The sequence below is a fragment of the Macaca thibetana genome, chromosome 5 (assembly GCF_024542745.1).
Source record: "Macaca thibetana thibetana isolate TM-01 chromosome 5, ASM2454274v1, whole genome shotgun sequence".
NCBI lineage: Eukaryota > Metazoa > Chordata > Mammalia > Primates > Cercopithecidae > Macaca > Macaca thibetana.
The window spans coordinates 42,184,150-42,328,328 of record NC_065582.1 but is presented as its reverse complement, the minus strand read 5'-3'; the positions used below and the strand labels follow the sequence as shown (position 1 = coordinate 42,328,328).

At 39.7% G+C, this 144,179-nt stretch overlaps 2 protein-coding genes, 1 long non-coding RNA gene and 1 pseudogene across 5 annotated transcripts in view; 3 read left to right on the top strand and 1 right to left on the bottom strand.

Moving 5' to 3' along the window:
- EDNRA (endothelin receptor type A) overlaps positions 1 to 45,831 on the top strand; it is a 63,895-nt gene extending 18,064 nt beyond the window's left edge. Inside the window, exons 3-8 of the mRNA XM_050791863.1 lie at positions 21,118 to 21,245; positions 33,427 to 33,625; positions 36,850 to 37,002; positions 40,742 to 40,875; positions 41,259 to 41,367; positions 43,358 to 45,831. Of these exons, the coding sequence (XP_050647820.1) occupies positions 21,118 to 21,245; positions 33,427 to 33,625; positions 36,850 to 37,002; positions 40,742 to 40,875; positions 41,259 to 41,367; positions 43,358 to 43,498 (864 nt within the window). The 3' untranslated portion in view covers positions 43,499 to 45,831. The remainder of the gene's footprint in view (positions 1 to 21,117; positions 21,246 to 33,426; positions 33,626 to 36,849; positions 37,003 to 40,741; positions 40,876 to 41,258; positions 41,368 to 43,357) is intronic.
- Positions 2,567 to 10,092, top strand: LOC126955000 (general transcription factor IIF subunit 2-like; annotated as a pseudogene).
- Positions 45,832 to 66,904: 21,073 nt separating the features above from the next.
- LOC126955380 (uncharacterized) lies at positions 66,905 to 118,205 on the bottom strand. 2 transcript variants are annotated; one of them, XR_007725916.1, is made up of 6 exons: positions 118,048 to 118,205; positions 102,180 to 102,328; positions 91,185 to 91,466; positions 74,080 to 74,351; positions 69,017 to 69,168; positions 66,905 to 67,419 (listed from the first exon to the last, which is right to left on the bottom strand). It is a non-coding gene; the product is annotated as an uncharacterized LOC126955380 (long non-coding RNA). The 2 variants fall into 2 exon arrangements; XR_007725917.1 differs by lacking the exon at positions 102,180 to 102,328 and having other exon boundaries at positions 66,906 to 67,419.
- Positions 118,206 to 121,964: 3,759 nt separating this feature from the next.
- On the top strand, positions 121,965 to 141,693 carry TMEM184C (transmembrane protein 184C). 2 transcript variants are annotated; one of them, XM_050791862.1, is made up of 11 exons: positions 121,965 to 122,093; positions 122,363 to 122,664; positions 129,046 to 129,176; positions 129,275 to 129,311; positions 130,031 to 130,236; positions 134,825 to 134,899; positions 136,082 to 136,175; positions 137,837 to 137,949; positions 139,372 to 139,471; positions 140,232 to 140,403; positions 140,636 to 141,693. In XM_050791862.1, exons 2-11 carry the CDS (start codon positions 122,542 to 122,544, stop codon positions 140,899 to 140,901), a joined length of 1,317 nt encoding a protein of 438 aa, XP_050647819.1. In that variant the 5' UTR covers positions 121,965 to 122,093; positions 122,363 to 122,541; the 3' UTR covers positions 140,902 to 141,693. The 2 variants fall into 2 exon arrangements, with proteins under 2 accessions (XP_050647819.1, XP_050647818.1); XM_050791861.1 differs by having other exon boundaries at positions 121,965 to 122,242.
- Positions 141,694 to 144,179: the final 2,486 nt, after the last annotated feature.

Here is a 144,179-nt window from a genome sequence, read left to right as displayed (position 1 = left end):
CACCGCGCCCGGCCTGCTTATGTATTTTCTATGGCAGCTTTTGAGAGTAGTTTCAACAGACATAATATGGCCCAGAAAGCCTAAAATATTTACTATCTGGCCATTTATGGAAAAAGTTTGTCAACCCTGGTGGCATCTCACCAACTGCCCTGCCCCTGCCTTTCATCCCTGCCTCTTATCTGCCTCCACTTGGACCCACAGGCAGTCAAAGCTCAAGATCTGAACTTCAGAAATGTGAATAAGGCTTCATAACCTTTTTCTCTTTTCAATAGAGACAGGATTTCACTATGTTTCCCAGGCTGATCTTGAACTCCTAAACTCAAGGAATTCTCTTACCTCAACTTCCCAAAACACTGGGATTGCAGGCATGAGCCACTGCACCCAAACACTTCATAACCTTTCATATTTTTAAGTGCCTCATGCCTTAACCCCAAGAAGTAAATGGGCATAATCTCAAGAAATCAAAATATGTTTTATTTTTTAAAATGGTTTGTCACTGATCTTGAATAAATCACTTGACCTCTCACATCATTCTTATTCTTTTTCTTTTTCTTCTTTTTTTGAGAAAGGGCCTCACTCTACCACCCAGGCTGGAGTTCAGCGGCATAACCACAGCTCCCTGCTGCCTCAAGCTCCTGAGCCCAAGCAATCCTCCCACCTAAGCCTCCCAAGTGGCTGGGACTACAGGCACGTGCCACCATGCCCAACTGATTTTTTGAATTTTTTGTAAAGATGGGGTCTCACTGTGTTGTCCAGGCTGATCTCAAATTTTTGGATTCAAGTGATCCTCCCACCTCAGCCTCACAAAGTGCTGACATTATAGGCGTGAGCCACCACGCCCGGCCTCAAGTCATTATTTTTATTTGAAAAAAATAAATAATGAAGGGACTATTTCATGGCATCCCACTAGGCATAATGACACAAAGTAGGCTTATTCCTAAGCTGACAGCCAACACCAGTTACAATAACCAAGGCCTATTGTCTCTTCGTTGTCTCAATTTATGTTAGTAAACATCAGAACTTTGGTCTCATGAGAGGTCTTGGCAACCACAATTCACGTGTTTTCTAATCAAAATTAAACACTTTCTAAACTCTTTGTCACACACTTAGAAATATTCAATACATTGTCCTTTGGGTAGTTAAAAGCAGCACTAAGCCAGATGGCTAGATTTTTGGGTAGCCATTTATGTTTCAGTTAAGTAAAAGAAAAAGGAAAAGGAGATGATGAAGATTTTTCATTTATTTTAGAGAAATTTCATATGAAAATAGAGTTACTCTCTAAAAGTCTTTTTTTTTTTTTTTGAGATGGACTCTGTCACCCAGGCTGGAGTGCGGTGATGCAATCTCGGCTCACTGCAACCTCTGCCTCCCGGGTTCAAGTGATTCTCCTGCCTCAGCCTCCGGAGTAGGCGGGATTACAGGTGCCCATCACCATGCCCAGCTAATTTTTGTATTTTTAGTAGAGACGGGGTTTCACCATGTTAGTCAGACTGGTCTCAAACTCCTGATCTCAGGTGGTCTGCCCACCTCAGCCTCCCAAAGTGCTGGGATTACAAGTGTGAGCCACCACGCCCAGCCTCTAAAAGTCTTAAAGATAAAGCTTTACATACTTGAAGTTACTTAGTCAGAAAATCACAACACTTTATACTTCTTTGGGTGGACCAATTGAATTACATGATCATAACTAAAAACATGAATTTTCTTACCTCTATGCTGTGAAAATCAGGGACTATTTCTTTAATAATGGACAGAAAGACCATGTCTTAGACAAAGGGGAAAGTAGGGGATAAGAAAAGAAATATCTCATGTTCCATTTTTTTATCACTAGGCGTATGTATGTATGCATACATGTTATTTTTGGTGACACAGATATTCTCTGTTTACATTAGATTTTTCCAAACTGTTGGCGGTCAGGCGTAATCCCAGCACATTGGGAGGCCAAGGCCAGAGGCTCATTTGAGCCCAGAAGTTCGAGACTAGCCAGAGTAACATGATGAAACCCCATTGCTACAAAAAAAAATTAAAAAATTGGCTGAGTATAGTGGCATGTGCCTGCAGTCCCAGCTACTGGGAGGCTGAGGTGGGGGAATCACTTGAACCCAGGTCGAGGCTTCTGAACCATGATTGGTCCCACTGCGCTCCAGCTTGGAAGGAAAAAAAAAATGTTGGGAGGAAAGGACACGGGAGCTACAGGGGCTGGAGGAAAAAAAGCAGAGTTGGGTAGTGGAGACCCATCCTTAGGACTCAACCACGTCATTCTGCCAGCACCCAGGTGACATTTCATATATTTGAGGAAGAAAGGGAGGAAGCATGTACTCTCAAAATGTGAGGAGTCAACATCCGTAATTCCAACTATGTGAAAGCAGCTTGAAGAACCAGAGCATTGACCTATTCATGATTTTTGCAGAGGCACTCATTCGGATTGGCCCTCCAAGCAGGCTGGTGTAAGAGCCTCTCAGTATCTACACCAAAGCCCATCTGTCTTGTGGTTTTGAAATTCTTTACTTGTTTGCAGTAGCTCCAATGAACCCTCATGAAGTGATAAACATTTAGTTTATTTGTGGAAATGGCCCAGAAGAAAAAAGCTGGTATTAGAACTGAAGATGTCTAATGAAGTATATTTTTCTTAGCCAGAAATTTTGGATAAATGAATGAGTGGAGAAAAGTAAGTGCCTTAGGTAGGGCTCAATATTTGTCCTTCAATTACTTTTTAGGTTATGATCCTTCGTACACACCATATTCTGTTCAGACTACCTCTTCTCTGCTAAAAATATGCCTGTGCAGGGGCAGTTCCCACACTAGTAGCAGGTACGCTCTCACACATTTATGCCTTTGTATAAATTAGAGAAAATCCTAATTTTTCATGTTTTAAATAGGGAATATATTCGAATAGATCAAAAATCAAGAAAATAGAAAAAGGTACACATTGAGAAGTCTTCCTCTTAGACCAGTCCTGATCACCAAATTTTCCCACTCCCACCCTCTATAGCGAATCACCTTTAAAAGATTCTTCTGTATCTTTCTAGTGTTTCTTCATGCAGATATAAGAAAACCCAAATATATATTTCTATTCTTTCCCCTGTTTATTATACAATGTTCTGTACATTGCTTTTTTCAATTGACAGTATATCCTGGAGATCTCTGAATATCAATATATGAAAAGCTGCCTCATTTTTTAAATAGTTTCATAGTATCCCATTGTGGGAGAGTGCCATAGGTTATATAATCAATTGTTCCAATCTTTTAGTCTACAATTGCAGACTATGGTACAATTGTAACCATGTGCATGTCATGTTTATATCTGTGGGTACAGCTATATGACAAATTCCCACACATAGGATTCCTGTGCCATAGGTCAAGTATCTGTATTACTTTGATATAAATTGCCAAATTATGCCCCATAATAATTGTGCTGTCTTGCACTCCCATTAGCAATGTAGGAGTCCCTATTTCCCCATTGCCTAACCATATTCTTAGTTTATTTATCTTTCCTTTGGATTATCTTAAATAGAAAATGTCAGCGAGGAAGTCTTTTTTTGCTCCTATACACTAAGATTGCTTATAAAAAATGGTGAAAAAATAGGAAACTAATTTTGGAAAATGTATTGGGTCACTGAATCAAATGCCCAATGATAATTTTATGTGTCATTTACTTTTGCAAAAGTATACATTTTTACCCATAATGAAGAGGATACTAATTCAAGAAAGTATCATAGAAAATTAGATATTTTTTCTACTCTGAAGCAGTCACTGATTGTCAGTGGATTCTATACACTAAATTATTTCAGAATTCATATACTTGAAAATTGTCAAATATATAAACTCTAATTATTAGAGTATTGATATTTAGAAAAAGGATCTGTAAAGTGTTTGTGTCCATTTTTCCCAGTCATTTACATATCAAAAAAGTACTCATCATGGAACCAAATTATTTTCATCTCCAACTTGAACGGCTTTTTGATATTTCAGGTTGAAACCAAGATAAGCCTGTGCATTGAGTCTGAAGAATTGTACTTTTTCCAAATATAACAGTTTTGAAAACTAATTTATGAATTGTAGTAACTAAGTTCCATCCAGTTTCGACTCCCATTTTTTGACACAGATCAGAATGAAAATCCAAGCCAATATCCAAGCTTTACCGCAGAAGTTTCCACTGTTCAGGCAGTAGTTGAGGACTGAGACAGACATTCTGAATGACAACTTTACCATGACAGCTGAGCGTTAATGTCATCTGATAACATGTCGGTAGCTTTTTTGGAAATAATCTAGGATGATAGAATGCGAGGTATCTCTTCAAAAATAAGTATTTAGCCTAATTGCTGAAATACTTTATATTTTAAGGACTGGTATGACTGCTTTTTTTCATTTATCTAGTTTATAACTTCATGTAGTGTGAATTCAGCCTGAAACTGACATTTAAATTTTGTACCTAAATTCATAGGTTTAGTGTTTTGAAGAAAACAATGACTTTCCAGTAAATAAAATAATCTTTTTACATTTTCTTTTGTTCAGCCTTGAGTTTGTTTTGAGAGCTTTAGTTTTCATAACAAAGAGAAATGTAATTTTAAAATTTGGGAGAATTGTAAAACACCATTATATTTTTTCAGATGTGTTTTAAAATTTATTTTGTACAATATGTTTATAGATATGAGGCTTCATTTTGTTGAATTCATCCTACACACACACTTCTTTTTAGCTGAAATTAATAGAAAGCCAATTCTAAATTAATGTAGGTAATACATAATTTAATCAACTGGATGAATACCTTGGTTGCAAGTCTTGTTCTGACCGAGCTAAGTGACAAGAATCTCAATCTACTGACCTTCCAGCATCTAGGTGGAGCTCCCAGGACAAGCAGGCAACAGGAAGCAGGAAATAGCAGGAAAAGGTCCTTTAGTTCCCATGTGTAGAACGTCTCTGCATTCATGGAAGCAAATGCTCAGCTGCCTCTGTATTGAACCATACTGATGCCTGCCACCATACTGTTCATTGTAGATACAAATCATTATGTTAAAAGTTACAGTAGGTTAGAAATTGCAACCACCTCTTTCAAAAGAGTGATTACCACAATTTTGAAAGGAAGAGAAATACAGATTGTAACTTTTTGCTATACCAGCAAAGAAAATTAAATATTTAAAATATTATGAAGATGCTTTTGACTAGCTATGTGTGACCTTCAGAGTTTCATTTTCAAAACAAAGTATTAATCTATATCAGTGTTTCTCTAAATTTTTGTTCTCAACACCCTTTTATACTCTTAAAAATCATTGAGGACACCAAATTTTTCTTCATGTATGTTATATTGATTGATATTTATGATGTTACAAGTTAAAACTAGTCATTTTATAAAAAATATTTATTAATTTTCATGAACCCCATTAAATGTTAACATAAATGATATATTTTTGTGAAAAAAGTTATATTTTCCAAAACAAAAAAATTATTTAGTGAGAAAAATGGCATTGTTTTACATTTTTACAAATCTCTTTATTTAATGTCTGGTTTAATAGAAGACAGCTAAAACTCATATCAGCTTCTGCATTCAATCTGTTGTACTATGTTGTTTTGGTTGAAGCATATTTAAAAACTCTAGCCTCACAAAAAAATGTAGTTTAAAAAAGGATGAGAATGTTAATCGTCTTTTCAGATAATTGCAAATATTCTTTGATACTACATCAAAACTCTCCCATTGGCAGTTTTGTAAAGATTAGTTACAATGTGGAATCTGAAACCATGTTAATGAACTTTTCAGACATCTTACATTAAAATATGTTGTCTCTCTTGTACTTTGCATAGATGTTTTACATATGCACGGTTTTGTAACATCAGACATTGGCCATTAGGAATTACTAGTTTACCAATTACAAGAATCTTCTCAATGTTACCTTATTTAATTATATAATATCAAAAAACTACATTCATTAATATCACCACCAGTCCTTTGTCACATGGAATATTAAAAAGACATGTACCTAAGCTCAAGATATATTCAAAATTTATCATTTCTCTGCTGCTTCAACAGGGATATCTTAAGGGAAACTCATGAAGCATGATCCATAAAAGAAAAAAAAAATGTTGGGCCTTATTAAAATTAAAAACTTTTACTCTGCAAAGGACCCTGTTAAAAGGATGAAAAGACAACAGCCGGGTGCAGTGGTTCACGCCTGTAATCCCAGCACTTTGGGAGTCCAAGGCAGGCAGATCACTTTCAGCTCAGGAGTTAAGGACCAGCCTGGGCAAGATGGCAAAACTCCATCTCTACAAAAAAATATATATATACACAAAAATTAGCCAGTCATGGTGACATGCACCTGTGGTCCCAGCTACTCTGCAGGCTGAGGCTGTAGAATCACTTAAACCTGGGAGGCAGAGGTTGCAGTGAGCCAAGATTGCACCACTGCATACCAGCCTGGGCAACAAAGTGAGACCCTATCTCAAAAAAAAAAAAAAAAAAAAAAAAAGGATTCGTATCTAGAATATATAGAGAATTCTCAAAACTCAATGGTAAAAAAAAATCAATAATCCAAATAGAAAATGGACAAAAGACAGAGACAGAAATTTTACTGAAGGGTATATGCAGATGACAGATAGGCACATGGAAAGGTGTTCAATATCATTAGCCACTAGGGAAATGCAAGTCAAACCACAGTGAGATGTCACTAAACCCTATCTGAATGGCTAAAATGTTTAAACAAAAAAAAAGAGAGAGACAACACCTAATTCTGTCAAGGATGAAGAGAAACTGCTGGTAGAAACGGAATGTAGAACCACTCTAAAAGAGAGTTTGGCTGTTTCTTTTTTCTTTCTTTTTTCTTTTGAGACTGAGTTTCACTCTTGTTGCCCAGGCTGGAGTGCAATGGCACGATCTAAGCTACTGCGACCTCCGCCTCCCAGGTTCAAGCGAGTCTCTCCTGCCTCAGCCTCCTGAGTAACTAGGATTGCAGGTGTGCACCACCAGACGGGGTTTCACCATGTTGGTTAGGCTGGTCTCGAACCCCTGACCTCAGGCGATCCACCCACCTCGGCCTCCGATAGTGCTGTGATTACAGGCGTGAGCCACCCTGCCTGGCCAACAGTTTCTTATAAAACTAAATATGCAATTTCCGTAAGGCCTAGCAGTTGCACTCTTGAGCATGTATCCCAGAGAAGTGAAAATTATGTTCATGCAAAAACCTGTACATTGCTCTTTCCCGGGGTCCCAGTATCCTGGCAGCTTCCTGAATATTTGGCACAGCAATGAGCTAAAGCCCCTGAAAGAGGTGAACTTGGGAAACTGTGGATTGCCAAGACTCAAGGAAGGACTGAGGTGTCATTTACTTTGAATGAAGATCTTGCAAATATTCATGACATTGGCGGAAAAACAGCTTCAGTCAGTGCTCATAAAGAACATCCATTTGTCTTGCAAAGTGTTGGAGGACATATATGAACAATATTTACTGAGAGCTCATCAGATAAGCTGTCTTTGGAAGGAATAGTGGTGAAAAGAGCTGAATGCCAACAGACTGCCAGTGAAAAGTACATGATTAAAAAGATTGCAAATAGAAGAATCTTCCAAATCTGTAAGGCTATCACAACAACTGGACAAAGTTGTAACAGCCAGTTTCGAACCTGTTGCTAATCATCAGTACGATACTGAATATGAAAGGAAAGAGAAAGCAGATGGAAAACAAGCTCCAGCTAATAAACAACATGTTTCAGATATACTATTTTCAGCCTTTAGAAACAACAATATTATCATCTTAAGGACTTGGTGGATGTCACAAAACAACCTGTGGTATACCTGAGGGAACTCTTAAAAGAAATTGGTGTTCAGGATGTAAAAGAGATCCACAAAAACACGTGGGAGCTGAAGCCAGAGTACAGACATCATCAAGGAGAAGAAATGAGTGATTAAGACGGCTCCTGGCCAGCATGTTGGTGAAACAACAGCGATGCTAAGCAAAACGCGTTGATACTGGAAGGCTTGAACACTGTACGTTAATAGGGGCTAAGTGGCAATACTTTCCTTTCTCTTGGTAAATTTTCTAAACCTGTAACTATTGTAAAGTGTCTTCAGTGTTTTTTGAGGAGAAAGAACAAATTTATTTATAGACTTAACTTGTATTAAACCAGGTTATTCACAATGGGAATAAGGGTTGGAGGATGAAGAGGATTTCTCTTAAATATTAGCTTTCAGCATGTAAAATTAGGAAACGGTTTTTAAATGAGGACTCTCTGCCCTTGCTGTATCTCTGAGGGGCTGAGGTAGTACAGAATCAGAGAGAATAGTATAGCAAGAAAAAAACAGTCAACTACAGAAACTCTTAAAAGGAATAAAAAGCCAAAGTTCCTTATTTTGAGGAAAAAAATTCTAAAAACTCTGTACATTAACACTCACAGTAGTTTCACCTGTAATAGCCAAACCCCGGAGACCACTCAGATGTTCTTCAATATGAGTGGTCAAACCAACCATGGTACATCCATACCAGAGACTACTACTCAGCAATGAAAGGAAAGAAGTCATTGATACACACAACCATCTGGGTGAATCTCCAGAGAACCGTGCTGAGTGAAAAAAACCAATCTCAAAAGATTGCATACTATTATTACTCCATTTATGTAACATTCTTGAAATGATAGAGTTGTAGAGATGGATAACAGATTAATGGTTGCTAGGGGTTAGGAATGGGAAGGGGAGAGAAGGGAAATATGGGTAGAAGAGGACATCAAAAGGGATCCTTGTGGTGATAAACCTGTTCTGTATCTTGACTGGTGATAAATACACAAACCTACACACGTTACTCAATTGCACAGAGCTAAACGCACACAAATTAGTATATGTGAAACTGGGGAAATAAAATAATATTGGTAGATTATATCAACATCAAAAAAATTGTGCCATTTCATATTCCCACCAGCTTTATATGAGGATTTTAATTTCTTCACATCCTCACCCCAACACTTATTATTGTCAGTCTTTTTCATTACGGTCATTTTAATAGTGTATAGTGGTATGCCATGGTGGTTTTAACTAGCATTTCCCTAGTGGCTAAGGATGTTGAGCATTTTCTATGTCTTTACCTACTTATATATCTACTTTGGCAAAATGTTTATTTAAATCCTTTGCACATTTTTAATTAAGTTATTTGTATTTATTTTATTTTAGTTGTAGTTCTTTATAGATTCTAGACAGAAGTCCTTCATCAGATGTATGATTTGCAAATATGTTTCCCATTTAGTGGATTTGTTTTTGTTTTCTTCATGTCTTTGGAAGAGCAAAAATTATTTTATTTATTTATTTATTTATTTATTTATTTGAGACGGAGTCTCACTCTGTCACCCAGGCTGAAGTGCAGTGGGGCGATCTCCACTCACTGCAACCTCTGCCTCCTGGGTTCAAGCGATTCTTGTGCCTCATCCTCCAGAGTAGCTGGGATTACAGGCATGCACCACCATGCCCGGCTAATTTTTGTATTTTTAGTAGAGACAGGGTTTCACCATGTTGGCCAGGCTGGTCTCGAACTCCTGACCTCAGGCAATCCACCCACCTCGGCCTCCCAAAGCACTGGGATTACAGGCGTGAGCCACCACACCCAGCCTGAAGAGCAAAAATTCTTATTTTGATCAAATCTGGTTTATCAAATTTTTCATCTATGGATCATGCCCTAGTGTCCTATCTGTGAAATCTTTGCCTAACCCAAGATCACAGAGAATTTCTCCTCTGTTTTCTTCTAACAGTTTTAGAGGCTTAGCTCTTACATTCACGTCTGCAATCTTTTCTGGTTAAATTTTTGTGTATGATATGAGGCAGGCATCTAAGTTGATTTTTTTTGCATATGGATACTCAGTTTTTCAACACTATTTTTTGAAGACTATTCTCATTGAATTACCTTGGACCTTTATTAAAACTCAATTGGCAATAAATATAAGGGCTTGTATCTGGATTTTCTTTCTGCTCCAGGACCTGTGTTCTATTGTTTTGCCAATACCATCCTGTCTTAATTACTGGAGCTTTATATTAAGTTTTTTTTTTTAATTTAAAGAACTGTTTTTTATACTTTATAAAGGATTATAAATAGTAAGTTTTTAAATAAGTACTGTAAGTTATCCTACTCTGCTAGATCCCTTATATTTTTATGTAAATTTCTAGATCCCTTATATTTTTATGTAAATTTTAAGATGAATTTTTTAGTTTCCTTGGATTTAGATAGGAATTCCATTGACCCTTTAGGTGAATGTGGGGAGAATTGGCATCTTAATAATCTTAATTCTTCTTTTGTTAAATATATTCTCAACTATTTTATTCTTTTTTGGTACAGTTTTGAATGCAATTGTTTTTTTAATTTTTTTAGATTTTTCATGGCTAGTATGCAGAAATGCAGTTGTTTTCTGCATATTGATCTTGTATCCTATGACTTTGTTCAAGTTCTCTTTATTTTGCACCATCAGCTTTCTTCCTGCGAATGTGTGATGGTGAAGAGTACAACGACCTTTAGGTAGTTTAGTACCACTGTCATGATTCATGTGAAGGCACCAGCAGTTTACCCACCATTGCTTTTGCACTAACAGTGCAAATGTCAACCAGTGAAAAAAGGCAATAATCTCTGAGTGTTATCTTGATTTTGCAGACCTCACGGAAGGTTCCCAGGGTTCCCCAGTGGTCTGCAGACAACACTGAGAGAACCAGGGATCTAGATCAGAGGTCCCCAACCCCCAAGGCTACGGACTAGTACCAGTTCATGGCCTGTTAGGAACCAGCCACACAGCAGGAGGTGAGTGGCAGGCAAGCAAGTGAAGCTTCTTCTGTATTTACAGCTGCTCCCCATTACTCGCATTACCTCCTGAGCTTTGCCTCCTGTCAGATCAGCAGCAGCATCAGATTCTCATAGAAGTACGAACCCTATTGTGCACTGCACACCCAAGGGATCTAGATTGTGCATTCCTTATGAGAATCTAATGCCTAATGATCTGTCACTGTCTCCCATTAACCCTAGATGGGACCATCTAGTTGCAGGAAAACAAGCTGAGGGCTCCCACTGATTTTACATTATGGTGAGGTGTATAATTATTTTATTATATATTCCAATGTAATCATAATAGAAATAAAGTGCACAATAAATGTAATATGCTTGAATCATCCCAAAACCATCCTGCCCCCTCACCCCCCGCGAGGTCCGTGTAAAAATTGTCTTTCACAAAACGGGTCCCTGGCACCAAAAAGGTTGGGGACTGCTGATCTAGATGGTCTCTAAGCTCCCATCCAAGTGTAAAATGCTATAATTTTTAAAACCTAAGATGAACAGTGTTGACCAGATTTGTCTTTACAAAATTTACTTAAATGGCTGCTTTTCTTGGCAGTCAATATTTCTTAGGCAATTGCTGCATGTGGAACAATGTATCTAGTCCTTTGAGAGAGATGGAAAGGAAATAGAACACTGGTCCTAGTCTCAAGAAAATGGCAAAAGAAGGCTCTCTAGGTGTGCAGGTGTCTAGGAAAGGAACCCAGGGTCACTGTAGGCTGATTGTATTAGACCTCAAATTTGTGTATTTTTTGTTCTACTAAAACAAAATGCTTATAGTGGAGATACAATATATATCAAAGCTCAAGGCTAGAAGTAAAACTAGGTAAAAATCTATCATTCTAGACTAGTACAACCTAATGTTAACTCATTTCCAAAGGTAAAAATCTATCATTCTAGACTAGTACAACCTAATGTTAACTCATTTCCAAATGACCATAAGATGTAAAGTAACATCAAACTAATTTTTACAACTTTTTCAAAAAGCTTTACATTATTGTTTATAACAGACCCCTGGTTGGAAGTTTAAAATCACCACTTAACTGATATTTTTTCTACATTTTATATGTAATTCAAATTGTGTATACAATATGATGCTTACAGCTCACTAGGCAAATTTACTATAGATTTTGACTTTTCATTTGAGAGTAATGAAATATTGTTCATATATTCAAGGTAAATAGTCTCAAGGCTTCAATCTGGGATTCCCCAAGTTCTGAAATCCTTAATCTTTTTAGTTAGAAAAAAAAAGGGACTAAAACACTCTTTCATGGGAAGAATGAAAAGAAATTGAGAAAGTAAAATTAATCATATACAGTACATGGAAGGGTACAGATTAATTTAGGGATAAATGGAGTTAATAACAGTTTCAGATAAACTAGTTACAGACTAGAGTTCTGACATGAAAATAATCATACAATTTCAGAGCTGGCAGAGAATTCAGAGTATCTAGTTCTAGCCTAACATTTCTTCTTTGGCAGAGGAGGGAGCTAAATCTTCAAGATTTTTGACAGAGCTAGACTAGAAACCAGCATTTCTAACTTCTCCTTCAGTATGTTCCATCCTTCCATCTCTGCATTCAATAGAACTTTTGTGGTTTTAATACTCTCGACACCACAAATTGCATTTCCCTAGAAGACAGCCTGGCTTCTAAAACTTCAGTGAGTGAATTATTAAAATGTATGCCATTCTTATCTGGGGTTTCATAATATGATTAGTAACCCAGCCATCCTGACTTTGCCTTTCTATTTTGCTTTATGCCTCAACTATGAGTAATTGTGAAGTTTTATTTTCTAATGAATTTCTGTTATTAAATATTAAAATCACCTCAACTATATTTACTAATAAGTCAGTGAGAGCATCAACTTTATTCTACTTTATTCTTTTTTTCCCAAAACACACATATGGTATTACTTTGCTCATGCTGCATACCATATCTTTGTTGGCTCATTGTTTCCATCTACACTCGGTATAATTGTGACCACATGACAAACTTTACAATAAAGAACTCAAGTTTCTTTAGAACTTATAGATTAGATCATTAGATCAGCTGCATGCTTTCAAATATGCCATTTGTTTTTTCCTTTTTCCTATTCATCATCACCTACATCACTGATAGGATTTTGAGATCACTACCTAAATCTATATGTGGGGATCTCTCCTATTCCATTTTATCTTGTGTTGTTCTGCTTTGGTTTTGCCTGCCTGTTTATTTTAAATAGGCACTAGCATGTCTGACCATAGAGACTGATGATTAAAATCAACTATAAAATGTTTCCATTCGGTTTTGGGACTTATTGTCTGTCCAGGTCCGAGCACCCCATTTCTATGGTGGGAGCTCTGACCCAGACACAAATAAGGCCCAAAACTGTGCTTGTACGTTGTTATGACAAAACGTAGGGCTCCACTCACAACACATGGGAAATCTTTTCTCCATTCCAGGAAAGCCAGGGTTCTTTCTTTCTAGCATGAGTCTTCTCTGCATTATGAATTAAACCTTAAAGTATTGACACATACAATCAGCACAAACCTTGCAGTTTCAATATTGAGGCTATCTAATTTTTCTTCCTTAAAGTCCTATTTTTCTCTATGCAATGATCCTTTGGTTGTATGCTTACAAAATAAGTAGAAGCTTCAAGTCCCTCACATTTGAATTGGTGCTCTTACAGCAAAGAGAGTTGTTAAAAAGAGATGTTCCTCTTGACTCCCAGCCTTCAGGTGACTGAGACTCTCAGGGGTGATAAGCCTATATCTTGGGTGAACAATCTGTCCTCAAAGGAAAAAATCTTCATGGCTCTGGAACTCTGGCTTTAAAAAATTCTTTTTTCTCCTTGTTTCCTCTCATCTACCTTGTTGTTATTAACATCTATGTATTTCAGATTCTAAAAAGTGAAGACCTCAGCAGAGACTGAAACACTGAATATTCAATAGTGAAAGATGTGGTTAGCCAGTATCAACAATTCCATCTCTTTCCATCTAAATGCGGTTTAGCAAGAAGCAGTTCCTCAGAATCCATCTCCTACAGAAACTAATGTTTATGATTTGCTCTAGATCAGGCCCTGCTCTAGGTGCTTTTCATGTATGAACCCATTTAATACATCAGCCATATGCATGGGCACTCTCTTTATCTGCAGTTTTCTGTGAGGAACAGTTAACATGTCTAAGTCACGCCAGGGGACAAAGCCGCCGAGCCTGTTCTCTTTACTGTTAAGTCATACCATCCTCTTCTGTGGAGTGCCCAGGGAAGATTGCTTAGAGCTTCTTGAGAAGTCATTATTTCTGCTTATCTTCTAGGAATGAGTTCCTAGAGAGTGGGGTCTTTTGTTCTTGTGTGGCCTGCCACCACCCTGCACCTGCTGACCTGGACCATGGGTGACCATAACCATGAACCATCAATAGTTTTTGCTCACCCTTCCATATTCTGACTTCTGCTAAGCCCTTCCTCTGGACTCTCTCTTCTCTGGCCCACAGTAATCCTCTGCAGTAGCTACCAGAATGATCTTCATTTTATAGAAGATAAAACTAACAGGCACAGAGGTTAACAAACACGTCAATGTCACAAGATCAAGAAGACAGCAGAGCTTGGGGTCAGTCTGCCCCAAGGAGTCCAGCTTCAGGGCCCATGCTCTGAGCTACTATGCCAAGCCAGCTGTCTTGATTAAAAGGAGGGCTTTTCCATCCCCCCAGCTCATGGAGGGCTCCCAAGGCCAGAGTCAAAACCATTTATGGAATTTCTGTTCTACTCTGCATTTGTCATACATCCTGAATTCTTGGACTGGTCAGGAGGCAAGAAGAGCCTGTTCAAAGAAAAAGTGTATGGATAGGGGATAGGGAGACGCCATAGCTTTTATGACATTTGTATGAACGTTCTTTCTCAATCCTGAAGCAATTAATGCATAACAGAAGAACAAAATCTATTCTTGGTCACACGCAGTGACTTATTTTGTAGTATCTGATTTGAGATCTGCAGTGGTCAGAGAGCATGTTCTTATAAATGGCCTGTCCTGGGCATCACAAGCTTTATAATCATCTCAGTCTGTGCTGTTGGAAGATGTTTTTATTTGCTACTGAGTCAACTATGTACCAACTTTTACATCCCAGTCCCTCCCCAAGGAAGAAAGAAAAATCTCAGAACCTCAGTTTTTAAAGCCTGATAACTGGTCAGTCACGTCCAATTCTAAGTGACCCTATAATAATTCATATTGAAGGGGAAAGATTTTCTTTGCTTTGAGGTTTGCAGCTATTACAGACCATACTTGTAAATCCCTCATTTCTGTCTAGGACGGGCAGGAGATGAAGGAGAGGAAAAAAATCCCTTGGCCTCACAGGATGGGATGAGAGGAAAATTAGCACAAAGTTTTTCTTTGTACCATTTGTACCATTTTAAGATGCCATGACAATAACAAAAATAACATACAAGTAATAGGATTAAGTAGCAGGAGATATTAACATCTGGAATGGATAAAGAAGCGTAAGTTCATTATATTTTCATGGTTGTGTATAACTGGTCCGTTTCAGTGTGTGATTACAAATTGTAGCAATTCAAAATAACATTTGTGTGGTGTATGTTCAGTTTGCAGGATTCTTTTATATACATTACCCCATTTGAGCCCCCCAAATGAGCATCATAGCCTTGTAACAGGTATGAGGTTTGTAAATTTAACAAATACACAAACACAGACTTAAAACAGGGAACTGGCTTACCCAAGATCACAGTTAGCAACAGGTCAATCTTGTACTTGAACCTATGTCTTATAGGTTCACAACCCATCTTGAATATAGGGGAGAACGGCCTTATTTTGTAGTGCTAAGCTGGTGAGGCCTGGGGCAGTAGAACATCTGTTATTGTACTGTGACTTTATGTGCTGATGTCTTTAGGGACTGATGTCTTTGGGTGAGAGTGTAAGGGGATGCAGGCTACATGGCCCCAAACATTACGGATTTTTATTTTTTTATTTTTTTATATATTTTTTTTTTTGAGATGGAATTTCACTCTTGTTGCCCAGGCTGGAGTACAATGGCATGATCTCGGCTCACTGCAACTTTTGCCTCCCAGGTTCAAGTGATTCTCCTGCCTCAGCCTCCTGAGTAGCTGGGATTACAGGTGCATGCCACCACACCTGGCTAATTTTTGTATTTTTAGTAGAGACAGGGTTTCACCACGTTGGCCAGGCTGGTCTCGAACTCCTGGCCTCAAGTGATTGATCTACCTCGGCCTCCCAAGGTGCTGGGATTACAGGTGTGAGCCCCCACACCTAGTCCAAGATTTTTTATTTCTTATGACTATATTTTATACCTTTTTCTGCTCCTCCTGTTCCATCTGACTGTCAGCTGTCATTTTTGCTGACCATGGTGCCGCTAGAGCAGTGATCCTCAAAGTATGGTTGGTGAAGCAGCAGCATCAGCATCACCTGAGAACTTGCTAGAAATGCAAATTCTCAGGCCCTGCCCCAGACCTACTGAATCAGAAACTCTGGGGATGAGGCCCAGCCATCTGTGTTTCAATCAGCCCTCCAGGTGATTCTGCAGCTGCTAAGTCTTGGGAGCTGCTGCTGCACAGCAACGATTCCCAACCTTGGCTGTCCTTGGGAATCCCCCGAGGAGCCTCAAAGACTACTAATGCTTATGTCCCAACTCCAAAGATTCTAATTTCATTGGTCTAGGACACAGTTTTTTAACCTCAGCACCAGTGGTATTTTGGGCGGGGTGATTATTTGTTGGGGAGGGCGGGTCTGTCCTGTACATTGCAAAATGTTTAGCAGCATCCCAAGCCTCTACCCCTAGATGCCAGTAGCACACCCACCCCCAGCTGTAATAACTAAAAATATCTAAGACATTGCCAAGTGTCCCCTGTGGTGGTGGGGGGAAGGAGGATGGCAAAATTGCCCCCTGGTTGATAAGCACTGGCCTAGGGTGATGGCCAAGGCACTGGGATATGTAAGAGCTCCCAAAATCATTCTAATATACAGGCAACACTGAGAACTATGCCTCTGGAGAGTCTCTATTAATGAACAGCTCTGGATGTACAATGGGCTAGAGCACAATAAGAGCTAAACTTCACACCACTGGTGTAAAGTGAGAATCAATCCCCCTGTGGTGAAGACTCAGGCAATTTGCTGAGGACTAAAGCACATGAGCTTTAGGGCATAAATTTCACAACTATTTGGCTCCTTACTTTCTGGTTGTCAGGTATGTTCCAGAAAACTAATGTAAACAAGTATGTTCCCCATACTTAAGAGGTCCCAGCCAAGTGAGATCTTGCATTGCACTAAATATAGTGGTGAATGTACATCCTGCATTTGGCTCTATCCATTCTACAAACAGGGTGCATCTCAGTGTATCATACGGTACAAGTTCTTACCTAAACCTGTTTTTGACAGGTTAAAAAGTGCAGCCTGTCAATTTTATGATGTTGATTTTGATACGGTCCAAATCAACCACACAAATGCAAAATTTCTATATTAATCTATGCCGTTTAGAAGCGCTTTCATTTTCAGGTGGGGATCAGGGGCTTTAACTATATTTCAACTACAGAAAACTCCCCTGAGTTAGAACAAAGGCATGCAAAATCCTGGCTCAGCAGATTGCCTTCTGTGTCTCCATGATTCTTTCTGTGTCTCCATGATTCTTTCTGTGATATGCTTGAGAAGAGGAGAACATGATGTACATTTAGACCACAGGATGTGCCTCACCTCCAACGGCCTGCCCTGCAGCTCTTAGGAAGGTGGGCAGACTCATCACAGCCCAGAGTGAGATGTCTCCAAGCAGAGTGAATGGCAGCCTCTCTTCAGCCTAGACTCTTAAATAGCACAGCATTCTCCCACTTCCTCAAACAACTCCATGGCAGGTTTCTTTAAACATAAAGAGTGTTTATGTTTAAACTACTCACTACTTTGAGACACTGATAAACAACTTTCAAATAGAAAATAAATTTCAAGGTGAATGTGTTTTCAGGTTAAAATTAGTACTGTCTCATTTCAAACTATGAAAATACGATCTGATTTAAAGAGTTGGAGTCGTCGATTCATCCAACACCTACTTGTGCTAGGTACTGTGTAATGTCCTTGGAAATTATAAATATGAAGGTGGCAAATAATAAATATTAGGGTACATAGACTCTTTTGTAGCAAAAATAAGCTATGACTGATCTGAGGTGCCTGATTAACCCTTTGAACCAATACTACTCGTTAGGTTGTCAGACTCTTTTGCTTTTTTTTTTTTAATTGAATTGACAGTAGCTTAACATTAATGAAATCAGTGAGTTCTTTACCATGGTCTAGGATGTATTTTCTTAAACAGTTACGTATTTATTCCTCTCCTAGTCTATTTCATTAGCATGCTTTTAAAAATCAAAACTTTTTGATTAAGCAATAGAATTGCTCTCCAGAAAATTACTCCAGGAAAAAAAGATCATAATACATTACTAAAACATATTATTTCCATATGTTCCCACTTGTTTTCTTTTTGTAAAAAAAAAGAAAAAGAAAAAAAAAAAAGCATATGTTTCTATGTACGTAGGATGTTTTCTCAAAGAAAACACACTTAGCAATTAACAGTGGTTGCCTTTGGGCAGGGAGTTTGGGGGCCTTGATTGGAAGGGAGACTTAACTTTTCATTATATAAGCTTTTATACAGCTTAATTTTTGCCATCTTATGTATTATATTTTTAAGTGCTAGTAAATAACAGGATGCATTCCCAGTAGTCCTTCAGAAGCTCCAAGTGTTTCTGCTAAATATGAGAAAATCAGTGAGCCCCACTGTTTGCCTCCATGAGGACTCCTGATTCTGCTCCAGCAAAGCAAGCTGGAAGGAGACTTTGAATGTAGGACTGCTCCAACAATGGTTCCGTGGAAGAGATTAACAAGCAGGTTATACTTGAGGTTAGATAGTTAATGAGGGCCTCTTTGAGGAAGCCACATGGAACCAGAGAGGAAAAGGAAAAGAGGGGGACGTTGCCTATAGGCAGGGACCTAATTTCCTCCTAGCAGCATTGGACACTTACTACCCATACATCCTTTCAAAATGAAGGAGATACAAGTTAGGGAAGTCTACACAGTGATTTCACCTAATAATTTTCTCCAAGGATTTCTTTCCTTCCCGTTTATCTATAATTCCCAGGAAGAATCAGTGCTCACTCCTAGGAAAAGGAAAAAGAACACCACCACCACCAACACCCGTTTGTCTCAAAGAAAGACAATTCCATGACCTTCTTGCTTCCCACCGATTCCATGATGTCCTTCCTCTCTGTCCTTCTTTATGCCTAACCCTAACCTAATCCTAGTTAAAAGTTTAAGGAAGCATGTAAAAGGAAAAGATATCATTGAGATTGGAAGAATCTGAGAGAATCCATGTTCAGTTGTGGTTTTTCTGGATCATTTTCTTAGCACTTGCCACTGAGACCTTCACAGGATTTCAAAGTCTCCCTTATTAAGCAAGAACATCTTTTTCTTTTCTCTCATTGTTAGATGTGTGAATTGGGAAATCCATACATGTGGATTATCAGGGTCCTCTTAATCTCCGGAAATGAACAAACAGTTCAACTGTTCCAGAGCATATCCCATCACCGTGCCTACACTGTTTTAATTACATAGCTGTGGTCTTTGAAGAATTATAATTCTAGGCCAGAATTCTAAATTCTTACTCTATAAAAAGTAGTTTTCAGGTTTTCTTGTTTTTATAGGGTGATTCATCCCAGAAATAGTGTTTTACGTCTTTACTTGCACCAAGCATTAATAACCAGCAGTCAGCAATGGCATAATTATTTGTCAGCTTCATGAAAACCATAAGAAATGAAGGCAGTGTTTGTGCAAAGAGTTTTGTGGTTGTCCTTGGACAAAAGTTTATGAGGAAATTTTGAGAAGACACCAATCGAGACTGTTTATAGTGAGATGAAGAAGAAACCAGAAGCACAATTGGATTGAAGAAAAAGGTTCTTTTCAAAAACTATTTAGAAGAAAGGGAAGTAAGCTTGAAAACTAAAGAGAGAAAACTTCTGTAATGAAGTTGTATAGGGTCTTAGCCAAAAATCACAGAATGAGAGACTTCCCTGTGTAACCAAGTTCTCATTCTTTATCTACGGGGTACTGGTTTCCTAATCTCTTTCAATAGACTGGTGTTGTGGATCACACTGACCATGAAATTAAACCTCACATCATCTTTTGGAAATAGAAGAAAAGAAATTCAAAGCCTAGCTTAGAGTTACTATGGCAAAAAGAACTTTTCAAAAAAAGAGAAAAGGGAGTGTTTGTCAGGTTAGTAGAATACTGTTTCCTAGTGAGTTAAGTTTAAATTGAGTCACTAAGCAAAAAATTAGAAAGGAAATCAATACCATTTTCACACTTGAAAAGGCATCATATATTCAGCAGGAACTTCCTTCCCCCTTTTAGGTAGCTGAGCTATTATTTAAGCCCATGCTCTTAGTACAATACCTAATTAGACAAATACAGAGTACTGGTAGCTATTGTTATGTGTCTGCTACCCAGCACAGCCACCAGAGGGTGTCCACTCTTGCCTTGCAAACAAGATTGGAAATTGTCAACATGAAAGAACAGATTTTTCTGCAAATGATACCAACAGAGCAAGGTAATCACATTTTTCTGTATAGTATGGGGAAGTTTGAGCCTGAATAGAGAAAAACCACTTACATCAAATCTACTGAAGCAGTCAGCCCCTTAAGCACAGAGGAAAAGGTAAGTGGCTTTAGGTGTTAGCTACCTGCCAAAATTAGTAGCTTCTACACCACTTTGTTTTTTTCCAGTATTCTCCCTAACCTTTCATAGTTTTGGCTGCTTGTCAGGAGATAATATAATCTGCCAATTTCAGTAGCTGAAATTATTTGCTTTACCCATGGTTTAGTAAGCACAGATAAAAAACCACTGTCTGCTTCTCAGCTGAGCTGTCTCCCAAAATCCCAAACTTTTGCTACTGTTTGAAAAGTAGGCAGCATGACTAGTTGATGTAAGATCAAAGGCACATCTCTTGTGTTATTAAATTGTGTTATATAACTGTAATATATTTAATAAATAAGTATGTATTATAGTATTAATACACTATATTAAGTATGTATTATATATTAAATATATATCACAATAGATTCGTATGTTACTATATATTAATAATTATAATATATTATATTCTCTATATCTTTCCAGACTAAAAATTGCTGAGGCTTTAAAATATGAAAGAAAAAAATAACAATAGTAATACTCTTTTGCTACAGTGCTAACTGAAAAGCACTGTGAATAAAATTTAGAAGCTGGGACGCATAACTAGAAATGTAAGTGCCCACATGCTCCGTGCCAGCTCTACCACTTCTTACCACTGTGTCTCCTTCTTTCAGCTGCTGGCTGGGCGCTGGCCTTTTGATCACAATGACTTTGGCGTATTTCTTTGCAAGCTGTTCCCCTTTTTGCAGAAGTCCTCAGTGGGGATCACCGTCCTCAACCTCTGCGCTCTTAGTGTTGACAGGTAACGTGGTTCTTTCCCTTTGCTCTTTTGCTGGGCTTAGAAAAGCATTTTTCTCAAAAAGAAGAGAAGTCAAGAGAATTGGTGCCCAGGACAGTTGTTGATATAGCTTCAAGTGAATTAAAGCATTAACCACCTTGCCTTTGCTGTTTAGAATTACCTTCCACATTTGCTGATTATTAGCCATCTTTGGCTCAGACAATTATGTACATAGAGCATTTTATCAATAATACCCATTTGACACCCTTTTGACAACAAAGGGAAAATTAACATATTAGATGGAATAAACTTTGTGAAAAGGAGATTCCGGGATATGCAAATCCTATATTTGACTTGGTAAATTTATCATTAAAAAATGATGATACTGTTCAATTATATCCGTAATGTTTAATTAATTGAGAGGTAAGTGCGCCATATTGCTATGTTCTTCTCCCTGCCTTTTTGAAAGGCTGAAATGTTTCATAAGTTTTAAAAAGAAGGCAACATCAGAAGCATCCCTTTTTCCAATTCTGAAAACTCCATCAAATGTCCCTTAGTCTTTCCAGAATCCGCACACGATTGTTAAGAGTTCTCTAAAGAAGCCCTTCTGAATTCTGTGAACTTCTAGATGGTATTTTCTTTACCTTCTGGTTTTCATAGCAGCAATGATAAAGAATGAAATTAGGAACTTTATAACACATTCTGTGGTACTCTTTTATATTTACTATAATCTCACACAAGTGGTGTATAATGGCCTATTTAATTAGCCTACATACAATTTAAAAGAGGTTTTCATTCTAACTTATTCCCTGACACTTTATGAGGGAACCTGAGTCTCATCATTATAGAAATAAAAAGCCCACTCCCCTAAAGAACATTAAAGTGTTTACAGATAGGCCGGGCGCGGTGGCTCACGCCTGTAATCCCAGCACTTTGGGAGGCCGAGATGGGCAGATCACGAGGTCAGGAGATCGAGACCATCCTGACTAACACGGTGAAACCCCGTCTCTACTAAAAATACAAAAAACTTAGCTGGGCGCGGTGGCGGGCGCCTGTAGTCCCAGCTACACAGGAGGCTGAGGCAGGAGAACGGCGTGAACCCGGGAGGCGGAGCTTGCAGTGAGCTGAGATCCGGCCACTGCACCCCAGACTGGGCGACTGAGCAAGACTCCGTATAAAAAAAAAAAAAAAAAAGTGTTTACAGATATTCTGTTATTTTACATTTATAATTATTGTTAGGACAAAAATTGTTACTGTTAAAACATAAAAATGTGCATTCAGTCAGTAATTAGAAAATTAGAATGGTATCCTTGTTATAAATTTATGTCAGCTGGGCACGGTGGCTCACACCTGTAATCCTAGCACTTTAGGAGGCCAAGGTGGGCTGACTGCTTGAGCCCAAGAGTTTGAAACTAGCCTGGGTAATATAGTAAAACCCTATCTCTACCAAAAATACAAAAAATTAGCTGGGCATGGTGGTGCATGCCTGTAGTCCCAGCTATTCAGGAGGCTAAGGTGGGAGAATCACCTGAGTCCAGGAATGAATAAATAAATAAATGACTTTAACTGTGAAACATAAAATAAAAATCATTAGTATTATTAAAAATAAAACACAAAAAATTTAATTTCATTAGTAATTTAAAATGCAATCATACCATTGACAAAAATGTTCCCATTGCAATGATAAACCCAAAGATTAGAAATAATTTTATCATCTATTAATAAGACCCTTCACTGATTTGCAGGAAAGCCTAGGGTCTCTTTGGGTTACATCTACATTATATTAGATGTTAAAGGCTGCTGCATAAAAACACTTGCATACCATAAGTGGCAACTGTATAAACTCTACTTGACTAAATAGATCCTGGTACCTCAGACCATAAAAAGCTGAATAAACACTTACGATGTGGATTTGATTCACTAATAAATTCTCACTCTGATGTTCCCACTCCCAGCATCCCAACATCATTTCTTCTTTCATTCAACGTGTTCTATTATCTAAAAATTAAAGGCATTAAATCGCCTCTTTTACATTGCTAATACAAGTAAAATTTTTCCTGTATTCATCAAGCTGCATATCATCAAGTTACATTTCTTTCAGAGATGTAACTGTGTATTTTCATTATAATATCTAATTAAATTTTTTAGTTGTAACTCTAAAATTCATGTAGAGAAAAGAAATGGGAAAATAATCATGACATTTTGAAAAAAGATCAATATGTCCCACACACATGTTCTTCCTATATGATTTTTCTTTTTATTAAAATACAGGGTCTTGCTCTGTCACCCAGACTAGAATGCAGTGGCCTATGTGGTCATTTTAAGTGCTATAAAGCTACAGTGTTTTAAACAATATAATGCAAACCCATGAGCACACTGACAAATCAATGGGAAAACTCGACTCGGGCTGGAATACACAAGAATGTATTAATAATACAGGCTGAAATCACTTTGAATATAATCAGGGAAGGAAAGTTTTATCAACAAATAATGCTATTTAGCCATCTGAGGGAAAAAGCATGTTAAAGTCTTCTGCTACATATCAATAATAATATTTATAATTATTACCATTTATTGAGTATTACTAAGTGTTAGGCCCTGTTGAAAATACTTTACAAAAATTAGTTTAGGGCTGGGTGAGGTGGCTCATGCCTGTAATCCCAGCACTTTGTGAGGCCAACGTGGGCGGATCGCTTGAAGCCAGGAGTTCAAGACCAGGCTGCCCAACAGGTTAAACCCCATCTCTACAAACAATACAAAAATTAGCTGGGCATGGTGGCAGGCACCTGTAGTCCCAGCTACTTGGGAGGCTAAGGCACAAGAATCGCTTGAACCCAGGAGGCGGAAGTTGCAGTGAGCCGAGATTAGACAACTGCACTCCAGGCTGGGTGATGGAGTGAGACTCTGTCTCAAAAAAAAAAAAAAAAAAAAAAAAAAAAAATTAGTTTATGTAACTGTGATAGTTGGTGTGTTATCTCCACTTTACAGATAGGGAAGCTGAGGTTGAAAGAGATTAACCAAGTCAGCATGGCTACTAAGTGCTGGAGCCAGTAATCAAATGTTGGTAGTCTGCATTCTTAACCACTATACTCAAGCACGTAAAAACTCAAACCATTGTTGACGAAGAAAGTCAAACTCTGAAAAACAGTTGAAGAGATGTATTCTGAACCAAATGTGAAGATCATGACCTGTGACACAGCCTCAGGACGTCCCAAGAACCTGTGCCCAAGGTTGTTGAGTTACAGTTTAATTTTATACATTTGCGGGAGACAGAAGTTATGGGCAAAAACATAAATCCATACATGTAAGGTTTACAGTGGTTTGGCCTGGAAATGTGGGACATCTTGAAGTGGAGGGTGGGCGAGGAGGGCAGGGCGGTACCTCCAGGTCATAGGTGGATTAAAATATTTCCTGACTGGCATTTAGTTGAAAGAGTTAAGTTTTGCCTAAAGATTTGAAGTCAGCAAATGCTGACAAGAAGTGCTTGGGATTAGGATAAGGAGATTGTGGAAGCCAAGGTTCTATGTAGATGAAACCTCCAGGTAGTATGAGAATAGATGGTTAACGCCTCTTATCAGATCTTAAAAGGTGCCAGACTCTTAGTTAAATCTCTCCTGGATCAGGAAAAGACCTGGAAATGGAAGGGAATTATCTACAGAACATAAATTTTCCCCACAAGAGATGGCTATACAGGGTCATTTCAAAATAGGTCAAATAAATATATTTCGGAGTGAAATACTTCTATTTCTTTCAGGGCCTTCTCTCTGTCATGTGATGCTATACTAGAGTATGGTTGGGATTTGGTATCTAACTGCTACAGAGAGTCTGTTTTGTTGTCTTAAGATCTATTTTAATGTTAATGCTGGCCTGTTGTGCCTGAATTCCAAAGAGAGGAAAGTATGAAGAGGCAGGTCTGACATCCCCTTCCCCTCATGGCCTGAACTCGTTTTTTAGGTTTCTTTGAAATCCCCTTGGCCAAGAGAAGGGGTCCATTCAGTTATTTGAGGGGCTTAGAATTTTATTTTTTGTTTATACCATAAAGCAGTAGAAGAAAATAGACTATCTTTTTGATCTCTGGAAAGGGAAGGAAGACCCTTCTGAACTTAAAAAGAATGGTAGAAATTCTGGATAAAATTATAAATATATTTTATGATATAGTACTTTAAAACCTTCAGATTAAACATTCATAAAACTTAAAAAACAAAAAAAAAACAAGTAATAAGCTGGGGAAAATATTTGTCACTCCTCTCACAGGCCCAGGGGGCAGAGCTGGTTCCTCCTCACGTTTTTGTTCTGCCTCCTCTTTCTTCTTTGAGGGGATCTCGGAGCATCATACCCAGCTTCAATCATGCCGTGTTGAGTCGGGGAGATGGGGGAAGGTTAGGTCATAGATTCCTATGTCTAGTGTTGGGTCACCTCACCCATACCACCTCCTTTCTTCATCTCATGCATGAAGAACAAGAAATAAGATGTTCCATCACGATAAATAGTTGTGTATCAAATGAAATGTGAGTCATTCTTAGTTAAAAAGAAAGGATGGACTGAAGGAGGAAAGCGAAGGAAAAGAAAGATAAGAAACAAGGAGAAAAGAAAGAAAGAAAACATAATGCCAAGAATCTATCTCATTAAGATTTGATCTGAGTTGTAGATCAAGGAGATGAACTATTTTAAAATTCCACTCTCACAAAAAAATCAGCCTTAATCCAAAAGGTTTTTCCTTGAAAATAAACTAATCATTCTTTGTTCCCTAGACACACACTTTACTATTTTACATTTCATTTGGTATTGACTATAAGCTCCAGGACTTGTATGTAGGGAATCTATTTGACATTTCTATTTCAAAAGCTTTCACACGAGAGAATGAATCATTCACACTTAATTCCTGAAGATAAGATTCCATTTGCTTTAACTCTTCATTTGGTTGCATTATATTCTACTATAAAAAAAAATTAAAAAAAAACTTTTTCAAATAAAACAGGGAATAAAAAGAGAGTTTGGAACCTGTTGCAGTTTGTGAATCCCTGCTTTCATTTTATGAGCTGAATAAATTATGGCCCAGGACAAACAGTTCCCATGAAGTTTTTACGCAGTATTTTTAAAATATAATTATTATCTCACATTTCAGAGTTGTTTGAAAGAAAATGAGAGAACCCGTACATCCAAGTTCTATAGGATTTCTTTATTACTTCATTAATGAATGATTACAGAATGATGTAAGATCAAAGAAAAGATCTAGCTTTCTCACTATCAGCTTTTAATCTGAATAAGGGAAACAGGACTGAGAGAAAGCATGAGATTTCTGCCAGAATGGATAGGCTTTCGTTGCTAATTTCAACTATGGACTCGTCTCAGTTTAACCTTTTGAATAATTCTCCACGACTCTAGCTTCACATCCTTGATCACTTGAGAAAAAGATAAATCAGGAACTGAAGAAATTCAAAAACAAATTTTGACCCCAATCCAGCTTTCTTGGTGAAATACCTTTTAAATTCTAAGGCAGTATACTTCTATAATGAATAAACTTTTCCCAACAAAAATGAATAACCAGCCATTACCAGCTATTAAAATAGGTATTTTTACATGCTGAAAGTGACATGTTTTATATATTACTTTGAGTTTGTTTGGAGGCAAAAAAAAAAAAAAAAGCAGCAGCAGGAGGGGGATAGGAGGGATCACTGTTGCTCTTTGCTAAGTCGTGTTAAAGTGGAAGATGATGATGATGATGGAGTCAGACCAGTAAAAAGGTCTGGGTACAGATCCAACTTGTTAAAAGTTGCCTGGGGAAGAAGGCTGTAAAAAGATAAAACTCTTTTAACAACTATTCCAGAGTGATGTGTTATTAGATACTTGGAAAAGTTGCAAAGATCCATTAATAAGGCAGCTTTGTTTTATATGGCTGAAAACCTGATGTCAGTTCTTGAACCTATCATTTCAAATAATTGCTCAGTGGTCTCTGTGATATTCTCAAAGACATATCCTAACTCAAGAAACATGAAGGTGGTTTTCAGAAAAACTTCTTTGTTAGAGTTGGACTTGGTTTCTCCTTATTTTCTTGGTGTTATGGTTTTCTATTGCATCATGACAATAGTGAAGACACAGAGGAAGGGTCTGAGCCAGAAGACATGAGCGAGGAACTGGACAAAGTCCAAGGCTGGCTAAGGCAATAGGATCTTATTTGGGGGTCTGTTCACTATTGCACTGAGTTATTTGTTCTTTTTTCTTATTCTATTGTCAAGATAAAGCAATTGGTTAATTTTGCTACCCCATTTCTCTTGGATAACTACCCCAAAACTTAGCAATTCAGAACAGCAACCATTTTATCATATCTCGCCATGTTGAAGGTCAGGAATTTGGGCAATTCTTCTGCTCCTTGTCACTTCAGCTGGGGTTGGTGGACTTCAACTGACTCTGAGCTTGTTTCAGAGGTCCCACACACACATGCCTGGCACCTTAGCAAGGACAGCTGGAAGTCTGAGCTCAGCAGAGCCCATCTCCCCCTCATGTAGTCTCAGGGTCCTCGTAACGTTTTTGCTCCAGCAGGCTCAAGGCTCCTGTCAGAAGCCAGACCTGGACCTGCAAAACATCATTCTAGCCACACTCAATTGATCAAAGTAGTCACAGGTCAGCTCAATTTAAGAACTCAGCTGAAGAAGTGGTAAAGCATTTGCGGCTCTCTTTTAATTCACCATACCTGATTCTCTTCTAAATTGGAATTGGCCAAGCAGTTGCAGTGGCTCAGCCTTAGAAGGCCAAAGCAAGAGGATGGCTTGAAGTCAGGAATTGGAGACTAGCCTGGACAACATAGCGAGATCCCTGTCTCTACAAAAAATATTTTTAAAAATTAGCCTGGCATGGTGGTGGGCACCCATACTCCTAGCTACTGGGGAGCCTGAGGTAGGAGGATCCCTTAAGGGAGCACAGGTGTTTGAGGCCGCAGCTATGACTGTGCGCTGCACTTCAGCCTGGATGACAGAGTAAGACCCTGTCTCTAAAGAAGAATTCTTCCTGCTAGTATTTAGCTTCCAAACCTCCCTATGGTGTGAGAGATATAAATCATTAACAACCATTACAAATGATCAAGTTTGCTGTTAATTAAAGATGTGCAGAGGTCAAGATAGGGGTGGCACTGCACCTTGTGGAAGTGGCAAATAAGAATAAATAATAAATGCTAACACAGGCAAGCATTCATTGACAGGCACTTGGTAGAAACTTCTTTTTTAAGGCACTTCAGCCACCTATTTATTCCCTGATCCAGTAATCCTACTCAAGATAATTAATCCAGAAAAATCATTCAGAAAGAGAAAAAAATTACGTGTACAAACAAGCTTATAGGGATCTTATTGACAGCTGTGAAACACTAGAAATGATGTGAACATAGAAAAAAGATTCAGGTAAATTATATCAAAATCTTGTTATACTGTGTAGCCATTAAATTGATAAGTGCCATGCCCATGTAGAAACATATGAGAGTGTTTTTAATGTAAATTAAGCTAAAATTTAAAAATTGTGAGTCATAGGATTATAGTCTATTCAAACTATGCCTATGAGAATAAAAACAAGAAAAGAGTTAAAAAAAAAAAAAGATTTTGTTGAAGTGATCTTTTTAAGTTTTATTTTATAATGTTTTAAAGTTCTTTCAAGAATAAACATTTTTAAACTTAATGACTGTCCCAGACCACACCTTCAAGATTCAATAAACATGCATTAAATGCCTCTGGCCTTGATAACATGTAAAACTCTATTTATAGATACAGGCACTAACAAACATCTTTACATGAATAAAATATATATGTTATACTTTTATTTTGGCCTATCACATGACAGGGTACAAGGTGATATAATGGGAAAAGGCTCTACCAGGAGTTGGCAGCGCTGAGCCGTGGTCCAGACGCCCCAGGTTCACTGGAGACCAGGCAGAGGATGTGGCAAGATGCCAGTTCTCAGGTTCCCAACTGGAACATATGGGGCAGAAAGATCAGCCCATAAATCCCTCCTTTAAATTATTGAATCTAGACCTCTAAAAGTATTTGCTTTTAATCTGTGGCCTAATTCATGGCTAGCTTGAAAAATAGGAAAATGATCAGAATGTAGTGTGTTATTAGCTTTAGCCAATTAAGGTAAGGTAAGTTTACACAGTACATCTGTGTAAACACAACTCTTAGAATTATGCTGACTGATTCGTCACCGGAATTCCCTAGAGATTAAGAATTCCCTAGCCAATTAAGGTAAGGTACATGCATGGTAACATACATGAAAACGCCAACAAAAAGACACTTCATTCAACAGGTACTTATTCGGCATTTGTGGTTCTAGGTATTGTGACCAACATACAAAATGTCAGTCCTTATGAAGCTTACATGCTTTTTTTCACTTTTTTTCTTTTCTTTCTTTTTTTTTTTTTTTTTTTTTTTTTCCAGACAGGATCTTACTCTGTCGCCCAGGCTGGAGTGCAGTGCCATGATCACAGATCACTGCAGCCTCAACCTCCCTGGGCTCAGCAGATCCTCCCACCCCAGCCTCCCAAGTAGCTGGAACTATAGGCACGCACCACCATGCCTGGCTAATTTTTGTATTTTTGTAGAGATGGAATTTCACCATGTTGCCCAGGGTGTCAAGCGATCACCCCCTTCGGCCTCCCAAAGTGCTGGGATTGCAGGCATGAGGCAACGCACCCAGCTGAGAACTTATATTCTAAAGGAGAGGGGAGAGCATAGATGATAAACCAAATAAATAAATAGAGCATAGTAGTGCTTTGGGGGAAAATGAATCAGGGTGAGAGAAACAATTGTGGAGGGGGAGTTGGCAAACTTTAGGGTTTCCGGGGAAGGCTTCCGTGAAAAACTCCAAGTGAGTAAAAACCTGAAGGAAGTGAGGAAGCAGCTGTGAGGACACCTGTGGGCATTCTCACAGGGGTGGGAAGCCACTGGGGGGTTTGGAGCAGAGGGTGCTATGGTCTGACGTAACAGCCTCACTCCAGTTGCTATGTTCAGAGTAGGCTGTGGCAAAGCAAGGTGGACATAGGGAGATCAGTTAGGAAGCTATGGCCATCAACAAGGCACTGCGATAACAGGTACGATGGTGAAAAGTGGTTGCCTTTGGATATATCTTGAAGGAAGTTGTTGCAAGATTTGCTGAAGGATTGGATGTGTGGTGGAAGAGGAGTAAAATCTAACCCAGTGTTTGGGGCCAGAGATGGGAAAAACTGCAGAAAGGTTTAGTGGCAAGGAAAACAAGGGCTGATTTGGGAGTGTTAGATGCTTATTAGGTGTCCTAGTGGAGCTCGCAAGTAAGCAGTTGGAGATACAAGTCTAGAGTTAAAGGTGAGGCACCAGGCTAGAGGTATAAATTTAGGAATTACCAGTAGACGGATAGTTAAAATGATACTAAAGCCATGAGACTAGATGAGATCACCAAAGGAGAGCGCATAGATAGAAACAACATCTGAGCACTAAGCCCTCAGACAAATCCAGTGCTAAGAATTTGTGGAGAAAACAGGGTCCAGCCAGGTAAATGAGAAGGAGTGGCCAGTAAGTCAGAAGGAAAACTGGGAGACTGTGGTGAAAACCAAGTGAAGAAAGCATTTCAGAGAGGAGGGATTCTTTCTGGAACAGCAGTTGTCAGTGGTGGAATCTACACTTGCAGATTTTCCATGACAACTGAAGATGTCATAGATATACAGAGAGAGATGTATATACATACTGACTAGATAGAAGGCTGTTTATAATCGCATCTCATAAGAAAAGCATATTTGTGTGTCAGTGTGTTGTGCCATTATATTCCAAATAGAAATCAGTTTTGAAACATCCAGTGTTTCATGGTTTCCATACCTTTCCCCACCTTCATGATCACAAATGATTGTTTCTAATTGCTCTTATGGTCGTTTTCCCCTTATCTCATGGAGATGTTATCAAGATCTGTGTGATTATAAATGGAAAATATTCTAATTCTCAGCGAGTGGGTTAATGAAGGAGCAGACTGATCGTGAATTATTTGCTAAACTAGACTCTAAAAATGACTTCTACTTATTTGTGAATGTTGCATTTACATTGGATTATGGATGTGTAATATTCTGGGAACTCATGGCACTTTATAAAAATGAAGCTGGTCTGTGAATATGTTCACCATAAGAACATGTTGACCACATTTTATTCCTTAAGCCACTTTCACCCCAAATCCTGGCAGGGAAATCAGGCTTTCGTACTCTCTATTGAAATAGGGTGTTTTATTTAAATCACCTTCCCTGGTAAACAACCTGAGAGAAGGGAAGAAAAAATAGATGTAACTCCGTTGACAGCCTTGGGATATAGACATCCCGTCTCCATTCCTCTTAGCTTTTACTGGGTATCAGGCTGCCAGTTTAATAAGGGAACAAAGAAAAATAAACAACGATTTTTATCCCACTGGACAATTTATGGAAATAACCATAAATTTTAAAATTCAGTCTTGGTTAGATCATAAAAGGATTTTCTTGGTCTGTTTGCATAGCTGTATTTTATCCCATTTTGAAATAATCTGGACTTTTTTGAGATTTTTATTGTACACAAATCTTATTTACCCTAAAAATCTTTTATAAAACATTTCTCCAGCAAATTGTGCTCTACAGTATGCCATGTGGCATCATCATAAAATACACAAATCTGTACATGCTCATCTCTAGGGAATTCTGGTGAAGAATCAAGTCAGCATAATTCTAAGAGTTGTGTTTTCACGCATGTACTGTGTAACTGTACTGAGACAGTACACTAAATGTAACTGATGGGGCTCGTCTTGGTGGATATGGGTAGCTTGTATATTGCCTTGGCTTTATTGATTAATCTTCTACATTACTTTGTATGTGCTGCAAAACCCATGAGCACCTGTCTCCAATGCATTTGGTCTGTTTCACAGCCTTCTTCTGGCACTATCTAATGAAAACTATAAAAAGAAAATGTTTCTTTTCCACTACGGCAGCAACAAAAATTTCAGGAATGAGGCCACAAAAATACCATACCATGTCACAGGCCTCTTCTTAATAGTAAGTCTAAAAGCAGTTAGCATCAGACCATCATATCAGGTCGAAGAGCATAGAATTTCTAAACCAAACCTTCCTTAGACATAACATTTAAATGTGATTATCATCATTAAAATAGTGAAGTAAAAAATAAGGTGAGCATAATTTCTTATTACCAGATAGTTTTTTGACTGACATAATTGTTCAGTCACATTTATGTTGTATACTCTGTATGAACCATTCTTTTCTGTTAGATTGTAAACCCTAAAGGTTAGGAACCAAAGTATTTTTAAATAAGTTTTATCTACTCTAGCACAGGGCCATAATGGGAGTGATATAGTCCCTCTTTAACATTTACCACAAATAGGTATTTACTAAAACTGCCACCTGGTACAAGCCCACTGTGCTCACATTTTGGGGGTGAAAGAAGGGAGGAAACAATGGAATATCTGTGGTTATTATTCACTCAAGGACATCTAGGCCCACTTCATAAATAATGCTTTAAGGTTTCTTTTTTTATTTTATAAAGAGGAATAAGATATGACTATAACAAGTATGAGCAGCTTTCATGATCCCTCCCATCCATCCAATTTCTCCCCCAGCTTAAAAGACATAGGCACAACTGTCTGTTACTGCCACATTCTAAACTCTCTTAAGATTTCACTAGACCAAATGAAGACCTCAGACTCAGGCCTGCCAGGCAATTGATTTCCAAATGGGTGGAACTCTTAAAAGCCCCATTTGTGGCCAGGTGTGGTGGCTCATGCCTGTAAACCCAACACTTTGGGAGGCTGAGGCGGGCAGATCACAAGGTTAGGAGATCGAGACCATCCTAGCTGACACGGTGAAAGCCCATCTCGACTAAAAATACAAAAAAAAAATTAGCCGGGTGTGGCGGCAGGTGCCTGTAGTCCCAGCTACTCGGGAGGCCGAGGGGGCAGAATGGCATGAACCTGGGAGGCGGAGCTTGCAGTGAGCTGAGATCCCACCACTGAACTCCAGCCTGGCAGCCTGGGCGACAGAGCGAGACTCCGTCTCAAAAAAAAAAAAAAAAAAAAGCCCCACTTGGTTTTCATATCAAGACTCAGAAAATTCCTAAAAAGCCAATTACTGGTATTGGCAATGGGGAGGAGCTTCCCAGCACTTACAATTTTTGTTTAATTGAAATACATTTAAAAGTTCCTAACAACTTGGTTCCATTACCGTTTCTTTCAGGTACAGAGCAGTTGCCTCCTGGAGTCGTGTTCAGGGAATTGGGATTCCTTTGGTAACTGCCATTGAAATTGTCTCCATCTGGATCCTGTCCTTCATCCTGGCCATTCCTGAAGCGATTGGCTTCGTCATGGTACCCTTTGAATATAGGGGTGAACAGCATAAAACCTGTATGCTCAATGCTACGTCAAAATTCATGGAGGTACTAAACGTTTAAAATGAATTAACTGGGGAAGGGAGGAGGTCCTCCGTTAGACTTCACCATCTTGAGACTTGATGACATCACCACAATGCCAAGTGTGGTTTATTCTGTCAAATATTCCTCAGTTGCCTGAAAAGTAGTTAAACCTGTGTCTAGATTCTTGAATAGAACAGTTATTTTGGCTTTCACTCTTGTATTATACCACAATGGTAGACACATCTGTTATTCTGCACCAAACCACTAAGAATACCAAAGCAAATTTACTAAGAAAGAGGGACTAGGGGTGGGTGTGTGTGTGTGTGTGTGTGTGTGTGTGTGTACATATGATATTTGTTTTTGTAATAATGAATACAACACAACAATTTCCATCTGGAAGACATACTGATGTTTATCTTATGTCACTTAGGGAGAAGCATATTTCTCACATTCTTTAAAGATGAATTTACTAATTCAAAGTAGAGAGTAGTACTTACATGTACTTATATTAGAATGGTTTCTATGTCTAATATACAAATAATACAAAATTGTAGAACTTTTAAAAGAATATTTTGGTTTAACAAATTCGGGTTTTTTTTTTAATACACCTGACCATATTAATGTTTTTCTGAAAAGCTTAATCACATGACTGAGTGTTTTGGGAAACCTATTTAAAATGCATCTTTTCTTTGCAAAACTAGTTACATGTGGATGAGGAGGAAAACCAAAGGGATAACTATTTCTCTTTTTTTTTTTTTTTTTTTTTTTTTTTTTTGAGACGGAGTCTGGCTCTGTCAACTATTTCTCTTAAATCAGCGTAATTTAGTGCTTTGATGTAAGTTTCATGTAGCTCACATTCCACATGTAATTATTTACAGACATCTCAAAGTATGCTTTCCCAACTTGGAAAATTCACAGAATTCGTGGTTTTACAGTTGACCAGTTATCCTGCTTGGAAACTCTTGTTTTAAAATTAAAAGTGCTCATGAAAACTGCCAGACCAACAACTTAAAATTGAAGTTTCTTATTGGGTCAGTCTTCAAAGTGAAAAACAAAGCAGACAGTAGGAGATTGTCAGAATTTGGGCAGTGTGAATAAGCAATCTAGATATTCCAGACGCAAACATTAGAGAAAAGAGGTTCACTATAAGAAGAAGCTTACTAATCCTTAGAGCCGGACAAAACGAAATGGGCTGTTTCTTAAAGACGGAGTCTCCTTTCTAGACATGTTCAAGTAAAGGGTAGCCACCCTTCAGGCATGGGTGGGCTAGATGGTTGTAGTAAAGGGTATGAGTTGAACAGATAGTTTTTTAGAGTTCATTCCAAGTCTGAAGTCCTGTTCTTTTTTCCTAAATTTATTTCCCCTCTTTTTTCTGTTCTTGCTCTTCAACTTTACCCTAGACTGATGAGAGGCCCCTCTCTACCCATGTGGATGACATCAGTTCCAAAGAGATGTATTACCCGCTTCTCTGTGGGCCTTTGCCATGGAGGGGGCAGGGGACTCCATTCAGCACTCTCAAGGGTCAGCCTCCAGACCCTCTGCAGCTGCTTCTGGGTCATTCATACCCAGTCAGCAAGTGCACCAGGAAAAAGAGGATACAAAAGAAGGGAGAACGGGTGCTCAAAGGAGTGTTCGTGTTGCACTTCAAAAAAAAAGAGAGAGAGAGAGTGCTTCTGACTTTTTATAAGTTCAGGACTGAAATCTTTCTACAGTGTGTTGGGAACAGGGAAATGTTTGTGTAAGCAGTTTAGAATAAACCAACTCCTTTGGGAGTTTGCATTTAACCTGAGGATAGAATTCAGGGATCTGTGAACTTGGTTGGAAAAGAAACAACATGTTTATTTTCACTAACTTCTAACTGAATTTATCATTTCCTTCCATTATGAATGTACCCAACAAATCACCATAGTGTTTAACAGTATCATGACTTTTTCAGTAATAAAAATAGCAGATATTTTCATACCATGTAACACTTGTGTAATCTCAAAATATTATTTATGCTCATCAGAACTTCAATACTTCAATAGTTCGGTAGTTATTAGAACCATCATTAGGTTTGTTATTTGTGAATAAACACAATATTACTATATCAAAATTTAATTTCTAATATTTTGATAGCTGTGCGTTAATGTAATTGGTTTCCATTGCAATCTTATGTATTTTATTTTATGCATGTAAAATTATTGTTCTCAGAAGGCATTATAGTCTTTACCAGACTTCCAAAAGGGTCTGTGGCATAAAAATAGTCAAGAACTCCTCCCCCAAATTTTTTGTCTTTGGGAACCATTTTTAGATTATTTTAATAGACATGTTATAAGTGCAGCCCACTTAGCCTCTTTCTATATTCAGAAACTGTCGCATTTTTTACAGAGCAGCATGATTTTTTTTTTTTTTACTGTGGGAACTGCATTGTCCTTAGTAAATTAACAATCTGAAGAAGCATTATAAGGAAAGAAAAAGCATTTCTTCCCAAGTTGGTGATTAATTTCATGGGAAGAAGAATTTAGATATCATTTTTCATTTTCCATTTTTATAGGGTATTAAGTTTTCTTCTTTAAGCAGACATAAAACTTAATAACCTTAGTATTTATAAATCCCACCCGGTTAGATAATACCAGATATGCCCCAGTTGAGATATGCTGCTTCAATCGTTTCCAGGTGGTAAGTATTAAAGGAGGGAGAAGAGTATAGTTATTGATGTTCAAAGTGGCTGGCTTTGAGGTCACATAGCAGGCATACCAGGCAGAGGGTTAACCCCTATTAACCAAAGCTACACAGACAAGCCATTCATAACCTTCACTGTTTCAGGTTAAATACACTTTCACCACAATAGTCAAAAGTAAAGCAGGCGCTAACAAAATGTTGAGGTTCATCAAGAAATAAAGATAAATCTATATATTCTTTTGTCTCAAAATCATGTTTTATGAGCTTTAGAAGGACATTATTTTTATTGATTAGGGCTCTTCCATTGTGTAGTTGAAACCATCCATCTACGAAAATATCCTTGTCAAGATAATTTTTGTAAGTGCAGTTTCTTTATGTGTTGTTTAAAGCCAGGATAATTTCTGAAGTTTCCAATTTAATTGAGTTTTGAGGACCACTCCCAAACCCATTACTGCAACCAGAGAGCATGATTTTAAAGACATATCTGCAAGTTTAAAGACCTTAAAGCTACCAGAGGCACAGCACAGTTAATTTACATGACTCTGCTCCTCTTTTTCTCTTTTTTTTTTTTTTTCACTTTGAAGTTCTACCAAGATGTAAAGGACTGGTGGCTCTTTGGGTTCTATTTCTGTATGCCCTTGGTGTGCACTGCGATCTTCTACACCCTCATGACTTGTGAGATGTTGAACAGAAGGAATGGCAGCTTGAGAATTGCCCTCAGTGAACATCTTAAGCAGGTAAATCCCATAACATCATGAAAATCTGGCCAGGACTGGTTAGTCCTTAACAACAGCAGGCCTGCAAATACCATCTTTAGTAGAATTAGCTTGATTTCCTAAAATAAAAATACTATCTTGTAACTGTTTTCTTTATGGTAATAGTGTTAGAAATTTATTTTGTAAAATGGGAAGCCTGCTTGTGAAACAAGTGGTCCTGAAGGCTGGGCCCAGAGAGAGAAGAACTATCCCTCTATTTTGCCAAGAGTATACTGAGCATGTGTGTATGTGAGTTCATGCATTGAATTGGGCTTGGAACTGTACCAGGACACAAAGAAGCATATGACTTTCTCCCCATGCAGATTTACAGTCTCGTTGTAGAAATAAAATACACATGCAAAACAACTTGAAAATAGAATCACAGGTGTGGTAAAAGTAGCCTGTGCTATGGAAAGCCAGGAAGGGTATGAGACAGAGTCATGGGGAAGCTGTTCATGAACCAGACCTTGGAGGCTAAATGGGATTTGATGGGGAAGAAGTTGACAGAAAGCATTTCAGGTGGAAGAACAGGAGTCTAGTTAGAATGTGGAATAGGAACCATGCATTTGGGGAATGGGAAAAAGGAGATGAACCTCTCCAGAGCAATGTCTAATGTGAGACTTATGCTAGGAAATAGGATCATGTACATTAGAAGAGGTAAAATGTTGGAAGACCCAAAGTTCTAGAAGGAATTTGAACATATCAACAGGAGGCTAACATTGGTCCCTCCTGGGTGAAATTGGAACAGATAAGATAAAGCTGTGGGCTTTCAAGGGCAAAACTAGACTCATACTTGGCTCTCTGACCTTGGGCAAATTGCTTAATCTCTCTGAACATCTAGTTTCTCATAATATGTATGTAATAATACATCATGGGGATTACCTGAGACATGTAAGGTACCTAACAGTACCCAGCTCCTACTAGGTATTAAACATATGTTAATTTACATTAATTCTAAGAGTAAACCTAGGACTTCAGGTAAGTTCTCTGTTGCAACAGAAAAGTATATAATGATGGTCAACTACACCAAAAGTTAATGTAAGTTGTTGATGGAGTCTGTAAATCTGTCCTATATAATTACCATGTGCAAGCATCGTTCCTCATCAGCAACTCTTTTGAACTACTATACTGATTTTTCTGAGCTTCAGCTTTTCATCTGTAAATTGAGCATAATATTTGAATCAATAGTATTATGAGAATCAAAAGGATGAATGTGTGTGCATGTACTTTATAAAATCTAACATGCCATACAAATGGTAGCTATTATCTTTCATTGACATTTAGCAGGAAGATTACATTGAGAAACCTTAGTATGACTTTGCTCAGGCATGAAAGTTTCAAATACTCCAGTTGCTTAATATGTTTACAATTATTTCCTCTCATCCTTGGAATGGAGGTAGTTAGAATGGGTTTGTGAAAAACAGTGTTTTAAAATACAGATTTTTACATTCGTGCCATGATTGAGACTGTTTAAGCTATGAGTGGTATTTGCTGTGGAAATAATTAAATAAGGTTTAGGAACAGTTGTCATATGCTGTTTCATGTTTACATAGCATTTTTTAAGTTTTTAAAGTGCATGTCCATTTCCATGTCTTTTTCTTATTTGATTCCTCCAAGCGCCCCGTGAGACTGGTAGGATATATATTCTTTATTATACAGGTGATTAAGAGGTTTGCTCAACTGAATGGAGATTAGAACCCAAGATTTTGCCCTCATGCAGTTAAAGTTCCTTTTGGTGCCCCTCAAAGCTGTAGCAAATCCTAAGAACAGAAGAGCAAGGGTAACTGGAGGTCCTGCAGATGGGACTGTGGGAGAATCAGCATAGAGCACAAAGCCTTGCCATCTTGACTAATACTCTGGGGGGCTCATAGTTTTGCTTCTTACTTGGTTGTCTCTAATTTCTCCTCATATGATGACAGTTTTATCAATCAGGGGTTGTGTTTAGATGCTGAGAACACAAAACCCAAAATAACAGTTGACCAAGAAGGAGTTTATCTTTCTCCCATAGCAAAAAGTTCAGACATCAAGATTTAGTGGTCAAGCCAACTTAGAAGCCAGGTATCTACTGTTTTGCTGATCTTTCCTTCAGTCTGAGAAGACAGTAGCAGCAGCTCTACTTTTATATCTGATTTCCAAGCAGCAAGAGGGGAAGAACAGAAAACAACACATCGTGGGTGTGCATCAAAGGAGTGTCCCTATATTTCTCGGTAGCTTTTCCAGAAACCCGTGCACTGGTTTCTATTTCATCTAATGAGTCAAAACTGTGCCAAATGGGCATGTAGATAATTAGGCCAGGTTCCCCAGCTGCCTTAACAAATCAAGACCTGAGTGATGGTAAGGAAGACAGGAGACTGGATATTGGTTAAGCAAATATCAGACTATCATGGCAGTGTACTAATACTACTACCTTTTAAAAGCGTTATCCTCTTTGAATATGCACTCAAGAAAGGTAACCTCTCCCCTAATACACTGCTTTTCTATTTTTCTGGGCACACCGTCTTTCTGGACACACAAAATGACCCTTTAAAAAGAGCCCCCATTCCGGAAGATTTGAATATTTTATTTCTTCCCTCAATCATTACTCCGAAGCCATATCCCAGCTAGCCCAATGACTATGAGAGGTTAAAGAACTCCCAATTCTTTGAGCTAGATTAGCGAGTTATCAAAACTGCCCCAGAATATTTTTGAATGGCTCAGCCAATCATGTGAGTCTATTATAGGCTTCCCAGACTTAATGTTATATGTTTCAGGTTGAGCCAGCATTACCCTTCCAGGCGCTGTTTTTAATCAGTTTTATTTGGACATTAGCTGATCCCAGTTACAGACAAATTGCATTTTGTGTTCCTAGTCAGGAACACAAATGCATGAAATATAATACTCAAATAATGCACGCCAATGAATAGTTGCAGATAATTCCTAATTTATAGTTTTTCTGATCCTGAGCAGACTCAAAGGCATGCAAACCTTCCATGAAGTCAGTCCAAGGTCAGCATGTTCCAGATTTTCTAGTCCTCACTGCTGATAATCCTTTACCCTCATCCTTCTGCTTGCAAACAATATATAATATTTTTATATGTCATTAAGAAACTGCATGTCATTAGGAAAAGAATTTAAAGAGCAAAAAGTCCCAATAGTAACTGTGTTCAGGATCAGGAAAAGGAAAAAACATAGTGCTATGACTTTTCCTTTTCTGCTCCCCACTCCTATTTTGTTTTCCCAAGGTCTTTGTTGATTTGTCCATGCATGATCATGTGATGTTCAGTCTCCTTGCCTGCCATGCCATCATTAATGCTAATTAGTTACCTGTTATTAAGAGCCATTAGCTAACCCTTTCCCCCATGCAGTCACACCCCACCCCCTTACACACACACACAGGCAGACTCAGCCACCTACACACACACAGCCGCAGACTCAGCTGGCTCCCCTCCAGCCGGTTTCCACCTCTCTCCTGGCATATAACCTCTGTCCTGGCCCTAATAACCAACCTGAGGTCCCCATCCTTCCTGGAAGCTGCCCAGAAGCATCATTAGCAATTCCTTGGTTAGAACGCTGACCTTAGAATCTTGAAGAGGTAGAGGAACTGTAAGCCAGGCTGTTCTCCTGGCTCTTCTTTGAATTATTCTTTCCCTGTTGTCTGCTACTTCCTGGTACTGTAGTTCTTGCATCTAGTATAAAAACACTAAATTTGTTGTCCTTTTTTTTTTTTCTCACTTTCCTTTAGCGTCGAGAAGTGGCAAAAACAGTTTTCTGCTTGGTCGTAATTTTTGCTCTGTGCTGGTTCCCTCTTCATTTAAGCCGTATATTGAAGAAAACCGTGTATAATGAGATGGACAAGAACCGATGTGAATTACTTAGGTACGAGCCTATGTACTCGCTAGAAAATTGGAGTTTCTCAGATTTTAATTTGTAATACTTTTACAAAACCAGCTACTCTACATGCCCATTAGCCCTGAAAATTAAAAGTGCAAAGCTGATTTGTGCAAGCCACGTCTGTTATCTTGCCACTCCCCTCCTGAGGCTGTGCATAAGGGTTTGAGCTAACCAAGTAGTGATGTATCTGTAACTGTCCTGCAAAACTGAAACTGCCATTTAAACAGGCACTTTTTACAAAATTCTAACTGCCACCCACAAGAAATGGCTTCTGGGCAAGAAAAATGCTTATTCTAGGAATAAATGCTAGTTAGCAGATTTTAAAACAATATTTTCTAATTATTCTGCACCATTTTCTTTTGCTGTAGTTTCTTGCTGCTCATGGATTACATCGGTATTAACTTGGCAACCATGAATTCATGTATAAACCCCATAGCTCTGTATTTTGTGAGCAAGAAATTTAAAAATTGTTTCCAGGTAAGATGATTTTTCAAGTATTTTTTGAAGACAACAAAATGAGTATATTAAACAGTCAACAGACACAGCCAATTCCAACTGTAATAGTACTTTGATCAGCTGTACTCCTTTTTAGCAGTGAAGTGAAAATCATGTTTTATTACCCAGAAAGAGAGTCAGATTGTCGGCATAACAGAAAAGCAGTTCCTATTTAGACAACCACAGACAAAGAGGTTAAAATCAAAAGGACTAAATCACATGCCAATTTAGAACCCTCCTTTTAGAGAGTAACGTTTCAATGTATGCTCCCGGCCACACAGCGTACATAAGACCTATTCGTACCTTATATTGTCTTAGACTTGAACCAAAGTCTCGACAAAATATAAACTCTATTGTTAAGAAAGCTCTCACTGATTAGACCATCCTGGCCAACATGGTGAAATCCTGCCTCTACTAAAAATACAAAAATTAGACGGGCGTGGTGGCAGGCACCTGTAGTCCCAGCTACTCGGGGGGCTGAGGCAGGAGAATGGCGTGAACCCGGGAGGCAGAGCTTGCAGTGAACCGAGATCGTGCCACTGCACTCCAGCCTGGGCGACAGAGCAAGACTCCGTCTCAGAAAAAAAAAAAAGAAAGCTCTCACTAAATGCTATTTAATTGTGTACTTAGTAATAGACTCTTCAAGGAAAGTAAATGCTTATTGCTGTGGGAATCTGAGCAAATATAATTTTATTCAAAATCAATTTCCTTCTGCTTTCAAACCTCCAGCCAGCTCAGCCACCCAAGTCCTTCAGAAGCTCCAAGCCTGTCTTATTGATGTGTCATTTTCTGGTTCCTGAAATGATTTGAGCATAGGCTTAATCCTCACTGGATTCTGTTATCTTGGACCAGGCTGTTTAACTTTAGTTTACAGTACATATGAGGCAGAGTAGGGTAGAGGTCAAGAATGCAGGCTCTGGAAGCAAAGAGCCGCGATGGACATCACAGCCCTGTACTTGCTAACTGTCTACCCCAGGTCTGGTTAGTGCCTCTCCTGCTTTTTCAGTTTCCTCACCTATAAAATTGGATAATCACAGTATCTCTCTCATAAGAAGGGTAATATATGTAAAATGCTCGAAATAATAAGTGCTCAATATGAGTTGATTACTATTAGGGACAGAGTAGAGAGGAAAAACACAGTAACCGCCTGCATGGCACTCACAGTCTAAACAAAGCAGACATATATTAACCAAGGAATCACACAAACAGATGACACTCGGTATGGAAGTTTGGGGCCATATTTCTGAGGTCTTCTTGGAAATGTTTGCCCGTCACAAAACACTGTGCCCAAAATGGACTGACTAAACTTGCAGGTTAAAACTAGTACATTATGTAAGCTGAAATTAATTATTACTTACTCATTAATTTACATATTCACTGGGGGAGGGAAAATCAAGGTAAAAATTATCAGAAATGAATCCCACTATTTGATGAATCTTCCTAAAAAGGCAGCATACCCAAGAGAAAGAGCCCAAATCTAGAGAGTCCTGAGTTCTAATTCCACTTCTGCCTCTCATTATCCTCTCTGGACCTCACTGTCCTCATTCATAAAATGGGGGAATAGCATAAAATGGGGGAACATCCAAGGTTGTTGTGAGGATCTGATGAGGCACCTGGTGCAGAGAGCCACACAGGTGGTGCACACTGAAGAAATACTAGGACCCCCCGCCGACCCAGCCCTACCCATGCCTGCCTCAAGCTGTGGAGAGCCCTCCCTCTCACTAGCACTGCCTTCCCTTTCTCTTGCACTTGGTAATAAAATGAGAAACAAGGGTTCTATTTCTCTGCACCGGAATGGATAGTATAACTCCTGCCTGGTGATAACAGGCTCTCCACTCCAGGTTACTGTCAAGGTTCACGTCCCTCGAATGTGAATGGACATTTGCCCCTCCTTAGCGTGGCCCGAGGCCGCTGTGTTTGGCTGGGAATGGGCTGGTAGCTTGCCTTACTTCGAGTCTGTTGCTTCCCCCAGTCATGCCTCTGCTGCTGCTGTTACCAGTCCAAAAGTCTGATGACCTCGGTCCCCATGAACGGAACAAGCATCCAGTGGAAGAACCACGAACAAAACAACCACAACACAGACCGGAGCAGCCACAAGGACAGCATGAACTGACCACCCTGCGAAGCACTCCTGGGTACTCCCATAATCCTCTGGGAGAAAAAAATCACAAGGCAACTGTGACTCCGGAAATCTCTTCTCTGATCCTTCTTCCTTAACTCACTCCCACACCCAAGAAGAAATGCTTTCCAAAACCGCAAGGGTAGACCGGTTTAGCCACCCACGACATCTACCAATCGTACTTCTTTAATTAATCTGATTTACATATTCCACATGTTGTATTCAGCACTAAAAAATGGTGGGAGCTGGGAGAGAATGAAGACTGTTCAATGAAACCAGAAGGATATTTACTACTTTTGCATGAAAATAGAGCTTTCAAGTACATGGGTAGCTTTTATGGCAGTTCTGGTGAATGTTCAGTGGGAACTGGTCACCATGAAACTTTAGAAATTATGACAAGATTTTCTACTTTTTTTAACTGATTTTTTGTCCTTCAGCCAAACACAATATGGGCTCAAGTTACTTTTATTTGAAATGTCATTTGGTGCCAGTATTTTTTAACTGCATAATAGCCTAACATGACTATTTGAACTTACTTACACATAGTTTGCAAAAAAAAAAGACAAAAATAGTATTCAGGTGAGCAATTAGGTTAGTATTTTCTATGTCACTGTTTATTTTTTTAAAACACAAATTCTAAAGCTACAACAAATACTACAGGCCCTTAAAGCACAGTCTGATGATACATTTGGCAGTTTAATAGATGTTACTCAAAGAATTTTTTTTTAAACTGTATTTTCTTTTTTAAATGGTGTTTGATTACAAGAGATCTTGAGCATGTTTTGTATGTTAAATTCAAAAGTAATGCTTCAATCAGATAGTTCTTTTTCACAAGTTCAATCTGTTTTTCATGTAAATTTTGTATGAAACATCAATGTCAAGTACCAAAATTTTAATGTGTGTCATTAACTCTACCTGAGACTTTCAGTGCACTGTATATAGAAGTCTAAAGCACACCTAGGAGGAAAAGATTGAATTTTTCAGATGATTTGGAAATTTTCATTCCGGTATTTTTAATAGTGACATATATATGTATATACATATCACCTCCTATTCTCTTAATTTTTCTTAAAATGTTAACTGGCAGTAAGCCTTTTTTGGTCATTCCCTTTTCCATGCAGGAAACATAATTTTGAAGTGGCCAGATGAGTTTATCGTGTCAGTGAAAAATAATTACCCCCAACTGCCACCAGAACTTAACGATTCTTCACTTCTCGGGGTTTTCAGTATGAACCTAAATCCCTACCCCAATGTCTCCCTCCCACACTGCCACCATTTCAAAGGGCCCACAGTGACTTTTGCCGGGCATTTTCCCAGATGTTTACAGACTGTGAAGTACAGCAGAAAATCTTTTACTCGTGTGTGTGTATATATATAAACAATTGTAAATTTCTTTTAGCCCATTTTTCTAGACTGTCTCTGTGGAATGTATTGTGTGTGTGATATATGTATGTGTGTGATGGTATGTATGGATTTAATCTAATCTAATAATTGTGCCCCGCAGTTGTGCCAAAGTGCATAGTCTGAGTAAAATCTAGGTGACTGTTCATCATGACAACCTGCCTCAGTCCATTTTAACCTGTAACAATCTTCTGCATTCATAAATCTTGTAACCATGTTACCATTACAAATGGGATAGAAGAGGCAGTGGGAAAGCAGATGAGCTGTGGACTAGCAATATAGGTTTTTGTTTGGTTGGTTTGTTTGATAAAGCAGTATTTGGGGTCGTATTGTTTCCTGTGCTGGAGCAAAAGTCATTACACTTTGAAGTATTATATTGTTCTTATCCTCAACTCAATGTGGTGATAAAATTGCCAGGTTGTCTGATGTTTCTTTCAGACTTCACCAGACAGATTGCTAACAATAGATTAGGTAAGATAATTTGTTGGGCCATATTTTAGGACAGGCATAGATAAAATAACATCAGGTTCCAGTTGCTTGAATTGCAAAGCTGAGAAGTACTGCCCCTTTGTGTGTTAGCAGTCAAATCTATTATTCCACTGGCACATCATATGCAGTGATATATGCCTATAATATAAGCCATAGGTTCACACCATTTTGTTTAGACAATTATCTTTCTTTCAAGATGCTTTGTTTCTTTCATATGAAAAAAATGCATTTTATAAATTCAGAAAGTCATAGATTTCTGAAGGCTTCGATGTACATTTTATTTATGGACTGGTAAGTAACTGTGGTTTACTAGTAGGACTATTTCCAATTTCTACCTTTAAGACATCTTTTCAACAAGTAACTTTGTAGAAATGAGCCAGAAGCCAAGGCCCTGAGTTGGCAGTGGCCCATAAGTATAAAAGTTTACAGAAACCTTGCAAGTGTCTCTTCATTTTTACATAGTTTTCCATAGAAAATGTTTGTTACATAATGCCTGTTGCAAACCTCTCCTTAGTAATATCCTAGAAAGCAATTTACTATCAATCAGGTACTTCCTACCTCTATTCTCAACGAACCTATGTTGTTGTACTGAGCATTTAACTCAGTCATTCATTCCTTCATTTACCTTTCCAGTAAGTTTAATTGGGCTTCTACTATGCACCAGGCATTCTTCCAGATATTGGGGACATAGTAAACAAAACAGGCAAAGTCCCTGATCCCAAGGAGCTTGCATTCTAGGTAATAAACAATTACAGTCAATAAGCAATATGTCAGGTAGATACCTGGAGGAAGAGATTCATATATATCCAACTGTTTATTTGACATCCACAGTTGGATGGCTAGTACACCATATATCCGAAATGAAGCTCCTGATATCTTCCAGCCTGCACTGCCTAATATTCCTTTGCTCAGTTATAGACAGTCACATTTTTTAGGAGTTGTTCAGGATAAAAACTTTGAAGTCATTGCTCATTCCTTTTCCTCACACCTTACAGCCAACATCTCCATAAGTCCTGAGAGCCCTGTCTTCAGAATATATCCAGAACCTGACCACTTCTCTGTCTCTGCCTCTACCTCCCTACTCTGAGCACCATCTTCTCTTGCCAGGATAACCACAATAGGCTCCTGACATGCCTACTCGTTTCCAGCCTTGTAAACAGCTGTATTCCAATTGGAGCCAGTCTCTCCTCTCCCAGAAGTGATTAGGTTAGGCTAGGCTGACCAGCATCCTCTGGGAGTTTCTCAGTAAGAACTAAGTCAGAAAGAGCTATTTTCCTACTAAAGCAGGGCTGGGAGGTTGTGAGCCTGGGCGTGGCTGGACACTGTGGTTGAGCATTATTAAGAAAGTCAATCTAGAGTGTCATGAAGATGAAGAAGAGCATTAAAGTCCCCAGTTCTAGCTCTCCTTGATGCTTTCTCATGGCTTCAGTAAACAAACCAACACATTTACCTTTTCACCTACACTAGTTAAATCTGGTTTTCTTTTGCTTGTAATACACACATTGTAAGACCATCTCATGTAAGTTATCTTGAGTCATCTTTTGTTGTTGTTAACTTAATAGACTTTATGTTTTTTAGAGCTGTTCTAGGTTTACAGAAAAATGGATCCAAAATTACAGAAAATTCCTACATGCCCTCCTTTCTCCCCCTTCTCCACGCAGTTTCCCCCTATTTTTTACACCTTGTATTAATGTGGCATATTTGTCACAGTAAATGAACCAATGCAATATTATTAACTAAAGATTATAGTTTACATTAAGGTTCACTCTGTGCTCGACATTCTATGGGTTTGAGCAAATGTATAATGTCACATATCCACCATTACAGTATCATTCAGAAGAGTCCCACTGCCCTAAAAATTCCTGTGCTGCATCATTTCATCCATCCCTCCATCCCCCTCTTGATTTATCTGTTCACTCCACACAGATACCATGAACAACCATCATATTACATTGTGCTAATAGCTGGGAACAGGAAATCAGATGAATAAATAAATACATGCAGTGACGAGCTTTGTGGTGACTCAACAGACGTCAGCATAGGGGCTGGTAAAGGCACAAAGGAAAGAGTAGTCAAAATTCTTTTAACTTCAGTTGGTGAACACCAGCAGACAAGTATGAGGGCCTTTGCTTCCACGACTCTCATTTTACTTTGCATGAATGTTATGTCACCTCTAGGAGAAAGGCACAAGAATAAGCAATATAGTATTGTCTCTACATTGTGAGTTTTTATAAAGTCGGTAAATACATATTATTTTCCATTCAAAAGTAAGTTAAAATTATCGAAATAATGAAACACAATTCCTAGATATAATTAGGAAATACCTGAGACAAATGTCAGTCTTTGACTAGTCTATTACCTCTATTGTTGTTCTTATGAGTATTACTAGTCCATGAGATAACATGGAAAACCTTCTATGTGTAGAGTGAAGGAAACATACTGCCAGCCTTCCCAAACCACTTCAAGCTCATGATTCTGAGTCTTCTATTTCTTTATTTGTAAAATAATACAGTACAGCCCTGTATTTATTGATTTTACTCCATACTTCAAAGCAAAGTTAAATCAGAGCACAAGTTCACCACATGCAGTTGAATGTTTCTGAAATTCCAATGAGGTCTTCACAATGAAAACTCAGTGGTTTTTTTGTTTGTTTGTTTGTTTGTCTTTTAATAATCCTACATTTGAAAAAGTTTCTGCCATAGTTTTCTCTAAATAGTAACAAAGACAAACCAGTGTCTATATTTGGTCAGCACTGATATACTTCAACTTTTTTGTTTCTAAAACTGAAAGGGGACAGACTTGGGTTCCTAGAATCAAGAAAGAATCAATGATTGAAAATAACATTGTAACTGCAAAACTGGGCTTTCCCGATGAGGCATGCTAGAATAGTTCACTTTTGATTTGATGAAGCCAGAACTCATTATATCTCCTAGTTTCCGAAGCTTTTAGCATCAATATTATTCTAGATTCTATCAGCTATATTTCTTTGGGGGTGGTAATAAATTAGGAACAGCAATGCCAACCCTAGTTAGAATCAGAAGAGTCATGGAATCTTCCTAGAGGAATATAGAGAATTCCACAATTTTTTCTCTTTTAGTGCTAAACCGCAGGACCTTTATCTTCCATTTAGTTTATCTAAATGGAACTGGTCATCTTTTACTTGAATTTGATTCTATGAAGGTGGATGCAATTGTATACTTGATGTGATAGATTTGTCCCAGGTGGGAGTAATGACCCTGCGTAGTCTGCATACTACCACATTGTCAGCCAAATCACAGGCCCAAGGCACCTCCAGAGCACAGCTCTGACTCACTCCTTTTTTTTTTTTTTTTTTTTTTTTTTGTGGGGTGGGTGGTTTGTTTTGTTCTGTTTTGAGACAGTATCTCACTCTATTGCACAGGTTGGAGTGGAGTGGTGCAACCTCGGCTCACTGCAGCCTCGACCTCCTGGGCTCAAGCAATCCTCCCATCTCAGCTGCCCCAGTAGCTGGCACTACAGACACATGTCACCATACCTCGCTATTTTTTGTATTTTTAGTAGAGATGGGGTTTCACCATGTTTCCCAGGGAGGTTCAAACTCCTGGGCTCAAGAAATCCACCTGCCTCAGCCTCCCAAAGGGCTGGGATTACAGGCGTGAGCCAACCCACTCAGCCTCTTACTCACTCCATTTGTGCATGCTTTTTTCAGAATAATGCCATTTCTCCATGAACTATAGCTCTCTATTTCTCTCAGAGTATGACTTTTAGGGTTAACTTCAATTAAGTGCTTGTGCTTTTAAAATATCCTAAAATGAGAATATCTAAGTGTGAGCAGGTAAAGGGAATACATTTGTGCCTAATGAAAAATTAATGTCACAGGTCCAACTTTTTCTCTGTGTTATGAAACCTGATAGGGTTAGGCCTGGATTGCTGTCCCTCACTCTTAGTCACAATTCCATTGGGACAAATGGAATTCTGCTGACCAACTTAGATCTAGCAAGCAGGGCCAACCCCTGGAGCTGGGGGTAGAAGGGTGACTTCCCAAAGAAAGGAGAATTGGCCAGACGCAGGGGCTCATGCCTGTAATCCCAACATTTTGGGAAGCCAAGGTGGGTGGATCACCTGAGGTCAAGAGTTCAAGACCAGCCTGGCCAACATGGCTAAACCCCATCTCCACTAAAATTACAAAAGTTAGCCAAGCATGGTGGCAGGTGCCTGTAATCCCAGTTACTCGGGAGGCTGAGGGAGGAGAATTGGTTGAACCCAGGAGGTAGAGATTGCAGTGAGCCGAGATCACTGCACTGCACTCCATCCATCCTGGGTGACAGAGCAAGACTGTCTCAAAAAAAAAAAAAAAAAAGAAAGGAGATTGTCTATATATCTTGCTACTCCTTATTTCAGCCCCTTTTTGACATATTTAGCTCAGTTCATTCATCAATTGTTATTAGTTTTTAAAAATAATTTTCCCTTTCAAATTATAAAAAGAATATATCAAATATGTCAATAATGTCTTTAAAACTCTTACAGAACAATAATTAATGAACAATCCATGTATATATGGAGGGAAACTCTATATATGGTGATATGGTTTGGCTCTGTGTCCTCACCCATATCTCATCTTGTAGCTCCTATAATTCCCACATGTTGTGGGAGAGACCCAGTGGGAGATGATTGAATCATGGGGGCAGGTCTTTCCCATGCTATTCTCATGACAGTGAATAAGTCTCATGAGATCTGATGGTTTTTAAAAGGGGAGTTTCCCTCCACAAGCTCTCTTCTCTTGTCTGCTGCCGTGTGAGACATGCCTTTCACCTTCTGCCATGATTGTGAGGCCCTCCCAGTCACATAAAACTGTAAGTCCAATAAACCTCTTTCTTTTGTAAATTGCCCAGTCTCAGGTATGTTTTTATCAGCAGCCTGAAAATGGACTGATACATATGGGGATATATATCTTACTTATCCAGTCCTTTGCTACCCTAAACAAGACTATGCTGTACATCATTGTCAAGTCTCCAGGGAGATTTGCATGATTTCTCTGGGAAATATAAGCAGGACTGCTGCTGGATCATAAGGTTTGTGCATAGTTAATATCACCAATTACAGCCAGGATGTCTCCAGAATGGCCATACTAGTCCTGGATTGATCCATCATTTAAGAGTTCAGCAGCTCCAGATGCCATGCAATTGCCCCACTTTACACTGGGACCATCACAATGCAGAAGCATACACCATTAGGGACACGTAAGCAGACACTGTCAAAGACCAGTCCAGACCCCCTTGCATCCATTTTACCAGCTCTCTTCACTCATCTCCTGCTCCAATGTTTTGGGAATTTTTTGTGGGATTTTGTTTGTGTCTCGCTCTTTTGTCCAGGCTGGAGTGCAGTGGTGTGATGACAGCTCAGTACAGCCTCGACCTCCTGGGCTCGAGAAATCCTCCCACCCCAGCCTCCTGAGTAGCTGGGACTACAGGTGTGTGCCACCAAACCTGACTTTTTTTTATTTTTTTACTTTTTGTTTTTAGTAGAGAGAGGGTCTCGCTATGTTACCCAGGCTGGTCTCGAACTCCTGGGCTCAAGTGATCCTTCTGCCTCTGTCCCACAAAGTACTAGGATTACAGGCATGAGCCACCATTTCCAGTCTCAGCTTCAGTGTTTCTACTGCTTAATATTTACACCTGCAACATTCGGTGGCTCGCCCTTGGACAGTGGAACCCGCCTAGACTGTAAGAAGAACTGCCTAGGAATTGTATGTCCTCCTCCACCCTCGCCATGACCTATAGCCAATGACTTACTGGTGTGGACTTACACCAGCTCTTGTATCTCAAGGTAAACACCTCGCACCCTGGAGATCAGGCTGAGTCTGGGACTTCACCTGACAGCTCAACTTTACTTAACTTCTCTCTTTCCTTCCCGCAGCCTACTTCTTCCACTCCCTTACTAATTTCCTCTGGAAGCTGTGCCTTAACAAACCACTTACACCCAAATCCTTGGTTCAAGGTCAGCTTCAGGAAGAATCTGAGCAAAGACACACATTTCTATTTCACTACTGAACATAAATGACAAATTCCAGACATTGATCATGTTAGATTCTTCAGCATACTAAATTTGGGCTCCTATTTAAAACTACTCTTTCACTTTCTTTACTGGGCCATCTTAGTATAATATACTAAAATCTCTCTCCTAATTGACAATCCAAGCTTCCTCCCCCACAGTTGCAGTCCCAGCTGCTGTCAAACAGCATGGCTTTTCTGCGGGACAGTTACATCGACCCCTGTAGGAGTTCCATTTCAGACTCTCGGGGGGATGGCTGGTAGGCGTTTCTGTGTCTCCAAATGTTACTCATGCCAGAAGCCAGCTGCAATTGCCCTTTAGAGAACATGCCCCTCTCAAGTAACCGTCGCATGAACATTTGAGTCATTTATGAAGCTGCAAACCAATAAGAGAGGTAACAAGATTAAGTCACGGTGGGCGGGAAAGTGCAGGCAGCAAGCATACGCTTGTGAGTGTGCAAGGAGTGTGACTGTGAGAACACTCGGGAACTCGGGCGGCAGCCGGAGGAAACAGCAGGGGTGAAGGAAAGGTGTATGTATATTCAAGAAAAAAACAACCTCAGCATTTTTAGGACAGAAGAATTGATGCCAGTGAAAGGAAAAAATTGTGTAGGGATGAAAAACAGATATTTGATGGATGAAGTTCCCAGAGAAGGTGAGATGGAGAGGAAATGGCAGCCTTGGAAAGGAAGAATGTTCTTCACTGATGATCAAAAGTGCCTGTGTCTCCTGGCATAGGATTTCCTATGAGTTCCATGTCCTCTGTCTGTATGTCAGGCTTAAGGATAAAGGCCTATTTGTGCCATACATAGAAAAGTGCCTGTATTAGGCCATTCTCGCATTGCTATAAAGATACCTGAGACTGGGTAATTTATAAAGAAAAGAGGTTTAATTGCCTCCTGGTTCTGCAGGCTTTACAGGAGAGGACATGGTGCTGGCATCTGCTCAGCTTCTAGGGAGGCCTTGGGAGGGTGGAAGGTGGAGAGGGAGCAGGCATGTCACATGGCAAAAGCAGGGGCAAGGGAGAGAGAGTAGGGGGAAGGCGTCACACACTTTTAAACATTAAATCAGGTTATGAGAACTCACTATCAAGAAAACAGCACCAAGCCTTGAGGGATCTGTCTCCATGTACCAAACACCTCTCACTAGGTCTCACTTCCAACATCGGTGATATGGTTTGGCTGTCTCCCCACCCAAATCTCATCTTGAACTGTAGCTCCCATAATCCCCACTTGTCATGGGAGGGACCTGGTGGGAGGTAATTCAATCATGGGGGCAGGGTTTTCCCAGGCTATTCTCTTGATAGTGAATAAGTCTCACAAGATCTGATGTTTGTATAAAGGGCAGTTCCCCTGCACATGCCTTCTTGCCTACCACCATGTAAGATGTGCCTCTGCTCCTCCTTTGCCTTCTGCCGTGATTATGAGGCCTCCTCAGCCATGTGGAACTCTGAGTCCATTAAACCTCTTTTTCTTTATAAATTACCCAGTCTCAGGTTTTCTTCATAGCAGTATGAAAATTAACTAATACAATAAATTAGTACCAGTAGAGTGGGGTACTGCTATAAGAATACCCGAAAATGTGGAAGCGACTTTGGAGCCGGGTAACCGGCAGAGGCTGGAACAGTTTGGAGGGCTCAGAAGAAGACAGAAAAATGTGGGAAAGTTTGGAACTTCCTCCTAGAGACTTGGAGGGCTCAGAAGACAAGAAGATGTGGGAAAGTTTGGAACTTCCTAGAGATTTGTTGAATGGCTTTGACCAAAATGCTGATAGTGATATGGACAATAAAGTCCTGGCTGAGTTGGTCTCAGATGGAGATGAGGAACTTATTGGGAACTGGAGCAAAGGTGACTCTTGCTATGTTTTGGCAAAGAGACTGGCAGCATTTTGCCCCTGCCCTAGGGATCTGTGGAACTTTGAACTTGAGAGAGACGATTTAGGGTATCTGGTGGAAGAAATTTCTAAGCAGCAAAATATTCAAGAGGTGACTTGGGTGCTACCAAATGCATTCAGTTTTATGTTTTCACAAAGATATGGTTTGGAATTGTAACTTGTGTTTAAAAGGGAAGCAGAGGATAAAAGTTTGGAAAATTTGCAGCCTAATGATGCGATAGAAAAGAAAAACCCATTTTCTGAGGAGAAATTCAAGCTGCAGAAATTTACATAAGTATCAAGCACCCAAATGTTAATCACCAGGACAATGGGGAAAATGTCTCCAGGGCATGTCTGAGGTCTTCATGGCAGCCCCTCCCGATACAAGTAGGGAGGCCTAGGAGGAAAAAATAGTTTTGTGTGCGGAGCCTAGAGCCTTGCTGTTTTGTGCAGTCTTGGGACTTGATGCCCTGTGTGCCAGCTGTGGATAAAAGGGGCCAATGTACAGCTCAGGTCATTGCTTCAGAGGGTGCAAGCCCCAAACCTTGGCAGCTTACACAGGGTGTCAGGCCTGCAGATGAGCAGAAGTCAAGAATTGAGGTTTGAGAGCCTCCACCTAGATTTCAGAGGATGTATAGAACCCCTGGATGTTCAGGCAGAGGTGTGCTGCTGGGGCAGAGCCCTCATGGAGAACCTCTGCTACGGCAGTGGGGAAGGGAAATGTGGGGTGGGAGCCCCCACACAGAGTCCTCACTGGAGTACTGCCTAGTGGAGCTGTGAGAAGAGGGCAACTAGCCTCCAGTCCCCAGAATGGTAGATCCACCAACAGTTTGCACTGTGCACCTGGAAAAGCTACAGACATTCAATACCAGCAGCCAGGAGGGGGCTGTACTCTGCAAAGTCACAGCAGCAGAGCTGCCCAACACCATGGGAATCCACCTCTTGCATCAGCATGACCTGGATGTGAGACATGAAGTCAAAGGATATCATTTTGGAGCTTTAAGATTTGACTGGCCCACCGGATTTCGGACTTAGCCCCTTTGTTTTGGCCAATTTCTCCTGTTTGGAATGAGTGTTTTTACCCAATGTCTGTACCCCACTATATCAAGGACATAACTAACTTGCTTTTGATTTTACAGGCTCATACGCAGAAGGGACTTGCCTTGTCTCAGATGACACTTTGGACTGTGGACTTTTGAGTTAATGCTGAAATGAGTTAAGACTTTGGGGGACTGTTGAAAAGACATAATTGTTTTTAAAATTTGAGGACATGAGATTTTGGAGGGTCCCAGGGTGAAATGATATGGTTTGGGTCTGTCCCCACCAAAATCTCATCTTGAATTGTAGCTCCCATAATCCCCACATGTCGTGGGCAGGACCTGGTGGGAGGTAATTGAGTCATGGGGGCAGGTTTTTCCCTTGCTATTCTCGTGATAGTTCATAAGGCTCATGAGATCTGATGGTTTTGTAAAGCGCGGTTCCCCTACACATGCTCTCTTGCCTGCCACCATGTAAGATGTGCCTTTGCTCCTCCTTCGCCTTGGGCCATGATTGTGAGGCCTCCCCAACCATGTGGAACTGAGTCCGTTCAATCTCTTTTTCTCTATAAATTATCCAGTCTCAGGTATTTCTTCATAGCAGTATGAAAATGGACTAATACAATTAGGAATTACAATTTAACATGAGATTTGGGCACAGACAAATATCCAAACTATATCAGTGCCTTTTTAAATAGTGTCTTATAGGAGCATCCTGGAAAGATAACCATCCAATGCACCAGTATGAATACTTTACCTTGGCCACCATCTAGCCAGGGAACTAGGGGAAGACTCACCTAGGGCTGGAGTCAAAAGGCATCTCGGTCATGCTCAAGGCTATTTTTGGGTACCAGTGGGAACATAACTGTGCAGATTTTTTCTATAAGGAATATTCATTGCTCTGGTGGTCAAATACACACCACACACATAATTTATATTTATATATAATTTTTATGATAATGGAGTTTAAACTTCCTCAGTTTAACAGTTGACTATACACTATATACCCAAGTTAAATCAAAATATTTTCTTTATATATATATGTTTTCTTATAGAACCAGTCAGAGAAAATACATTTCCAAGAAGCTGAAGGTGTATACTATCTGCATAACTATCCCTTAATCTTTTATTTGACAGATATGTCCCAATCTCAAAGCTGTTCCACATTAAAGAGTCTTTCTAAGTGTTCCAAATCTATCAGTTAGGGTGGCTGCAGGAGATGAAGCCCCAGGGCAATCTAACATGCCTATTTTCCACTCCTGTGTATGTCCATGGAAAATCTGTAAAATAGCAGATTGTCCCAGCCTGGGCAACATGGCGAAACCCATCTCTACCAAAAAAATATAAAAATTAGCCAGGCATGGTCACACATGCCTGTAGTCTCAGCTACTTAGGAGACTGAGGTTAGAGGACTGCTTGAACCCTGGAGGCAGAGGTTGCAGTGAGCCAAGATCATGCCACTGCACTCCAGCCTAGTTGACAGAGTGAGACCCTGTTTCAAAAAAAAAAAAAATAGTAGACTGTTTTCTAACTCCTTCCTTCCCCTCCCACACACCTCCACCAAGGGTTAGATTCCAAATATACTTGGGCACAATATTCACTAGGCAGAAGGGATTCTGAGTTCACTACTTTCTCCACATTGTCCCCCTATTTCTCAGATCCAGTGTCATTTTAAATATCCAACAATTACATTAAGAATCGTAAAACTCCTTGGACTTGGTTAGGTGGTACAGCCACCCATTTTTGTAATCAGCTCAGAATTTCAGGCCTTTTTCAATCAAAATATAGAAGGATCATGGGAGCTTAATATTCTACTGAAGCATGAATTGGTTGAGGCAAAATAATGGCATTACCTCTGATCATGCATGGAATTACTCATCATTTCATCAGGTTATTGCAGAATACTCCAAAGAATATTCTATAGTTATGCTCATGAACTCTCATCTAGAAATTATGCTGCATGGTATACAATCCTACAAGATTTTGCCTCTGTTGATCACATAGTATGCAACAAGTTAAAGGTGGTTGTCCTGATTTCAGGTCTCTCCTTCGAGAGATCTTATTTGACCCTACAATCTAAACTAGTCACTGAGTCACCCTATCATATCACTCTGTTTAAATTCTCTGCATAGGCTGGGCGTGGTGGCTCACACCTGTAATCCCAGTACTTTGGGAGGTCAAGGTGGGTGGATCACGAGGTCAGGAGTTCAAGACCAGCCTAGCCAACATAGTGAAACCCCATCTCTACTAAAAATACAAAAAAAAAAAAAGCCTAGTGTGGTGACAGGTGCCTGTAGTCCCAGTTACTTGGGAGGCTGAGGCAGGAGAATCGCTTGAACCCAGGAGGTGGAGGTTGCAGTGAGCCAAGATTGCGCCACTGCACTCCAGCCTGGGTGACATGGTGAGACTCTGTCTCAAAATTCTCTGCATAGCACATGCTGCTAAACAATATTTTTCTTGCTCATTTAATTGTTTGCCTACTGCTTGTCTCCTTCCACTAGGTAAAGGACCTGCTCTATCTTATTTATTGTGATATTCCCAGTGCCTAGAATAATTCTGGATGCCATGTAGTAAGCCCCCAGTATGTATATGTTAAGTGAACTAAATCAAGGTGTTACAATAGGAAATGGCAAAGGTTGCCTAGAACTTCCATGAGGCTACATTTAATGGTCAGAGAAAGCCTCCCTGTGGAGGTGATTTTTTGGGGAAACCTAGATAATGACATTTAGGTAAGAGTACAAGGGTTTGATCATTATGTTGACCTGCAGATTTTAGTTTTCATATGAAACTGTTTTTTAAACAAAGGCCATTATAACTATTCTAAGAATGACCAGAAAAACTGTGAGACTGGCCAAGATTCCAACAGAACAGGTATAGGACCTAGACCTTCAGCGTGGGTTTAAAAGTGATAGTAAGAAAAATCATCTTAAATGCCTCTCTAAACATTTTTCTTTTCAGTAATCCAGGGTTTTTTTTAATCCCTAAAACCCTATCCACCATTAAGATATGAGAGGAGAAGACAGAGGAAACACCCAGAACAACAAAGTCATCAGTGGAGGATTTCAAAACCAATGATGAAAGAAGTATCTACCAGATTGAGGAGAGGGCACGCACCCGTCCCGAGCAGCAGGAGAGCTTAGCAGGGAGCAAAGTGCACACCCTGCCTGGATTCTTTAGGATCTCAATGGTCCCACTCTGGACCCCTAAGATTTAGTCAGTGGAGGGGTTGAATGTGGAGCCAGAAATGAGGCAGAGAAGAGAGATAAGGTAGAAACCTCAAAGTGGCGAGTTGTGCCCTGGGTGGAGAAAGGCCCTCAGGCACTGCAATTCTTCTCTGGGACAGGGGGGCAGACCACCACATCACACACAGTGCCTGCTGGCCTAAACCAGCATGGGGGTTTGCAGCAGAGGAGAAAGAAGCATGAGTTGTTAGAGGGGACTGTATTAGCCATCCTCAAGTTTCCTACACTTTCCCTTGCCCTATAGAAAAGAGCTAGAAGCTCCTACTTGTCCTAGAGAAAGTCATAGAAGCTAAACAAGAGTCAGGAATCTATGATATCATCTTTGCGTCACTACAAAGAGAGGTAAGATGATACTGAAGGCCTCAGGTTACACAGGGTAGGCCAGAAAGCTAATGGAGGACAAAACTGACATTTTATCAGCAGACACAGTGAGGATAGAAGTCAAGTGAGGTGATCCTCAAGCTGATAAGCAACTTCAGCAAAGTCTCAGGATATAAAATCAATGTGCAAAAATCACAAGCATTCTTATACACCAATAAAAGACAAACAGAGAGCCAAACTATGAATGAACTCCCATTCACAATTGCTTCATAGAGAATAAAATACCTAGGAATCCAACTTACAAGGAATGTGAAGGACCTCTTCAAGGAGAACTACAAACCACTACTCAGTGAAATAAAAGAGGACACAAACAAATGGAAGAACATTCCATGCTCATGGATAGGAAGAATCAATATCATTAAAATGGCCATACTGCCCAAGGTAATTTATAAATTCAATGCCATCCCCATTAAGCTACCAATGACTTTCTTCACAGAATTGGAAAAAACTACTTTAAAGTTCATATGGAACCAAAAAAGAGTCCACATTGCCAAGACAATCCTAAGTCAAAAGAACAAAGCTGGAGGCATCACGCTACCTGACTTCAAACTATACTACAAGGCTACAGTAAACAAAACAGCATGGTACTGGTACCAAAACAGAGATATAGACCAATGGAACAGAAAAGAGCCCTTGGAAATAATACCACACATCTATAATCATTTGATCTTTGACAAACCTGAGAGAAACAAGAAATGGGGAAAGGATTCCCTATTTAATAAATGGTTCTGGGAATACTGGCCAGCCGAAAGTAGAAAGCTGAAACTGGATCCCTTCCTTACTCCTTATACAAAAATTAATTCCAGATGGATTAAAGACTTAAATGTTAGACCTAAAACCATAAAAACCCTAGAAGAAACTCTAGGCAGTACCATTCAGGACATAGGCATGGGCAAGGACTTCATGTCTAAAACACAAAAAGCAATGGCAACAAAAGTCAAAATTGACAAATGGGATCTAATTAAACTAAAGAGCTTCTGCACAGCAAAAGAAACGACCATCAGAGTTAACAGGCAACCTACAGAATGGGAGAAAATTTTTGCCATCTACTCATCTGACAAAGTGATAATATCCAGAACCTACAAAGAACTCAAACAAATTCACAAGAAAAAAACAAACAACCCCATCAAAAAGTGGGCAAAGGATATGAATAGACACTTCTCAAAACAAGACATTTATATCTTGGCGGAGCAAGATGGCCGAATAGGAACAGCTCCAGTCTCCAACTCCCAGCACGAGTGACACAGAAGACCAGTGATTTCTGCATTTTCAACTGAGGTACTGGGTTCATCTCACTAGGGAGTGCCGGACAATTGGTGCTGGTCAGCTGCTGCAGCCCGACCAGCGAGAGCTGAAGCAGGGCGAGGCATCGCCTCACCTGGGAAGCACAAGGGGGAAGGGAATCCCTTTTCCCAGCCAGGGGAACTGAGACACACAACACCTGGAAAATCGGGTAACTCCCACCCCAATACTGCGCTTAAAGCAAACGGGCACACCAGGAGATTATATCCCACACCTGGCTGGGAGGGTCCCACGCTCACGGAACCTCCCTCATTGCTAGCACAGCAGTCTGCGATTTACCGGCAAGGCAGCAGCGAGACTGGGGGAGGGGCGCCCGCCATTGCTGAGGCTTAAGTAGGTAAACAAAGCCCTGGGAAGATCGAACTGGGTGGAGCTCACAGCAGTTCAAGGAGGCCTGCCAGTCTCTGTAGACTCCACCTCTGGGGACAGGGCACAGTAAACAACAACAAAAGCAGCAGAAACCTCTGCAGACGCAAATGACACTGTCTGACAGCTTTGAAGAGAGCAGTGGATCTCCCAACACGGAGGTTGAGATCTGAGAACAGACAGACTGCCTGCTCAAGTGAGTCCCTGACCCCTGAGTAGCCTAACTGGGAGACATCCCCCACTAGGGGCAGTCTGACACCCCACACCTCACAGGGTGGAGTACACTCCTGAGAGGAAGCTTCCAAAGCAAGAATCAGACAGGTACACTCGCTGTTCAGCAATATTCTATCTTCTGCAGCCTCCGCTGCTGATACCCAGGCAAACAGGGTCTGGAGTGGACCTCAAGCGATCTCCAACAGACCTACAGCTGAGGGTCCTGACTGTTAGAAGGAAAACTATCAAACAGGAAGGACACCTACACCAAAACCCCATCAGTACGTCACCATCATCAAAGACCAGAGGCAGATAAAACCACAAAGATGGGGAAAAAGCAGGGCAGAAAAAAGCTGGAAATTCAAAAAATAAGAGCGCATCTCCCCCGGCAAAGGAGCGCAGCTCATCGCCAGCAATGGATCAAAGCTGGATGGAGAATGACTTTGATGAGATGAGAGAAGAAGGATTCAGTCCATCAAACTTCTCAGAGCTAAAGAAAGAATTACATACCCAGCGCAAAGAAACTAAAAATCTTGAAAAAAAGTGGAAGAATTGATAGCTAGAGTAATTAATGCAGAGAAGGTCATAAACGAAATGAAAGAGATGAAAACCATGACACGAGAAAGACGTGACAAATGCACAAGCTTCAGTAACCGACTCGATCAACTGGAAGCAAGAGTGTCAGCGATTGAGGATCAAATGAATGAAATGAAGTGAGAAGAGAAACCAAAAGAAAAAAGAAAAAGAAATGAACAAAACCTGCAAGAAGTATGGGATTATGTAAAAAGACCAAATATATGTCTGATTGGGGTGCCTGAACGTGAGGGGGAAAATGGCACCAAGTTGGAAAACACTCTTCAGGATATCATCCAGGAGAACTTCCCCAACCTAGTAGGGCAGGCCAACATTCAAATCCAGGAAATACAGAGAACACCACAAAGATACTCCTCAAGAAGAGCAACTCCAAGACACATAATTGCCCGGTTCACCAAAGTTGAAATGAAGGAAAAAATCTTAAGGGCAGCCAGAGAGAAACGTCGGGTTACCCACAAAGGGAAGCCCATCAGACTAACAGCAGATCTCTCGGCAGAAACTCTACAAGCCAGAAGAGAGTGGGGGCCAATATTCAACATTCTTAAAAAAAAGATTTTTAAACCCAGAATTTCATATCCAGCCAAACTAAGTTTCATAAGTGAAGGAGAAATAAAATCCTTTACAGATAAGCAAATGCTTAGAGATTTTGTCACCACTAGGCCTGCCTTACAAGAGACCCTGAAGGAAGCACTAAACATGGAAAGGAACAACCGGTACCAGCCATTGCAAAAACATGCCAAAATGTAAAGACCGTCGAGGCTAGGAAGAAACTGCATCAACTAACGAGCAAAATAACCAGTTAATATCATAATGGCAGGATCAAGTTCACACATAACAATCTTAACCTTAAATGTAAATGGACTAAATGCTCCAATTAAAAGACACAGACTGGCAAACTGGATAAAGAGTCAAGACCCATCAGTCTGCTGTATTCAGGAGACCCATCTCACACGCAGAGACATACTTAGGCTCAAAATAAAGGGATGGAGGAAGATTTACCAAGCAAATGGAGAACAAAAAAAAGCGGGGGGTTGCAATACTAGTCTCTGATAAAACAGACTTTAAACCATCAAAGATCAAAAGAGACAAAGAAGGCCATTACATAATGGTAAAGGGATCAATTCAACAGGAAGAGCTAACTATCCTAAATATATATGCACCCAATACAGGAGCACCCAGATTCATAAAGCAAGTCCTTAGAGACTTACAAAGAGACTTAGACTCCCATACAATAATAATGGGAGACTTCAACACTCCACTGTCAACATTAGACAGATCAACGAGACAGAAAGTTAACAAGGATATCCAGGAATTGAACTCATCTCTGCAGCAAGCAGACCTAATAGACATCTATAGAACTCTCCACCCAAAATCAACAGAATATACATTCTTCTCAGCACCACATCGCACTTACTCCAAAATTGACCACATAATTGGAAGTAAAGCACTCCTCAGCAAATGTACAAGAACAGAAATTATAACAAACTGTCTCTCAGACCACAGTGCAATCAAACCAGAACTCAGGACTAAGAAACTCAATCAAAACCACTCAACTATATGGAAACTGAACAACCTGCTCCTAAATGACTTCTGGGTACATAACGAAATGAAGGCAGAAATAAACATGTTCTTTGAAACCAACGAGAACAAAGATACAACATACCAGAATCTCAGGGACACATTTAAAGCAGTGTGTAGAGGGAAATTTATAGCACTAAATGCCCACAAGAGAAAGCAGGAAAGATCTAAAATTGACACTCTAACATCACAATTAAAAGAACTAGAGAAGCAAGAGCAAACACATTCGAAAGCTAGCAGAAGGCAAGAAATAACTAAGATCAGAGCAGAACTGAAGGAGATACAGACACAAAAAACCCTCCAAAAAATCAATGAATCCAGGAGTTGGTTTTTTGAAAAGATCAACAAAATTGACAGACTGCTAGCAAGACTAATAAAGAAGAAAAGAGATAAGAATCAAATAGATGCAATAAAAAATGATAAAGGGGATATCACCACCGACCCCACAGAAATACAAACTACCATCAGAGAATACTATAAACACCTCTATGCAAATAAACTGGAAAATCTAGAAGAAATGGATAATTTCCTGGACACTTACACTCTCCCAAGACTAAACCAGGAAGAAGTTGAATCCCTGAATAGACCAATAGCAGGCTCTGAAATTGAGGCAATAATTAATAGCCTACCAACCAAAAAAAGTCCAGGACCAGATGGATTCACAGCTGAATTCTACCAGAGGTACAAGGAGGAGCTGGTACCATTCCTTCTGAAACTATTCCAATCAATAGAAAAAGAGGGAATCCTCCCTAACTCATTTTATGAGGCCAACATCATCCTGATACCAAAGCCTGGCAGAGACACAACAAAAAAAGAGAATTTTAGACCAATATCCCTGATGAACATCGATGCAAAAATCTTCAATAAAATACTGGCAAACCGGATCCAGCAGCACATCAAAAAGCTTAGCCACCATGATCAAGTGGGCTTCATCCCTGGGATGCAAGGCTGGTTCAACATTCACAAATTAATAAACATAATCCAGCATATAAACAGAACCAAAGACAAGAACCACATGATTATCTCAATAGATGCAGAAAAGGCTTTTGACAAAATTCAACAGCCCTTCATGCTAAAAACGCTCAATAAATTCGGTATTGATGGAACGTACCTCAAAATAATAACAGCTATTTATGACAAACCCACAGCCAATATCATACTGAATGGGCAAAAACTGGAAAAATTCCCTTTGAAAACTGGCACAAGACAGGGATGCCCTCTCTCACCACTCCTATTCAACATAGTGTTGGAAGTTCTGGCTAGGGCAATCAGGCAAGAGAAAGAAATCAAGGGTATTCAGTTAGGAAAAGAAGAAGTCAAATTGTCCCTCTTTGCAGATGACATGATTGTATATTTAGAAAACCCCATTGTCTCAGCCCAAAATCTCCTTAAGCTGATAAGCAACTTCAGCAAAGTCTCAGGATACAAAATTAATGTGCAAAAATCACAAGCATTCTTATACACCAGTAACAGACAAACAGAGAGCCAAATCAGGAATGAACTTCCATTCACAATTGCTTCAAAGAGAATAAAATACCTAGGAATCCAACTTCCAAGGGATGTAAAGGACCTCTTCAAGGAGAACGACAAACAACCACTGCTCAGTGAAATAAAAGAGGACACAAACAAATGGAAGAGCATACCATGCTCATGGATAGGAAGAATCAATATCGTGAAAATGGCCATACTGCCCAAGGTTATTTATAGATTCAATGCCATCCCCATCAAGCTACCAATGAGTTTCTTCACAGAATTGGAAAAACTACTTTAAAGTTCATATGGAACCAAAAAAGAGCCCGCATTGCCAAGACAATCCTAAGTCAAAAGAACAAAGCTGGAGGCATCACGCTACCTGACTTCAAACTATACTACAAGGCTACAGTAACCAAAACAGCATGATACTGGTACCAAAACAGAGATATAGACCAATGGAACAGAACAGAGTCCTCAGAAATAATAACATACATCTACAGCCATCTGATCTTTGACAAACCTGAGAGAAACAAGAAATGGAGAAAGGATTCCCTATTTAATAAATGGTACTGGGAAAATTGGCTAGCCATAAGTAGAAAGCTGAAACTGGATCCTTTCCTTACTCCTTATACGAAAATTAATTCAAGATGGATTAGAGACTTAAATGTTAGACCTAACACCATAAAAACCCTAGAGGAAAACCTAGGTAGTACCATTCAGGACATAGGCATGGGCAAGGACTTCATGTCTAAAACACCAAAAGCAACGGCAGCAAAAGCCAAAATTGATAAATGGGATCTACTTAAACTAAAGAGCTTCTGCACAGCAAAAGAAACTACCATCAGAGTGAACAGGCAACCTACAGAATGGGAGAAAATTTTTGCAATCTGCTCATCTGACAAAGGGCTAATATCCAGAACCTACAAAGACCTCAAACAAATTTACAAAAAAAAAAAAAAAAAAAAACCCCATCAAAAAGTGGGCAAAGGATATGAACAGACATTTCTCAAAAGAAGACATTCATACAGCCAACAGACACATGAAAAAATGCTCATCATCACTGGCCATCAGAGAAATGCAAATCAAAACCACAATGAGATACCATCTCACACCAGTTAGAATGGCAATCATTAAAAAGTCAGGAAACAACAGGTGCTGGGGAGGCTGTGGAGAAATAGGAACACTTTTACACTGTTGGTGGGATTGTAAACTAGTTCAACCATTATGGAAAACAGTATGGCGATTCCTCAAGGATCTAGAACTAGATGTACCATATGACCCAGCCATCCCATTACTGGGTATATACCCAAAGGATTATAAATCATGCTGCTATAAAGACACATGCACACGTATGTTTATTGCGGCACTATTCACAATAGCAAAGACTTGGAATCAACCCAAATGTCCATCAGTGACAGACTGGATTAAGAAAATGTGGCACATATACACCATGGAATACTATGCAGCCATAAAAAAGGATGAGTTCATGTCCTTTGTAGGGACATAGATGCAGCTGGAAACCATCATTCTTAGCAAACTATCACAAGAACAGAAAACCAAACACCGCATGTTCTCACTCATAGGTGGGAACTAAACAATGAGATCACTTGGACTCGGGAAGGGGAACATCACACACCGGGGCCTATCATGGGGAGGGGCGAGGGGAGAGGGTTTGCACTGGGAGTTATACCTGATGTAAATGACGAGTTGATGGGTGCTGACGAGTTGATGGGTGCAGCACACCAACATGGCACAAGTATACATATGTAACAAACCTGCACGTTATGCACATGTACCCTAGAACTTAAACTATAATAATAATAATAAAAAGAAGACATTTATGCAACCAACAGACACATGAAAAAATGCTCATCATCACTAGCCATCAGAGAAATGCAAATCAAAACCACAATGAGATACCATCTCACACCAGTTAGAATGGCAATCATTAAAAAGGCAGGAAACAACATGTGCTGGAGAGGATGTGGAGAAATAGAAACACTTTTACACTGTTGATGGGACTGTAAACTAGTTCAACCATTGTGGAAGACAGTGTGGCGATTCCTCAAGGATCTAGAACTAGAAATACCATTTGACCCAGCCATCCCATTACTGGGTATATACCCAAAAGATTATAAATCATGCTGCTATAAAGACACATGCACACATATGTTTATTGTGGCACTATTCACAATAGCAAAGACTTGGAACCAACCCAAATGTCCATCAATGACAGACTGGATTAAGAAAATGTGGCACATATACACCATGGAATACTGTGCAGCCATAAAAAGGATGAGTTCATGTCCTTTGTAGGGACATGGATGCAGCTGGAAACCATCATTCTCAGAAAACTATCACAAGAACAGAAAACCAAACACCACATGTTCTCACTCATAGGTGGGAATTGAACAATGAGATCACTTGGACACAGGAAGGAGAACATCACACACCGGGGCCTGTTGTGGGGTGGGGAGAGGGGGGAGGGATAGCATTAGGAGATATACCTAATGTAAATGACGAGTTAGTGGGTGCAGCACACCAACATGGCACATGTATACATATGTAACAAACCTGCACATTGTGCACATGTACCCTAGAACATAAATTATAATTAAAAAAATAAAATTAAAAAAGAATGGCCATAATAAAAAAATCAACAAATAATAAATGTTGGTGTGGATTCGATGAAAAGGGAACACTTCTATGCTGCTGGGGGGGAATGTAAATAGTACAACCACTATGAAAAACAGTGTGATGATTCCTTAAAGAACTAAAATTAGAACTACCATTTGATCCAGTAATCCCACTACTGGATATCTTCCCAGAGGAAAAGAAATCATTACATGAAAAAGATACTTGCATGCACGTGTTCATAGCAGCACAATTTGCAATTGCAAATATACAGAACCAGCCCAAATGCCCATCAATCAATGAGTGGATAAAGAAATTGTGTATATATCTATATGATGTAATACTACTCAGCCATAGAAAGGAATGAATTAATGGCATTCACAGCAACCCAGAAAGAACTGGAGACTATTATTCTAAGTGAAGTAACTCAGGAATGGAAAATTAAACATCATATATTCTCACTCATAAGTGAGAGCTAAGCTATGAGGATACAAAAGCATTAGAATGATACAATGGACTTTGGGGACTCAGGAGAAACAGTGGGAGTGGAGTGGGGGATAAAAGACTACAAATTGCATTCAGTGCATACTGCTCAGGTGCTGGGTGACCAAAATCTCAAAAATCACCACTAAAGAACTTATTCATATAACCAAATATCACCTGTTCCCCAAAAACCTACAGAAATAAAAGATTTTTCTTAATGTAAAAAAAAAAAAAAAAAAAAAAAAAAAAAAAGTCAAGTGAGGTGAGTACATATCTCAACTAGTGATCAACAGGTAAACGAGAGAACCACATCACTTGGGCAAGGAGCCCTTCCCCAAAGCCGGAAGGTAAATAAACTCCCTTCTGCACCCAGACACCATCTTGGGCAGTAAGACCCTTCAGAAAACAAAACAGCTCCAAAAGGGAGTTTGGATTTTAAATTGCTTAAATATGACTATATATACAACCACAAAAATAAAGCAGTTAAATTGGAATAGGTTCATTTACCTTCAAATCACACACTTTAAAAAAAAATAGTTTTCCAAAATCATTGGAAATTTAAGTAGCTCCAGTGTTAGCTGAGGTCAGTCATAGAAATGCAGACGCTAGGCTTGTTGCAGACTCACTCCAGGTTAATTCAATTTGGGCCTTACTCTGTATAAAGTGCAAGTGTCCACTTCTAATGTTTCAGTTTGAAATGCTCAAGCTTGCTCAGTTCAACTCACCACCCTCCTGACTAGGTGTCCAAGGAGTCCTTTGGTCTTAGAGTTGTCCTGGAGACAGAGGTAGGTTACAAATCAGGGCGTAGCTTCCTCTGATTGCTGCAGAGTAAAGGAGAGAGGACTCAGCTGGGCACCCACAGTGGCTGTGATTCACCTGCAGGACGCTTAAGGCCAGCACTGAAGCTCCCAGTACAGACCAGGACCATCAGGGTGGGGCGTGGAACTTCTCTGGCAGTGACCTCCCTGCTAGCTCTTGTGTTCACCTCCACACATACACTTCTTCTCCCTTCCTCAGCCAATTTAACCTATTTCCCCTTTCTCCTGTTGCCACAGCAGAAAAATTCTATTTTCTCTTTTTCTGACACAGAAGCTATTAATGGCTAACAGGAATGATAATCCATTAAACCTGAACCCCAGAGTATTGATTCCTTTCCTCAAAGTCAGGAAGAGCTTTCTCCAGAAACAGTATTTCCAGATCTCCCATTCCTGAAAGAGAAGGGAGAGGTTTGCTTTCCACGCTAAAGAAGGTTGCCCAAACATTCACTACTACCTTCCTCCCATGCCCAACAAGACAAATGACTTCCAGAGAAAAGGGAGAGAAGAAAGGAAGAGAAAGAGAAAGAAAGAAAGCTTGAAGGAAGGAGGAAGGCAGGAAGGAAGGAAAGAAGGAAAAGGAAGGAAGAAAAGAAGGGAAGACAGAGAGAGAAAGAAAGAGAAAGAGAAAGAAAAAGAAAGAAAAAAGAAAGAAAAAGAAAGAAAGAAAGAAAGAAAGAAAGAAAGAAAAAGAAAAGAAAGAAAGAAAGAAAGAAAGAAAGAAAGAAAGAAAGAAAGAAAGAAAGAGGGAGGAAGGAAGGAAGGAAGGAAGGAAGGAAGGAAGGAAGGAAGGAAGGAAGGAAGGAAGGAAGGAAGGAAAGAAGGAAGGAAGGAAGGAAGGAAGACAAATCCAAGATGAGTTTGGGGGCCAAAACAGATTATCTCTAGTAAAACAAGGTAGTTAACCAAAAAAGAGAAAATAAGGGATTCAGACAAATGGGGGCCCCAACCCAGGAAAAAGGCAAAGAGACGTCCCATAATAAGAACGTAGAGAAGGCCTGGCATGACAGCTGACAGCCACAGGCCTAGAGAAGCCAGTCTAGACTGCAGCGGGAGGGCAGAAAGCTCTGGAAGGGAGGTTTGGTCTCCAGGAGGAAACAGAATTAGTAGATTACCTAATATTGTCCAAATTATGACATTGCTGTATTTGTGGTAATCAGAGAAGGGAAAGCGTGTGTGTCTGTGCATGTGTGTATCTCTGTGTGTGTCTACATGAGTGTGTGTGTGCGTGTGTGTGTGTGTAAGGGGGCAAGAAAGAGACACAGAGAGAGAGAAACTAGAGAGAAAGAGAAAGATTGAGGTAAGACCCCATCTACCCTGAAAAGAAGCCAATAAATAATGTCTGAAATTGATAAATCCAGGGAAATGGCAGCATAGCCATGTTGTTCAAAAACATGGCGTCAAACACCAGCATGAGCAATTAGACAGTTGAAAGTGGTTGCCTCAGGGGAGTGGGCATCAGGAGAAGTGAAGGTTGAGCAAGGGCTTCTGCTTTTCATTTAAGCTGTGGAGGATTAAAGATGGCCACAAGTGACACGCTTCACGTGGAGGGATGGGGCGCATCTTCCATCCCCAAGAATTTGGGCTGGCCTCTGCTACTTACCAATAACGTACCAGTGGACAGGACAGTTCCCCATGATCAGTCTTGCTTTTTAAGAGGATTAGAAGCTTCCACCATGGTCTCTTGAATCCCTGAATCATAATTCCAGAAGACCAAACACATTGCTCAAGAAAACACGTGGACAGGCCCTGAGACTGCAGAAAAAGAGAGAAAGAACTAGCTCAGCCCAAACTTCTGGCCACCCAGATCGATCAACCGGCATTCTAAACAAATAGCCCTCTGTGAGGTAAGGTGTTGTGGGAAACGGTAGCTGTGCCACTCTGGTTGCCCAGTAGCCAACCCTTAGCAAATAGTGACATCTCTAACACTTCTGTTTAGAATGTGGAGATATTTGGGCCTGGCGCAGTGGCTCACACCTGTAATCCCAGCACTTTGGCAGGCCGAGGTGGGTGGATCCACAGGGTGGAAGCGGGCATGAGCAAGTTGCTCAAGAGCCCAGTTACAGAATTTTGGGGGGTTTAAACACACTCTAGAAGTTTCCACCGGTTACTTGGTGTATGCTTTATGTAAATGAAGAGGCTAAACTGAAGTTAAAAAGTTATTTACTTGGTGTACGCCCTATGTAATGAAGAGGATGTTTCCTGTCATAGCTAAAGTGTTTCTTTTGATTTAGTTCTAGGAAGTCTTTAGGTTCCCTGCCTCCAGGTCCTATTCTCCTGCCTCAGGATGACAGTATCACAATGGGAAAGCCTCATCTTCTGACCAAGATGGGACCCGGCAGAACTATCTAGAAACTGCAGTACAAACCAGAAGGGCAGCATGGGCCTCCCTTCATTTTATATTTGGACTATGTATGACATAAAGGTTTTTTTACCTTCTAATTGTCTTCCTTTTATTATTTTGCTGACTATAGAGAAATACACTTTCAAGATATTAAGATGCTCTGTGTGTTTAATTACACAAGCTGGGAATGGACACTATTTTTTAAAAGATGTTCTTTACAGAGCCTCTGTCTTCCTGTTCTATTATGTGCTATTATCGCATTCTGAGCTTTCAAGGAAAGCAGTTGCAGGATGACTCCTGGCCTCAAGCGATCTTCCTGCCTCTTTCTCCCAAAGTGCTGGGATTACAAGGCATGAATCCCAAATGTAGCTGCAGGATGGTTGCAACTGATTTCCACTGAACTCCTGGTTTTTGTTTCTAAATGCTGTATCTTTTTAAGTTCTTTATTTTTTTCTCTAGTAAACATCCCTGGGTAATTTTTTAATGGAAAAAAAATGACTATTTTGAAAATATTGGAAAATGTCTTTATATTTTCCCTGTACTGGATTGATAGTTTGGCTGGGTAACAAATTCTAGGTACAGAGTCATTTTCTTTCAAAAGTTTGAAGGTATTGCTTGTGTCCTCATTATCCATATTTGTTAATGAGACATTTAACAATCACATTTTTATTTAAAATGATATATTCTTTTATTCTCTCTTCACACACTTGTGATTTTTCTCTTTGTCCTTGGAACTTTGTGACTTATTTGTGCCCTCTGACAAGCTCCCTAATGTACTTTTATTTAGTTATTTTTTTTAGAGACAGGGTCTCACTCTGTTACCCAGACTGGAGTGCAGTGTCACAATCATAGTTCACTATAACCTTGGACTCCTGGGCTCAAGCAATCCTCCCACCTTAGCCTCCCTGAGTAGCTCGGACTACAGGCACATGCCACCATGTCCAGCTAAGTTTGTTTTTTATTTTTGTAGAAACGAGGTCTCGCTATGTTGCACAGTTTGGTCTCAAATTCCTGGCCTCAAGTGACCCTCCCACCTCTGCTTCCCAAAGTGCTGAGATTACAGGAATGAAACCCAAATGTAGTATTTCTCTCATGCAAGATTGTAACTTCACCTTTCTGACATTATGACTTCGGGAATCTAACTCATGACAAAGCCCATAGTTATTTGATACTCCCGTTGTCAGACACTCCATTTCTACTGTGGTAGCATTCTAGAAGCTGTTTTTCAAATGGTGAGTACCTCTCTGATACGCTAATTTGTGCTCATTCTAGATGTCTTTCCTGCATACCACTTACTAGGGCTTTCCAGAAACTCTACACATCATCCCTACCCAGCATGATTACTCCTAATTCCATTGGATATGCCTGATCTTCTGGCCTAAGCAGTAAAGTAGCTTGCACTACAGGCTGCACCTGCTTCTGAGTCTTCTTTGAGCTCCACTCAAAATAGTCTCCCAACTTACCTAAGAAATTAGAGCAGTATTCTGAAGTAGAATATGTACTGTCACTGCAGCCCAAAGAGGCCCATTGCTACTGTACTCTTTTTTGGGGGTGAAAAGTTTGAAGTACAATAATATTTGCTTTACCTTAAAGGGGATATCCCTGCATAGCCCAAACCACTGAGTCCCTAAAATCTTCATAAGTATGGCAGACCCCTAAATCATTGTAGGATTTATCTCCCAGGCTATGACCCAAGACCCATGGGTCTTGCCAAGGTATCCAGAGTACTTCCCACTTCCTTGCAGCAACACAATTAACATGATGTCATCAATATAATAAATACTATGATGCTCTGTGGAACATTAAGATACACAAAGTTCCTTCCTACTATACTGTGACAAAAACCTGAAGAGTTAAAATAACCTTGCAGCATGGAATATATTTTGCTGTCTTTTCTGCATAAATATCCTCTGCTTTGATCCTCTTTCCAGATGGGAAAAGAAAACATTTGCCAGATCAACAACTGAAACCAGCATCGCAAAATTATAACTGAGACACTGAAAGAGATCTGACCTAACCGACTCCATCTTGCTTCTAACCTCCAAGCTATCCTTGTTCATTCCTGGGTGTAGGCTGATCTAACTCTGGGAGAAACTTAGTTTACAATTGAGAACAAAGATGATAACAGCCCTCTCCCAAAACAAATCCTCTTCTTGCCTGGGGACTAGACTGCCTTTGTAAGACTAACAAATTAGCCAAAAGATTAAAAATTTTGGTTTAGGAGTCATGCAGTTGGAGACTACAAAATTCTGAACCTCCTCAAATTGCTCTTGGGGATAACATGACTCTTACAAAGCTAAGATCAGTGTTTGAGATATTTTGCAGACTCTGCACTCGATGGATCAGCTGGCACCACTCAGATCAATAAACTGGCTCATCTGATCTTGTAGCCCTCACCCAGGAGCCAACTCAGTGCAAGGCAGCTTCAACTCCCTGTGATTTCATCTCCGACCCAACCAGTCAGCACTCACAACTCATTGGCTGCCACCCACCCACCAAATTATCCTTAAAACATCTGATCCTCAAATGTATGGGGAAACTGATTTGAGTAATAACAAAACTCAGGTCTCCCTCACAGCCAGCTCTGTGTGAATTACTTTCTCTATCGCAATTCCCCTGTCTTGATAAATCAGCTCTGTCTAGGTAGTGGGCAAGGTGAACCCACTGGGCAGTTATGCAACCACATACCAAGTGCCAGAGGCTGGACCTGGACCTGTGATACTATGCTCTAATAAGATACTGCTTTGGGGGCTACCATTTGGCTCAGTTCATCATCACCCATCTTGATCCATCTGATTTTTTTCAGGGATGATAGCAGTAAACGGAATGGGAATATGATGGGAACCACCACTCCTGCATTCTTTAAATATTCAAAAATGGTATTAATTTCTGCAATTCCACCCAGGATATAATATTGCTCTGATTTATTGTCTTGGCTTGAGAAACAATCTCAGGGATGATAGGATTTTAGAATAGCAGAAGCCAAGTAGTTGCCTTAACCAATTGGCCCTTCCTACCCATAAAGGTTCTTACTCACAGGTCAGTGAAACAATATGAGCATTCTTCCAATTGCAAAGAATACCAATCCCAATTATGCCCAAGAGGACTGGGGAAATGATCACAGGTTGGATTTCTGGACCCATTGTACATATTGTTAGGTAGATCTGGGCCAAGACTCCACGTGTCTCCTCTGTAATCATGGAGCCATGAAAGCATTTTCAGATCCCCTGATACCAGCATCAGTTCAGATCCTATGTCCAAAAGCTCTCAAAATTCTTCCTCTTTCTATAGCATACAATTACTCTGTTAAACAGCTACAGTTTCCTTTGAGTTAGGATTAATATAAGTATATTGTATATGCTTGCAGTGGCATTGAGGGGTCTTTCCTTAGGCAGACACAGCCTCTCCTCCAATTGGTGGTCTCTGATCACGAGAATTGACTAAGTTGGAAACTGGACTAGAGATTGCAGTTTTTCCAATATAGTAGCTGATATCAGTTTTCTTCACAGCAGCTCTTGATATTTTTTTCTGTGTGTATAAGCCAAGCAGTGTTCTAGCTCACCCTTTATCTCATTCACCCCAGGAAAAATAGAGTCTCTTAGACATTGCCACAGATCTGTGCAGGACTCAGTGCCCAGATGCAACTCTGGTCTTTCTGCCTGGCGTGATAATTACATTCACCATGATACTGATGGTTAAATGCTACTACCTGACCTCTGCTATTCTGGAATTACATCATCACAATTGACACTCTAGAACTCAGTTCCACACAGAACGGAGCCTTAGGCATCCAGCCATTGGGGTGTACTACTCCGATCTCCTTTAAAGGAAGAAATTGCCATGAGGAATGTAGTTATCTGACAGCCTCCAGCTGCCTCAACTTTGAGGTCTTTTGCAGCATTCACTCAAAGTCCACATAGTCCTGGTCAAAGACTAAACATGGCAAAGTTTCTAGAGCTGGTCCATTCTTGCTCATCATGGGATTCCTCTAATGGAAAATCTTTCCCCAAGGGCTCCCCACCAGCCTAGCCAAACTTTCTCTGGGACTCTTAGCTATTATGATGCTACTTCCACCAGGTTCTTGTTGCTATCTGGCTATTGAGTGATTCAGTCCCACTAAACAATGTCAACCTGATTGTCCTTCTTAGTTTTTAAGAAACAGGGTCTTGCTCTGCCACCCAGGTTGGAGCACAGTGGTGTGATCATAGCTCACTATAGCTTTCCAACTCCTGGGCCTTAGCAATCCTCCTGCCTCAGCCTCCCAAGGAGCTACGGCTGCAGGCATCCGCCACCACTTATTGAGAGCCACTTCCAGTACTCACTGTCTTGGACACAGACTCGAGTGAAAGTGCAGGTAGTTTATTTGGGAAATGATCTCAGGAAGCAGGTAATGAAGTAGGAGAGATAAACGAAAGGTTCTGTCTAGAAGCTCTGAAGGAGAAACTATCCCAGGTCCCTCTCCTAGCTTGTAGTGGCTGCAGGTAATCCTTGCTGATCTTGGGCTTATGGATCCATCACTTCAATCTCTGCCTGTGTCTTCACATGGCTTCTTCCCTGTGTATGTTTGTGTCTCTGTGTCCAAGTTTCCATCTTCCTATAAGGCACAAGTTATTGGATTAGGGACCATCCTAATTCAGTATGGCCTTATCTTAACTTGATTACATCTGCAAAGACTCGATTTCCAAATAAAGTCACATTCTGAGGTTCCTGGGAGACATGGATTTGGGGGAACACTCTTCAACCCAGTACAGGCTCCAAAGACAAATAACTAATCACATAGTTCTGTCCTTTTGGCCACATGGATATGTGGCTTCAGGGACCAACAGAGTAACGGTTATTATACACATTATCTTGTTATAATAACTGTTATTATGCACATTTATCATGATTTACATCATTGGATGAGTGAACAGTCGAAGTGTTCTCCTAACATGTGCCAGAGCCAAAGTACAATGGTAAACCAGGCCAAGAGCATTCTTTAGTTCAGTGATTTCCAAATCCTTTACCCACAGAATCCTTTGTTCAAATGACATTTTATTAGGGGTGTTCAGACAAACATAATGGATGAAAGCTGTTCTTGCAGAAACAGGGCTGGCAGGACCAGAGGCTCCCCACTCCTGGGTCAGATTATGCAGTAAGGAGCTTCACAGAATATGACTGGAAATCCACATACCCATTTTTCTGTTTAATTCAGGAAGCAGTTGCTAAACACAACTAACAGAGCAAAGTAAGTATGTAGGGCTAAGAGAAGAGGTAGAGAGAAGAACAAAATGAATTGAGGAAAGACTAGAAAGGAGATTGCTGTGGGCACTTTAAGTATTTGGATCCAAAAAGGAGAGGAAAAGTCTGAGAATACCAATATGTGGCTTCCTGGAGATCCCAGAAGAAAAGGTAAAAGGATGAAGAGGAAAGGGAAGGAAGAAGCTACTTATACAATGATTTAAAGTGGTAGTTGGTGTTTTATGGCTTCTTGGATAAAGCTCTAAAGTTTCCGGAGTCAACTTCGAGTCAATTAGCTACACAGGGCAAGCATGTTTACACTGAATGCCTTAGAGATCTTCCCAAATAAGTAGATAAACAGAAGACTTGAGTCTCCAGCCTCATGAATCTAATACCTTTTGTGAGCATTTAGCTTGTATACAAAGCCAAATAAAAGCACTCTATCTAAATAAATCGATAATAATTTATATCTTCTGATCTCTCCAAAGAGAAATGTTTATATGTGGAGAAAATAAATAAATAACATGACGTTTAAAGGAATAAATAATTCTACCCCACAACACACAGGGCAAAGTGAGATACTAAGCCGTTCAATGAGTCTAGCGTCTTTACCAAAGAGGGAATGTATCTGTCAAGATGCCAATGGATTAAACTTTTCTAAGAAAACATTTTAATTTGTTGTCAGAAATAGTTTTATATCTAACTTATTGATTCTCACATGTTGAAACTAGCTGAGCCTAATAAGGAACTAAGTATAAGTTGGAAACCATTCGGCTATCAAAATACTGCTAAGTAGTATTACAACAATTTCATGAGAATGCCTGAGTAAGATATTTTGTTCAGCAAATGCTATGCCACCAATACCACCTCAATGACTAATTTCTTTCAGTGCAAGGTTCTCCTTGTACAGGCGACTCTTAATCTTTTTTGGATCATGGATCCCTTGGAAGTCTAGTGAAGAAATCTCTTCAATGCATTTTTTCATGCATAGAATTATATGAACACCAATTATATTAAAACATAGTTATTAAAATAATTTTTAAAAAACAAATCTGTGATGAGACAATATATGTTCTCTTTATTAACACATTAGATAATAAAATCTAGGTTTTTGTTTTTTGAGTTTTGTTTTTTGTTTTTTTTGTTTTTTGTTTTTTGTTTTGGCGGGGGGGTACCAAATCTTGCTCTGTCGCCCAAGCTGGAGTGCAGTGGTGCAATCTTGGCTCACTGCAACCTCTGCCTCCCGGGTTCAAGTGATTCTCCTGCCTCAGCCTCCCGAGTAGGTGGGATTACAGGCATGCACCACCACACCTGGCTAATTTTTGTATTTTTAGTAGAGATGGGTTTCACCATGTTGGCCAGTCTGGGCTCTAACTTCTGACCTCAAGTTATCCACCCGCCTTGGCCTCCCAAAGTGCTGGGTTTACAGGCATGAGCGGCTGCCCCCGGCCTGAGCATAGATAGTATTTTGTGAGATTTGTCAGTAACTAATATGATTTGAATATATCTGTGATTTCTATTGGTGACAAAGTCATAGGTACTGCTAGTACCACTGTGATGTGTTTTTTATATTCATAACTGAAGCAAATGTTAATTTTAAGTTGGAAATGAATAAAAATAAAAATGCAATTTTTTTCCATCCACATACTTAGACCCCCAGTCTCTCACTCCCTCCATGAGGCTCTCTTTGATTTCAAAAGTTCTCCTTTTCTCAATGGCCACGAGGGGCAAGAGGCCTGGATGAAGAAATACCCTCAGAAACTCCCACTCTTCTGGTTCCTGCTCAAGGCTGCACTAATAAAAGTTATTCATACCTACCTGCACCATCTTGGCTGGGAAGTCCAGGTATAGCAGAAGACTGAGTGTCTGGGCTACCCCACCTGGCACCTGGGGAAGGAGGCTATTGACACCAGTATCAGAGATTCAAAGTAACAGAGATGGAAGGGAGGGTAGAATTTATCTGGTGTCTGTTAGGAAAGCACAGCGCAGGGCAGTAGTGAAGAGAGGGGCTTCACAGGCACTGCAACTGACCAAACCACTGCAGTCTCCCAAGTGGGGCAAGCACTGCAGTGGCCTGAATGTTTGTGTCCCACAAAATGCATATATGGAAGCTTTATCCCTACAGTGATGGTGTTAGGAGGTGCGACCTTTAGAAGCGATCAGGTCATGAGTGTGAAATCTTCATGAATGAGATTAGTGCCCCTATTAAAGGGACCCCAGAGATCTTTCTTGCTTTCTTTCCTCCATATGAAGACACAAGAAGAAGATAACAGCCTGCAATCCAGAAGAGGGCCCTCACCAGAACCTGCCATGCTGGCACCCAGACCACACTTCCAGCCTCTGGAACTGTGAGAAATAAGTTTCTGTTGTTTACAAGCCATGCAGTCTACTATAGTTTGTTAGAGCAGTGTGGACGAACTAAGTCAGGTACCCCAGGGTGTTTCATGTGCTATGTCGAGGGGCCAAACATGTGCATTTGTTCAATGTCTCACTTATGGGGGGCCACTTTGTGCTAGGCGCTGTGCAAGATGCTGAGAGTAGACACCTTGGCTCTCATGGATCTGGAGCCTGGCACCTTCACTGCAGTCTGGTGACTGCATGAAATGCCCAGAGTCCCTCTATCTGATATATAAAAAAAAGAACAGAGAAGCCAGACAGTCCACAGCAGGGTGTGGTGACTGATGCCTGTAATCCCAGCACTTTGGGAGGCCAAGGTGGGCAGATCACTTGAGGTCAGGAGTTTGAGACCAGCCTGGCCAACATGGTGACACCCCATCTGTACTAAAAACACAAAAATTAGCTGGGTGTGGTGGTGCACGCCAGGAGGGTGTGCTACTCAGGAGGGTGAGGCAGGAGAATCGCTTGAACCTGGGAGATGGAGGTTGCAGTGAGCCGAGATCATGCCACTGCACTCCAGCCTGGGTGACAGAGCAAGACTCCATCTCAAAAAAAAAAAAAAAGAAAAGAATAGAGAATAAAGAAGACACAGTTGTTCCTAGAATAACTTCTGTTTATTTTCAGCCAACTGGGAACAAATAAAATCCAGGCCAAATTATTTTTGTCATTTAGCTTCAAAGACAGACAGCACTGCCATACGTAGCTCCAAAGATGTGTTGTCTTTGTCCCTGTGTGTCACGCTACTAGCAGCATAGAGGGCTTCCCTCACCGCTTATTCTGTTACCTAAAACCAAAGATTCCAGGGCTACAAGTGATCTTTAAAAATCATCTAGTTGGCTGGGCGCGGTGGCTCACGCCTGTAATCCCAGCGCTTTGGGAGGCTGAGGTGGGTGGATCACCTGAGTTCAGAAGTTCAAGACCAGCCTGCCCAACATGGCGAAACCCCATCTCTACTAAAAATACAAAAAAGTACCTGGTCGTGATAGCAGGTGCCTATAATCCAAGCTACTTGGGAGGCCAAGGCAGGAGAATCGCTTGAACCTGGGAGGTGGAGGTTGCAGTCAGCCGAGATCACACCACTGCACTTCAGCCTGGGCGATAAGAGCAAAACTCCGTCTCAAAAAAAAAAAAAAAAAAAATCATCTAGTCCTACCCCCTCTCTTTCAGAAGAGAAAGCCAAATCCAAAAAAGGTTAAATGAATTGCTAAAAGTTGAATCTCTAGCTAGGAGCTAGAATGCAAGTGCCCAGACCTTGTTGTAGTCCTGATGTTATATTGTCAATGGGATCTCTATGCTAATATCAGCATTAAAAGCCTCCACACATGCACTGAATGGGTCCATCCACATACAGCAGCTGACTTACACATTTTCACTCAAGAGATCGTTGTTTCCCACTATCCTTTATAACAACTATTCCATGACAACTAAAGAATTGATGATAGATATAAAAGATAGAGTGAAGGTGATGGTTAACTTTTTTTTTTCGAGACAGAGTCTTACTTTGTCACCCAGGCTGGAGTGCAGTGGCACGATCTCAGCTTACTGCAACCTCTGCTTCCCGGGTTCAAGTGATTCTCCTGCCTCAGCCTCCCAAGCAGCTGGGACCACAGGTGTGCACCAACACACCAGGCTAATTTTTTTTATTTTTAGTAGAAATGGGGTTTCACCATGTTGGCCAGGCTGATCTTGAACTCCTGGCCTCATGCAATCTGCCTGCCTCTATCTCCCAAGGTACTGGGATTACAGGCGTGAGCCACTACACCCAGCCTAAATGTGATGGTTAATTTTATGTATCAACTTTACTGGGTCATTGGGTGCCCAGATATTTGGTCAAACGTTATTCTGGGTGTTTATGTGAGAGTGTTTTTTGGCGAGATTAACATTTAAATTGGTAGGCTGAGGAAAGATTACCCTCCCTAATGTGAGTGAGCCTCACCTAATCAGTTGAAGGGCCTGGTCAGAATAAGAAGGCTGATCCTCCCCCAAGTAAAAGAATTCTTTCCGCCTGGCAATCTTCAACATGGAGCTGGCTTTGTTTTTGTTTTGTTTTGTTTTGTTTTGTTTTTAGATGGAGTTTCCCTCTTGTCACCCAGGCTGGAGTGCAATGGCGTGATCTCCACTCACTGCAACCTCTACCTCTGAGGTTCAAGCAATTCTCCTACCTCAGCCTCCTGAGTAGCTGGGATTACAGGCACCCACCACCACGCCTGGCTAATTTTTGTATTTTTAGTAGAGACGGGGTTTTACCATGCTGGCCAGGATGGTCTTGAATTCCTGATCTCAGGTGATCCGCCCGCATTGGCCTCCCAAAGTGCTGGGATTACAGGCATGAGCCACCATGCCTGGCCGACACTGCCTTTTCTTCTGCCTTAAACTCAAACTCAAACTCCTGGATGTTGAGCTTGCTGACCTTTCAACCAGAATTACACCATCAGCTCTCCTGTTCTCAGGACTTTAGGCTTGGGCTGGAACTAAAGCATCGGCTCTCCTTGATGTCTGAAAAATGTCCTCCCATATGACTTCTCCCTCATCTTCTTCATTCACCTCTTCTCTCAGATATCACCTTGGCTGACTGACCCTCCAGATCTTGGAATTTGCCACCCTCCATAATTGCATAGGCCAACTTCTTATAACTAATGTTTCTCTGAAGAATGCTGACTAAAACAGTGACATACTCATGTGCGGTCTTATGTTCTAATATAGTCTTCCTACTATAGATACAAATTTTTTTTTTAAATGTTCTCTTATGTGCTTCAAAATGCACCTTGATTTTTCGTTTTCTTTCTTTTTTTTTTTTTTTTTTTAAGATAGAGTCTCACTCTGTCACCCTGGCTGGAGTGCAGTAGCACACTCACAGCTCACTGCAGCCCTGGCCTCCAAGGCTCAAGCAATCCTCCAACCTCAGCCTCCCAAGTAGCTGGGACCACAGGAATGTGCCACCATGCTCAGCTAGTTTATATATATATATTTTTGTAGAGATAGAGTCTCCCTATGTTGCCCAGGCTGGTCTTGAACTCCTGGACTCAAACAATCCTCCTGCCTCGGCCTACCAAGGTGCTGGGATGACAGGCGTGAGCCACTGCGCCTAGCCCAAAAGGCACTTTCAAAGTAATTTTATTAGATTTTTCCAGCTGCTAATACAAATCATTTGGTAGCACCACCATAGATCAGACACATTAAAAAACAAAGAGTAAGTGTGAAATCCCAAAAGTGATCACTAAAATGAATACTACAATATTCTAGTTGTTTTCTGTTGAATTAGGAGACTGAGTGTCTGAACTGGTAAATTTTATTACTAGATCGTAAGTCCTCTGGGAAAGCAGGTCAGCTTAAGGGTGGCTGGCCAGGGTATGGGAAGAGAAATCAGAGTCCGATAAAAATAGCAATAATCAGCATTTGTTTGGTGTCTACTGTATGCCAGGCACTTTGCAATTATTCATTCATCCAAACAGATATTATTGAGCACTTTTTATGTTCCAGGCATTGTTCAAGGCTCTGGAGATACAACCATGCAAAAACAGATTTGATTTCCTATTCTCATGGAATTTACAGTTTAGAGAAGGGAGAGAGACAAGTAACAAATGTTATAGAGAAAAATAAAGTAAGGTAGTGGCAGGTAAAATAAGTTGTAATTTTTGTCAGAGTTATCAGGGAAGATATTACCAAAGCCAAGGTGACATTTGAGAGTAGAGCTAGCCAGATGTAGTGGCTCATGCCTGTAATCCCAGTGTTTGGGAGGCAGGCAGATCGTTTGAGCACAGGAGTTTGAGATCAGCCTGGGTAACACAGTGAGACCTTATCCCTACAAAAAATACAAAAATTAGCTGGGCATGGTGGTGTGCACCTGTAGTCCTAGCTACTCAGGAGGCTGAGGTGGGAGGATCACCTGAGCTCTGGAGGTCGAGGCTGCAGTGAACTGAATTGTGCCAATACACTCTAACCTGCGCAAGAGTGAGACTCTGTCTCAAAAGAGATAGCGAGAGAGAAGAGAGCTGAATGAAGGAGGTGACAAAACAAATTTCATATGGGGGAACATTTTTCAGACATGGAAGCAAGCAAATACAAGGGGCCTACAGCAGATGGATGTTTGTGTGCTCAAAGAACAGCAAGGAAGCTAGGAGGGCTGAAACAGATTTCAGCAAGGAGACCAGTAGTAGAAAAAGATAAGGTCATAGAAATAGCAATAGACCAGATTATGCAGAGTCGTAAGCATCTTTGAGATAGATAGCAATGTTAACATAAATGAGATAACTGGGATTCAGAGAGGTTTGCAATTTTCCCACCGCAACTCAGTCTGGTGAAACCTGGCTTAGACCTAGGTATATGAGTCTAGAGCTCTTTTTTTTTCTCTTTCTTTCTTTTTTTTTTTTTTTTCTTTTGTGTGTGAGATGGAGTCTCACTCTGTTGCCTGGCTGGAGTGCAGTGGCGTGAATCTCGGCTCACTGCAACCTCTGCCTCCCAGGTTCAAGCGATTCTCCTGCCTCAGCCTCCCAAGTAGCTGAGACTACAGGCACCCGCCACCACGCCCAGCTAATTTTTGTATTTTTAATAGAGATGTGATCTTAATCTTCCCACTTCATTATGTTATCTTTCTCCAGAAAAAGCTTAAATCCTTTCTGATCATTTTGTATATCTCTAGTATAGTGCTTGCAGTAAATATTTGCATTTTCTTTTTTACTAGCGAACATCACATATCCTTCCTTTGTGGCGAGAAATCCCCATTGTGTCAGTCTTGGTTCGTCATAGTGAAACCACGTGGTTTCATATTCCTTCTTCCCAGTCTGGGCAGCTAGGGTGAGGGCATGGGATCTGAGTCAACTCGATGCCCCTTTCCTAGACTTTGAAACTTGAGAATGTACTGCAAAGATGCAGGGTCAGGTGGCCACGTGAGTCATCTGGCAACGCTGGTGCTGAGTGTCTAGCAGGACAACAGCAGCAGTGGCACCCTGACCGGAAGTGCCTGTGGTATGACCTTGGATGTATTCCTGGAATCCTCCTCTTTTCTTGGCCTGGTTTCCATCATTACCAACTATTCTGTGACCCAAAAAAGTTGAGGGAGCATCTTCAGCTCCAATTATGTACTCTTGCTGAGAAAAATTGTGTAAGACTTTGGAACGTGAAAAAAAAGATTACTTTTTTTCTCTAAAAATTTCTTTTCTTTTCTAGAATGTTCTATACAGCATACTCTTCCCATGATATTGCTACCTTTCATCGTATTTTAACTACTTTACAACTCTATAATTTGTAGAAAGCCAAAAATAATACAAATAATTCTTGTCCATACAAATGCAAATTAGTTGTATTGGAATGCAACTGATTATCACCTGTGGATAGGTCAATGTTATACATGCCTTTAAATTCATTTTAGCTTTTTTTTTTTTTTTGAGACACCGTCTGGTTCTGTCACCCAGGTTGGAGTGCAGTGGCCTGGTCACAACTCACTGCAGTTTCAACTTCCCCGGCTCAAGTGATCCTCCCTCCTCACCCTACAGGCATGCACTACCATGCCCAGGTAACTTTTTCTATTTTCTGTAGAGACAGGGTGTGACTATGTTGCCTAAGCTGGCTCAAGCAATCCTCCCATCTCTGCCTCCCAAAGTGCTGGGATTACAAGCCACTGCACCCAGCACATTTTAGCATTTTTTATCTTCTTATATATGTGTGTGGTACTTTGAATTCTCCTTTCAACCTGTTGTAAGTTTTTAATGGTTCTCTCAATAGTTAATGATGTAAATAAAATCTCTGCCAAGTCACATTTAATTATTCATTTAAACATTCTTTATCTGCTTATATGTATGTATACAGTACTTTGAATTCTTTCAACCAGTAACATTTTATGGGTTCCCTCAACAATTAATGAGTTAACTAAAATTTGTTACATGTGTTCATTTTATATTTATATTGGATGCATGATATAAACATTCACCTTTTTAAAATATTAGCCTTTTAAATCATTATAAAAAGAAGATACCTGCACTCACATGTTTATTTCAGCACTAGTCACAAGAGCAAAGTCATGAAATCAATTTAAGTGCCCATCAATGGAAGACTGGATAAAGGAAATGTAGTATATATATATCATGGAATACTACGCAGTCATGAAAAAGAACGAAGTCATGTTCTTTGCAGCAACCTGAATGGAGCTGGAGGTCATTATCTTAAGTGAAATAACTGAGAAACAGAAAATCAAATACCACATGTTCTCATTTATAAGTGGGAACTAAACAGCAGGTACACATGGCCATAAAGATGGAAATAATAGACACTGGGGACTCCAAAGAGGGGGAGAAGGGGAGAAGGATATCAAAAAATAATAATAATAACCTATTGAGTAAAATGTTCACTATTTAGGTGATGGGTACCCTAGAAGCCCAAACCTCACCATTACATAATGTATCCATGTAACAAATCTGCACATGTACCTCCTGAATCTTAAAAAAAAAAAAAAAAAAAAAAGTAAAAACAAATTTTTTAAAAATAGCCTTTAACAATAATGAACAGGAAAAAAAATCATATCATGGTTCTGTCTTTAGCTCAGAGGTCTCCCACCTCACCTCCACCCACCACACACAGCCATGTACTTCATGGAACAGGAGACAGGGGCTCACATTAGTTCTGGCCTTAACCAATTTGCTAATTCACATAGCCTCTAAGGGCTTCAGTTCATTCATCTTCAAAATGAAGAGGATGGCTTCAATACTCTTTACTATTTGTATTAGTCCATTCTTACACTGCTGTAAAGAAATATCTGAGGCTGGGTGTGGTGGCTCATGCCTGTAATCCCAGCACTTTGGGAGGCCGAGGCAGGTGCATCACCTGAGGTCAGGAGTTCAGACCAGCCTGGCCAGCATGGTAAAACCCCATCTCTACCAAGAATACAAAAATTAACCAGGCATGGTGGCACATGCCTCTAGTCCCAGCTACTGGAGAGGCTGAGGCAGGAGAATTGCTTGAACCTGAGAGGCAGCGGTTGCAGTAAGCTGAGATCATGCCATTGCACTCCAGCCTGGGCAATATGAACAAAACTCCATCTCAGAAAAAAAAAAAAAAAAAAGAAAGAAAGAAAATAAAAAGAAACACCTGAAACTGAGTAATTTATTTAAAAAAAAAAAAAAAAAGAGGTTTAATTGGCTCACAGTTCTGCAGGCTATACAGGTTCTGGGGAGGCCTCAGGAAACTTGCAATCATGGTGGAAGGCAAAGGGGAAGCAGGAAATGTCTTACACAGCCGGAACAGGAGGAAGGCAGGGGAGGTGACACATTCTTTAAAACAACCAGCTCCTAAGAGCACTTACTCACTATCACAAGAGCAGCACCAAAGGGGAAATTTGCCCCCATCATCCAATCACCTCCCGCCAGGCCCCACCTCCAACATTGTGGATTACAATTCAACAAGAGATTTGGGTGGGGACACAGATCCAAACCACATCACTATTCAACTCAGCTCGGCTTCCTTCTGATTTACTATGTTGCCTACCCTATGTCCTTTCCCCACACTATCCCTTGTGAGCTTCTCTTTCCTTTTTCCTGATACTCTTGTGTTACTTCTATTTCACTTTCCAACACACCATGGACTATTTTCCTACTCTTACTTTCTCAACATTTAGCCCCTCTGTATTCAGCTTCCTGTCTCCCCACCTCCCAAAACACACACAATACACACACACACGCACACACACACACACACACAAAATACAGACCTCTTTGTGGGAACCAAAAGACTACAAAAAAAAAAAAAAACTTGTACTTATTATAGGATTACATGGAAAAAACAAGTAATTTCCACTCAGATTTGCCCTCAATCCCTCCAGAGAAACTACCTCAAAACAAAATAAACAAGTGCTTTAGTAATAAGCAAACTAGTAGAACAAACAAACCACTTTGATCTCACTGTTCAGTTTAACCCAGAGGTAGATAATAGCACAAGTAATGTGCTTTCTTTTTATTCCTCCATGATTTCTCTTGCCAGAAGCACATTCAGACCCTCAGTCTTCCACAGAAGGGCACAACCATGCTTACTTTTTGTTTTCCATGGATGCTATGGTTTGAATGTTCCTCCTTCAAAATTTATGTTGAAACTTAACCCCCATCATGGTAGTATTGAGAGATGGGGTTTTTGGGGAGGTAATTAAATAATGAGAGTTCCATCCCTGTAAATAGATTAATGCCTTAAAATATGGCTAAAGGCCCCATTTTGCCTTCTACCTTCTGCCATGTGAGGACACAGCAAGAAGACCCTCACCAGACACCAGTTGCCAGTACCTTGTTCTTGACTTCCCAAGCTCCAGAACTGTGAGAAATTAATCTCAATTGTTTATGAATTACCCAGTCTGTGGCATTTTGTTATAGCAGCACAAATGGCTACAGAGGACCACTCAGGCTGGTGTGGTAAGACTCAGGGTGTTTTCTTATTTCCTTGTGCTTCCCACAACAAAGCAAGCATCTGCAAAGTCAACCTCCCTTAGGGAATCTGCTGTTACAAAATGCTTTTATGTATTTTTTGTTTACTTAGTTTAGTTAAGAGTTCAGAAGATAACTTTGCTACCCAAAGTAAAGACTCAGTAAAAAAGCCAACTTAGATTCTTCCAAGAGTTGTTACCCACATTGTTGGTCAGTGTGATGTGATTTCTAAGGTTTCTTACAGCTCATAAAATGCCTTGGGGTGTTAGGAGGTTGTAGGAATTGTGTCACACGAAGAAGGCAAGAGGAACTTCCAGGCCAAAGCAATGCATGTGCAAAGCATGGACTCTTCAAAGGACCCCAGGGTTCTGGGAATGGGGATTAAGTAGTTCAATGTGGCAGCAGCAAAGGGACTATGTAGGATGGAGGACAGGAGGAAGACAAACGCTTAGGAGGAGACAAGTCTTTAAAGATAAGAGAAAGCTAGACTGCAAGGGTCAATCTAATCTACCCCTGCACTGTCAGGGAGCTCACAAAAGGAGGCTTCTGTCCAATCTGCTGCTTTATAATTTAACAAAACATTGAGATGTGACTATTTCTCCTTTGAACTACCCATTTAAACTAATAGCAGACAAATACTAAGAAGTCATTTGACCCTAATTGCTGAAAAGTACAATTATAGAAAATGAATGTGTGGTTGGGACCTTTTATTTGTCTTTCTCCGGGAAAATACGTGGGAGTGAGAATCTTTTCTTCCCCATATTCCAGTTCCTCCCAGCATCTAGAAGTCATTGAGCAATCATCATTAGAAATAAACATGCATAATTGCAATAACCTTTAAATATTTCACAGTGTATTATTAACTCAAGAATTTGGGTTTTAGAACATGATCATTCCCCATCAAAGAATTTCAAATTTGTATTTACTTTGATCAGTTTTGGCCTCTTGTGGTACTTATGGACAGGTGATGTCTTAGTCACCTTGGTAGATGGCTATTACTGGGCTCTCTGCAGGGCATGCCTCCCCATGCCTGGTGAACTTCTGATGAGTGGAACCTTACAGGAGGGATTGCCATTCTGATAAACCCACATGTTTGCCCCAATCTGAGATCTCTTGGTCCAAAGCAGGACAGGGCCTGAACAAGGCAGCAGGTTTGCCTTTGGCCCTCTCCCAGCTCATGCACACTTTCATTTTGTTCTGTCCTTCCCCACTGAGATGCACCAGGTGTCTTAGTCAGCTCAGGCTGCCATAATAAAACATCATATGTTGGGTAATGTAAACAATAGGAATTTATTTCTCACAGTTCTGGAGGCTAGAAAGTCCAAGATCGAGGGACAAGTAAAGTTGGTGTCTGGTGAGGGGTCTCTGTCCTTGGGTTGCAAATGGCCACCATCTCACTGTGCCCTTATATGGTCTTTTCTTTGTGCTCAAGTGGAATAATAAAAAAAAGTCTTCTTCTTAATAGGGCCCTACCTTCATGACCTACTCTAACCCTAATTGCCTCCTAAAGTCCCTATCTTCAAATACTATCACATTGGCAGGTAAGGCTTCAACAAATGAATTCTGAGGGGACACAAACATTCATTTCATAACATTCTGCCATGGACCACAAAAATTTATATCCTTCTAGTGTGTAAAATACATTCATTCTACCCTAATTGCCCCAAAAGCCTTAACTCATTCCAGCATCAAGTCTAAAGTCCAAAGATAAGGTCTCACCCATATCTGACATATCTGACTTAAATGGTATTTAGTTTCACCACACAAGCTATTTTCTTCCTAAATACAATGGTGGGACAGGCATAGGATAGATATTTTCCTTCCAAAAGGGAGAAGCCAGAAGATGGAAGACATGTCCCAAGAAAATCTAAAACCTAGCAAGGTGAATTCCATCAAATTTTAGGGCTCAAGAATAATTCTCTTTGGTCCCATGCTCTGCCTTCTGTGCCCAGTAGGGTAGCACTCCCACCTTCAGGACCCACTGAAGAAGTAATGCACCCAAGGCCAGGCACAGTGACTCCAGTCTGTAATCCTAGCGCTTTGGGAGGCTGAGGCAGGCAGATCATTTGGGCCCAGGAGTTCAAGACCAATCTAGGCAACATGGTGAAACCCCATCTCTACAAAGAACAAAACAAAATAAAAACAAAAGGTACAAAAAGTAGCCAGGCATGGTGGTGCACACCTGCAGTCCCAGCTACTCTAGAGGCTGAGATGGGAGGATGGCTTAAGCCCAGGAGACAGAGGTGCAGTGAGCCAAGATTGCACACCAGCCTAGGTGACAGAACCACAGAACCAAACCCTGTCTCAAAAAAAAAAAAAAGTAATGCACCTGAGACTCTGAGTGACCCTGCCCCCAAGGTGACACTTTGTGGGCCCACTCCTAAGACACTGAGTAGGGCTTTTCTCACCTTCTAAAACAAGAGGGGTGGCCACACTCTTTGAAATCAAAGAGGAGATAGCCTTATCCCCTGGGTCTGTTGTGGGAGTGACAGCCCTAATGATCTCTGAGTCACATTTGAAGTCATTCTTCCTTTTCCTTGAAGAATAGCATGCATTCACAGCCAAATAACTTTACAGTCCTGTTTCACAGAATCCAAGAATTCTGACAGCCTTCCTTCATTTTGTCCCATCTCCACCCTCTTCAGTTCAAACTGGCAGTGTTTCTGCTCATATCATCCCATAAACTCTTTCTCAAACCATAATCCAGCCATACCCTTGGCATACTCTTTAGAACATGCTTTCTCAGTTTTCTGCAATATGAATAGGCTGATTGTTTTCCAAACCTTAAAGCTCTGGTTCGTTTTTGTTTAACAATTTCTTCTTCATTCATCTTTCTCCTCTCACATTTGACAGAGTCTCACTCTGTAGCCCAGGCTGGAGTGCAGTGGCATGATCTCAGCTCACTGTAACCTCCACCTCCTGGGTTCAAGTGATTCTGCTGCCTCAGCTTCCCAAGTAGCTAGGATTACAAGCATGCACCACCACACCTGGCGAATTTTCATATTTTTAGTAGAGACAGGATTTTGCCATGTTGGTCAGATTGGTCTTGAACTCCTGACCTCAAGTGACCCACCTGCCTGTGCCTCCCAAAGTGTTGGAATTACAGGTGTGAGCCACTGTGCCTAGCCCACACATTTTTCTATAAGCGCTCAGGAGGAATGAAGATGCTACTTCAACACTGTGCTTAGGAATTTCCTCTGCTAAATATGCAATTTCATTGCTCACAAGTTCTACTTTCCACAAAACACCTGAACACCATTCAGCCAAGTTATTTGCCACTTTATAACAAGAATTTCCTTCCTTCCAGTTTCCAATAACATCATTTCCATCTAAGACCTCATCAAAATCTCTTTTTATATTCATATTTCAAGCATGCACCTGAAAACTCTTTCAGCCTCTGCCCATTACTCAGCTCCAAAGCCATTTCCACATTTTTAGATATCTTTTACAGCCGCACTTCACTTCTTGGTACCAAAACCTGTGTTAGTTTGGGTTCTCCAGAGAAACAAAGCCAATAGGCGATAGATAGAAATACATATATCCTTAGTTAGAAATGCATGCATAGATACAGATAGATAAAAATATAAAGATATTTATTATAAGGAATTGACTCATGAAATTATGAAGGCTAAGAAGTCCCAAGATCTGCAGTCAGCAAGTTGGAGACCCAGGAGAACTGATAGTATAGTTCCATCCAAGTTCAAAGGCCTGAGAACCAGGAGAGACAATAGCGTAAGTTCCAGTCTGATCAACAGCAGAAGACCAATGTCTTTGAACAACAGTTAAAAAACATTTGATCCAGAAACATCCTCATAGACACACTCAGAAGTAATGTTTAACAAAATATCTAGGCACTGGGCACCCCGTGGCCCAGTCAAGTTAACACAAAAAATTCACCATTACACTAGGTCAGTCTACCCCAGCCTGCCTTCTTGTCCTTTCCTCACATGCGCTACACTGGCTTTGCTCATTCATCCATTTTCACCAATAACCAATTTTTTTGTTTTGCCCAATAATCAGGGACTAACTAGGAGACCCCTTAATTGCCCTAAAAATTACTACTAAGATATTGATGAGTGCAAATGACTTAACAATTACTTTCTGTAAAATGCAAATTTTCCTATTTGTATTTCACCTGTGCTTTACCTAAGGAAGAAAAAAGTTGTGGTAAAATACATATAACATAAACTTACCATTTTAATAACTGTTAATTACCTTCACAATATTCTACAAACATCACCATTATCTAGTTACAGAACGTTTTTTATCACCCCAAAGGAAACCCTGTAAGCAGTCACTCTCCCTTTTCCTTCCCCTCAGCCCCTGGCAACCATGAATCTGCTTTTTGTCTCTATAGATTTGCCTATTTTGGAGAGTTCACATAAATATGTGACGTTTTGTGTCTGACTTCCTTCACTTAGTGAAGAATTTTAGCCTCCTTAGCTAGGGAAGGTGAAAAATGGAAAGAATAATATATTTTGTGATATAAACCTTTGGGGGTTATCTCTAAAACCTCACCAACTTTCTACATCATTGTTTTACCAAGATTTGGGAAACTCATCTGTTATTCATCTGCCCAGACATTCTGCTGTGTATCATTAACTCTTTCTGTGGAGATCTGAGGCAGCCTGAACACAGGCTGGCATTGGGCCAGGATGGAGAAGGTGTGGACACATCAGGAGGCTCATTCCACCCCATCAAGAGTCCTTCCTTCCCTGAAAGTGACCTGGCAGGACCATGCAGGTCATAAGGTCATATAGCCCAGAGGGGCACAAGGATGCTTATACCAGACACTTCAGGCCTTAATAAAAATAAAAGCAAGCACATCTCTGGCAGCAGAGTAAATTATTCATGGGGTTTATTTTAAAAGAGAGAAAGCTTTGTTGGAAAAAAAAAGAAATAGACACCACGTTAATTCCAAAAATCATTTCCAGATGAAAATGTCTAATCAAATGGGAAATAGTGCAATCGTGGTTTGCACGGCACAGCTACCGAGTTTTGCAAAAGGGTCCCAGGTTTGTTCAGATACTGGTTTCCACAATATGGGTAATCTGAAAGGATGCATAGCTTTACTGGGAATGTAGCACATGGATGGATGGTCAGAGACTACAAGTCTACTGAAGTTTTGTGGGAAATTAGCAGTTTGGCAGCCCCTGAGTCTGGAGGGTCTGAGACTGGGATGCCAGAAAAGCTCCAGGTCTGTAACAGCCTCTATAAAACCATGAAGCCCTTGGAGGCCCGGTTCAAGGGTTTCAGTCTCTGTCACAGATTTCATTTGCTCAGGACTCTCACAGTTTTTATGTGGTTTAACGAAGTACCTAAGCAGAGGCTTTCTTTTTTCTTTTTGGCTCTGCCTTTTTCACCAATCTCCCTTTTTATTAATAACATAAATATATTACAAATATTTTTACCTTTTATTTCTATCTTGTTACTGTTTATGTATTTGCTAAGATCAAAGTCTGGATTCATCCTCTAACAAGTTCATGTTGCTTTCCTGCTTCTGTTTCAAAATATGGACCCCGCAGCCTTCATAATTGTATTCCATGATGACTGGCTTAAATTTAATCACATACACAAGCACTGCATTAACTCGCTAAACAAATCCATGTGAGGATAAAAGGAACATCACAGGCCTGATCTGCGCACAAAGGCCTTTGTATTTTTCTCCTTTTGTTTTGAGAAGTTTCTGGAGCCTGTAACTGAACACAGCAGACTCTAGTTAAAAATTCACAATGATTCTTTTTTAAATAATAGCATTTGTCTTTTGATGAGTTATCTCAGCTCAAAAGGATCCCTATTTCACTTTATAAATAGTTACCGTCAAAAGACATGACCATAAGACAATGACACTAGGTTTGAACAAATGTACTTGAATTTATCTATGCAAATGAATGATGTCCCCATCAAAGTAGACAGCAACATTCCAACGATTTTCAAAACAGTTTTGGAACTGCAGTTAGGAACTTCCTTCCTTCACACACTGAGGGAATTGCTTTGAATGTCTCGGTAGTTTTAAAAAAAAATTTTTTTTCATCAGGATAAGTTTCATTTTTGGAAACAACCAAGCCATTTAATAAGGCAGATGGTAACTGACTGGATAGATGTGCTGTAGCCTACAATATAATGAGACGAGCTTTTACTTTGTTTGATTCCTTAACTAGTTCTAAAGGTAATTCCAAAAACAGTTCCTAAAACGTTTAGTGCAATAGCAGTACAGTTGAAAGAAGTGTCTAGACTCCCAAAGCAACTTCTCTGAAAAGGATGACATTCATTTATATAGATGTATTTCTTAGAGAAAAACAGGCCACCCTCGCCTTGCTTGATTTTCACAAAAACTCTATGTTATTGGTGGCTAGCTAAGGGAAGTTGACTATTTTCAGCTTCCTACAGTATCAAATTTTATTTAACAATTCATTTTTGGAGTGAATAGAAGTGTAAAACCTGAAATACCTTCATAGAACTATGCCTTAGTGACCTATTCCAAAACAGACTTAAAACATTCTCAGGGGTATATAATCTGGAAATCAATGTATGTTCTATGCCCAACTGATAAACATAAATATACATATGAATATATACTATACATAAATTAAGATAAATAATAAATTAAACATAAATGTAGTGATAAACAAATATACATACGAATATTAATTAAATATACAAAATATTTAAATACTAACTCTACCCACCTGAATTTATACTTTTAATTTCAGAGTCTTGATTCCAATGCTAATTTCATTAAGCATATCTATAACTTGGTTGCGAGAATGGTATATGCTGAACGGTAAGTGCTGTACAAATTAACTTAAGTTTTGCATTACATTCTCGTAGAGGTATTTAATAGGGGTAAACTTGTGCTTTGTGTGTGTGTGTGTTCCTGTTAATGAAGAAAGGAGGAAGGAAATTTTCACACATTGGATACCTATTGTATGCCAAGGGCTGAACATGTTACTATTTTAATGCTCTCAACATCTCCGAGCTAAATATTTTAATCCCCACATACAGAAAAAAAAAAAAAAAAGAGGCTACAGAATGTAAACAGCAGAAATGCTGGCATACCATTGGCAAGTGGAGAAAATGCATTTAGAATTAGCTGATCATGGGTGGAGAAAAAAGCCAAAGGCCACACCCATGTGTTTGGAAAATGAAAGGAAAGTCTCTTCCCAGAGAGAATCTTTTTCTCCCCAACTAACCTGATGCTATCATTTCCCCTAATTTTTCATTAACCTCAATAATTCTTTGCAATATTTTTCTAAAAATGAAACAGGACTATTATCTCCCAATGTGGGAAAATAAAATGTTCTATGAATTTTTATCTTGTTATTTATACAAGTCTTTGGAAACCAGTTAAGTGCTTGAACCAGTTAAGTATTTGGGTGGGACATTTAAAAATAAATCAAGTTAAATAAAGAACTGTTAAAGTTCATAGAACAAAGAAAAAGTTATAATCCTCAGCTAAAAGATACTAGGAGACATAACCATCTATGGGGGTTAAAGATTTAAATTAAAAAAAAATAAAAAGAAGCTCCTTCGATTAAATGCAGGAGGAAATTGAGAATCAACATCAGGACAGCTCATTTGACCTTAGACACATATTTCACTGGTGACTTTCTGGTTTTCAAAAGTGTTTCTGATTTTTTTAACTTGTTAGTGGCTCCAATTTGCCAGTATATCTCCCAGTTCCCCCGTATTCTGCTCAGTAAATCTTGTTCATTTTCAGCTTTTATTTTCTTGTTCAGTCCCTAATAACTGACAATTTGTAAGGAAGCAAACTAAAACACTTGGATTAAATAATGCATTTTGTTCATTATGCTGATGTGTAACAGTTCACTTTCAAAACAAATGTAAGCTTCATAACTTACTGATATTTAGTGATTTTTACCTTATTTCTGTGAGGATTTCATTCTCATGGCCTTCTGTCTTTGCCATTGACAAAACTATTAATACCACCCAAATCCTAAAAGGGGTTAAACTTCAAGTGACTGATGTTCTGAAAGTGACATGATCAAAAAATAGTCTCATCCAGAAATTTAGATTTGTGACTTAAGTTATCAGAAGGGTTTCCAAAACTCCAAATGGCCTGCATTAATTCTGGCTTTTTCGGTTTTCTGTTAGTCTGCCTCTGTTTTTATACTAAAAGGGTATACAGCAATGTGTGTGCATTGCTCATCTTGAGTTGACTTCCTATGAAGTAGAGCTGAGTACAGAAATGTCTTTCACTTCAAAGGGCATACTGTGGGGTGCAAAGAAGGAAAGGCTTGGGTCCTTCCAGCCAAACATTGCCCTCTGGCACTCATGCTCAATTCCCCAGGGATAGGAGAGGGCAATCTCTGGCTCTTGTAGCTCTAGGTAACATTTCCCACAACCCCTGACTCATAAATATTGACATTTGGGAAAAATAAGACCAAAAAAGAAAAAAGGGCTTTTTCAAAAAAAAAAAACAACTGTTTTTAAGTTGAAGTGTTTATGTATTTTCTAAAGCCTGGTTTATATCAAAGCTATCACTACAATTTTTAAATAAAATATACCTTATCTTGGGATTTTAAAAAAAATAGTATTATCCATCAACTACTAGAGAATATAGGAAAGAAAACTTTCAGCAAGGTTTTTATTTATTTGTTTTATATTTTTCCATCTGGAAAATAACAGGACTGAGTTGAAAGCAATTTTTTCTAAAAGTAGCAATAGCAACATTCTCAGATAAAATCTTTTTCGCTGAATATCAACGTTTAAATTATAGTGAATTTGAAATTATTTATTTTCAGCAAATCTTTTCTTTTTCCTTTAAAATATTTGTTTCCACCTCTCTTTGCTTCAAAAAAGCAGAAATGATGTGACAACTAAGACCTTCGAGAATTCCTTAGACCCCAGCCTGTTTTCATTGTGGAACTACAGCGCGACCTGGTGGCAGTTGCTGTTTTTAGCATGGTTTTTGAATAAATGGTCAAAATTTCAAAACCAAAATGAAGGAAAGCCTTGTGTTTAGACTTTTAGAAAACATGGTATCAGGAGAGAAAACAGTGGGATGGCTCTGTTAGAATCATAATTACAGATAGAACTTTTTTTAAGTTTTTAAAATATACCTTTTTTTTTTTTCTTAGGGTCTCGCTCTGTTGCCCAGGCTGGAGCGCAGTGGCGTGATATTAGCTCACACCACAACCTCTGCTTTCTGGCTCAAGTCATCCTCCAGCCTCAGCTCCCGAGGAGCTGGGACCACAGGCACAAGCCACCACACCCACTTCCTTTTTATTTTTTTCTTTTATATTTTTTTGTAGAGATGGGATTTCGCCGTGTTGCCCAGGCTGGTCTCCAACTTCTGAGCTCAAAGCTATCCGCTCACGTTGGCCTCCCAAAGAGCTAGGATTACAGGCGTGAGCCACCGCACCTGGTCAAATATACCTTTTAAGAATAAATAATCTAGTAAGGTTATTGATGAGTCATTATATCACCTGATACAATTTTTAACATTCATATATTTTCAGGAATATGAATTTTCACTCACATTTCCCCTTTTTAATTACTTTTACAGTTCTCTAAACAATGTTTCAAAAGCATTTAAAAGAAAAATATTTCATCAGTGATACAAGAGAAGACTGTTTTACATGCTTTTCTTTCACAACTAGCAGCACATTGATGCAAGAGTCTATAGACAGAATGGTGATTCATAGTAACTATAATCTTCTATGTGTTTATTGTACTTTATACCCATCTTCATATCTAATCCTCTCAACCACCCTATTAAATTCAGAATCAGTATCTCCATTCGACAGATTAGAAAACTGAGGCTTCAGGATATGACATAACTTGTTCAAGGTCACTCTGCTGGTGAGTGACAGAATGAACTGAACCCTGGGCCTACCTGCTCCAATGCCCAAGCATAGGGTCAGGCTGGTGATAGGCCCTTTGTAAAGGTTTGCTGATTTAATGAGCAAATGCACCTACTGTGAGAATATTAAAGGTAAGCCTGGACTAGATCCAAAGTCTTCTGACTTGATAACCAGTAAATCTTCCAGTAAAGTTTAGACGTATTTTGAACTTTCTCTTGTTTCTGCCTGCAATTGCGCTCGCCTGAGCCTGCTAAGTCCCCACTATTTTCTACAAAAGAACAAAGAAAAAATACCAGGAGAGAGTCACCCAGAGCCTGAGCCCCAGGCTGTTTTACCCACGAGGCTCCAGTAGGGGATCTTTTCCCCTTTTGTGCCATAGATCCCTTTGGAAGCCTAATGAAGCTCCTGGAACCTTTTAAAAAATAATCTTTTAAAATACCCCACAAAGAATTTTAAAATGAAATTTTCAAAAAACTTAAAAACTCAGCTGGGTGCAGTGGCTCATGCCCGTAATCCCAGCACTCTGGAAGGCTGAGGCGGGTGGATCACCTGAGGTCAGGAATTCCAGACCAGCCTGGCCAACGTGGTGAAACCCCATCTCTACTAAACATACACACACACACACACACACACACACACACACACACAAAATTAGCTGGGCGTGGTGGCACACACCTGTGATCCCAGCTACTTGGGAGACTGAGGCAGGAGAATCTCTTGAGCCCAGGAGGCGGGGGTTGTGGTGAGCTGAGATTGCACCACTGCAGTCCAGCCTGGGTAACAGAGCAAGACTCATCTCAAAAAAAAAAAAAAGAAACTTTAAAATACTAATTTGTAAATATATGCTTATTTGTTAATGCATTTAATAACAAGATTTAATAACAACATAACAACTATATATTCAAAGTAGCAATGAGTATAAATTATGTTTTGGGATATCCAAAATCCCTGTAATGTGACATGAATATATCTATCGTTTCTATTGGTGAGAGAGATATTGTTAATATTAATGTGATGTATGGCCTATATTCTTAAATAAATAAAATTACAAATTTCAGTTTGAAGTTAATGAAAACAGATTTTTTTTCATCCAAGTTCATGGATCTTCTTACTCTCCTGAATTAAGAAATCAAAGCTAAACTTAAATGAGTCACACACAGCTAAACAATTTTAAAATTCATAAATGCTGTCAAAAAATGCTTAAGCAATATATATATGTTTCCCTTGATTAGTGTGAGATATTAACTTTCATATGAATATTATGAATAATGTGAATATTCACTTTAATATGAATAATATGAAGCAAGACTCCAAAAATAAGCATAGATCTAGGATCCCGGGAGGTGTTAAAACAACCTTGCCTGAGTCTCATGACAGTAATCAACAAATAATAGTATTATTTGCCCATAATAATAATTCAGTTTGTATGCATCTCACAAAGGACTAATATCCAGAATCTATAAGGAACTCAAACAAATCAGCAAGGAAAAAAAAACAAATAATCCTATCAAAAAGTGGGCTAAGGACATGAACAGACAATTCTCAAAGAAAGATATACAAATGGCCAACAAACACGTGAAAAAAAAAGTTCAATATCGCTAATTATCAGGGAAATGCAAATCAAAACAACAATGGAATACCACCTTACTCCTGAAAGATTGGCCATAATTAAAAAATCAAAAAAGAACAGATGTTGGTGTGGATGTGGTGAAAAGAGTGCACTTTTACACTAGTGGTGGGAATGTAAACTAGTCCAACCACTATGGAAAACAGTGTGGAGATTCCTTAAAGAACTAAAAGTAGAACTACCATTTGATCCAGCAATCCCACTATTGGGTTTCTACCCAGAGGAAAAGAAGTCAATATATGAAAAAGACACTTGCACACACGTCTCTAACAGCACAGTTCACAATTGCAAAAATATGAAACCAGCCTAAATGTCCATCAGGCAACAAGTGGGTAAGGAAAATGTGGGATATACATATATTATGGAATACTACCCAGCCTCAGAAAGGAAAAAAATAATGGCATTCACAGCAACCTGGATGGAGTTGGAGACCATTATTCTAAATGAAGTAACTCAGGAATGGAAAAACAAACAGGAATGGAAAACTAAGCAATGAGGACACAAAGGCATGAGAATGATATAATGGACTTTGGAGACTCAGGGGGAAGGTTGGGAGGGAGCCAATGGATAAAAGCGTACACATGGGGTACAGTGTACATTGCTCAGGTGACAGGTGCACCAAAACCTCAGAAATAACCACTTAAAAAATTTTCCATGCAACCAAACACTACCTGTTCCCCCAAAACTATTGAAATATAATAGAAATAAAAGAATAAAAAGTAATAATAATTCATTTTGACATGACAAATATTAATTGAGCAGCTACAATGCTAGACACACTATTGATGTTTTAAAAAGTAAGTTTTAAAAGTGAATAATTCTGTGTAATTTGTTTGTGCAGCATTTATCATTTTCAAAGCAGTTCTACACACATCTTTCATTCAAATCTAATTACAACTTCAAGGGGCAAGGCAGGGTCTGGAGACTTATTCATTAATTCTGCATTCCCACAAGAAATCCCACTCTAGACCCATGATAAATACTCAATAAAAGTAGACACTTTACTCCACCCTTATCCCCCAAGTAAGCCCCTCAATTAGGGCTGCCAGGTAGAATACAGAATGTTCAGTTCAATTTCAATTTCAGATAAACAATTTTTTACTCTAAGTATATCCCATGAAAATGATTTTTAAATATCTATAATATGGGACACACACATTTTTTTAAGTATTTGTTGTTAACCTGGATTTCAAATTTAACTGGGCATTCTGTGTTTTTGCTGGCTGAATTTGGCAACTCTTTCCTGAATTTTTCTGCCCAGGAGCTCTCTCAGCTGCAGGAACTCAACAATCAGGAGGAAAAGTCCGGAAGGATAGGGCTGTCAGCACCCCTGTGAGCAGCCACAGCGGATGGAGTTTGGTGGTAAAGGCACTCACTTCCTGTCTCTCTGGTGATGATTTTGAGCATGTTCTACAAAGTCTTTCAGATGGTCCCAGTAGGTTGGAGCCCAGTTGCGCTCAGTGGTAACCTACCCATTAATGTACCCTGTGTTGGTTTCCTTTCCTTCCCTACCTCACCTCCCCACTCCCCTTTCTATGATTCTTAGAGTCACCTCCCAAATAAACCTTCACATTTACATTCTTGTCTCATGGTCTGCTTCTGAGGGAACTCAAACTAAAACAAAATGCTGATTGAATTAAATCCTCAGTTGCAGATGAGAGGTTCAGGGAGCATGCCAGATGCTGAAGGCACCAAGATGGATAGTGATGGGCCTTCTTATTCAGCCCTTACTCAGCACTGCCTCTGGCTACCAAGCATTGTGCTCCTATCATATACCAGCCCCTGGGAGTCTCCATTTACATGCATCTTGGCTAACCCTTTCCACCGTCCTGCCTGGTAGCTATCATTATGCTCAAACTGCAAGTGGGGAAATTCATGCTCAGAGGGTTTTCCAAAGTCACACAGTAATAGAAATGCCATCTTTGGACGGGGAGCAGTGCGTCACACCTGAAGTTTCAACACTTTGGGAGGCCAAAGCAGGCAGATTGCTCGAGCTTGGGAGTTTGAGACCAGCCTAGGCAACATGGCAAAATCCCATCCCTACAAAAAATACAAAAATTAGCTGGGTGTGGTGACGTGCCTGTAGTCCCAGCTATTCAGGAGGCAGGATTGCTTGAGCCCAGGAGTTCAAGGCTTCAGTGAGCTGTGATCAAACCACTGAACTCCAGCCTGGGTGACAGAGTGAGACTCTGTCTCAAGAAAAAAAAAGAAGTGCCATCCTCCTGCAACACACCACCTCCCTGTGAACCACAGACAATAATACAACAGGCTTTAGGACACGACTCTCTTGAAGTACTGAAAAGAGAGTTGAGAACACACAACAGTTATACATGAAAAATAACTAGTGACACAAGAGAGTAAGGGAAATGTGTGACAGGCAGTTCAGAGAAGAAGTCCTACGGGGTTCAGAAGAGAGAAAAGGGTCAACTGGGAATATTACAGAAATCTTCTCGCGGGCAGCTGGACTTAGGCTGAGCCATAGTGAATGGATTAGATTCAAATGGGAGACTCAGGGAGGGGAGAGAGTTGTGAGTGAGAAGGATGAATAGGCACCGTGCAGAAGCAGCACTGGGCATGTTTGCTGTGACTGTAAGCAGAAAGATGGCCTGAGAACAGGATAGAGGGGACCAGGCCATATTATAGAGGCCTGGGGACGCCAAGGGCTATGTTTGAATATGTGTCCCCTCCAAAACTCATATTGAAATGTAATCCAATGTGGCAGGATTGAGAGGTGGGGCCTGTGGGAGGTGATTACATCATGAGGGCTCCATCCTTATGAAGGAATTAATCCATTCATGGATTAAGGGGTTAATGGATTAATGGGTTATCACGAGAGCAGACTCCTGACTTTATAAGAAGAGAAAGACCTGAGCTAGCACATTCATCCCCTTGCCAAGGGATGCCCTGCACCACCTTGAGACTGCAGAGAGTCTTCATTAGCAAGAAGGCCCTTAACAGATGTAGTCCCCTGACCCTGAACTCCTGAGCTTCTATAACTGTAAGAAATAAATTCTTTTTCTTCATAAATTACTCAGTTTCAGTTATTCTGTTGTAAACATAAGAAAATTGATTAAGACACCAGGTAAAAAGTACGGAGTTCATCTGAATACATATATGGAGCAAATGCAGGCTGTGAAAGTAGAAAATTGACATAATCAAAATAAGATTTTATCAGATTCATCTGGCAGTACAGGGCAGGATTACTTGAAGTGAAGAGACTAGTTAGTAGACTCCTGACAGGCTGTGTCTATGGTAATAAAGATCTCACCCAGAATAATGACCAGGAAGGTGTAAACTACATTACAAAGCAGGAGTTGTCAAATCTGATGGGTCAGAGAGGAGAAAGAATAAAGAAAGCTCCTTTACTGTGCTTGGATAATGGGGAAAATGGAAACATTAACAAGAAACTAGAAAGTTGTACATAAGAAACTGACTAAAATAACTCTTAAGATACCATAATTTCTCTAAAAATTATACATTGGGAAGATTTTTTCTGAATGATATGGAATTATGGATATGTTCCCCCTTGGTGGACAAAAGTAACTCAAACCTTTGGGTGAGGCGCTATCTCTTCTCCTCTCTCCCCAGCCCTCTCCATGACCTTATAGAACCAAAGCCAATGGTTATTGAGTGTAGAAGATATCTGCTGTTTCTGCCTGCTCAACATCCCCTCCCCCTGCACCTGGAAACACCATTTGTATTTCTTGTAGAGATTGCATTCCATGCAGCACAGGTGCGGTTGGACCCATTCCACCTTGCCCCCATCAATGTCCTCCCACCCTTAGTCCAGCTACAAAAAAGGGCACATAGCCCGGACCTGGCCAGTTTGTTCACCCCATGCCATGTGCATAGCACAGTGATTCAGAAAAAGGAATGTGGCTGGAGCCAAGCCAATCACTATCCATGAAATTATTCTAGAGAAATAACAGGCAGCACTTCTTTCTGCTACAATTAAAGTCCATATTAGGACGTAGGAGTTCAAAATTAACACTGAAAGATTAAAGGATGAGATGCAGACTAGGAAAGGGCCTGGCTAAACCTGGAGAAGAGAAATTCTCTCAGGCCTGCCTCTCTGTAGACCAGTCTGTTCCACTGCAGGAAACCTAACTGCTGACAACCCCCAATTTGTCGTGGGTGTCAGGGAAATCTGAGAAAACAAGCGTATCCAACCACACTACGAACCCCTAGACCCAGCCACATCTGAAGTTAGCTGAGCTTCTGAACTTTCCAACTACGTCAACAAATTTTTTTCTTAAAGAAAATAAAATAAAACATTGATCACTTGCTACCAAAAAAGTTTAAGTAGCTAGCTTTACTAGCTTGTTATCAAAATGTGTTCTGCATGTGCCAACAGCTCAATCTTAAAAATCACATTACTGAAGTTCTTCCTTCCTTGACCACCCCAAGTGTGTTACTCCTCCCCTCTCTCTGCCTTCCATGCCTAGTTTCTTTGCAGTTACCTTGAATAACTTGTAAAATGTTGCTCTAGTTGCACACTCTCCTGTGTGAGGCCACTAACAAAGGAAGATCTCCAAAACAGCTTCCAGAAAAGGAAAGCAACAAATGGCCAAGCCCAGATGACAATCACAGTCCCAGCTAATATCTTTATTGCATCCTAGTAAATACCTGAGCAGAGAAGCCAGCCATGCCATGCCCCAACATCTGACCTACAGAAACTGTTAGATAATAAATATGGGTTATTTTAATCCATTAAGTTTCTGGTAATTTGTGACTTAGCAATAGAAAACTTATAGAGGACAGATGCAACAACTTATCCCTCACCTCAGAAGGGATATTTCCACATGCCCAAAACGAGTAGGCTCTTAGAAAATTGGAATGGAGACATATTGGCAGATTCCAATGAAGTTGGGGACCTGAACCTCTAAATTTGATTGAGCCTTCTTTGTCAAGAGAAGCAGCTCTTCCAAGTGTGTTTAAGGAAGTTAGTATACCTTGGTCTGAAGAACTTTCCTGGAATAGTGCAGAGGAAGGTATCAAAGCCTTAGGAAGATTGGACTTGGAGCTCCATCCTCAGACACAAAGACAAAAGCCTTTGAAGAGACTATTGAACCAGCTATTCCAATCACATCAGGTTAAATATCTGTTAAAATAAAATAAAATAAAATAAAAAACAGTGTGAGTGTGAGTGTGTGTGTGTGTGCGCACACGTGCATGCACATGCACACATTTCCTGGCGATTCTGCTCCTCTGGCTCAATCTATAGTGATAAAGTTGAGGTCATGGTCACTAATCCAAGTTTAAGGTGCATCCTCCTTATCCCAAGGCTTGATGTTCTCATAATGTACCTTCCTTAAAGTGTCATTTTCTACCTGCCTGGGAAAGGCAGAAGTCACACCTATCTTTCTCAATTGGGTTCAAGAATTTCAGGCCATAATAGGCAATTTTAATAAAATCACCATGAGTTATCATCTGTCTGTCCTTTATATATATAAAGAATGTTGGCCGGGCGCAGTGGCTCATGTCTGTAATCCCAGCACTTTGGGAGGCCAGGGTGGGTGGATCACGAAGTCAGGAGTTCAAGACCAGCCTGGCCAAGATGGTGAAACCCTGTCTCTACTAAAAATACAAAAATTAGCCGGGCATGGTGGCGGGCACCTGTAATCCCAGCTACTCGGGAGGTTGAGGCAGAGAATTGCTTGAACCCAGGAGGCGGAGGTTGCAGTGAGCCAAGATTGCACCACTGCACTCCAGCCTGGGAGACAGAGTGAGACTCTATCTCAAAAAAAAAAAAAAAAAAAAAAAAAAGTTGCAAGAAAATCTAAAATTTGTCTCCTTTAAAAACATTGCATAAAGCCAAGTGCAGTGGCATGCACCTGTAGTCCCAGCTACTTTGGAGGCTGAGGTGGGAGGATCTCATGAGCCCAGAAGTTCAAGGCCAGCCTGAGAAACATAGCAAGCCCTGTCTCAAAAAGATTATCATTATTATTATTACATATTTTCTCAAAGTATTGTCTTGATATTTCCCTTTATTTTGTGTCCTTTTGTTTAAGAATGCAAAATATCTAGGAAAAGATGGTTGCTATCATTTCGGCTTTTGAAAGAAACACAAACTAGCTATAGCAGTTAGGGTAAAATCAGAGAAGCAGAGCCACTAGAGTATTATGGGAATAAAAGATTTATTATAGGAATTAGATCTCACACAAATGTGAGAGCAGCTGAGAAAGTGAAAGTCAGAGAATTTAAGAAACAGTCATAAATGAATCCTCTGAAAGCACTGGCATGAGTAGGTAAGCTGGAGCTTGCAGGGAAATCTGAGACACCAAATATACCCAGCCACTTCAGTGAGACTGCAAAGCGGGAGCTCTCAGAGAGGTCTATGGGAAGATGTTCCCTTTGTGTAGCTACCACCCCTATGGGTTTGCAGCCAAGCACCCGGGTAAGGGGTAGAAGGGAGTGAGTCTGCTTTTGGTGAGTTGTGCTGGCAGTCAGGAAGCCAAGCTGGACAGTGTGGAGGAGAGGAAGAATAAGCGGGGACCCAGACATCTCTGTGTCTATCTATCTGACGATGACGACCTTCCAAGAATAATGGTCTTTGCTTCTTTTCCACCTTCCAAATCTTGTGCATCTTCCTCTATGGCCAACTCTAACCCAGAATTATGCATGAAATGTAATTCCCAGCTTAACCCACCTGCCATGGTGTAATCCAGCACAATGACTAAGCAAAAGATGAATTTGTTATTAAAGTCCTGGGGCTCCTCACAGAACTGAGGACAGGAATGAGACTGGATCTCAGAATAACTGGAAACATGAGTTCAGATACCAACAAGCTCTCAGGGTATCTTGCCTCTCTTGCTGCTCTCAAGTTACCTGCTTGTTTACCTGCCTCCCTTTAGACTGACCTGTTCCATGGCAGGAAACCTAACTGCTGACAACTCCTAAGCATGATTCCTTGCAGCTTCTTCAGACGTGTCAAGGGAAGAGAGACTCAGCTCTGTCTCTTCATGCCCAGTCCAGTAAATTCTGAGAAGGTACTCACTGGCCAGAGGACTGGGTCACATGGTATCACAGCTGCTCCTGCTACGCCATTGTGGATAGGGAAGGGGAGAACGGTTTTCAGAAGAAAGTAAATGTGGAGCAAAGCAGCTCCATCAGCGTTCACTGCAGGTGGTAAGGTAACATTATGTCTCACCTAAGTCCCAAAACTAGGTATAGTAAGATTGGCCTGGCTCCAAAGAGGGCTCCTTGACTTCCAGTGTTCCAAGGGGCTCCAATCACTCTGTTTGTCATTATGCCGTGGGCTTTCCCCCAATACTGCATATCAACAAACTTCCCATGCTATACTCTACCATGGCCTTTCTCATTTCACAGGTGACAGAGACACAAAATGACCACCAATCTACACACCTGGAAACAACTCTGCCTCCTGGCGCAGTGCTTTTTTCCTTATTACACACCGCCTTGCATCCTTGTTCATCCACTACAGTAAATATGATAAAAAGATACTTTTAATTTCTTTCTCATAGAAAAAGCATAACGTGTTCACTGTGGAATACATTTAGTTTAGCGTAATCAAAGCTAAAATTTGTATGTGTTATAGTCATGTAAATTGCTATTGACACTACTTCAGATTCAAGAACTTCTACCAGAAAGGTCAAAGCAAAATGGAACAACAGCTTGGAAGTTCATTACTGTCCTCACAGAATTTCATTATTGACAACTAACACATATTGAGCATGCTATTACAAGACACCGTACCAGGCAGAATGAATAGATGTAAGTGTGTAAGACATAGTCCCAGCCTTTTAAAATCTGGCTGAGTGGGCTGGGCGTGGTGGCTCATGCCTGTAATCCCAGCACTTTAGGAAGCTAATGTAGGTGGATTAATTGAGGTCAGACATTCAAGACCAGCCTGGCCAATATGGTGAAACCCCGTCTCTACTTAGAAATTACAAAAATTAGCTGGGTGTGGTGGCAGATGCCTATAATCCCCAGCTACTTGGGAGGCTGAGGTGGGAGGATTGCTTGAACCTGGGAGGTGGAGGTTGCAATGAGCTGACATCATACCACTGCACTCCAGCCTGGGTGATAGAGCAAGACTCCATCTCAAAAAAAAAAACCTGGTTGAGTGGATGGAACACAGACATAGACTACAGCCAACCATTTATGGTAGCCTATGAAAGAATGAATACCCTAAATGAATGATACAGAGTAGGAAGTAATCTCTGGGGACTGCAACAGTCAGAAAATGTATCATGGAGGAGGTGGGAATCAAAGCCTGGATTTTATTTATTCCTTCAATCATTCAATCATTTGCTCATTCATTCAACAGTTCTTCAGTTGGGCATCATGCTTAACGCATGTAAAAGTAAATGGGCAATGGTGTACGCCCGGGATAAGAGCCATAAGAGTTATGGGAGATAATACGATTCCAAGATAGTACAATTCAAACGTGCAGTGTACTCTACTCTTGCATCCACCCGTCACTTGTTGAGTGTCTCTTACCTGCTAAAAACTCTGCTAGATCCCTAAATGAAGTAAAAGTCTGGTCTGCAAAGACTCACAAAACATTTAAATCATGTCTTTGTAAGAAGAAATGCCCAAATAGTCCTTGTTGTGTAACAAGAGGACTTTGTATCACACAGTGTAGGCTCAAAGAAATGGTACAAGGGGAACACGATGTGTGCATACTCAGGATTCTTGCCGTCCAACTCTCAGAAAGAATATAACTGGATACATAATGGTTGTGCGCCAGGAGAAGGCCACAGGTCCCCTGCCACTTTGCATTCTTACAGAAGCATTAAGAGGGACAGGGATCACTCAAACAATTTGGGCAATCCAGCCTAGCTAGTATAAGAAAAAAACATCCTTTCTCAGATGTTAATTTGCATATCAGTCCTGGGTTCAGCTAGAGGCCTTGAAACTTATACCCCTCCCTGCTCAGCCACCTTGTTGCCCTGTTGAGGGAGAGCCACTGTGCTCATCCAGAAATAAAATAGTTTAAGTCTTCTCAGAAATGTAAGGTGAGATGGGAAGATAGACTCATCAATGGAAGTTGGATAAGTGAGGGGAAAGGGGTTAGGCACTTTTTTCTTTTAAGACAAGCTCTCTCTGTGTCACCCAGGCTGAAGTGCAGTGGTGCTATCATGGGTCACTGCAGCCTCAACTTCCTAGGCCCAAGCAATCCTCCCCCCTCAGCCTTCCAAGTAGCTGGGACTATAGGTGCGTGCCACCACACCCAGCTAATATATTTTTTTCATTTTTTGTAAAGATGGTGGGGGGGTCTCCCTGTGTTGCCCAGGTTTATTTCCAAAGACTTTTTTTGTTTCTAAGACAGGGTTTCACTCTTTTGCCTAGGCTGGAGTGCAGTGACGCAATGTAGCTCACTGCAGCCTTGAACTTCTGGGCTCAAGCAATCCTCCCACCTTAGCCTCCTGAGTAGTCAGGACCACAGGCATGCACCATCACCACTGCCTAATTTTTTTTTTCTTTTTTTTTAGAGACAGGGTCTCACTATGTTGCCCAAGCTGATGTCAATCTCCTAAGCTCAAGTGATCCTCCTGCCTTAGCCTCCTAAAGTGCTAGGATTATAGGCATGAGCTACCATGCCTATAATGGCTGGGCATTCTAAACAAGGGGCTGGCATAGGCAGAGGTGCAGAGCCAAGAAAATGGATGTCTAGTTCCCCACAGTAACTTAAGTGCTCAGTATAGTGCTGAGCAATAGTGGGTGCTCAGTAAATATTTTGTTGGATGGCTGAAAGACATTCAGGCTACCTGCATGCCTAGGGCTCTTCAAACTTGGTGCATAAAAGGAGTAGCATTGTATTAGGGAATATCCAGAGCAACCAAGACAAAAATGGCCACAGTTTTACCAGATTTATTGGTAAGTAAATTAAAACTCTAAACAATATGTTTGTTTTAATCTTATATGTTATATATGAGTGCATGAGTATACACATGCACATAAGTTGCAAAGTTCCAATAAATTCTTCAAATAAAATATAAGATTTGAGATAAATTTGTCCTGTGTGGTACCTCCCGGCAATACTCAGACCCCTGGGAAACAGGTATTCAATCTTCTGTGCCATTAGGTATATAAAAGTGGAAAAGCTTGAAAAGTAGTACTAGATTCCTACTGAGCAAAAGAAAAAGAAAAAGTGGTGGCTCACGCCTGTATCCCAACACTTTGGGAGGCCAAGGCAGGTGGATCAGCTGAGGTCAGGAGTTCGAGACCAGCTTGGCCAACATGGTGAAAACCTGTCTCTACTAAAAATACCACGTGCAGGGTGAAGGGAAATAGCCACGCCTGATGTAATTGTCAAAGAATTGTTTTGCATGAACACTGTGGAATAATTTTTAAAAACGATTAGTGATCATATGATTCAGTCAAAAGTCCAGCTGAAAACACATGGTAAATTAAATCGAGTGATTTGAAGAGAGTTTAATAGGTTATTCACAAAGGTGTGGGCGAGGAGTATGGAAACCATTTGGGATGGTGCAGTAACGGGACAAAAAGGAGGAAGTAATGACTTCTAATGGGAGGTAGACAGGCTGTGTGAATGAGCCATCTGAAAAGAGTTGCGACCTTCTGTGCAGGAATGAGCCCCCAGAGGGGAGCTGAAACAATGAATGCTCAACGTCCCTCTCCTCCCTTGTCTGATCTCTGGTTACTGCCCGCTCTTGGCCAAACCTGATGGAAGCCAGAGGACAGGGAAGCCTGTTGTAGTTCAAACAGATGAGCCTCCCAGGGCACGGAGCACAGCAGAGAAGGAGCATGGTGGTGGGTATCTGTAATCCCATCTACTTGGGAGGCTAAGATAGAAGAATTGCTTGAACCCAGAGGTGGAGGTTGTAGTGAGCTGAGATTGCGCCACTGTACTCCAGCTTGGCAACAGAGTGAGACTCTGTCTCAAAAAAAAAAAAAAAAAAACAGTGATTAAAATAGCAACCAAAATATAAGTTGTAAGATTTCTTAACTTTTCTTGAAAGAAGAGCTGCCAGTTAAGGCTAAAGAAATCTGTTTATTTAAATCAGCAATAAACTAGATTATGTGGTCTCTAAATAAATATGATCTTTCATATTATATATGTAAGATGTATTTATAAAAACAATATAAATATTATAAACAGAAATATGAGTTAATATCAATAAGCTTTCACAACAAGAAAATGTCTAGTGTCATAAATCATCTTTGGGGAAAAACAAAACCCTGCTAGGTATGAGAGTTTGTAACTGTATATTCATATGCACATGCACACACATATAATCTCCCACACTTAAAATAATCTAATTAAGAAACTACAATCTCCTCTTAAAGTTGAAATTCTTTCAGGCCATGAGTAAAGACAACAATGGTATGGCTAATGCAATATACAGTAACATACAATACAATACAATACAATACAATACAATACAACACAATACAATACAATATAATACAATACAACACAATACAATACAATACTGGCTCACTACTAGAAATATTAAGAATTACCTATAACTCGAAAGAAAACTGGGCTACCAGGCTTCATTTTGTGTTATATTTTTTGGCATAAAAGTGTACTAGTCTTCGGTTTCAAACTTTGTTTTCGCTCTGCCTCCCTCTTTCAGAAAATACACAAGGCTCGGCTCTGGGTTCCCTGAGCAAAACCAGACTGGTCAGCTTCATGTTGCTGTAACTTTCAGATCTGGATATTGTCACCCATTTGCTCTTTCCAAAGACAGGGCACCTATTTCAGGACACCTGTCCTGTTGTTTTACTTTTTTTTTTTCTTTTTTTTTTTTTAATGCTGGTGACGGTGTAGCTGAAAATTCAAATGGAAAAGAATTTCAACGGATCAGCATCTTCTTTTCCACTGATTTTTTTCTAAACCGACTCTTGAGAATGTTTCTGTGCCAGATTATTAGTCTGTGGCACGGCCTATCTTATCCCTGCAAGCCCTTTCATAATCAGTGTCGATGGCCACAGAGTTCATTCGACCCATGGTGATGAGAATCAAACGTGAAGGTGATTGAAATAATTGGGTCAAATCTGCAGCAGGCCATTTCGGTGGCCACAGGAGAATGAGGGCATATTCAAAAATCATAATGAATCACATTCTCTGCAGGTAAAATAGGAATGATGATGACGTGGTATCAGCCAATTTCAGATGGACACTAGCAAGAAAAATGTAAATGATTAATATTTATATAGGTGCAGAATAAAAATAAACAATACTGTATCATATGAATGTAGGTAGATTTATGTCCCAAACATCTAATTTCCAGCTCATTCCCTTTCACTTAAAAAAAAAAAAAGGAAAAAAATGTTATGCAGTAATGGAAGCATCGGGGAATTGGAATATTTTGTGCTACGGTGTGTTTTAAATATTTTCTCTTTCATTATGTCAGGTTGGAATTCTTCCATTTGTCACACCAAATCCATCGTCTCAGACCCCTTCTCTGCTGTGCTCCGTGCCCTGGGAGGCTCATCTGTTTGGACTACAACGGGCTTCCCTGTCCTCTGGCTTCCATCAGGTTTGGCCAAGAGCGGGCAGTAACCAGAGATCAGACAAGGGAGGAGAGGGACGTTGAGCATTCATTGTTTCAGCTCCCCTCTGGGGGCTCATTTCTGCACAGAAGGTCGCAACTCTTTTCAGATGGCTCATTCACACAGCCTGTCTACCTCCCATTAGAAGTCATTACTTCCTCCTTTTTGTCCCGTTACTGCACCATCCCAAATGGTTTCCATACTCCTCGCCCACACCTTTGTGAATAACCTGTTAAACTCTCTTCAAATCACTCGATTTAATTTACCATGTGTTTTCAGCTGGACTCTTGACTGAATCATATGATCACTAATCATTTTTAAAAATTATTCCACAGTGTTCATGCAAAACAATTCTTTGACAATCATCAGGTGTGGTTTGTTCCCTTCACCCTGCACATGGTTTCCACTTTGACCATGGCCTGAGTCACTTGTCATAAGTGACTCTATTTTGATATTTATAATCACAAACATCACTACATATCAGGCCCCTTCTTGGGGAGATAACGTTAGAAGGAGAGTGGTTGGGTGGGCTACACATGAAAAATCTACTCTAGTATCTCTATTTCCAAAATCTTTACATTTCTCCCTCTATGTTATGCCAAGGAAATTTTAGCACTTCATCTTCTCTTTCACATGTAGGCTTATGGAAGCAGACGGTAGAACTGTGGATATTAAAAGCTAGAAAAGACAGGTGGGTGGGGAGGAGGGAGAGAGGTTAGTTAATGAATACAAAATTACAGCTAGAGAGGAGGAATGAGTTCTGGTGTTCTGCAGACATTAGGGTGAAAATGGTTAACTACGATTTATTGTATATTTTCAAAAAGCTAGAAGAAAGAATTTTGAATGTTCATAGCACAAAGAAATGATAAATGCTTGGGGTGATGAATATGCTGATTACACTGATTTGATCATTACACATTTTATACATGTATCAAAATATCACATAAATATAGACAATTATTGTACATCAAATAAACATAAAAGGAAAGATTTTTAAGTACTTTGACCTTATTTAGTGTTGACCAACACATTGTAGGTTTCAGTCATCTAGGATCATTCCAGCTGCTCCAGGTAGCAAGGTTTGCTGAAGTAAGGGAAGAGAGTGCAAGAGGTTCTTACACCAGCAATTAAATATTTCAGCCTGAAAGTGATACATGTGACTTCACCTCATAACCTATTGGCCAGGACCACATGGCCCCAGTTGCAAGGAGGACAGCAAAGTGTAATCTTTCAAGTTCCTAGAAGGAGAAAAAAAAAAAAACTAGGTATGTGTGAGCATCACAACCAGGTAACTTAGAGCTGTCTGCAGAACACCAGAACTCATTCCTCCTCTCTAGCTGTAATTTTGTATTCATTGACTAACCTCTCCCCCTCCTCCCTTTCCACCTGTCTTTTAGAGGTGATGAAAAGTTACAATATTCATACAGTTTTCAACTTGGAGGATTGTAGTCACTGTATTTTGAGTTTTTAGTTGTTTCTCCCTCCCAATTTCTCACATCTTAAATGTAACTATACTAATATTTTAGGTTTCAGGTAAGAGTATGTCTGAATTGATACCAACTCCCAATAAGACATGAGTCTTAGCCTTTTGCTCATGCTCAGTTTACAAAATAGTTTATTGGTACCTTCTGGACCTGTTAGGGCTGTGTCTCATAATTGCCATTTCCATTTTACAATGGAATACTACTGGGCATGCCCAGTTTTATGGTTCAGTGATTAGATGAGAGTTTGTGGTGGCTGTTTTAGGTTGCCCAGTCACTAGACAACCGAGTACTTTGTTCTGGGACTTGCCAGAGTCTCCAAACAGCATCTCTGCTGCCATGCACAGTTCCAATGCCATTGAATCCACTAGGTCATAAGACTCAAGTGGCATGTCAGCCTTCAACCCAGCCTGGACGTGCTGCAGGTCTTATTCTTGTTCCAGGACTTCCTTAAGACTGGAAGCTTATGGGTTATTTCCTCAGTTGGTTAGTGCAGCATGCCCAAATGTGGTATATGCTGTCACCAAAATCCAGAGGCTTATCAAATACAATGCCTTTTTCTTTGTGGTGGAGGGTGCAAAGTCCTGCCATTTGTGATTTCCTAACATGCTACAAACCACTGGACCCTTTTGAAATGTCACCAAAGTGGTGGCAGGGCCCTAAACTTTCAGAGGGTTTAATCTCCTACCCTTTGCATATATATTTTCTACTTCCTTCTCACTAGGTCCAACAAACAACATGATCATCAATGTAAAGAACTTGTGTGATGTTCCACAGAATACAATAAAGATATCCCCTTGTCTCTGCTATATAAATGCAAACTGCTTCTGATTTTGATTACTGGTCAGGATGGGAAAGAATGCATTTTCCAGGACAACAGTTGTATGTCAGGTGCCTGGGGGTATAATTTGTTTCAGTAAATATCCTGTATCCAAAACCATAGCTGCAACTAATGTCACCACCTGATTAGGTTTGAAATAATCCACTGTCATTTTCAAGGCCTGTCAGGCTTTTGTTCCAGCTAAACAGAAAAGTTTTATGCAGATACAGTAGGAATTACTACCCCTGCTTCTCTCAAGGTCTTTATGGCAGCAGTAATTTCTACAATCCCCCCAGCAGGATCGCTTATTGTTTACTAGCTTGGTGAATTGTTTGGGAAGAGCTCCAGAGGCCCTAGATGGTCCTTCCTTTCATAGTAGCCTTCACGCAACAGGACAGGGAACCAGAATGGTATCCTGCTAGTTACCAAGTATATGTGTATGTATATGCATATACATGTATGCATATATGTGTGTGTATGTATTCCCACCATGTATCCTGGGCCTGGGATAATATACACTGGATGGGCCTGCAATCCCAGTAGGTCCACTGTTACATGAATTGGAGCCACAAATTCATCTAACACCTGATATCTGTAAGCCCTACTTTGGCAGATGATTGTAATGTTTTTGGTCTCTGGCAAAAGTGTAAAATCAGAGCCAGTCTGTGATGGTTCCCAGTATGTTTTAAATTCCCTGCTGCCAGTCCGCAGACCCCTGGATAAATAGCTCCAGGTCACCCTGTGGAAGACTTGGGAGGAAATCCACTGGATATACTATGTCTAAACTACGGAGTTCTTCTTCAGAGGCACCTGGCCTCCACCTCTGTTGAGGGGCTTCATCCATCCACTGACTGAGTTCTGAGAATATGGTAGGGAGCCATGAATCCTAACATGGTGTCTAGTTTGTTTCTGCCCAGTAGTCCTAGAGGTCTAGGTCAACTCAGTGGACCTCAAGCTGCTCCTTGATTTCATTTCAAAACACTCCTATGACCATTCCTTCTCCATGACGCATTGTACTAACTGCACATAAATTTGTCTTTGTCTGTTAACATCTCCCACCTACCCCCTACCTCTCTGGAATCCCATTTTCTCATTGTAATCAGGACATGCCATTTTTGCAGCATTTCCATTGTCTTCTCTGGAAGTCAGAGGACAGTTACCAAGGGAGGCCCCTTCCCCAGTGCTTGGTGAATAGATGTTCTCCAAACCTCCTGCTAGGTAGTAGCAGAGCTGGTTGCTAAAAACAGGGCTTTGAAGAGGCAAATTTAAAAACTGCCACTGCCACCAGTTTCTGAATGATGAACCCTGGCATTCCACTGGAAGACCACAACTGTGCTAGATACCTCATTCTGCCTTCCAGCATACCAAGAGAGTGCATTACTAGGGGAACCTAGTCACTATTCAGACCCTTAGTGGCAAGGGAGTTAGGGAAATGTAGTTTCTAGCTGGATGGCCAGGTGCCTAACTGAAACTCTTTTACTATGACAGAAAGGAAGAACAGATTCAGGGGATAATTTCCACTTCCCCACATTCAACTCTCCTTCTCTACCAGTTCCTTCCCATCAGCATTTAAACATGTTCACAGATTGTTGTTATTGTCTTCCACTTCAGGAGGAAAAGTAAAACCCATTTCCATATCCCTCCTCACTATTTCTCTCCCTTTATTCTATGTAGTTAAATATTATAAAAGAATTGTCAGCTAGGCATGGTGGCTCACGCCTGTAAACCCAGCACTTCAGGAGGCCGAAGTGGGTGGAACTCTTGACTTGACGTCAAGAGTTCAAGGCCAGCGTGGTCAACATGGTGAAACCCTGCCTGTACTAAAAAAATTAAAAACTTACCCAGGTGTGGTGGTACATGCCTGTAGTCCCAGGTACTTGGGAAGCTGAGGCAGGAGAATGCTTGAACTCAGGAGGCAGAGGTTGCAATGAGCTGAGATCATGTTCTGCACTCCAACCAGGGCAACAGAGCAAGACTCTGTCTCAAAAAAAAAATGTCTTCAAATGCTTATCAGTGTATGCAGAAAAGTCTAAATTTAGCATAGGAAAAGGGGCTCTGGATATTAATACACAATATACAAAACTGAGACCTGTGGAATGATTGAAAATTGAAGACTTATTTCTTTTAACATCACCAGTGTGGTAGGCAGACCATTCTCCCCCAAAAGATGTCCATATTCCAATTCCACAAACTGTGCATACGTTACCTCACAGAGCAGAAAGGGATTTTGTAGACATGGTTAAAATTAAGAACCTTGAGATGAAGACATTGGCCAGGCACAGTGGCTCACATCTGTAATCCCAGCACTTTGGGAGGCTGAGTCAGGAGGACTGCTTGAGCCCAGGAGTTTGAGACCAGCCTGAGTAACATAGCAAGACCCATTTGTACAATCAGTCAACCAATAACAAAGAAGAATTGGGGAAAATATCTTGGATTATCTGAGTGCGCTCAATCTAATCACATGGGTCCTTAAGAGTATAAGATGAAGAACAAGGGATATTACATGAAAGGGACTCAACTCACTGTTGCTGGCTTTGAAGCTGGAGGAAGGGGACTGACCATGAACCAAAGAGTGTGGACATTCTCTAGAAGCTATGAATGAACCTCAGGTGATAGCCAGGAAAGAAACCAGGGCCTCAGTCCTACAACTGCAGGGAACTGAATTCTGCCACTGACTTGAATGAGCAAGGAAATAGATTCTCCCCTACAACCTCCAGGAAGGAATGCAGCCTGCTGACCCCTTGGTTTTAGCCCTTTGAGATCCATGTTAGACTTCTGACCTCCAGCGCTGTAAGATACTAAATATGCATTACTTAAGCCACTAAGTTTGTGTTCATTTGTTCTGCTGGCAATGGAAAACAGATGTATCTTGTATATCAGATAAGATACTTTTCCCCTTAAATCTTCCTCCCTGGAGACATTGATCACAAACCTGGGATTTCTGAGACTAGAGACCATTTTAAAAGCTTGGTTCTAGGGCAATTGCCGGATGCTTATATCCTGACCTAGATATGGTTCTACGGAAAGGATGAAGCAAGAAGGGAAAAAACAAAGACCTTGCTCTTCTGTTTTCCTCTCATTTCCCAAACAAGAAAATTGGAAAATGCAAATCATAGAATTTATACTATTGGAGAAAAATATCTAGTTCTACCTCTACATCGTAAAGATACCTCATAAGTAGAGGCACCATTTATGGCCCAAGCCTGATGGACTCTATTCAGAGATAACGTATGCACAGAACATTCCTTTTACAGTGTGGGAGGAGTTACACAGGCATGCAAACACACACATCCTACCCATAGAAAACCATCTAGAACAGGTGCTCATGAGTTTACACAAGGACACTCAACAGCCTTAAATACACGAGCAAAGTAAAGGTAAATTCAAGCTCCATAGAGACCTCTCCTCATGTTCAAAGAAGAAAACTCCTCCACACTAGGACAAAATTCCCCATGAATTATCTTTACCTCGCGTAAGTCAAAGCCTTCTTTCTATGGGAATCACCGCAGGCTAGCATCTAATGGACAAATACAATGCATAATAATTTTGATTTAAATCCTAAAAGAATTTATCTCAGTATAAAAATATTTTTCCTTTCTCACATTTTTAATAATACACAGAATCTTCTTCCTAACCAAAAAGACCTTTTCTCCCAAATCCACGGAATTATCTAGTTTTAAATCTGTTAATTTAAGTTTTTCTCATTCCTTTTAACCTGAAACTTGATATTCTAGAAGTATCACTTAAATTGGTCTGAAAATAAAACATCAATGGAGATAAGAAAGAGGAAAAAAAGAAACTCTCCAACCAGATAGAGCTACTGGAAAGCTTACTTAGTGAGCAATAATTTATAGAAAAGGTAATTTATTATTTACTATTTAAGTTGTTTGCAACCATTCACAGTATCTTCTTCACTCAGTGATAAAGCACCACATATACTTCTAAGGCCTATTGGGTGCTCAAACTGCTTTATCACCTTTCTTGTGAGGAAATTAGAGAACTCAACAGTGACTAATCCAGTAATTCTAGTAACACATCTTTAAAGATGAGGGCAAATGTTCTATTCATTTAAATATTTATTTCAGTAGTTTAAACAAAGAACCTTTATTTAAAAAACAACAATATAAAAGTTAATATACTGGGGGAATAAATGTGAATCAAGAATGTAAAACTTAAATCTGTAAAGCAGAGGAAGCCATGAGAAACAATTGTTGGGCAAGCCCTGAAAATGTGGGGAATAGTATCTGGAATAAATTAAGAAGCAAGGCCAAGCACAAAGGCTAGCCCACGTCAGAAGCACAGGTAGGACTGCAACTCTCAAATAGTGTGCTGAAGAGTGACAGGGTGCTGGAGTGAACTCATCGAAGCACCTTGGGATGTTTTCTGTGTTAAAGAAACACAGAAACATCTGTCAGATCTTATGTGAATGTCTGTAATTAGGTGTTTGGACCTAATTACTTAATAAGTGAAACTATTAGATATTTCTTTGGCTAAGGGACACCATGAAAAAAACTAGCGAGATTCTAAGGGCACCGTGAAACAAGAAAGTTTGGAAACTTCTGCCTTAGGGACATGCTAGGATTCAAAGGACATTGCCTGCTCAGAGTAAAATTAGAGTAGCAAATGAAAAGTGGAAAGGACAGTGCCTCTAACTTCTGCATACCTAATTATACACAGTGGGGCCTTTTCATAGCTCAATGCTGGCTCTAAAGGACTCTTGTGCTCTCTCATTCTAAATTCACAGCAGGAGCCCCTTAAAAATCACTGAATCTTGCTTTCAAACCAGTGAATTTCATTCTTCCTTAATAACAAAAACAAAGCAGTAATTTTCCAGTGTTGATCTTGGGACCAAACAGAGTTCCTCAAATATTTAGAGAAATCCTACTAAGATTTAAGTATCACTTTCTTCATGAAGAAATGAATGAACTTTATGGAAAGATTCACTCTGCAACTTCATAATAGCCCAAAATTTAAAAATTTACTCTAAATCTGGGATTGGTAAACTTTTTCTATAAAAGTTCCAGAGTAAATATTTTAAAATGTTCTTTTACAACTCTTTAAAAATGTAAAAACCAACTGAAAGCAGACACTTGAGCAGATATTTGTACACCCATGTTCATAGCAGCATTATTCACAATAGGCAAAGGGTGGAAACCTCCTAGTGTCATATCAATGGATGAATGGCTAAACAAAATGTGGCATATACACATAAAGGAATATCATTCAATCTTACAAAGGAATGAAATTCTGATGTATGATACAACGTGGACGAAATTTGAAAACATCAAGCTAAGTGAAATAAGCCAGATACAAAAGGGCAAATATTATAGTATTCCATATATGAGTTACCAAGAATAGTCAAATTCATAAAGACGGAAAGCAGAACAATGGTTACCAGGGCCAGAGGCAAGGGCTAATGGGGAGTTGTTTCATGAGTACACATTTTCTCTTTGGGGTGATGAAAAAGTTCTGGGGATGATAGGGGTGATAGCTGCACAATGTAAATGCAGTTAATGCCACTGAAATACAGTGGTAGGTAAAGTTGAAGCTTAGAAGTGGACAGAAATAGCTTCAAGGTTCAGATTTGAAAGTTTAATTTTACCACTTGTGTTACTTTTATTTTCTTCTCCACTCATTTGGAGCATAGTAGACAATTTCCCCTCTCATGCGTTGGAAAGGAGAAAAAAGGAAACATTGGAACATTAAGCTTATTCTAAAGACTCAGATCTCTCCCCTGCATGCTTGCAACCTTTAAATGTAAAACTCACTTAACTCATGGATTAGTTAGCACAATCTCAGACTCTGGAGCTGACCTATCCCTAAAATAAGAAAAACTTAATGGACTGTATGTAGGCTACAGGCAAAAAAAAAAAAAAAAAAAAAAGTCACTATAAGCAAGAAACTTCTTTCAGATTAGATAAACAGTACAAAAATGTACAGACAAAAGACAATTGTTTCAGTTATCTATTCACTGGAAGAGATGTGTAACAAACAACCCTAAACTCAGTGAAGTAAAATGACAATCATTACCCTCATGAATTCTTCAGGTCAGGACTTAGGACAAGGCAGAGCAGGCATGGTGTGTCTCTGGCCAGGATTAGGGCCTCAGCTGGGATGACCCAAATGACTGAGCGACGAGAATGGCTAGGAGCTGGAATCAGCTTCTCAGCTCACATGACTGGCACCTAGGCTGGTGAAGGGGTGGCCTGCCCCTCCACACCTGTGGGTGTTTCTCGTTAGGTGGAACGAGAGACTTGAGAGAAGAAATAAGACACAGAGACAAAGTATAGAGAAAGAAAAGCGGGGCCCAGGGGACCGGCGCTCAGCTTACAGAGGACCCACGCCGGCACCGGCCTCTGAGTTCCCTTAGTATTTATAGATAATTATCTTTACCATCTTAAAGATAAGGGAGTGGCAGGACAATAGGATCGTTTTTAGGGAGGAAATTAGCAGTAAGACATAAGAACAAGGATCTGTGATATGAATAAGTTTAAAGGAAAATCCTGTGCCTTGAGATAAACCTTTTAGCAACATTGTTTCATCCTATCACATGGGGATAAACCTTGGACAATACCTAGCTTTTCTAGGAACAAAGTCACACCCTGCACGCCCAAAATCCATTAAACCTTGAGTTACCACAGCACATGTCTCTTGCAAGGACAAGGTTGGGGGTAGGGTCACAGATTAACAGCATCTCAAATACAGAACAAAATGGAGTCTCTTATGTCTACTTCTTTCTATATAGACACAGTAACAGGCTGATCTCTTTCTTTTCCCCACAGGCTGGAGTGACTCAAAGCCTGGGCTCAGCTGTGACTGTTGACCAGTGTTACCTTCAAGGGGTCGCTGTATTGGGCTTTCTCACAACATGCTAGCCTCAGGCAGTGGAACTTCTCACAGGAAGGCTGAGAGTTCCAAAAGGTAAATGTTCCAGCCGACAATGTGGCACTGCATGGTCTTTTATGACCTAGCCTCAGAAGTCACATATGGTGACTATGACGACTTTCACCAACTTAGATTGGTTAAAATCAATCACAAGCCCACATACATGTAAGAGAGGGAACACAGACACTATCTTGTTATCAGATGAGTATCAAAGAAGTTGCAGTCAGGTTTTAAAACTACCATGGACATATTTATAGAGAAATGGAGATACATGGCAAAGGGTTAACAGTGTCCAACCCCCAGGATCCCTCAAAGTGCATTTAACTTATTATCTTAATTCAAATTAATCCAAACTTATCCTTCAAGAATAGCAAATTCCACCTATTTTCATGTGATGCAGTAACAAACTTCAATTAACCTCTATAACTTGCATCGAAGTTGACTAATATCTTGTTTTTGACCCTAGCACCATCTGCCAATTTTAATCATTTCTTATTTTTCAAACACCGTCAAGCTCAGATCCACCCTCAGGCTTAGGCTAAGTCATATCCAGAAAGAAGGCAGAGAATGCCTATAGCAAGCAAAGCAATTAGATTAGCCTTATTAACAGCATTATGGCTGCTGACACCAGTGGTCATTCCCTATCCTTACTAGACTTTAGGATCTTACAGGTCAAGAGAAAAAATGAAACAAATGGTGGGTAAATAAAGCTATCAACTTTTTATTCTCCAAAGTAAAAACATTTGAAGAACAACTACTATCTATTATCATATTAAAAAATAGGATAGACAATTTCAAAATAAAGCATGGTCCTTAAGAGTGAATAAATTTAACTAAATGAAAAATTCATATATCTTATCTGAAATGCTTTGGACCAGCAGTGTTTTGGATTTCAGATTTTTTCAGATTGGGGAATATTTGCATTATACATACCAGTTGAGCATCTCAAATCTGAAAATCCAAAATCTGAAGTTCTTCAAGGAGCATTTCCTTTGAGCATCATGTAAGCACTCAAAAATTTTCGGATTTTGGAGCATTCTGAATTTCAGATTTTCAGATTTGACATACTTAATCTGTAATTTTGGTTTTAATTTCTCTGCTGATCTGAAGAAATTTCAGCATAGAAGAATTCCAGTTCGCAAACTGGTATGTGAAATCATTTGTGCATCTGTCTCGTCTCTTCCCTCTTTTGCTTTTTTCTAATGGTTTTAGACTTTTGCTTTAGGAATTCAAAATCTAAACAAGACAAATAAGTAAATGAGTATAATACCATATGAATGCTGTAAGAACACATGGGGAAACAAAAATAAAGGAAGGTCTCACAAACTAGGTAAAAAAAAAAGTTTGCCCATGAGAAAGAATGGGGAAAATTATAGGCAGCAAAAACAATTGTAGCTGAAAGCACAATCTATGCATACAACATATCCAAGATAGCCTCTACTATGTACCAAAAAATAAAGAGTAGTTATACTTGTTGTAGAGTAAGGTTAACTTTCTCTTCATTATTCTTCTCTTTTATGAACTTTAACAATAGAGCAAGCATTAATTTAATGATCAGGAAATGTTTTTTAATTTCAATTTTATTTTTTATTTTTTTGAGACAGAGTCTCGCTCTGTCACCCAGGCTGGAGTGTAGTGGTGTGATCTCGGCTCACTGCAAGCTGTGCCTCCCGGGTTCATGTCTTTCTCCTGCCTTAGCCTCCTGAGTAGCTGGGACTACAGGCGCCCGCCACCACACTCGGCTAATTTTTTGTATTTCTAGTAAAGACGGGGTTTCACCCTGTTAGCCAGGATGGTCTCAATCTCCTGACCTCGTGATCTGCCCACCTCGGCCTCCCAAAGTGTTGGGATTACAGGCGTGAGTCACCGCGCCCGGCCTTAATTTCAATTTTTCAAGTAAGCTTAGGAAGAACAAACAAAAGGCCTATTTTTCCGGTAGAGAGCAGTTTGGGTCAGGTTGTAAAATACAGATGTTAATGACTGGGAAGTAGGCAGCGGAAGTCAAGCTCCAAACAGACGATACCAGGAAAGGGGCTCATAATATTCCTTCAGTGTCTCTGTAAGAATCCTGGGCTAGGTGTACTCAATGTTGCAAGCCTCCTTACCCATATGGTCATTAGGCGGAAATTCCCCAGGTGGCAGTCACTAGCAGGTCAAATGCTTAAATGCCCTTTGGAATCAGAAGAACCAACGTTAGTATCTCCACACTAACACTTAACTAGCTCAGTGAGACTGGGCATTAGCCACTTGACTTTTTCATCTGTAAAGCGGAAAAATGCCTACCTCTCAAAATGTTTGTGCAGAACAACTTACATAATGTAGGTAATGAACTTAGTACAGTGCCTGTCCCCCTGAAAATTACAATAATATAAAACGCATTTGTATATGTAATTGAGAAGTAGATATTTGTTTGCTCTATTGGTTTAAAGGCTTTAAGCATATAAAACTCCTTTGTCAGCTAGAATGTCAACTTTTTAAAACTTAAATGAGCGCAAATGTTTAACACGAGTTCCAAATGTGGAAAGGACATTCCGTATTTGCAGTTAATTCTAAAATTAAGCTACCTTTAGAATGATATTTCTGTAGGATCCAGAAATAACCAAGCGGCCTAGCCCCTAGATTCCAGCAACTGACATAAAACTAGGTGGAGGTTTCCCATTCTTCCCTGTCTTCTTACTCCAGCCGGCTTCTGTATCCACTCTAGATTGAATAGGGGATGTTTTGTGTAGAGATGGGCCTTCTCTCTTCCAGTCCAACTCTGAAGTAACCGCCCCTTACCCAAGCTTTCTTTAAACTGTCATAACGCCATCAGAAGAATGTAGTAGGTGTGCCTCACGTATCCTCAAACCCTGCAGCTTCCAGAATCCTTGTAATAGCCCACTGGACCACCTGCGGCAACTCCACCCACTTCCATGCACCTGCTCTTCTTTCTAACCCCAGTACACAATCCTGCAGCCCCGCCCCCGCAGCTGACCAATCAGAGAGAGCAAAGTGAGCCGGATGGGGCGGGTCCAGTTTGGCGCTGACGACGAATCACCTGCCTTAGACCGCAGGGGCGGAAGCGGAAAAGAGCTGAAAGTCCTGGTTTGGCCTTGGGTTCCGCCGTAGGGGATGTCCCGTGCGAGTGAGTGAGATCCTGGGGCCTTACCTACTAGTGGAATCGGGTGAAGAGACGCCTGCCAGTGCGGGAGGTAGGAAGCTCGATTCCCCAAAGAAAAGAGCGAGTGGGCAGGCAGCTGCGAGACAGAACCGGAGCGTGCAGGGTCCCTAGAGGCCGGTTCCTGGTCGGTGCTGCTCTCCTGGAAGCCATGGTACAGGCAGAGCTCAGGGCGATCCCCAGGTGAGGGCAGCGGCTCTGCCTGGGATTCCACCGCAATAGAACCGGGTAGATGCGGGGTGGGGAAGAAAGAATGTTGCCTGCACTGCTCCCCAATAGCACCCTGAGCGGCTACATTTGCAGGAGCAGCAGCAGCAGAAGACACAGCGCCGGTCCAGGAGGCGGCTTGAGCTGTTCGTAAAGTCGCCCGACAGCTTTTTCTCCGTAGTATGCGAGTTGACAAAAAGCCAGAGAACAGGGCTCCCCATTACAATCTTTTCGAGCTCTTTTCCCTTGCTAACCGGATCTGATTGTGCGAAAACATGCCTTGCACTTGTACCTGGAGGAACTGGAGACAGTGGATTCGACCTTTAGCAGTGGTCATCTACCTGGTGTCCATAGTGGTTGCGGTTCCCCTATGCGTGTGGGAATTACAGAAACTGGAGGTAAGAGGGTTCTGCACCATCAGCCTCTACACTTTCTTCTACCCATCTGTAGTTGGGAAGGAGACACCCTTCCCCCATTTCTGCCCTGACAATCCTGAAAACCATCTAATGTAAACGAGCCCACTCTTAGGATATAAACCTCTCTAATTTCTTGTTCACGGTTCTTCAAGTCATGCTACAGGTGGAGGTGAGACCGGGTCGAGAAAATAGAATATATTAATATAGCTGCTTAGAAGGGCACTGTTTTGCAAGTATTCATCAGTTCCCTGAAAATAAGGTAATTTTATTCCTAAAATCTGATCTGTTCAGATATTGGACTAAACTAGGTCAAATAAACTACCTTGAAAACCATGTATTGAATTTTATTAGTTTTTTACTAGCTTCCTGAATCAAAGGATTCTCGTTGTTTTAACTTTGGTGTTCGTTTTTACTGTGGAAATTAGCTCTTACCCAACAAAGGTTTTGCAAAAACCCCCTTATATATATATTTTTGATGTCATATGCTTATTGTGACATCAGTAATGTACTACAAGCTGGAAAACCCCAAGGTAAATAACTCAGATATAAATATTATATAATGAACTTTAAATTCGGGGTTAATAAAACCCACCAAGTACTTTTACAAGGAACACCTATTACAAGAACTATAACAAGACCATGACTATTTTAGGCCCTTCTTCATTGTGGAAATGATTTTTACATAAACTGTACTTAATATACATTTGTGTTCTCTATTTAGACTAAATTATTTTCTGATGACTTTCCCATACTAGCATAGTCCATATAGTTGTTCATTTGTTTGTTTGTTTTTGAGACTGAGTTTTGCTCCTGTTGCCCAGGCTGGAATGCAGTGGTGAGATCTCGGCTCACCGCAACCTCCGCCTCCCGGGTTCAAGCGATTCTTCTGCCTCAGCCTTCGTAGCAGCTAGGATTACAGGCATGTGCCATCACACCCCGCTACTTTTGTATTTTTAGTAGTGATGGGGTTTCTCCATGTTGGTGAGGCTCGTCTCAAACTTCTGACCTCAGCTGATCCATTCTCCTCGGCCTCCCAGAGTGCTGGGATTACAGGCATGAGCCACCACGCCCAGTCCCATATAGTTATTTTTTGTTGTTTATTTTTATTTTCTTTGAGACAGAGTCTAGCTCTGTTGCTCTGGCTGGAGTGCAGTGGCGCGATCTCTGCTCACTGCAACCTCCGCCTCCCCGATTCCAGCAGTTCTCCTGCCTCAGCCTCCCATGTAGCTGGGATTACAGGTGTCCACCACCACACCCAACTAATTTTTGTATTTTTAGTACAGACGGGGTTTCACCATGTTGGCCAGGCCGGTCTTGACTCCTGACCTTGTGATCCACCCGCCTTGGCTTCCCAAAGTGCTGGGATTACAAGCATGAGCCACTGTGCCTGACCCATATAGTTATTTTTAATGGCCATGTAATATTCTGCTACATTAAATATTTCCCATTTGTTACATATTTAGGTTATTTCCACAATTTGTCTACAAAAACTTAGGTATAAGCATCTTAATACATTGGGTTTTTCTTTCTTTGAAATATTTCCTTGGAGCATGGTATAGGAACTACTTTAAAGGTTAATAATATGCATAATATCAGTCCAATTTAAGACTTCTCTTAGTTGCTAGTTTCAACTGTGGTTTTTAGGTGCCACTAGGTTTTGTTTTTGTTTTTGTTTTTGTTTTTTTGAGACGGAGTCTGGCTCTGTCGCCCAGGCTGGAGTGCAGTGGTGAGATCTCAGCTCACTGCAAGCTCCGCCTCCCGGGTTCACGCCATTCTCCTGCTTCAGCCTCCTGAGTAGCTGGGACTACAGGCGCGTGCCACCACACCCAGCTAATTTTTTGTCTTTTTAGTAGAAACGAGGTTTCACCGTGTTAGCCAGGATGGTCTTGATCTCCTGACCTCGTGATCTGCCCACCTCGGCCTCCCAAAGTGCTGGGATTACAGGCATGAGCCACCTCTCCTGGCCAGGTGCCACTAGCTTTTTAAGAAAAATTGGAATCTGCAATCTGTACTGCTAACATCCTAAGCCAAATTCTCAACATGTCTTGATTGGTCTCTTCTCAACACACCAGCCAGAGTAACTGGAGTTAAAGCCAGAGTTAAAACATGGCACATTATGTGTGTCCTCTTAAATCGCTTCTAGTCCTAGAGTAAAGGCCAATATTCCTCACTATGGCCATCAGGGTCCAACATGATCTGACACTACTCCCACTCGATCCCCCTCTGACTTTTTCTCCTCAAGTCCTAGGCTTCCACTGCTCCACTTTGCTCAAAAATCCCAGGCATTGGCCGGGCAGGATGGCTCACGTCTGTAATCCCAGCACTTTGGGAGGCCGAGGCGGGCAGATCACGAGGTCAGGAGATCGAGACCATCCTGGCTAACATGATGAAACCCCGTCTCTACTAAAAAAAAAAAAAAATTAGCCGGGCGTGGTGGCGGGCGCTTGTAGTCCCAGCTACTCGGGAGGCTGAGGCAGGAGAATGGTGTGAACCCGGGAGGCAGAGCTTGCAGTGAGCCGAGATTGTGCCACTGCACCTACAGCCTGGGCGGCAGAGCGAGACTCTGTCTCAAAAAAAAAAAAAAAAAAAAAAAAATCCCAGGCATGCTCCCTCCTTGAAGCTTTGCACAAAGTTTCCCCTTCTCAGAATGTCCTTTCCCTAGATATTCTTCTCATTCCTTTATGTTCTTCAGGTCGTTACTCAGATGTCACCTGACTACTCTATTTAACATTGTCAACTTCCCCTCTCCAACTTTTCATACTCCTTTCTCTGCTTTATTTTTTCTTTTCCATAGGACTTACCACCATCTACCACAATACATATTTTACTTCGTTTTTTTTCCCCTTCTTTCTGCCGAAATGAGTGAGTCCCAATGATGAATCAGGCTTTGTATACTATATGAGAGAACACTTACCTCCATAGAACTTAGTGGTGGAGACAAAAGGAACCAAAAAAAAAATCAATAAAATTGTATAAAATGCTGTGGAGAAAACCAGAAAAGATCTGAGAAGTTACCATGCAAGGCAGTCACTCTACCAGCTATGGAAAATAAAGCAGAAGTGAAGGGAATTTAGAAAACTCTTTACAGTAGTGAGAGGTGGTAGGTGCCTGGGCTACGATGGTTTCTGGCCCCAGTAAGGATAGCAGGAATGGAAATGGAAAACTGAATTGTAAGTATTCTTAGAAGTGAGCAAACAAGACTTGGCGGGAGATTGGATTCCAGAGGAGAAGCAGTGAGAGAAAGGAAGAAATCAAAGATAATTCTGAAGTTTTTTATTTGAACAACTGTGTAAATGGTGGTACTAGTTACTGAGATAGAAAATTGAGGGTTAGGAACAGGTTTGAGAGAAACTGAGTTCTGTTATGGACATTTAGTTTAATAAGAGACATTCAATAGGCATGTTAGATATGCTGTTGGATATGCACATCTAATATTCAGAACGATTTGAACTGCCGATATAAATGTGGCAGTTTATCTTGGTCTGCCCAGACTGCCGTAAGAAAATACCATAGCCTGAGTGGCTTAAACTACAGAAATTTATTTTCTCATAGTTCTGGAAGCTCATCCCATGCCCATGGTGGAGCATATACTCATTTATTAGAATGGTAGGATGACCATCTGCCCTGTTTAAACTATTTTTCCCACTCTCTTGACTGACCATGTATACCTGAAGTGAATGTGCACGTGATGGCATGCTGCTCTAGTCTTTATACCTCAGCACACTTTTTTTTTTTTTTTTTTACCTCAGCACATTTACCTCATGCCCTTGGGTCAGTTCTACTGTCTCCCCTCAGGAAGACCAGGCCCAGAAAGCAATCTCTCCTATTCATCTCCACTCTCTGTTTTGAAGCATTTTGCTGAGGGAGAGTTAACTTATTCTTAGATGCTTGTCTTTAAGGGTTTTTTCTTTCTTTTCTTCTTTCCTCAAGTTACCATAGAAAAAAATCTGTTTATCTCCTCCTCATTTCGTGAGCCAAAAAACTCAACTCATGGCTGATAAGATTAAGAATAATATTACTGGTATCTATATCAGTGTGTCTCAAATTTGAATAAATTATTTAGAGGTAAACATAAAATTAAAGAATTATATTGATAATTTCTGCAGATATCCAGTGTTGAGTTATTCTATTATAATGTTACTTAAATATATACACACATAAAATAGGTTAAATTTCTTATGCATATAACTTTTATATAGCTCAAAAATCAAAACAACTATAAAACCAATAATTAAAGTTAATGACATTAATGTGGAGAGATGATGTTTTTCTTAAACTAAATTACCACTTGCAATGTAAAAATGATACTACACGATTTTAAAATTTGGCCTGCAATGACCAAGTCTCTAGTCACTTGTTTTATGATTGTTTAAAAAACAAAAACAACTTTCTTTATAGCACACTGAGGACACTTGACCTTCATTAGTCACAAGCACATCATTTTTCTCTTAAGTGTACCACCAAGTTCTAGTTTTTGGAACTAAAGCCATCAGAAACAGCAATTACTTGGCATTACTTTTTTTTCTTTTCTTTTTTTTTTTTTTTTGAGACAGGGTCTTGCTCTGTCACCCAGGCTGAAGTACAGTGGCATGATCAAGGCTCACTGCAGCTTTCACCTTCTGGGCTCAGGTGATCCTCTGGCACCCAGCTAATTTTTTGTATTTTTTGTAGAGATGGAGCTTTGCCATGTTGCCCATGCTGGTCTCACACTCCTGGGCCCAACCATCTGCCCGCCTCAGCCTCACAAAGTGTTGGGATTACAGGCATGAGCCACCACGCCTGGCCGCAGTACCATTCTTAATGATCACTTTATAATAAAGAAGATCTGGAATATGCTTATCCTATTATTATTTTATTAGATTGTCACTGAAATTTCACTTTCTTTGGTTTTAGTAACCTGTTGTCCACAATGGTCTGAAAATATTAAATGGAAAATTTCAGAAATAAGTAATTTATAAGTTTTAAATAACTTATTACAATATATAATTGTTCTATTGTTAACCACTTACTGTGTGTCTAATTTATGAATTAAACTTTATCATAAGCATATATGTATAGGAAAAAACATAGTATATGCATATAGGATTTGGGACTATCTACAGTTTTAGGCATTCACTGGGGGTCTGGGAACCTATCCCCCACATATAAGTGGGGACTACTATATTCAATTTTAAATGAAATGGATAAAAGCAAAAAGCCCTGTAATACAAGTGCTTACATTCCTTTTAGAGTCTTCACCTCCATATATTTGCTTTTCATTTACTGCTTTGATTAACGCCCCCACAATTAGTAAGACTTTGTATTGGCTTTTGGTTTTTGTTTTTGAGACAGGGTCTCTGTTGCCCAGGGTGGAGTACAGTGGCACAATCATGGCTCACTGTAGCCTTGACCTCCTGGGACCAAGCAGATCTCCCACCTCAGCCTTCCTAGTAGGTAGGACTACAGGCACATGCTTCCACGCCTCGCTAATTTATTTTTTGTAGAGATGGCATCTCGCCATGTTGCTCAGGCTGGTCTAGAACCCCTGGGCTCAAGCAATCATGAGCCACCTCACTCAGCCCTTTTCAAGCTTTCTATACATTTTAATGTAGAAATTTATTGTTGTAAAAATGCATTTGTTCTCCATACTTTTGTTTTCTACCTCTTTTATCTTTGACCCCGGGTAGAGGAAGAAAAAGTCTTGTTCAAACAGTGAAACTGGGCTGGGCATAGTGGCTCATGCCTGTAATCCCAGCACTTCAGGAAGCTGAGGCAGACGGATCACTTGAAGTCAGGAGTTCCAGACCAGGTTGGTCAACAGGGCGAAACACCGTCTCTACTAAAAATACAAAAAAATTAGCTGGGTGTGTAATCCCAGCTATTCGGGAGGCTGAGGCAGAAGAATCACTTGAACCCCAGAGGCAGAGGTTGCAGTGAGCCAAGATCGTGCCACTGTACTCCAGCCTGGGCAACAGAGCAAAACTGTCTCAAAAGAAAAGAAAAGAAAAGAAAAGAAACAGTGATACTTAAAGTTGCAGACCTCAGTTCTATTTTAATTGTAAACTGCTCAACCCTTCAAGCATCAAAAATAAATGCCCACCTTTTTCCCTTTAAAAAAAAAAAAAAAAAGGATTCATACTAAAGTCCGCCCTCCCAAAATTTTCAGTTTTTCAATTTTTTAATTTTTTTTTTTTTTTTTTTTTTTTTTGTAGAGACAGGGTCTCACTTTGTAGGGCCAGACTGGTTTCAAACTCCTGGCCTCAAGCGATACCCCCACCTTGGCCTCCCCAAGTGCTAGGATTATAGGCACAAGGCACTGAGCCCGGCCAAGCTCTTTCATTTTAATATAAGAATTTATACTAACATGTTATTTTGTTTCTTAAGGTTGGAATACACACCAAGGCTTGGTTTATTGCTGGAATCTTTTTGCTGTTGACTATACCTATATCACTGTGGGTGATATTGCAACACTTAGTGCATTATACACAACCTGAACTGCAAAAACCAATAATAAGGTACGTCTTAATATATTTTGATTCCACCAGTGTTGTGTTGGCTTATTTTATAAATATGACATAAAACGTTTTAAATTTATGTTTTCCTTTTCCAATAGGATTCTTTGGATGGTACCCATTTACAGTTTAGATAGTGTAAGTATGTTTCATTTTTATCTCATTAACTAAGAACTTGTTTGATGATACTAACTATAATTACAGAATGCTTAATGAAAGTTATGTTATTGACAATAAGGAGTCAGATTAATAAGAAAAGTAAAAAGATTCACTTGTTTCTAATGTTGATAGAGAATATAAAGTATGATAATAAAAAATGTAAAATGTGATATTATAAATGTTTAAAAATCTATAGCTGTTTGCTTTCTTTTAAACTTTCAGATTGGTAAAGAATGTAATATTTTAAATTATATTACCACTCTTTTTATTTATTAAGTCTTTTATTTGAACCAAAAATTTAAAAACCTTCCCCAATAGATACACATGAAATTGTTGTAGATGACTGCTTCTAATTTGAGTAAATATAAAGGAAATATCTTTAGTAGCATTATCTATGATCATATTAAGAAAAACTTCAGATTTAAGAACTTAAGTAGTTACTTTAGCTTCTCTCTTTATTCATTATTTACCCCTCAAACACTTACTTTTTGTTTACCAATATCTAAGATGTTTATTGCTTTTAAAAATTCATTTCACAGATTGATAGCCCTCATAATGATAAATTTTAGAGAGTCATATGTAAGTATATGACAAGACATCTCAAGCATAAAAATTAGCTTATTGTGAGTACCATGAATGGAGTGGCGATTCATTTTATCTTAGCTGCAACTGTCTTTAACATCTGTGCTTTTTCATAGTGGATAGCTTTGAAATATCCCAGCATTGCAATATATGTGGATACCTGCAGAGAATGCTATGAAGCTTATGTAATTTACAACTTTATGGGATTCCTTACCAATTATCTAACTAACCGGTATCCAAATCTGGTATTAATCCTTGAAGCCAAAGATCAGCAGAAACATTTCCCTCCTTTATGTTGCTGTCCACCATGGGCTATGGGAGAGTAAGTATGTTTGGTTTAATTCTTTTATGTTTTGGTTTTTCGTTTAAGCAGAGTTTTTAAGTAGCAGTCAGCTCTTTACAAGGTAATACATTAAGTATTAATAGCAGAACAATAAGTATAAGATAGAGTTCCTGATGCAGTTCCTAGTTGTTTGAAGGCTAACAAAACACAGTTTTGTAATCCCACATATATGTTAGTCTTTTTTACATTATTAATCCCAAATCCAAAAATGAAAGGATTGCAGGTAAAAACAGTAATCATTTAATCAATATGCTTTTGCAGTTGAGAACCAAGGTCTGCAGATCTTACATAAGAACACACAGCTAGTTAAAAGACAAAGACAAGACAGTCTAGATTGTAGAACCGCATATGATATGAAGTAGGAGCAATAAGTAACAGTGTTTGGTAACATAATACATCAGCTTGCCTTATTATATGTTCATGTAGGACATTAAAATTTATGTCATTTCATTTTGAAAAATAAATTGAGGTTACAATTGCATTTATTATACAAATGAACCATTTGGTATTTTTCAGCAAGCAAACATTTGAAAACAGTGTTTTAGAAAGATTAATTTTGCAATATCATAAAGGATGAATTGGAGGGAAGAAGATTCCAGAGATGGGGAAATAGGAGTTTATAATAATCTATTTGTGAAATAAAACTGAAAAGAAGGGATGAGACTGGAATAAAAAAGAAAGGCAATAAGAGAATGCAACTGAAAAATCAATAGGACGTGTTCACTAACGCAACCACCCAAGGGGTTCACTTTGCCAGCCACCTAGACAGAATCAATTCATCAAGAGGGGAATTGCAAAAGATAAAGAGTAATTCAGACAGAGCCAGCTGTGCGGGGGACAGGAATTTTATTATTACTCAAAGCAGTCTCCCCAGGCATTCGGGGAGCAGAGTTTTTAACGTTAATTTGCTGGGTAGGGGGAAGCCAGTGAGCCACGAGTACTGATTGGTGAGAGGTGAAATCGTAGGGAGTCGAAGCTATCCACTTGTGCGGAGTCAGTTCCTGGGTGGGGGCCACAAGGTCAGATGAGCCAGTTTATTGATCTGGGTGGTGCCAGCTGATCCAACAAATGCAGGGTCTGCAAAATATCTCAAGCACTGATCTCAGGAGCAGTTTAGGGAGGGCCAGAATCTTATAGCCTCCAGCTGCATGACTCCTAAACCATACTTTTTTTTTTTTTTTTTTTTTTTTCTTGCCAAAGCATTTATTCTGGAGTTTCTCACCTTTTTTTTTTTTTTTAACTTATACTTTAAGTTCTAGGGTACATGTGCACAATGTGCAGGTTTGTTACATATGTATACATGTGCCATGTTGGTGTACTGCACCCATTAACTCGTCATTTACATTAGGTATATCTCCTAACGCTATCCCTCCCCACTCCCCACAATGGGCCCAGGTGTGTGATGTTCCCCTTCCTGTGTCCAAGTGATCTCATTGTTCAGTTCCCACCTATGAGTGAGAACATGCGGTATTTGGTTTTCTGTTCCTGCGATAGTTTGCTGAGAATGATGGTTTCCAGTTGCATCCATGTCCCTACAAAGGACACAAACTCATCCTTTTTTATGGCTGCCTAGTGTTACATGATGTATATGTGCCACATTTTCTTAATCTAGTCTGTCACTGATGGACATTTGGGTTGATTCCAAGTCTTTGCTATTGTGAATAGTGCTGCAATAAACATACGTGTGCATGTGTCTTTATAGCAGCATGATTTATAATCCTTTGGGTATATCCCCAGTAATGGGATGGCTGGGTCAAATGGTATTTCTAGTTCTAGATCCTTGAGGAATCGCCACACTGTTTTCCACAATGGTTGAAGTAGTTTACAGTCCCACCAACAGTGTAAAAGTGTTTCTGTTTCTCCACATCCTCTCCAGCACCTGTTGTTTCCTGATTTTTTAATGATTGCCATTCTAACTGGTGTGAGATGGTATCTCATTGTGGTTTTGATTTGCATTTCTCTGATGGCAAGTGATGACGAGCATTTTTTCATGTGTCTGTTGGCTGTATGAATGTCTTCTTTTGAGAAGTGTCTGTTCATATCCTTTGCCCACTTTTTGATGAGGTTGTTTTTTCTTGTAAATTTGTTTGAGTTCTTTGTAGGTTCTGGATATTAGCCCTTTGTCAGATGAGTAGTTTGCAAAAATTTTTTCCCATTCTGTAGGTTGCCTGTTCACTCTGATGGTAGTTTCTTTTGCTGTGCAGAAGCTCTTTAGTTTACTTAGATCCCATTTATCAATTTTGGCTTTTGTTGCCGTTGCTTTTGGTGTTTTAGACATGAAGTCCTTGCCCATGCCTATGTCCTGAATGGTATTGCATAGGTTTTCTTCTAGGGTTTTTATGGTTTTAGGTCTAACATTTAAGTCTCTAATCCATCTTGAATTAATTTTCGTATAAGGAGTAAGGAAAGGATCCAGTTTCAGCTTTCTACTTATGGCTAGCCAATTTTCCCAGCACCATTTATTAAATAGGGAATCGTTTCCCCATTTCTTGTTTTTGTCAGGTTTGTCAAAGATCAGATGGCTGTAGATGTGTGGTATTATTTCTGAGGGCTCTGTTCTGTTCCATTGGTCTATATCTCTGTTTTGGTACCAGTATCATGCTGTTTTGGCTAAACCATAATTTCTAATCTTGTGGCTAACGTTAGTCCTACAAAGGCAATCTAGTCCCCAGGCAAGAAGGAGGTTTGCTTTGGGGCAGGGCTGTTTCTATAGCTTTGGGAGAAACTATAAACTAAGTTTCTCTCAAAGGTAGTTCAGCCTACTCCCAGGAATGAACAAGGATAGCTTGGAGGTTAGACACAAGATGGAGTCGGTTAAGTTAGATCTCTTTCACTGTCTCAGTCGTAATTTTGCAAAGGCAGTTTCACTAATAAATGGGGAATAAAGTGGAAGTTACAAGCCAAGGTAAATGGAGGTAGAGTGATCAGTGTAGACATACATCATAAGAATGGCTGCATTGCCCCCTATGCAGTACAGGACCATTTGTACGACATCCTGACAAATTTTGTCTCTATTTACACCCTTGAAATGACAGGGAGCTACCTGGCTTTTTAAAATAATAAGCTACTAATGTGATCATTTGACAAATATATATTGAACACCAAGTACATGCTAGTATAAAGAAATACCCTAGTGCACAGAACAGCCATAGACCTCATGGAACTTACAGTTTGGTTAGGAGAGTTAGGAATTAAATGAAGACACAAATACATAGTTACTTATTTCAGGAAATGCAATGAAGGAAGCACAGGAGAGCATGAGAGAATAGTAATGTCAAATTAATGTAGATTGGTTATCGGGGAGACAGATTGTACTCAACTCTGAAGGCAACAAGGACAAATGGGCATTTATAACTAGAGCATGTTGAGGGTCAGTGAATGCAGAATTACGAAGAGGGGACATCAGGGCTAGGAGGATTCTCACTAAACTGACTGAACAGGATTCTTGCTAAAGGCAGGCCAAGGCCTTAGTCATCAAGGGTGGGGGCTGAGGAATTTGATCAGATGTCAGAGGTGATCAGATATCAAAGGGGGCTGGGGAATGATTTAGCAAGATTCTTTTAAACTGATTGACACTCAGGACAAGGACAAGGCCCAAGGATGAAGCCAAGTTGAAAAGAGGTGTCAGAGGCTTGTCTTAAGTTTGGTAAATGGGAGTCTTTGTCAAATGAAAAACCATTTATAGGATGTTATGCAGAGAACTGGTATCTGAATTTCATTTTCAAAGATTACTGTGTTTTTTGTTTTTTGTTTTTGAGATGGTCTTGCTCTGTCACCTGGGCTAGAATACAGTGGCATGATATCTGCTCACTGCAACCTTCACCTCCCCAGTTTCAAGCAATTCTCATGCCTCAGCCTCCCAAGTAGCTGGGACTACAGGCGTGTGCCACCACACCCAGCTAATTTTGTTATTCTTTTTTTGTAGAGACAGAGTTTTGCCATGTTGGCCAGGCTGGTCTCAAGTGATCTGCCCGCCTCGGTCTCCCATAGTGCTGGGATTACAGGTGTGAGGATGGCTTGAGCCCAGGAGTTTGAGACTAGCCTGGGCAACATAGTGAGACCACAACTCTACAGAAAATTTAAAAATAGCTGGGTGTTGGGGCACACACCTGCAGTCCCAGCCACTCAGGAGGCTGAGGTAGGAGGATCACTTGAACCCAGGAGATCAGCAGTAGCCTGGGTAACATAGTGAGACCCCATGTCTACAGCAAGTAAATTAGCCAGGTGTGGTGGTATGCAGATATAGTTCCAGCTACTCAGGAGGCTGAGATAGGATCACTTGAGTCCAGGAGGTCGAGGCTGCAGTGAGCCATGTTCACACCACTGCACTCCAGCCTGGGCAACAGAATAAGACCCTATATCTCAAAAAAAAAAAAAAAGGTATTTAGATAATTTGTTTCCTGCCATCCACATTCTTCTGCCACTACTATTAAGGATGACTACGGTGAAATAATTAACTATAAATATGGTATCCTTCATCAAAGTGATTTCAATTTGGAGGCTTTGGGGAAAATCTGATGCTATTTAAATGAGTCGTTGAAATTCTAAGTTTTTTTTTCTTTTGCAGAGTATTGCTGTTTAGGTGCAAATTAGGTGTATTACAGTACACAGTTGTCAGACCTTTCACCACCATCGTTGCTTTGTAAGTACTTGGATTTTATATGAACTTTTTTTTTAATCCTTGTGCTCTTATGTGGGAACAACTAAGTAGAAAACATAGTGTTAATGTGCTTATTTATAATGTAGGTGTAATCTGTTTAAAAAAAAAAAAAAAGAACTATATAGAAACTCACTCTATTAAAATAAATAACATGACCATTTATAGGCAAAGAATCACCACAGGGGTCTTCTAAATATTTACCTCCTTTCTCGAGCTAGCTTGCTATAAAGCACTTTGAAGATTAAAAAAAAAAAAACACACTTTTTCAAATACATAGCTTTACAAAAACCCTACTGCATGAAGTTAAAGTATGCTACTTTAGGTTAATTACAGTTTTATTTTCTACATAGTTAATTTAGAACATATTAGAAGTACTCTAAGAAAGAAGTCATATTTTCTTTTAATGCATTCTGTCAAGGCTTAGAATTGAGGTAAAATGGGGTATCATTAAGCTACCTGGCAAAACTATTCCCTAAAAATTCAAGAACATCAAAGACTTTAATGTCAATAGATTACATGTTTTAACTCTTAGTTAGTAACATTTTGCATGCTCACAGAGGAAAACTGGAAAGAAATACCGGTGAAAGAATTCTTTATTCTGCCTTTGAGCTAGCAATTATTTAGCCATTTAATTATGAAGGCATGCTTTATTTCCCTGCAGCTTAGAAAGTGGGCAAGACTATAACAATACTGATGGTAGTACTTACTTGAGGGGATCTGGGTCTTTCATAAAATTTACCTCCAAGACAATTGAGGGGAAAAAAATTAACAACTACAGTTATATACACCTGCATTATACTATGTTTAACAATCAAGCTTTCCCAAAGTTATTAGACTGCATAGTTGGTTTTTTTAAATTTAGTAATCTTTCTAGTTGTTACATGTCTTATTTGGGATTTCCTTCAAGTTGAAGGAATAATCATATAATAACATTTCTAGAAAAAATGGGTTCTTTCATTTTTTAATTTCCTCTAGATCCAAAGTCAAGTGATTGTCAATGGATCTCTCAAATAAACTTACTTCTAAATTCTCTGTGTCCAAAGCCAAGTGATTATTAGTGGGATCTCAAATAAACTGACTTCTATAAGTATTGCTATTGCTGTATTTTAAAGTACAATTTTGATTTAGTTAATCATAGAGATATCTCATCTTTACTATTTTTAGAATCTGTGAGCTGCTTGGTATATATGATGAAGGGAACTTTAGCTTTTCAAATGCTTGGACTTATTTGGTTATAATAAACAACATGTCACAGTTGGTAAGTAAAATGTTTACTTTTCTTAAAATGTACTAAATTTGTATCTCTAACTAAATTTCTTTAGATAAAGTTTCTTCTTTAGGATAAGGCTTGCTTCTTCTTCTTTAGGAAGACTTGAAAAAAAACTTTAATATACATCTTAATACATATATAAAAACATAATAATGTCTTTGTTAATTATTTGGCGACTTATACCCTCACATGTTGACAATGTTTGTTCATTTATTTCTGTTGCCCATTGCATAGCTGTATGAGTGTATCATAAATAAAAGCACAGTGCTACATAAAAAAAAAATACACACATATACTGAACATATTCAGAAGAGAAAATATCAAATTGATATTTGACGGTACAGGGTTTGAATGAAAATGCGAGAATAAAATTGTCTGTTATCATGTATATTTGGAGTTAAAGGAAAATTGAGAATGCCAAGTTTAGAAAAATGGATGATGTTCTAGAAACTAATGTTCCAAAGACCTATGATGTAATGTTCTATTCGATCTTAGGAGCTTAAAAAAATGTGCATTTTATTTAAATTCTTTGGCTAATGCTGTCAGCAAAATAATTTAGATGCAGTGGTATGCATGTTTGGTATTAGAGCTTTATAATAAAAATTAAATGTCCATGTAGCCAAAGCTTTCCCACATGTTCATCCTCTTTGGAACCAGTAATTCTGTTTCTGGGAATGTATTCTAAAGAAGTGTTCAAAAGTATGTTTGCCTAAAGTATCTTTGTATATAAAGCCTATTACTTGTAAATAACAAAAGGCTGAAAGCAATCCAAAACCCAATGATAGGGACTAGTTGAATGCACTGTGGTCTTTCCATTGGCCAAAATATTAGGCAGTTATTAAAAATAAGCCTGATGAAACATACAGAAGTTATGTATTTTAAGTGGAAAAAACATTAGGCAATAAAATTTTATAATTAGTTCATGATAGTTATTTAAAAACTGGCTTATGTGTACAAAGGATGATTGGAGACCATGAATCACTTTATTCTTTCTTTCTTTACTGGTTTCATATTCTAAAATACTTTACATTAGCATTTTATATAATTTTAATAGGGAAAAGTGAACTTTCAGGAAAATTTATTGTTATTCAAAACTACACTAGGTTATTACAGATTTCTAAAAATTGTTAATAAGTCTTGTTCATTTAAAAAAAATAAATCTAGCTGAACTAATACACTGCCCTCAGGAAAAACTGTTTGATTCTTTATATTCAGATTTCATAGTCAGAATTTTATTGAAATTGGACTTGTTTAATGGGTTACCTTAGTTACATAGGATAGACTAGATAATAAGCTAAAGCCTCATAAAATGAGTGATCATTTATGTTTAAAAGCCATTACAGATGGATTTTTTTAATTTGGCTGAACAAGAGCCATTTCTTCCATTTATGTCAGTCATTTGTTTATTGTTCCCTTTATGGAACCCAGGAAGTGAACACTTAAAAACATTTTTAGGGAAGATGTTGTATATAGTATATATTCATCTGCAGTAAACTATAAAAGCTTGTTAATCTAAAAATAGAATAATAAAGCCTAGAAAAGTTTGCCTGAAACATTACTCTGCACCAGGTCTCTGGTATATAACTTTAATATTTCTATTACCATATCTATTCTTATTGAACAAGTTTAAATGTTAATCTTGTTTCTAGTTTGCCATGTATTGTCTCCTGCTGTTTTATAAAGTGCTAAAAGAAGAACTGAGCCCAATCCAACCTGTTGGCAAATTTCTTTGTGTAAAGCTGGTGGTTTTTGTTTCTTTTTGGTAAGTATTACTTTCTTTTAAATGTTCTCATTTTTTGAAAGGCAATAAAAACCGTTGATTAAGGAGGATTTTTAAACATAGTCTTAATGCGGATGATAGATTAAAATGTCTCTACTTATCTTTTAAAAAGTTCATCTTTTTAGCCCTTCTAGGATTTTCAAAAGAAATAATTAGATGGTCACTGTAACATTTATGTGAAGAAAATTGTTTGAGACAACCTAAATATGTCAATACTGGAATAATTATTAAAATAAATCATGGCCCTGTCATATAGTAAAATACTATGGAGTTTGGAAGAAAGCATGATGTAGAATATTTAATTATATGAGAAAATAATCAGTAAATCCTTTTAAAACAGAAGGTAAAACTATACATAGTTCAATATAGTAAAGAGGGCCAGGCACAGGGCTCACGCCTGTAATCGCAGCACTTTGGGAGGCTGAGGCGGGTGGATCACCTGAGGTTGGGAGTTCCAGACTAGCCTGGCCAACATGGCTAGTCTCTACTAAAAATACAAAAATCAGCTGGGCATGGTAGCAGGCTCCTGTAATCCCAGCTACTTGGCAGGGAAGGCAGGAGAATCGCCTGAACCCAGAAGGCAGAGGTTGTGGTGAGCCAAAATCACACCACTGCACTCCAGCCTGGGCGCCAGAGTGAAACTCCATCTCAAAAAAAAAAAAAGGAAAAAAATTTAGTAAAGAGGTGGGTAATAGGGGTCCTAGAAAAAAATACACCAAATTTAACAAGCTAGAAATAATACAAAAGAGGAAAAAGAAAAATCCCTGAAATCCCACCACCCAGAAAAGAATGATTAACATTTTGGTAAACCTGTGTCACATATAAAACTCAAGAGAAAGTTTCATGCTATAAAAATTTGTGGAATTCAACAATGTGTTCAGTATATTGTAGATACAGTTCTTTGTCAGTAAAAAGAAATACAATTTTGTTTGTCGGGGGGGGGTGTTTTTTGTGGGCCTTTTTTTTTTTTTTTTTTTTGCTTTTGCTTAGTATTCTGTTATGTGAATATAACTTTTTACTAATCTCCTTTTGATATTTAGGTTGTTCCTAATTTTTTTACCATTATAAGAAACACTGAAGTGAATACTCTTGTGTATACAACTATGAAAGCATGTCCACTTCATTATTTGCTGTTTAAATTTTACCTGGGGCCATTATCTCTAGATTGCTTGAAATGCTCAGTTTGACTCCCTATCTTGGGACAAAACTACTAGAAAAATGAATTTGTAAAGCAAATTAATATATTTAACATAGATAGAGTTTCTTCAGCAATATGCTGTAAAGGCAGAGGGTGGTGGTGGTCCACAGGTTGCACTGGGTTTTTTTTTTAATGGCACATTTTTAAAACTACTGCTCATTTTATGCTTGATATAGATTTGGCGTTTACCTTTTCCTAACATATAGGCAAGCAGTAGTTATTGCTTTGTTGGTAAAAGTTGGCGTTATTTCTGAAAAGCATACATGGGAATGGCAAACTGTAGAAGCTGTGGCCACCGGACTCCAGGTAAGTAGGTGCCATCTCTGAATTCAATAGAACTTTACTATTAAGCATTTTTACATATCTCCACTAAATCTGACAACTCACAGGGTATGGGGGCTATTATCCTCACTTTACAGGTGAAAAAACAGGGGAACCCTAGAGAAATTGGCCATAATTACTAATTTGTAGCAGATACACGAATAAAACCTGGATTTCATTATTCCTAAGTCCAATTCTCTTTCTACATTTCTCCTTGTAGTCCTTGGGTGGTGAAATGCAATATACTTGATGTGACTGAGAATGAAATGTACTTTGCTAAGAAATACTTGAGGCTGACTGGATGCAGTGACTCATGCCTGTAATCCTAGCACTTTGTAAGGCCAACGTTGGGGCATCACTTGAGTCCAGGCATTCGAGACCAGCCTGGGCAACAAAGCGAGACCTTATCTCTACAAAAAATTAAAAAATAAAATACTTAGCCAGGCCCGACAGTGCATGTCTATACTCCTAGCTACGTGGGAGGCTGAAGTGGGAGGATTGCTTGAATTCAAGGAATTCAAGGCTGCTACTTGAGGAAGTGCAAAATAGATTCACATTTTGGCATTTTGCCTTTTTTTGAAGAGGTCAAAAATAATTATTTTGGAAAATGGAAAAATGAATATAATCTGGGAAGAAAAAACACAGCTGTTTATCTTACTACTTTTGAAAAGCAAGTAGAGAAAGACAGCACTCTACAAAACTAGATTTAAATCCAAAGGTGACTGTTATTTTATTGTTCTCATAGGATTTTATTATCTGTATTGAGATGTTCCTCGCTGCCATTGCTCATCATTACACATTCTCATATAAACCATATGTCCAAGAAGCAGAAGAAGGCTCATGCTTTGATTCCTTTCTTGCCATGTGGGATGTCTCAGATATTAGAGATGATATTTCTGAACAAGTAAGGCATGTTGGTAAGTACCAGCTATTTAATTCAACCGAATAGGTTAGGTAGGATATTGAATTTCTCCTGCTAGGGCAATTTATTATCTATTTGGAGATGAAAAAAGACTTTAAAGCAGTACCACAGTGCAGGCTCATCAACTTTGGGGAGTGGGAGAGGGGGAAGTGGGGAGCTTATTTTTAGAATGGTAAGTTTATAATGGTAAAAATAACTTCTGACTAACAGAAAACTTTATATTAAAGGACGGACAGTCAGGGGACATCCCAGGAAAAAATTGTTTCCCGAGGATCAAGATCAAAATGAACATACAAGCTTATTATCATCATCATCACAAGATGCAATTTCCATTACTTCTTCTATGCCACCTTCACCCATGGGTCACTACCAAGGGTTTGGACACACTGTGACTCCCCAGACTACACCTACCACATCTAAGATATCTGATGAAATACTTAGTGATACTATAGGAGAAAAAAAAGAACCTTCAGATAAATCCGTGGATTCCTGAACAGTATGGAAAAGCGAACTGTGCAACTACTATATTGTATCATTACCTGGAATCCCATGGATTTTGTGCTTGGGACAAACCATAAATGATGGAAACTGTCAACACAAAAATAGCTGCAAGCCAGGTACAACTACTGAATTTATATATGTAAGTTTTGTATATCAAAAATAACTGATCTAAATTTCCTAGACTTAGACTTGATTTCTTAACATTAGAGTATCACATACTCAAATGGTAGACAATGACCCCAACTGAATTTTCCTGATGTTACACTGCTTTATCAAGAGGATGGACTTTTTTTTTTTTGGAGATGGAATCTTGCTCTGTCACCTAGGCTGGAGTGCAGTGGCGCAATCTCAGCTCACTGCAAGCTCTGCCTCCCGGGTAAATGCCATTCTCCTGCCTCAGCCTCCCAAGTAGCTGGGACTACAGGCACCCACCACCATGCCCGGCCTTTTTTTTTTTTTTTTTTTAAGTAGAGACAGGGTTTCACCATGTTAGCCAGGATAGTCTCGATCTCTTGACCTCGTGATCCACCCACCTCGGCCTCCCTAAGTGCTGGGATTACAGGCGTGAGCCACTGCGCCCGGTTGAGAATGGACATTTTTTTAAAAAAATCAGTACTTCCTACCACTGCTGCATGAGTATAATGCTCCGGAATTATCAGAAAGCATAATGCAGAAATACGAATTAGTGGAACTTAATCATGTGCCATATAAACTTACCTAACAAGCAGTTACATCTCTTATTTCTCAACTGAATGTCTTTCAATAAATAAGAATTTATCATTTATTTTCTGCAACTTTTTTATGTCTCATTCTTTAAACATTAAAAAACCGTAATATTTTAACAATTTTTGATTAGAGGCACAGTGAAAAAGAAGTCAAACAAAAAATGTACTACTTTTCGTCAGTGCTATTAAAGGCGGCAGCAAATGTAAATCTTGGCTGAATGGTCTTAATTACTCATTAAACCACAGTCAGAAGATATATAGGTGCTATTTGGGAAAACTTTATTACCTATGATGGGGTTTCTCTAATTGCTAATCACAACCCCACTGGGTCATGTTTGACATTTTATAATGAAAATAAAATAGAAAGTGCCATAGTATGTTACAGAAAGCAAAGATGAGTATTGTTTCTCAAAGCCTTTGCTTTATGTATTTATACACATACTCATTCATATATACATATATAGAGACAGATATAGTGGTTCACAGTAATTACACAAAGTCTTTATTCTGTCCACTGTTATAAACATTTCTATTAAAACTAAAACTGGGCTATATGTAAAAACCCCAAAGATACACAAAAAAAAATCTGTTAGAACTCAAGTGAATTCAGTAAAGTTGCAGAATACAAAATCAACATACAAAAAGCATTAGCATTTTTATACATAAAGAATGATCTAACTGAAAAATCAAGATGCCATTTATGATAGCATAAAAAAAATACTTAGGAATAAATTTAACACCAAGGCAGTAAAAGAATTGTACACTGAAAACTATGAAACACTGATGAAAGAAAGACACAAATAAATGGAAAGATATCCCGTGCTCATGGATCAGAATAATATTGTTAAAATGGTCACACTACCCAAAGCAATTCAGAATCAATGCAATCCTATCAAAATTCCAATGGCATTATTTACACAAATAGAAAAAAAATCCTAAAATTCATATGTAACCATAAAAGACCCTGAATAGGCAAAACAATACTGAGGAAAAAAAGTTGGAGACATCACATTTCCTAATTATAAATTATATTACAAAGCTATAGTAATCAAGACAGTATGGTACTGGCATAAAAACACATACATAGAACAGTGGGATAGAAGAAAGAACCCAGAAATAAATCCAAACATACACAGTCAAATAATTTTTGACAAAGACACCAAGAAGACACAGCAGGGAAAGAAGAGTCTTCATTAAGTGGTGGTGGGAAACTGCATTTCCACAGGCAAAACAATGAAATCAGACCCTTATCTTAGACCTACACAACAATCAACTCAAGATGGATAAAAGACCTAAATGTAAGACCAGAAACAATAAAACTAGAAGAAAACATAGGAGAAAATTCCTGGACACTGACCCTTGGCAATGATTTTTTGGATACCACACCAAAAGCTCAGTCAACAGAAACAAAAACCTGACTACATCAAACCAAAAACCTTCTGACAGTAACAGAAACAGTCAACAAAATGAAACAATAGCCTACAGATTGAGTAAAAAATATTTGTAAGCCATATATCTGAAAAAGGGTTTGTATCCAAAATGTATAAAGAATTCATACAACTCAATTTTTAAAATGGGCAAAAGACCTGAATAGACATTTCTCCGAAGAAGACACACAGATGGCCAACAGGTATATAAAAGGGTGCTCAACATAATTAATCATCAAGGAAATGCATATAAAAACCACTCTGAAGTACTACCTTTCACGGAAAATGGAATGGAAGTTTCTAAAGAAAAATAAAACTACCATACGATCCAGCAATCCCTCTTCTGGGCATATACTCAAAGCAAATGAAATCACCACCTTGTAAATAGATCTGCAGTCCGTGTTCATTACAGCATTATTCACAGTAGCCAACATATGGAGACAACTCAAGTTGTCTGTTGACAGATGAATAAACTGTATATATATGCATACACACAATGCAATATTATTCATCCCTAAAAAAAAAAAAAAAAAACCAACGATATACTGCCATTTGCTACAACATGGATGGGCCTGAAAGACACTGTGCTAAATGAAATAAGCCAGACAGAATAAAAGATACTGCATAATCTCACATATACGTAGAATCTAAAAAAAAAAATTCAAATATATAAAGAACAAAACTGGTTATGGGGGGTAGGGAGAAATGGGGAAATGTAGGTCAAAGGATTCAAAGTAGCAGATATGTAGGATGAACAAGTCTAGAGATCTAATGTACAACATGAGAATTTTAGGTAAAATTGTACTGTATTTGGGATTCATGCTAAATGAGTAGCTTTCAGCTGCTCTTGTCAGAAACAAAAAATATATGGGTAACTGAGATGATGGATATGTTAATTTGCTTCACATCGTATACCTTAAATGTATGCAATAAAATTTATTTTAAAAATAAAACCGGGTAGTATAATAATAGAGGTACCAAGAATAGGTAGTCTGGAGCAAAGATCCGTCTTATTTGTGACTTACAAAGAGTATACAGCATATAGGAGGCATAATAATCTTCCTTTATTTCAAAAGTCTGTAAAAATTGGATCAATTAATCTACTTATTGTGCATCCA

Excerpts from the sequence above, each read along its gene's own strand:
- TMEM184C (XM_050791862.1), top strand. The coding sequence starts at position 122,542 with ATGCCTTGCACTTGTACCTGGAGGAACTGGAGACAGTGGATTCGACCT. Across the intron at positions 122,665-129,045 it reads GGGAATTACAGAAACTGGAG|GTTGGAATACACACCAAGGC; the intron begins GTAAGAGGGTTC and ends TTGTTTCTTAAG. Across the intron at positions 139,472-140,231 it reads CTGTGGCCACCGGACTCCAG|GATTTTATTATCTGTATTGA; the intron begins GTAAGTAGGTGC and ends TTGTTCTCATAG.